A 116412-nucleotide genomic window follows, 5' to 3' on the forward strand; every position below is an offset into this window, starting at 1 on the left:
TAAAAACTAATTTTGACCTCCAAAATGGGAGCACCCCCGGAAAAAGGCATTTTGGGCACATTTTTTTCAAAAAAGACCCACCGGGATCGTGTTCCTCGGCAAATTTTGGTCTAGAATCGACTTCAAACATAAAGTGAACACCATTTCCCAATTGCGCGTGGCTGAGGGGCTAACAAACTATAGTATTATGTAAAACTGTATAGGTACAAATTTTACAACTGCAGTGCATGCACACAGGCTATGTACAATGTACGTTAAGGGTACTTGCCCATCAGTTTTATTCAGGGGTGTGCTTGAAAAACGGCACAGCGCGTTAGTAAAAAGAATAAAAAATACTAAAATTTTCACCGGGGTTCGAACCACTGCCAATTGCACTATGAATGCTAAAGATGCCTACTGTGCCACGGTGACTGTGGTTAACATTCGGCGATTTTCAAAGATAAACATATCAACACGTTTCAAGTGTATTGAAAATCAGATTTTGGTAGGAATACGGTCATAGAAAGACATATGACTCTACTTGTCTGTATGTTTTTCATTTAATACAAATTCATTTTGATGAATTAAACTGGTACGACTGGTACGACTCTTAGGACTCGTTTTAAACGACGATTAATTTAGTAATAATTTAAAAAAAAAATTTTAATCCTGGTGTTAAAATTAAGCATCAAATTGTGTCTTTTAGTGTGATATTTTTTATTTTTATAGGCCTTGAGTTCGCCTGCTAGCTTTTTACGGAATTGTTTTTTAGCGTCTCAAACTAATATAGTTTGCTAAAGAAAGATATTTCCCACCTCTGTAACGCACATCGTGTGGGTCTATATATTATAGTTTTGTCAGAATTTCCGTTTTTATTTTACCCTTTTTCCCTTCATGCTCCGAAAATGTCAAACTCAGTACTTTTATCTCGTGAGCAACCAGCAGAAATAGTCGATATTTTCATTGTTGTCATCCAGGGCAATTTTCCATTGAAAAGCAAATATTGCCCGACCAGCGATTTAGTAGCCCAAATTCCCAATTGGGTTTTCTGGTAAATGAGGTGAATTTTAAAAATGTGCTCCCGTGATAGCCTGCAATTTCAATTTATATGGATTCCATGATTATGAAAACCATTTTGTCTGTCTGTTTGTTTGTTTACCTAGGTTAGTCCGTATTTTCTCTTAAAAGAGACGCACGCTTGAGGTCCATGGGAAAATCCACGGTCCAAACCTAGAAAAATTAGCGTGTTATTATACGGGATTTTAATCTTCTGTCCCTCCTATCCAGGTGAATTTTGTATGACCTACCCATCCCCCCTCGCCCACCATCGCGGGTTGCCATTTTCATTACACCCTTCAGACTTGTGTTCGGGTTTGTTTTTAATTTGACATGTAGGCGTATACCTAAATGTAATATCATGTACATGTAGGCCTATGGGGTGGGGTGGGTGCAGAGGTGTGTGAGGTGGGTAGTGGGGGTGTATGTAGGGAAACTTTGGGGTGGTAGGCCTACTCAACACACTTTAACCATGACTTCCAATGCAAGGCTTATTGTTGCCACAAATGTTTTTTTTTCCCTTAAGGTTATTTAATAGGTTTTTATAAACTTCCATGTTTAACCTGATATTGTTTTGGCTGCTTCATTAGGGCCTATGACTTTCGTTGGGTTTCCAAAAGCAGTTTCAAACAAACACAAACAAAAGGCACCATACCCAGTCACCTTCGTGACAGTAATGAAATACTACGTCAAGTATTAACATCCAAGTTATTCTGTTTTTAGGCAAGCAATTTTAAATAATTGCTTGAACAGGTTTTTGTTAAAAAACAAAAACCTGTTTAAGTTAACAATGATAATGAATGGTACTTATAAGGCAAAATCTCTGATGAGGAACTCAAAGCGCGTAAACCACGAAATTTACAAACAAATATAAAAACAATCAATTTATAAAGATTGGTTTTAAGCTGGCGTTTAAATAACGAAAGCCGGGCGTTACGAAGGTTATTTGGAAGTGTGTTCCAAAAAGTTTGCTTGATCATAAAACATACAGCGTAATATTATGTTTTGTAAAAGAAAGTTTTGTTAAAAATATTGCCCAATTGCATGTAAGATTGTCGGGCAAAGTTGTTTTGAGGAGAAGCAAATTTCAACACATTGGTCCGATGATCACGGTGATGATGAAATCAAATAATTAATCACTCACGTGATGAAAGATCCTCATCGTGCTATAAACATGATCAGTTAGTGGCGTAGCTGCCGGGGGGGGGGGGGCAATTGCCCGCCCCCTGGCAAAATTTGCCTATTTGGGCCCCCGCCCCCTAGTGCAAGGAAAAAAGAGGAAAAAGGAGGGAGAAAGAAGAAAAAAGAGAGGAGAGAGAGGGAGAGAGGGAGAAGGGGGCAGAGAGATGGAGAATCCATACGATATGCAATACCATACGATTATATTCAATAATCCTGGCAAAAATTTGTCTATTTGGGCCCCCGCCCCCCCCCCCCCCAAGTGCAGGGAAATTTGGTGGATTTGGGCCCCCGCCCCATACAGGCTAGCTTGCCCCCCTTGGAAAAAATCCCAGCTACGCCGCTGTGATCAGTTGGAGCGCTATTAGGCTTCGTTGCTATATTGAAGTTCTGACAACACTGTACCCATGCCGGTATTCCTATTAAACCAGGGATATCGATCCACAATGCTAGTATTAGCCTTAGATTTCACGCGTTGATTTTGAAAAATTGTCAGGCGGGAGTAAAAAATGGTGAAATCAAAACGGAAATGCTGACAAAACTATGATATATCGCTCACGGTGATGTGCGTTAGAAAGTTGGGAAAAATCCTTCATTAGCGAACTATATTACTTTGAAAAGCTAAAAGGTTGATAAAAAAAAAAGGCTCGCGGGCAGAGTTTAAGCCTATCAAAATCGAAAATCTTACACGAAATGACTGAATTTCACGCCTAAGTTTAACACTAGGATTTGAAAAAAAAATACAGTATCAAGCACTACAATTTGACCTGACATTTACTAAAAAAAAATGAAAATGATTGCTTTTTATTTGGCCGAGAAAATTAATTTTACACTGAAAAGGTGTAACTCAAAATTTAGCTCATTTCAACACCAAATTCGATCGTTTGTATTGCCTCATTAAATGACTGAGTGAGCCTTGCAGAACAAAAGAATCGGTTGTCCAGGTTGCTAACTGCATCCGTGTTGCATGTATACGTGCGCAATCGATACTCAATGATCCAGACAATAGCGTTTGAATATACCGCCCTTGTGTATGCACCTGCTTGACACATCTTGTCACTTGCGGGAAGATATACTATAGGCCTACCCTAATAGCTTACAATAGATACCCCACCGTAAATAGCTCTCTTCATTACCACGCTGCGCCAGCACATTACTCTTCGCCATACATACATTCTCCCAGCCACATTTCCCTAACATAATATGAAATTTAAAAGAAGAAGGAAATTTAACTAGGCAGAGGCGGGGCTCGAACCCACGCTGCACTGCGCCGCTATCACGTATACCATATGACCAGCGCCTTAGACCGCTCGACCACGAAGGACTTGATAGTGTCATCGTGAAAATTTAACCATATAATATTAATAAATCGCAACTTCATTACTACATCATATTTTGGAATTTTATCAGCTTAAAACATTAATGTGTATTATAATAAAGATAATATAATACAGAATTAATTTTCACTCAATTCCAAAAAAATGGCGTATATAAGATTGAAATAAATTCTCTACCTTCTATACTAGATCAATTGTGACGCAAGTTGTTATCAAAAATTGTTGTGATATGTAGATGTACAGTTAATATTCATAATCATATTCCATTACCTATCTGATGGTACAGTTTTTACACAGAAAACATTTATTTGAAAAACCTGCCACTCGGCTTTTTCCGGAAAGGTCACAGGGTCGCCGTGAGCTTTGCAATAATTACAATTAAAATTTTTCTTATTCTAACAGCAAGCGTTTCTAAAATGCAGTATGGCGAAATGTGGTGTACTGTGCCAGTATACGCGCAGTGTACGCACTTTTGAACCATATTTTGTTCAAAAATGATAGGAAGGGACTGTTTTTCAGCTAAAATGTTGGTTATCAGCAGATGCTTAATGATACCGGAAAGTGTTGCAGAAAGGTAAGCGTACTCTTTATTTATTCAAAATATCACATATCAATGAATTTAAATTGGAAATCCAAAAAGGAAATGTCAGGTCAAAATTCTCACCTTAGACTTATTGTGACATAAAACTAAACCAAATTTAGGCTCAAACAACGTCCAATTATTCCCATTGGTGTTTGCTACACGTGCATATAATAAATTATGATTTGGGTCTAATTTGAGAAGAGTTAATGACTCGAGTTTTAAAATACACCGAGTGATGTTTTTTGATCAAAAACATCGACAATTCAAGACTCTGTAAAAACAAATCAAGAATTATCTGGGATAGTTGCAACTAAGTATAATGAAAGTTATGATCTAAGCTACCAGATGCATCATTAATTTCCTTACTATGATATTTAGCTGTGGGAAAAGATTACTTTAATGTTTTGGCGGGATTATTTCCCGCCAAAAATTTCAACCAAAAAGAGCATGTAGCATTAACGCAAATACACGTAGGCTTCATCAACAAGATCAAAATAATACATTTTAAATTTAGTCAGCATATCACGTCTGTGTTCATTTACTGGGCTTAAATCAAGCGTAAACTTGACCTTGGCTATGAGATTTTACATATTAAATGAACCAAAACAATGTAAACAACACGACAGTGTTGCCAAAAACTAGGATTTCAATGATATATTGGGTGAAATATAAAAATTTAAAAACATATAAAATCAAATCACGAGACATTCTATGCCTCAACTGTTAATAGAAATCAAAATACAGGACAGAATACAAGATTAATTTTGTTTTTCTGGTTTAAAAAGAAAGGAAAAAGGGCTCTCAGATTAATCGCTTCTACATGTATGCAGAAGCAATGTGTTTGTTTCTTTGTTTTCTACGTGATACAAAACGGCCACTGTGATTCGCAACCTGCTTTTAAATACATTACAGTGTTAGAATGCATTACCTTCTTTCATTTAATGGTTGTAATAAAATTGGGCGTATTTGCCATCACTAGCTGCCGCACCTTAGCGGCAGCATAATGCATTACCTTCTTTCAACGCCTCAACACTGCGAAAGAATTGCTTTATTGTCATGAAACCCAAATGATTGTATAGCTATCTCCATTATTATATACTTGACTGCAAAACTGTCTTCATAACATGACCACCTGTATTGCGAACTTGGGCAAAATGTTGACATACGCCTATGTGTTGGCTATTGCCTGCTTTCCTACTGTTCTTTCACAATGGTGGTACACGACAACTCCAACAGGTAAATATGAAACTGTTGTTTTTAATCAGAAGCCGCAATGTACTCTTATAATGTACTCTTGTAATATGAAATCGTTTAATTACTTTAATTTCCAAAGCAATCTTCTTCTTCTTCCTTGTAAGTGCCTCCCTCTTATGTATGAGTATTATCTCACTGCGTACAGACAAGCTGTACTTATTTTTACTCTGGAACCTAGAGTAGATGAGTGTATTTTTGATGTACAATCAACAGTACCGGGATGATCCGCTGCTCTTTTCGAATAGCCTGTGACGTTCTTTAACGTACACACTACATTAATGTTAGAAAATATGCATGTACACGGGACGGGCAGCTTAAAGTGCCCTCCGAAACACTGAGCAAGTACAGTGAAGTGCCTTGCTCAAGGACACAAAGAGTGGCGGACCCGGGATTCGAACCCTTGACCCTTGGATTCACAGTCCTACGCCTTAACCGCTAGGCCACGCTCTCCTCTGCTAGAGGTATCGGCCATTCGTTGTGTTTATCAGGTCAACAGAACAATAACATGTCATTGAGACATTTAGTCCCCAACACAAATCCACGTTATATGTCAAAAATAGCCTATTATTAATAATTTTAGCCATTGCGGTTTATGCAGTACCCTTCCAGGCTAGTCTTGGCATTTCGTGAAGAAATATTTCATATTTAATGTCAAGTCTGTATATGAAATGCTAATCAGCATGAAACAACTTCAGCTTGTGGAGTTTCTTTCATTTTTCCTTATTCTTTCGGCCCAAAAAACATTTTGAGTGAAGAATAACAAGATTAAAATGTCACGGAAATCGTACATTATGGCTTTAAGGTGGTACTAACACCCCTTGATAAATTTGTGACTATTTTTTGCATTTTTCTCAAGAAATAATAACACACTGGTAACAAAAGTTATGGTTATTATAAGGGCAAGGAACCCAGTTACTACACTGGAATTTCAGTGACTCAAGACAAGCGGTGTGTTATTTATGATAAGAAAAGAAAAGAATAAGAAAAGAGGTACCGCTAGAATGTACCTATGAAATTTCAGAGAAGTACATGTAATTGGATACCTTGCCCCTGTAATATACATAACTTTTTTACCAGTGTATAGTTACTTTTTGAGAAAAATGCAAAATTAGTCGTCACAAAATTGATCAGGGGGTGTAGTAGGGTGGTAAGAGCCATACTTGTTCAGTTTTAGCTATTTAACTAAATAAATGCATATATCTTTATAATATTGATACATTGATCTTCAAGGAAATTAACCCGGTAAGCCAATAATCGTTTTTCATTTTAAACTTACATGAATACTGAAGTATATGGTCTAGCGCATACAAAAAAGCTACGAACATGCACAACGCCTAGACGTCAAGCCTCAGCACACTGAACAAGAATACTGTTTGGGCGCTCTACAGTTTATATGGCAAATTATTTACCATGACACTGTATTTGAAACAAAAATCTAATACTGGAACTTCTTTTTACAACTTTGCTACGTTACGTCTGAAACCACCAGACTTCATCAGGCAACTGACCCGCTGGACTGCTCACGTGATAGACGGCTAAGTGTCGTCTTGATAGCCCGGTCACATTACTGATATAAGTTATAAAGCGGAGATAATTTTAAAGTGGAGCGGTTAAAATATGACACTCTTCTTTTCCTCATAAACAATATTTCTTCTCATCTAAATATTGTGTTGATGGTACTTGATAAACGGTGCCCACTTTATCTAAATATGCAAGAAGCAAATCTTTCGACGATTCTAAACCGTCACATTTCAATGAAAATATAATACAATGTTGGTATATCTCAATTCCAGAGTATAATAATGGTTTCCTCTTTCAGATAATGCCACAAAGCTTTTTGGTGTAACAATCATTTTTGTTATTACATTGAAAGTTGGGAAAACCATGCCTATTGCTATTGGACCATATAAGCGCCAATCTGGCTTGAATTGTGTGTGTGTGTGTGGGGGGGGGGGTGTAGAGGGCGGGGGCAATCAACCGAAATTGACGAAAAGTGGCTGAAAAGAACAAAAAATGGGTAATTTTGTCCCCCTGTCTCCAACCCCCCGATTGACGCCCATGGGACCATTCGTTGATCGAGAAATGAACTGCCACCTTATCTTCGTATGGTTGTCACTTTATCGGACACATACGTACATAGTACATGACAAAAGCTCTTACAAACATTTTTTATGTCATATATAGAGTACCGAAGTGTGACGTCATAAAACCATAAAACCATGACCATATTTCAGTAGAACGTGATGAAAAACATCCACAGTCCAAATTTGGTGGGAATCGGATCATCAGGGCCCGAGATATGGCCGCATGAATACCTAATTAGCCCCATTGAAATCAGTTTAAATTGGCCTGGTTCATAACTGTTTGGAACCAGGCCAATTTTCACTGATTTCTATGAGGCTAATTAGGTATTCATGCGGCCATACCTTGGGCCCTCATTATCCGATTCCCACCAAATTTGGACTGTGGATGTTTGTCATCATGCTCCACCGATACATGGTATTCAAAACGCTGAAATGCAAAAAAAGTTTTCTGTGACGTCATCACTTCGGTACTCTATAGCTCGAATGTTGGTGAATAATTAAACGTCATGGTAGTAACTATGTTAACATTGTTCTGGTTTTTTTCCTTATTTTATTTCACGCAGTTCAATTTCAAGTTCGCCTAGTTGGTGGACCGTCTTCATCGGAAGGCCGTCTAGAGGTTCTCGTCAAAGATCAATGGGGTACAGTCTGTGATAGTAGATACAATCCTGGTTTTGGTTATATTCAAGGGGACCTAGTATGCAGGGAGCTTGGCTTTGACATAGCTATTGACGTCAAGAATAGCGACTCTTATGGAAGAAGCACTGGACCTGTCTGGTTGAGTTATATTTACTGCACTGGTGAAGAGGATTTTTTATGGCAATGTGACAACGACGTTAATTCGAAAGACTACTACGGTAGTAGTTACTGCGATCATTCTGAAGATGTAGCAATTCGATGTGCTTCGGTGAAAGGTAATCTCACGTAAGGTTTTTAACAAATGTATTGGTGTGCTTGGAGTTGGGTGGGGTGTGCTTGTATGGAGGGATGCTCTTAATATAAACTTGCGAGATATAAACTTGAGTCAGCACCAGTGAATTTTAGCACACTTTTACATAATTTCAGTACACCACAGAGTAATACGTATAATACGTATAATTATAAGAAGAGCTCCACAGGGAGATCCAAATTGATATAACATAACCACAAAGATGGAACCCATACAACATAGCCTACCGTGTATGTAGGGTATGTGGTGTGTGGGGTGTGGGTGGGGTGTGTGTGGGCGGTGTCATATCCCCAGCCCCAGCCCGATGCCACATAAACTAGACCCCACATCAAATTATTTCTCCTGAAGAACAATTGCTGAATAGTCCAGGCTATTGGACCTGTATACCGATGCGGCCCAAAGTAGTTCATCATTTGTCTGTGCTGATTCTTTCTAAATTCCTATTCTCATCATGCGATAAAAAAGTATACAATATTATTGTTTCAATATTAATATGCAGATGGTGAACCAATTGTCCGCTTATCCACAACCAATAGATATGATAAAGCTCCTCGCAACGTTGGCAACATTGAAGTGTTTTACAACGGGAAATTGGGTCACATATGTAGGGATGGTTCCTCTTGGGGTATTGATGAGGCCAATGTTGCCTGCAAAGAGCTTGGATTCGAACGGGCAACTAACACAGACGCCCCAGAAAGATACATAGAAAGCATATATCAGGCCGATTATATTATAGCAGAGATTGATTGTGATGGAACTGAAAGCCGTTTAGCAGAATGTGATATCGACTACTCGAGTAATTGCCGTTCCACCAATGTGGCAAGTGTGGCCTGCTCTAGCAAGAAAGGTAGGGGTGTGGATGGGTGGGGTTGTCGTTCATACTGCAGTTACTGTCCGGTTTCCTATACACAATACACGGTGCTCTTACCATTGACGCGTGACCTCTACAAACAGTGTATGTTATAGGTATATGGGCATTGCATAGTTAACATCACTGTGTGAAAAATAACCGGCCAATATTTTAACTATTCTCCAAACTTCTAGCAAATATATTTCTCTAACATGACCTAAAATTACAGCTAGGTTAGATGTTCAGAAGGGGTCGCACTTTCGTAGAATATGAGTGAGGGCAAAGCATAGCTAGCTCATAGCTAGCCAACTCCCCGTGTTAATTGAATGGAGATTTGACCGAAAATATTGAGCTATATTGGTAACGGACCGCTCCGTTCTGAAGGATGCCACAAAAACCGGTACAAGCTACATTTAAACTATTCTAAATAGGTTCTAGAAAATATAGTTTTGTAACATGTCCTAAATTTTTAGCTAATTTAGATGTTTGGAGAGGGTCGCACTTTTGTGTTTTAGGAAGGATATGTAAACGACAGATAACACCAAAAATATGAAGAAATTATTTCCAAACCGTGTTAAGTCAACAATCATTATGTTGCTCATTTTGAAGAATGCTGGTTAACAAAAAGCACGCCATTGTCTCATTTCGTGAACAAAGGTACACATACCATTGTTTCCTTTCGTTTCCTTTATAATCGGTTACCCAACTGAAGCTATAATACCAGCTTTATTGCGATGTCGCACATGTAAAACAGACACTTTAATAGCTTTTAATGGGGTTTCAGTCCTGCAAAGGTCGAGATGAATTCTAATGTAGACATGACTGCATCATGTATGTGTGCGTGTATGTGCCTGTATTATATAATAATGCGCAAACAGTATTATAACATTGAATCACAAAAATTATGGTACATGTTGGGATAAGCTATTGAAGTAGTTCAACAAAATATATTAGACGTGTTTTTCTCAATATATACACAAGAGTAATAATTATAAAAAAAAGTTATCGCCAAAATTAATAATTTAGACGTCAAAATAATTAGCAGTGTTATTATTATTATTATTATAGTTATTATTTTCATAATTATTATTATAAAATTAATAATTTCTCGTCAAAATATTTAGTAGTGTTATTATTATTATTATAGTTATTATTTTTATAATTATTATTATTATTATATTTACAGCTGGACTGTCTTCTGGAAAAGTTGCTGGTGTTACAATTGCCTGTCTACTTTCAATTACTATGTTCATAGTCATCGCGGTACTCATCTACGTCTCCAAGAAAAAGAAGTCAATCCCTCAACAACCAAACCAACAAGACGAAACTCAAGTAGTCTTTACCAATTCCCCAAGCAATATGCAGCAGCAGATGACAATGTCGTAGCTAAATGCCAGGGAGGAATGGTCAGCTACATATGCTGCAACATCCAACATAAACCAGCAAAAAGTAGTGCAACATAATGTAGCATATATTAAACACTATATGTGATGCGATCAAGCAAAATCAGTCGGAACTTGGAAATATTACATTTTCAGTTTCTTATAGGATAGTAAAATGCGTTTAAACAGCTGCATTTTACAAAAAAAAAACAACATTCAAATTGAACAACCAGTTCCAAAGATATGATCAATTAAAGAGTTTCCAAAACAACAGGAAACAAAAGGAAATATTACCTTTGTTTGGCTATATCTCAAAATCATCATTTCCGAGTTCCGACTGATTTTGCTTGATCGCATCACATATTTCGGGGTAGTTTGTACAGGGTGTCAAAAAAAAAGAGGCCCCTCATTGCGCCCTCTTTTTCTCCTATTTTAGAAAAGTTGATCAAGTACATGTTGGTATGCAAAGAAGCCTTTACCCGTTAGCTTTAATAAACCGAAACAATTATTTCAATCGGCTCATAACTTTTGAAGATCTGCCCATTTAAAGATATGTATCCGTTTTTGGCTACTTCAAATATTGAAAAGTGCATATACCATGCAGGAATATAAAACATTCCTTGATGATAACTTTATAAAATAACAACTTTATTTTAGGGAATGGGCTTTACCGGTGGGCTTATGGGTTATGGATTTTGTTAAGTGTCATTAATTTGGGCGAAATTGATGTGGGATGGGACTTCTTTTGCTATACTTGCAATTACTTATATTTATTTCTCTCGGGTATTTTATGCCTTTTTGTTTAATAACGTTTCTTACTTTCGTACTTTATTGTTTCTTGCTTTCCTTTCATTGACAACATAAGTCATTTCTCTTTTTGGAATAAAAGGTAGCCCTGAAAAGGGCTGTTTAGTTTGTTTTTGGTTCTTTTGAAGTGAGTTTACCCGGGGGAGTTTACTGTGCTGCTCTGCCCTCTACCTGGTTGACTCTTTGACGAATACAGGTTTCAGCCCAAGTCCTCATTGCATCAACTTGCATGGATACTTGCGAATATAGCAGTAACACGTTTGCAAAGATCTTGGATTTTGCCACAAATGAAGAAATCAAGTTGTGTGAGTTCTGGTGATCTTGCAGGCCACTCCACAGCATGACCCATCCCAACCACTCTGTATGCTATTCGTGGACAGAGTGAAAAATGGGTACTTGTCTTTAAAAGGGCATATCTTCAAAATTTGTGTGCCGATTGAAAAAATTGTTTTGGTTTATTAAAGCTACCAATTAAAGGTTTCTTTACATACCAAAATAAATTTGATCAACTTTTCAGAGACAGGCGAAAACGAGGGCGCAATGAGGGGCCTCTTTATTTTGGGACACCCTGTATATTATTTCACTCGGTATTTGTTTTGAAAACTAGCGCTTTGCTGCAATTGTGAAGGGTTTATTTCAATTTTTACACACAATAAAAGCATGTATACCAATACGCAAAATTTGGTTCGGTTGGGCTAGAATAACTGTTTTTTGTCACCCATGCGCTTAGGGGCCTGGCAGTTTCTTCGGAAGGGGGGGGGATGAGGTCTCAAATTTACAAAAAAGTCGGTGTCAATTTATGACCCCCCTCCACACCACCACCGATACACCTTACCCTTAAACAGACTAACATTGTATTGTAATCAGTCTTTTTTAATGAAATAAATCATCTTGTAACTAACTCCCTACAATTTGCCAAATTACAAGTCAATCAAACTGTCAATAGCCAAATAAACATTATTATTTTCTCATCCAAAAGAATGAGAAAATTTAAATTCTCACCATTTTGGCCGTTTCTCATCAAAACGTCCGTTTTCTCCTATCCAAAACTTCCCCAAGTGCTAGCATCTCCCGTGAATGCCAGCTTATGTGTACACACGTCGAGCGCGATGCTCCGTGCAGTATTACATGTTATGATCGGCGAGCGTAGTACACGCATTGTGAATCGCAATTTTCTTCGTTATACCTCATTTGTTTGGCTCGAAATTAAAAGGGGATAATGTGATCAGTGAAAAGAAACATTTAAATAGGAATCGATCCTGCAAATCACACATTATTGCTTTTTAAGTAATTTGCTCATAGAAATTAATTACAGGTCAAAATAAATCAATGGAACGGAACAAGTATAACGTATAAAGTCAAAATAACAATTTCTAATCACCCTCATAACCTAATTCACTAAGTAATTTTTTTTGCAGTTTTGAAAAAAGGTAAAATACTGAAAAATTATTGGTTTAGATGGTGTAATTTATTATTAATTTTTTTTTCGGATTTGTCGTATTTCTGGACCTTGGTGACTTACAAAAATATGCAGTTAAAGTTATAATTTGTCTTCATGTCATAGTCTTTTAATGATTTGGTGGACTTGTTTTATTTTCAACCATGAAAGAGGTCCAGAGATACTCCAAATCTGGAAAAAAAATTGAATTTTACTTATTTTTATTAAAAAAAAAAAAAAAAATTGAAAAAAAAAAAAAATGGTCAGGCCTTCATCTGAGGAGCGGGCGGTGGAGGACAAACAAACAACTTTTTTTTGGCCTAATGCTGGTGTTGTGTTGGTGGAGTTGAAATTAAACTAGGCCTATGTGCATAAGATGTACGTTATCAAACTAATAATAAAGACAACATCACTGATAGTGGTACAAGTCCTGGACTAAGTCATTGATATAAATTACTTAAAGTCACACTCACAGACTTAGGCAGAAAGTCAAAATTAAAAAGGTGTTATAAGGGGGCTCTATGGTAATAATGACTAATTCATTTTGTTACATGGTGGCAATTGTTATAAAGATTGAGTTGAGCAAAAAACCCTCAAAACCTCAAAAATTGACTTACACAATTAGTTTATGAGTGTGACGATATGCTAATTAGCTAATTAATATTCATAATTCAATGTTATACGTTGGTACATTTTCTCCTATTTCATATTTTTCCGAAAATGCATTTGCAAAATCAAAACTATACACCCCCTATACACCTGATCTATGTTATGAACCTATTATTGAGTTTGGATAGAAGTAACTGACTCTTGAGTATAATACAGAATGGTCACTTTTCGTATTCTTTTTGTCCTCACATACCGTATTGACCAAGCCCCCTAAGTATCTGGAATGTGGTTAAAACCACATAACTGCGAAAGAGCTTTAATCCGAGACCTCAACCAACTTTGTACCACTTTCACAACTTGAGCTACATGTTTTCAAAAATATTACGTCATCGCTAATTAAATATGTAAATTAATATGCATAAAAATATGAAACAGTACTATTTTTCTTTTGCTTTTTAGTTGCTGATAATATGAAGTTGTTATGATACATAGTTACTGATATGCAATATTAACTGGTATACCACCTTAATGTAGATTTACAGTAGTGGGCATGTGAAACTGAAGGTATATCATGATTAGAATATGATCGATGACGAGGCTTTGTCTTCAAGCAATCCCAAACCAAACTCCATCAATATCAATTTGATTGTCATACATAATCTTTCTTGTAATCTGCAAAGGAGGCTTTAAGGGGGTACTACACCCCTGCCCAATTGTGTGCCTATTTTTGCATTTTTCTCAAAAATTATGGCGCATTGGGGACAAGTAAGATATGTATATTATAGGGGCAAGGACTACAACTACTGCACTGGAAATTTTATTTCAGCACAGCCAACAGTTGTGAAGTTACAGTCAAAAATGAGGGAAAACCAATATTTGATCAATAAATCAATAACTACTTGCTTTGTGTTGCTGTATTTTCAAAACAGTAGTTGTAGTCCTTGCCCCTATAATATACATATCTTACTTGTCACCAATGTGCTATAATTTTTGAGAAAATTGCAAAAATAGGCGCAAAATTGGACAGGGGTGTAGTACCCCCTTGAAATTTCAGTGACTCAAGACAAGCGGTTCAGTATATATGACAGGAAATGAGGTACATTCTAGCGGTACCTCTTTTCTTATCATAAATAACAAACCACTTGTCTTGGGTCACTGAAATTCCAGTGTAGTAATTGTATTCCTTGCCCCTATAATATACATAACCTTTGTTACCACTGTGTTATTAGTTTTTGAGAAAAAGGCAAAAATATACATAAATTTATCGAGGGGTGTAGTACCCCCTTAAAACATAGGATCTATGCCTGAAATCTTACCCTGATGTAAAAGTGACATAGGTGATAGCGAAAAGTAACATTTTGTGGAAAACACATAAGAATATATTCTATATGGAAATCAAATATTATTGCTTGGGTTTAAGCCGCTGCGCCTTTGAAGCCAGGATACGCGATTTCGGCATACATTATTGTATAGCGAACTCCATGCTTTGTGTCCAATACAAAACTCCCAGCATGCAGCATATTCAACATGTTGGCGTACGTTTATATAATTGGCTATTGTTTGTTTTCCAACTGTGCTTTATACACAATTGAACATAATGCACAACGTCGACCAGTATTTTCGGTAAATTAGATAATTTTCAGGTAAGAGTTAGTACAGGCCCTGAGTGGGGACTCTGATACCTGTATGATAATCTAAGGTATCCCAACAATGCTCGCATAAAACTGTTATTTCTGCCCTCACAGATGGATTTATCAAGTCTTTGCCATTCTAAATATGTATACATTTATATACTTTAGACAAACATTATTTAGCAGTTATGAGACCCAAAAGTTTTCATAATTCCAGAGTTAAGGACCAATCTTAATTACATTAAAATTAAAGTAAACCGCTTGAATTATGCGATGGAAAGGAAATAACGGTTTTGTTGCCGGGTTTTGTTGTACCTCGTTTGTTCGGATCGAAATTAAAGGACATACTGCACTTACTGTCCGTTTTCCTATACACAATACACAGTGCTCTCACCATTGACACGCGACCTTTACAAATAATGTACGTTAGAAGTATATGCATTTGCCTAGATAACATCACTGTGTGAAAAATAACCGGCCAATATTTAAAGAATTCTCCAAACTTCTAGCAAATATATTTCTCTAACATTACCTAAAATTACAGCTAGGTTAGATGTTCAGAAATAGTCGCACTTTCGTAAAATATGAGTTAGTTGCTGATAATATGAAGTTATTATGATACATAGTTACTGATATGCAATATTAACTGGTATACCACCTTAATGTAGATTTACAGTAGTGGGCATGTGAAACTGAAGGTATATCATGATATAGACAATTTAGAATATGATCGATGACGAGGCTTTGTCTTCAAGCAATCCCAAACCAAACTCCCATCATTATCCATTTGATTGTCATACATACTCTTTCTTGTAATCTGCACAGGAGGCTTTAAGGGGGTACTACACCCTTGTGGTAATTGTTTTACTATTTTTGCATTTTTCTCAATAAATAACAACACACTGGCAGCAAAAGCTATGTACGAGGGGGTATCCAAAAGTTTTTGACATCACCCAGAAGCAAAGGAGCTATATCGATGAAATTTTGTCAGTGTAATTACTGGTCCTTATGTACATTATGGTCCAAAAATGGTCTCATAAGTATGTTTACTTTTTTACAGGTGGCGCCAGATGGGCAGTAGGCGCATAACCTTAAAATGGTGAAAATTGAGGCACGCAGCGTGATTAAGTTCCTGCATTTTAAGGGTTAGGCCTACAATGCTCAGAAAATCTATGATGAAATGAAAGCTATCTGCAGTGGTGATTGCCCATCATATGGCACTGTTGCTTTTTGAAAAAGAAATTTCCAAACTGGCCACATGTCCCTCACAGATGAGCCAAGAAGTGGACGTCCATCACTTTCGGATGATGCGGCCACAGTGAAAAAATTCAAGAAAGTGGAGGATCTTATCATGAAAAGATTATGCGCCTACTGCCCATCTAGCGCCACCTGTAAAAAAAGTAAACATACTTATGAGACCATTTTTGGACCGTAATGCACATAAGGACCAGTCATTACACTGACAAAATTTCATCGATATAGCTCCTTTGCTTCTGGATGATGTCAAAAACTTTTGGATACCCCCTCGTATATTATAGGGGCAAGGAATTCAATTACTTCACTGACATTTCAGTGACTCAAGACAAGCGGTTCAGTATATATGACAGGGAATGGGGTACATTCTAGCGGTACCTCTTTTCTTATCATAAATAACAAACCAGTTGTCTTGGGTCACTGAAATTCCAGTGTAGTAATTGGATTCCTTGCCCCTATAATATACATAACCTTTGTTAACACTGTGTTATTAGTGTTTGAGAAAAAGGCAAAAATAGACATAGATTTATCGAGGGGTGTAGTACCCCCTTAAGCCGCTGCGCCTTTGAAGCCAGGATCCGGGGCCAGGATACGCGATTTCGGCATACATCATTGTATAGCGGACTCCATGCTTTGTGTCCAATACAAAACTCCCAGCATGCAGCATTTTCAACATGTTGGCGTACGTTTATATAACTGGCTATCGTTTGTTTTCCAACTGTGCTTTATACACAATTGAACATAATGCACAACGTCGACCAGTATTTTCGGTAAATTAGATAATTTTCAGGTAAGAGTTAGTACAGGCCCTGAGTGGGGACTCTGATACCTGTATGATAATCTAAGGTATCCCAACAATGCTCGCATAAAACTGTTATTTTTGCCCACACAGATGGATTTATCAAGTCTTTGCCATTCTAAATATGTATACATTTATATACTTTAGACAAACATTATTTAGCAGTTATGAGACCCATAAGTTTTCATAATTCCAGAGTTAAGGACCAACCTTAATTACATTAAAATTAAAGTAAACCGCATGAATTATGCGATGGAAAGGAAATAACGGTTTTGTTGCCGGGTTTTGTTGTACCTCGTTTGTTCGGATCGAAATTAAAGGAGACATAATGTGATAGTGAAAACTAGCATATAGTGGATAAAAGTTCCTTTAAAAAGGAACAGGGCGAGCAAATGAGGAAGTGTCAAGATAAAGATGTAGTTATTTTATTGTTTGAACTGTTTCTATAATTCGCATCGATCATAATGAGTATGTTTTTACGTACCTCAAATGACAAGGACTACGTACTGTACTTAGCCCATGATCTTGCAATGAACTGTACTCAGTGTATGGACAGTGTAGCCTATTTTGTCTAATCATCATTGTTTGACTATTTAACTCTGACCATTATGATTAAAACAGGCTTTCAGATTGGTGAGCTATTGTATGCCAAGTGATAAGACCGGGCACGTATAATAATTAAAAAAAAACCACTGGATAATTCATGACAGCCTATTTACTGGCAAAAGGTGGGCCAAATAAATCTTAGTTGATTCTTGAATACAATTTAAGCAGGCACCTTGAGGCAGAATTTGAATACATATTATCCTGTAACGTTTACTTAGCCTAACAGTCAATGAACGTTCATTGTTAGCATAATAAGTAGCTTTGGGTATCCTATGTTATGAAAAAAAGTGTTTACAAACGAATAACATATGTTATACAGATAAGTTAGAGCCCTGTTCAAAGGTGCAGTGGATAGAATAGTAATGACATCCATGGTATATCTAGTCCCAACCAATTTGGTTTCAGACAAAACCGTTCCACCTGCATGGCTATGAATGATTTATACTGTGCACCAAAATTACCCAATATCTAGATAATAGTTTGCATTTTCTAGACCTTAGCAAAGCCTTCGATACACTTAACCATGAAATTCTCTTGAATAAATTCGACACTAATAATTTGATACACAGCTGTCTTAATAACAGAAAACAATATGTTTTTTTTTCAATCAGATTTCCTCTGATATGACATCCATCACATGTGGTGTACCACAGGGATCGATACTGGACCCACTTTTATTTTATAATTTGTATTAATGACAGCCCTCTTTGTTCCAACAATGCGTGACTACGTCATATTTGCCGATGACACCAACATTCCTTTTTCACATAAAGATCAAAACTCCCTTGAAACTCTAGTTAACGATGAAATGATAACCATTTCGAATTGGTTTAAACTAAATAAAGTTTCCTTAAATATCAAAAGAACTAATTTCATGATTTGCAAAAATAAATACAGTAATATTCATAACAAAGATATTAAAACCCTCATAGATAATCATATTTCAACAAAGTTCGCACAACTAAATTTCTGGGCATATTAATTCATGGAAATATCACACTTTCAATGTCTCCATAATGGTTTTGTAAATATAATGGTATTATCCGTAAGGTTCGCCCCTATCTACCCCAGGAATCATTACACACACTTTATAACACATTTGCTCTTCACTACTTATCCTGCTGCAATATTATCTGGGCTGATCAGTACAAACAGAGAAACACCTTTTTTGCTATGAAATTAATTTTCTCGTTTAAATATAAAGCAAATATATTTATTCGTTTAGTAATGTCAGTTAAAAACACAGTGCTTGGATATAAAAAATCACTATTGAATAAAATACGTCGTGCAAATACGTCATTAGGCCTATGTGAAACAGGCGCGCAAATACGTCTCTATGTGAAATGGACAAAACAGCAATTTATTGTGCAATGACAAAGGCGCGCAAATACGTCACTATGTTAAATGGCACATTTTTCCAATTGCAAAAGAGCAAAATAGATCAATCTTTGTAAAGGAAAAAATCAAAGTGGACCTATATGCGAGCACGTGCACATTAGGACGATAATACATCGGGAATACGGCACCAAGTATTAATAATTAATACCATTAGATTTCAGGGCATATATTTATATTTAAGGGGTACAAGTTCAACACAAGTTTTGAATAATAATTTATGGGTATTTTTGAATTAAAAAGTTCAATGTATAATTTAATGAATTTTAAGATTGGTTCAAGGGTCAGTAGTGGTGTAACTTAAGTGATTACAAATTATTAATTAATTTGTTCTTCAAAATACATAAAAACCACATAATTTTACATTGAAAATCACAATTAGATTACCAAAAAATTCATTGCACTTACTGAAGCAGAATCCAGTTGAATACACCAAACAGAGATTAAAATTATATTTTTATATCTCACAAATTCACAAAACTAACCTATCTACACAGCCCTGGCAACACTCCAAACCAAACTCTCTTATGTGCATATACAGATCCAGAGGAGGCTTAAAGGCATTCCTACAATGCACTATGATTGGGAAATTTGACCAATATAACCTAATTTTAGAGGCAAAGGCCCCATTGCCACACACACAAAATGGTCATTTTAAAACTGCAGCCAACGAGCTAATAGTTGAGACTTAGGACTGATATTTGATTTTCTTACAGGAAACATTCATATTGTCCCACTGCATTAATTTGATTCCTAAGTCTCGATGTTTTCAATGTTAAATAATAGGATGAAAACATCTGATATTTGCACACAATCCCAATGCAAAGTATGGTCAACTTGCCACATGTGTACAAAAACCAGACATACCAAGGTCAGAAACCCCATTGGGCCATGGGAATGTCTTTAAACATCCTCTGATACAGATCCATCCTACTCAGGCACCCCACACTTCAGCACAACCCATCATCTTTCTCCACACAATCATCACATCCAGATTATAGGTCTTCCAAACACACACACACACACCCCCACCCACCCACAAAATTCAACACAAACAATACTGAATAACAGGATAGTGCACATATGTTGGACCAGCCAATTTGTAAAAAATCAAATATGATAACACGATTTTAACAAGCTGCTACAACAATGAAAGACACTTTTAATAGATTCCCCCAACTTAGCCAACAGAATTCATTAAAAAGTTCAGAAGATCTAGATAATGTTCCGCCTGTATACAGTTGAGGCCCTAAGTAATTCATAATGGTTTATTTGATGTCATTAGACACCAAGTAAAGTGACTTATTGTGGTATAGACGAATCCAATTTCACGCATTCCTACACCTCAATGGCAGCCATAACTGTTTCCCCCTTAGTCTATTCCACCTAAAATGTGAAATGATTGGTGGGGATATCAAACTGCATTCAATCACCCGTTTTACACGTAGACAAAAGAATGATGAAAATTTTCAACACAATACAATTCAACATTGTTTTTTAAGGGGATTTAATTCACCCAATTGGGCAGTAACAACACCAGTTTGGTGCAGACGGGACCCAGTAAATTCTGACCATCACTTGGCTCGATGGATTCGTCTATATCTATCTGTTCTGTTTCTTTTTAAGTTCTTATTCTCTTAAAGTATACAATGCCATTTATTTCAATCGATCATTATGCAGATGATGAACCACTTGTCCGCTTAACTAGCTATCCACGCAACTTTGGCACCATTGAAGTGTATTACAACGGGACATTGGGTTACATTTGTTGTCACGGTTCTTCTTGGGGTATTGATGAGGCTAACGTTGCCTGCAAGGAGCTTGGATTCGAACGGGCAACTAAAGCAGAATTCCCGGAAAGCGTGGGCAACATTATATTTCATGATCCCAATTATATTATAATAAAGATTGATTGTGATGGAACTGAGGACCGTTTAGCCGAATGTGATATCCACTACTTGGAGGATAAAGACAGTTACTACGTCGAGAGATATTGCCGTTACTCAAATAATGTGGCCAGTGTGACTTGCACTTACCAGAAAGGTAGGGGTGTAGATGGATGTAGTACGAGAGAGCGAGGCGGTTGGGGGTCTATGTGTGCGAATATGTAGTGAGCAGCATACATTACATTCACCAATGGCAATATTGCTTTAAAAAGTGTTGGGATCAATTGTTGAAGTATTTCAATAAAATAAATTAGAATTAGACGTATTTGTCTCAATATATACTCAAGAGAGTTTATTTGAAAACATTAATTTACTGCTCATCAAACTTTTACAGTGCTATCATTAAAATGATATTTAATCATTATTATCTTTACAGCTGGATTGTCTTCTGGAAAAGTTGCTGGTGTTACAATTGCCTGTATACTTACAATTACTATGTTCATAGTCATCGCGGTACTCATCTACGTCTCCAAGAAAAAGAAGTCAATCCCTCAACAACCAAACCAACAAGACGAAACTCAAGAAGTCATCACCAATTCCCCAAGCAATGTGCAGCAACAGCAGCAGATGACAATGGCATAGCGGAACACCAGGTGGCAGATGGGTCGTCTGCCATGCTCCGGGGCCATGCTATGGCCAAGTCTGAATGTGCCACAGCAACCAACATAAAACCAGCGAAAAGAAGGGCAACATAATGAATCTTATCAAGTCCAGACTAAGGCCTGATACCGATGAACATGACTAGCTTTCAATCTTGAGGGGGCGACTGCGAGTCCTCGCCTGGACTCTAACTTTGAAAAAAAAGTTTGTTTGATATCATGTCTAGACTAGGACCTGATACCGAATGATGAAACCTAACTAGATTTCAATCATGAGGATGGTGCTTTTGAGTCCTCTCCTGGACTCAAATTTGATAACGAGTCCTGACTAGGACCCGATACAAAATGACGTTTCTCACTGAAAACATCGCTATGTATCATCTGTTGCACTCTCATTGGTCGGTAAACCGGGATGCCTGATTGGGTAGTTAGATTGGCCAACTGCCCAATCGCGGAGCTCGCTAAATTGGTCAATCAGAGCCGATACTGTTTCTCCCGCCGTTTCCCGTTTATCTACGTAGAATCAGCTAACATCTTAGCATCATTTTCAATGGTTGGCTTACCATTCATATATAAAACCTTTTACGCTGTGGTTTAATTGCTACGACATTCAGAACTTTGAATACGGTATCTTAAGTTCAAAACGCTCTTAACAAAATAGAGGAACTTATACTTAGTGTGTAAACACAACATCACTTTAATACATTTTTATACTAAAAACACTACAAATGATCTCATTATAAGTAATAACTATACGTTCTGAAGTAATAACTATTAGCCTACTTAACACGGGAAACGGTGGCATGATCGACTGGAATTATATAAATAAACACTATTTTTATCAGGTTTGCCGTCGCAAATAACAGATTATTATTTGCGACGGCGAACCCAAATCGAAAAATATTTGACGAAATGCAAACGTATAAAAAGGTGTGGGTAGCCGTATTTATTTTACACATATGGACCAACTTATAGCGTCACACGTCAAAGCGTTCAGTCACAATGGTTCCTTATGTAAAAATAAACACGTTAAAAACAGTGTTAAAAGTTGCATCTGAGTCCATAGGAGTCAGCTTTCAAACAATACAGTAAGCCAGATCTATTCATGTGTTCGTTAAAGAAAACCTGACTGCTCAGATGCAACTATTAAAACGGCCTTTTTTCATACACAATTAACCATTGTGACTGAACGCAATGACGTGTGACGCTATAAATTGGTCCACAATATGTAAAACAAATAGAGCTTTACATATCTTTTTACATTTTCACATTTTGTAAAATATTTTTTGACTTATCCTGAAAAGTAGTAGAACGGAACTTATAAGTTGTGGACCGTCTATTTATCTGACCTGTTATGGAAAGCTATGACTTACAGCTATACCTTTCTTGGTTTGGAAAACGAAATACCATTCAAAATCAACATACATAATACATCCGACTGGGTGTTTTAAAATATAATACGTTTGTTTTTTTGTTTTTTTTATTTGCTTTCTTGTTTGTTTTTGAAGCTTTCATAAAGATCATTCATGTACAAACATTAAATAACGTATTTCGGCTACACTTATTTTTAGGTGATATGCCTTTTATGATGTAGGTGAAATCTTTTACCCCAACACGCCCAATGTAAACAACTTATATATCTTGAATGATTTGATGGCTGAATGTGCCATTTTCCAATCTATCTACTAACTAAAGGGTATCATCGTCGTAATCTAACAGTTGTTTCACCTGGTACCATGCCATGTCGCAACGATAATTTGTTCCTTAAGCAGCTTCCAGAGAGGATCAACTTCAAAAACATGAATTTGAATAATTCGTTGAATTTGACCCTTGATGGAAAACAAATTCCTAGCAAACATTCACGCCCTCTATCGATAAGAAGCTAGATTTTGCTTTGTTAAGAATATATAAAAGTATTGAAATTGCTTTGTTTGTTAATGACCAGACAATCCGTCGTTTTATCTTTTCAGTTTCTGTTTCCGTAACCGTATCCGTTTTTGTAAGTCATTGTTATTCTGAAGTGGTAGTCTCCCAGGTGTGACCAATCTTTTATTTTAGCCTTTTGTTAGTTACTGAAAATTTTAAGCTCGTGACATACTGCAGTTACTGTCCGTTTTCCTATACACAATACACAGTGCTCTTTCCCATTGACGCGTGACCTCTACAAATAGCCCTACGTTAAAAGTATGGGGATATGACTAGTTAACGTCGCTGTGTGAAAAATAACCGGCCAATATTAAAATTACTCTTCTAAAGTTCTAGAAAATATAGTTTTTTAACATGTCCTAAATTTTTAGCTAATTTAGATGTTGGAAATATTCGTACTTTGGTGTTTTAGTTAATGTTATAGGTAATAGTACATTGCCTAGTTAACGTCGCTGTGTGAAAAATAACCGGCCACTATTAAAAGTACTCTTCTAAAATTCTAGACAATATAGTTTTGTAACATGTCCTAAATTTTTAGCTAATTTAGGTGTTTGGAGAGGGTCGCACTTTTGTGTTTTAGGAAGGATATGTAAACGACAGATAACACCAAAAATATGAAGAAATTATTTTCAAACCGTGTTAAGTCAACAATCATTATGTTGCTCATTTTCAAGAATGCTGGTTTACAAAAAGCACACCATTGTCTCATTTCGTGAACAAAGGTACACATACCATTGTTTCCTTTCGTTTCCTTTATAATCGGTTACCCAACTGAAGCTATAATACTAGCTTTATTGCGATACCGCACATGAAAACAGACACTTGTGCACAACCAGAGAAGATCCGATTTAATCAGCTGAGCTGTTTCAATGAGTGTTATCTTGGTTTAATAGCTTTGAATGGGGTTAAGTCCTGCAAAGGTCGAGATGAATTCTACTGTAGACATGACTGCATCATGAATTTCAGTTTTCGTTTTGGTAAGTTATATTGATTTTTTACACCTTGAGATGTGCGGTTGGTGCTATATAAATCTAAACAAAAGAAGAGTCTAAATTTTACGGTCCTAAATTCACGGCTTCAATTGACTTGTGTTTGGTGTATATGCACTTACGCCTAGACGTAAGTGGCTCGTAAAAATTGTCTTGCATTGAAATATATTCTAACCATGTTGCCAAGTTATAAGCAAAAGTCTTTCATATTGGCGATGAAACGAGCGTCTGAAATAGTCAAATATCTCCCAATGAGGCGCGTACAAGTGGTGATTTGGTAATCATGTTTAATATTGAAATGCAATACAAAAGAAGTGTATCGGAGCAAAGATAATGTATTCTATTCATTCGTACCAATGGCAAGCTAATCTGATAATTGGTTGGGCCTATATGCAAGACTCGGGTTTATTTTAAATGTTTATTTTTTGCAGAGCTTACTTTCAGCCATGGATCATACTGATAAATTTCGCAAGGGAGAGGGAGGGAGATACTTGAGACTGAACAAGTGAGAGTGGGAGGGGGTGCGGAAGAAAGAGAGGAGAGGGAGAGACGGAAAGACTAGAAAGAGAAAGCTCGAGAGGAGAGAGTAGGGACCGAGGAGGGAGTGGGGAGCCTGATCATGGGGGGGGGGAGGCAGGAGGAAGCAAAATAGGGACATAGACATTGATATGAGGGAAGGGCGACACTGTGGCCCTGCACAAGTGCATTGGGGCGCGATAGGCTCATAAGCGGACCGTTTGTGATTTCAGGGCTTATTTTCAACGTTTTTACAGAAAAAAAAAGTGGACATTATCATTCGGATTGGCATGCATTTTGTCAAATTAATATAGATCAATTTAGCAATGCAAAGACGAGAGGGCGCTAGACCATTAAAAACATCGGTCTTGTCTCTCCCGCTTTTATTGACATAGGCATCTGCCTCTATTGAAATAAGCTAATTGGTACTTCAAAGTTAACAATGAAGTCAGATTACAGTAAACTTACTGAATCACTTGCGTTTTCGTATCTGAACAATAGACTTACGGAAACTGAAAAGATAAAAAAGACCCAATGTGTACCTTTTTGTTTTAGGTTTTTATATAATGAGGAAATGAAGGCACCTTGTCAAAATCTATATCTTTTGTTTTATAATGTATTATGGGAGAAATTATGAGGATTTGAACTAAGCATCTCAAAAAGTGGAAGCTTTATGTGTGACTTTCAAAATCCATTGTTTCAAAATCCATTTCTTTAGTTTATTATATTGTATTAAGAGGGAAATTATGAGGATTTGAAATAAAGATCTACAAAACATTGACCCCAAGTACTCAGTACGTAAAGATCACAGCTACATACAGGACTATCAGACCCTCTTCACTACAATCAATAAATTGTACAAATGAGGGAGCACAATCATTGGAGAAGAGTATTCCACCGGGTATTCATTGTATTCCTATGCCTTTATATATTAATCCATCCTATAACCTGGTTCGTAAAGGCAATAGAGTACGTTTGCTACGTCAAATCATTATTAGAAATATGTGCCCATCCACCACAACCTGGTCGTAAAGTCGGCATTTACCATTTCGAGATATATATATATATATATATATAACAATATATGGATTTCTATGTAAAATATATAAGAAATTTGACCTTTGATGAACCATAACTTCACTTCCAGATGTCAGATGAAGCTGGTTGAGGTGTCATTCAAAAGCTGAACGTACATTGTTACAAAATATGCAATAAACAGAAAATGGTCTAGAGCCAACTTTACTACAACTTCGTGGTGGATGGTCACATATTACTTATTCATCCTACCGAACCTATCCCAATGTCCGTTGTGCGTTAATGGCCTATATACATTATGTAAAACTATAAAGGCCCAAATGAAGACCTGAGGGCAAGAAGACCGTAAGTCTACTTGGCCCCTAAAGTTACGTGTAGTTTCTTACGGTTAATATAATGTTTAATACATGTTCCAGGGCTAAAACATCATGGAAGGTTGTGACAGATTTGGTATGGCCCCTGAACATGTATAAAACATTACCAAACTATACGAAACTATACGCAACTTTAGTGTATACATGTTGAGGGGCCAAGTGGACTTACGGTCTTCTTGCGCTCAAGTCTTCATTTGGACATTATGCAGTTCTTGAACACAGGCCAAAAAACCTCATTATGTAATTCCAAAGGTCAAATGCAAAACCTCATAATGTGGGACCCAACTACAAAACCCCATATGAGCAATTTTGCTAAAATTCTATTTTTGTGTGTCAACTTGAAGAAAATGTCCGAACACACCTTCCAGTGCTTCCCTTATAACTGTAAAGTGCACAAGTGTCTGTAAATAACCAAATCTGCACATCATGTTCTATGTTAATCTTGTTAATTTTTATTTTATTTTTTGCGTCTCACACAAAACAGCTAAATCGTTGCATGTGAGGTTTTGTAATTGGGCCCCACTTTTTACTTATGAGGTTTTGCATTTGATCTTTGGAATTACATTGAGGTTTTTCCTGTCCAGCGACGAAATGTAGTGTGCAAATACATGTAGACTGCTTTACGCAAACAACTTGATCAAAATAATACATTTCAAATTCAGTCAGCATTATTATATATTTTCAAGTCACGTCTGTGATCATTTAATAAACTTAATCGAGTGTAAACACGACTATTACTATGGAATTGTACATATTAAATGAACCGAAACAATATAAACAAACCGAAAGAGTTGCCAAAACTAGGATTTCAATGACATACTGGGTGAATTATTTAAAAACATGCACCAAAACACGGGAAATTCGGAGCCTGAACAGAAAAGTAAAAACCAAGACATGTAGAGCGAACAAGATAATTTTTTTTTTCTAAAAAATAAAAAAAAGCTCTAAAACGCATCATTTCCACTTCTACCGGCTTGCAATAATTTTGCTTGTTTGTTTGTTTTCTACACTGCACAAAATGGCCACTTTATGATCAGCAACCAGTTTTAGGCATTACGGCGTTCTTGTTGATAGAATGCATTTATATCTTCTTTCAAAAGGTATGATGTCATTTCTAACTACAGCGCCTTTGGGGCAGGATATTGGCAACACCTGAACACAAAGCAAGTATTGTTTATTGTCATGAAAGCCAGTTGACTGATTTTATAGCTGTCTCCATTTTGTGTACTTCATAACCTTAATACCTGTATTGCGAACTTGGACAACATGTTGATGTACACCTTTCTGTTGGCTATTGCCTGCTTTCCAAATGTGCTTTCACAATGGTGGTACACGACTTCTTCGCCAGGTAAATATGATATTGGTTTTAATAAAAAGCCGTAATGTATATCACCTTTTTAAATCTGTATATGACACTTAATAACAACTCTTGCCGATGTCTTCCGCTTGTCTGTTGCAGCTCCTGTTTTTTGAACTTGATTTAATTGAGTATATTATTATATTGGTTGTATTTATTTGCTTACCAATTTTTTTTAATCTAAAATTGCTGTTTTTAAAATTACTGTAGATGTTTTTTAAATCTTGCCATGCTGTTAATGCTTTTAATCCACTGTTTCATTCCTCTTGTTTTCATTTGCTCGTTTCCTGAGGCTGTTGGTTTTAAAATCATTATCGTTTATTTTGTTTGCTGTTTTATATTTTGCTCTTTCATGCTTTTTGTAGTGTAAGTTAAGTGTAATTTAAAAGTTGTTCAGCGCATAGTGACCTGTTAGTTTTATGCGCTTTATAAATGCATTTTATTATTATTATTATATGAAATTGGTTAATTTCTTTCCGAACAACTTATTGGCAATAGCATAACTGTCCCAATAATATACCCCTAGAGGAATCAGCCATGTTCACAAATTTCTATATCCTATAGTTTGTTGTGATCAGTCAAACATTTAATTGGCAGGGGAAATCAAGCAAATATTGATTCACAACGCCTCTGGTAACGCCCTTTCTACCCAATTTTTTGGTCACTCATGGGGGGGGGGAGCCTCTGGACGATAAAATCCGCAACAGGTGTGGGGCAGCTCCATCTACCGGACAGAAATTGTCCAGAATTGCCCTGTGCATCTTCTTTTTTACACCGTTAAACACCTTAATTTGGGGCAAAAACATTGTAATGTTGCAAATTACCACAACATATCACCTTTGTGCTAAAGTAGTGTAAAATGGAAAGGTTTTGCGCGCGTTTGTCCCAGTAAAGCAGGCCAAAATTATGACCATCAGGAACATGTGGTAGTCATTTTTGTTCTTACAAAAAAAACCTGGCTTTGCCATTGGACCACCCGTTGATCGAGAAATGAACTGCCACCTTATCCCCGTATGACGTGGTCACTTGATCGGACACCTAGCGCTAACAAAAGCCCTTACAAACTTTATTTAGGTGATGTATAGCTCGATGGTCGGTGAACAATTGAACGTAGTAATTATGTGCTTCGTTCCGTTAACATTGTTCTGTTCTGTCCTCAATTTATTCCATGCAGATCAATTTCAGGTTCGCCTTGTGGGTGGACCGTCTTCATCAGAAGGTCGTCTAGAGGTTCTTATCCAAGATGAATGGGGTACGGTCTGTGGTAGTAGATACAACATTGGTTTTGGTTACGTTCAAGGGGACGTAGTATGCAGGGAGCTTGGCTTTGATATAGCTATTGACGTCAAGAATGGCGACTCTTATGGAAGAAGCAATGGACCTGTTCTGTTGAATGATATTTACTGCACTGGTGAAGAGGCTTTTTTATGGCAATGTAAGAACGACATTAATTCGGAAGACTACTACTACTGCGATCATTCGGAAGATGTAGCGATTCGATGTGATTCAGTGAAAGGTAATCTTCACTTATTGGTGTCCATGGAGATGGGTATGGTAATGCGTGTGGAGGGATAATCTTACCAATACCATAAAGATTCGCCTAATGGCGCACTTGTGCTGTGAAATCCCAACAAGAATAAGTTCCGTGCCCTTATTTGCTAGTGGGAATTTTACAAGACGGCACTTTTTGATTATGCACCTGTATACCGTTGCGGCTAATTCTTAACGGTGTATAGGGTGTCATTAACTACCAAGTAAAGTGACTAATTGTGATATATTTGTCTGTTCTATTTCTTTCTAAGTTCTTATTCTCATAATACGATCAGAAAAGTATAACATTCTCTCAATCGATATGCAGATGGTGAACCACTTGTCCGCTTATCCAAAAACTATCAAGCTACAAGCAACATTGGCAACATTGAAGTGTTTTACAATGGAACATTGGGTCACATATGTAGTTACGGTTCCTCTTGGGGTATTGATGAGGCTAGTGTTGCCTGCAAGGAGCTTGGATTCGAACGCGCAACTAAAGCAGATGCCCCGGAAAGATATGTAGAAAACGTATACAAGCCCAATTATATTATAGCAAAGATTGACTGTGATGGAACTGAAGGCCGTTTAGCCGAATGTGATATCACCTACTTGGAGGATGAAGACAGTTACTACGACGAGAGTAATTGCCGCTCCTCCTACAATGTGGCAAGTGTGACTTGCACTAACCAAAAAGGTAGGGATGTGTAAATGAGTGTAATACGAGAGAGCGAGGGTGTTGGGTGTCTATGTGTGCGTATATGTGACTGTAGTAGATTTTATAATGAGTGCGCAGCATATATTACATTGAACAATACAAATATGGCTTTAAAAAGTGTTGGGATTAGGTGAAGTTGAAGTATTTCAATAAAATAAATTATACACTTTTCGCAAGAATATGGCAGAGATTTATTTTTAAAACGTAATCGTCAACATTAATATACTGCTCATCAACAGTGGCGTAGCGTGAGACATACTAGGGATAATCGACCATGATTAGGGGCACCAGGCCTGACGGTGGAACACGACAAGCCGTTTTTCGGCAATTTTCCTATGGGATTTTCTACATTTTCAAATCGACCATTATTATTTACTTCTAAATTATTTAAGAAAGAAAGGGTTATGCAGTACCTTTATGGAACAATCAAGTTTGGGACAACAATAATTTTCACGTTTGATGATTATGATAATTATTGTTATTTATATTATTACTATCTGGATTATTATCATCATTAGCATTATCATTATTATAACTATTATAACATTTCTATCATTATTATTATATTTACAGCTGGTTTGTCTTCTGGAAAGGTTGCCGGTGTTACAATGGCCTGTCTACTTTCAATTATTATGTTCATAGTCATCGCGTTACTCGTCTACGTCTCTAAGAAAAAGAAATCAATCCCACACCAACCAAACCAACAAGACGAAACTCAAGTAGTCTTTACCAATTCCCCAAGTAGTGTGCAGCAACAGCAGCAAATGACAATGTCATAGCTAAATACCACGGGAAAATGGGCAAGCTGTCATGCTGCAGCCATGTCTCAAATTATTTTGCCGCAACAACCATAAACCAGCAAAGAGCAGTGCAACATCATGCAGCATAATATGAAAAAATATATTTCGGGTTAGTTTGCATATATGATATTATTTTGTCCGGTTTTTTGTTTTTTTCATGTGAACTGGTGTTTTGCTTCAATGTTGAGGCTTTTTTGATTTGTTTTTCCAGATGTTTTTTTTTCTTTCTTTCTTTCTATCTTTTTCAAAAAAATGTGTCTTAAGAATAAATGAAGCGATTGACTTGGTTTCAATTTTATTACTGTATACTAAAGATAAGTAAAGTAGTTCTGTGTCAGGAAATGATGTTCGAAATATATTCACATGATTCATATGAAAGGTCAAAGGTCAAGGTTTGCACTCTACAGTGGTCAAATTTTAAAAATTGCTCCAATTGTTATCAAAATTGTCTAGAGTTGTTCCTCTCAGCATACTAGTCCATAATAGGATTGCACAGGGTTGCACAGGTAAATAGGTCAAGACCATAAAGCTCCATCAAACGTTACATAGACCTACTGACTAACCAATTTTTGGGTGAAACATTGGGATGCAAACTTTCTACATATGTAAAATCTTATTATGAATTACTAGTATTATGACGAGAGGAAGAATTTGAGACCATTTTGACAACAATCGGAGCAATTTTTCAAATTTGGCCCCAGTAGAGGTCAAACCTTGACCTTTGGCCTTTTTGCTTATAACTTGAACACCGTACATCACAGATAGGTCAATCTATACTTTTTCTGGATCCTTGTGACCAGGGAACACGTTGGCATGGTTTATAACTCAATTTGAACAACTTTGATTTTTTTTCCTGTATAAAGTTCGAATACCTCTATGGCGGCCATATTAGACAATATATTTTTGGCCCTCCCCCTAGAATTGTTCACCAGACTGAATACTACATCTGAGCCAAATGTCACACTTTTACAAAACTTAAACAATGGTTTCACCATTCTGCAGCACTATAATAACATTAGGCTATCATATACGGAAACCACCAAAGGTCTAGCATACTTGGTTCTAAAGGTTTTGTAATGTGTATTTTCTTATGTATTTTATTTCACTCCATATTCACTCCATATTTTTGCCTTTATCTCAGTTTCAAATTTGCCGCCTTTTGCCCCCATGGACCAGATCGTGTCACAAATTGAGAACGGTACATCACAGATATGATAAACTACAGTCGAGTCATGGACAAAAGTTTGGATGTTTTCATTTCTGTATCAAATGTAGTTTTCAATCATATATAAGGAATATGTTTATTGTTCTGGAGTAGTGCTCAGTTAAATTTAAATTAAATTAAAATGGGAGGATCACACAGTCGCAACACTTTTTGGCGGTCTATTTGGATCCAAAATGTTCCCGAAATCTCTTCTTGCATACGGAAGCATAACTGTGTCGAGAATATGCAGGTATTTGTCCTGGGCCGTGTGTCCTTGTATTGGTGTGATTTCGACCTACTGTGAAATGTTTCCCATACTGTGATTCCACCACCATCTCCCTGGACTCTAGGCATGATACAATCATCAAGCAGGGCTTGATCAACCTGTCTTCGGATCTTCAATCGGCCATCTTTACTTTAGAGGAGGACGCCAGTGGCCTCCTGTCAAATTCATATCTTTCTGTGACTAAAGCAAGAGCGCATGCCGATGTCTTTACAGAGGTATCGGCTTTCTTATTGGTCGTCTTGCGCGAAAACCTGCACTAACCAGTTTGTTGTTCACAGGTTTCCTGACGGTTGTCTTTCGGGGCCGACCTGACCTTGGTCTAGGTGTAGTAGTACCGGTCTCTCGACGTCTCTTCAAAATTTTAGAAACTGCGCCTTATTAAAGTGGCACCAATATCCTTCTGTTTGTAGCAACAATTACGTAAGTCAATGACGCAGGCGTATAAATCTTCGCTCAACTCGCATCAGAAATATCGTATACAACAGACAGATGTAACAAAGTAAATCTGGTTTCTTCTCACGGTAGTGCAAAAGCCAATGTAACCTTATGAATCATATCGCTAAAATAACTGCGAAAAGGATGCCCGATGGTTCATTGGTCAGGTATTAGAAGCCATTGTCCTTCATTACTTGTGTGATATGGAATGGTACGTAAGACCTTAACAGACACCCTCGGTCCATTTTGCTTACGGGTCATTTATGGTAAGAAATCTGCACTTAAAAACAGGGCTATGCAAAAAACATCCCAAACTTTTGTCCATGACTGTATACTTTATCTGAATGCTATATTATATATTATTCAAATTATCAATAATTATTAAGAACAGCACTAATATAATGTAGCCACTAAACACTTCGTTATCATTATTTTTTGCGACTACCTTCTTACGAAATAGATACACATAACACAGGGTCATGAAATGAACATGTGAGCTGACACATTGTCTTAATATAGGCGCGCAAAAATCGCAGTGAAGAACCGCATGATCTGAAATCGATGTGTTTCGTTTCTTCTAAAAATGATATCTTGTTCAGAGTTCCATAATGTTAAACAATACATTCCACCAATAAAAGTAATGCCACCACGATGCTGATGTGGATCATCGGTACTGTGCTTCCTGCGCCGCTCCCTGAAAATGAGAGAAATATATTTCGAGAAGAAATACTGCAAATAAACCTTTTGTAATATAAAATTAAAAATGCCAAACCTACAGCGGTGTGTGGTGAACCACTGTGGCTCAACACACACCTAAAGAATGATGAAATCGTAGTTCTTCATCCCCCATCCACATAGAGGGGGGTAGTTATTGTGGATTTGGAGGGGATGCGCGGGTCGGATTCTGAAACATTATACCAAATATCAAAAAGAAACTCAAAATAATTATACATACCGTAAAAATTCGTTAATAAGCTGTAAATAAGCATATGGAACCCAGGATATGGGCATATTAACGAGTTTCTCGGATAAGAACGAATTTTCACGGTAGCGTGTTAAAGTTTTTCTTTTTTTCTTTAAATTTACAAATATCTGTGTTTGTAAATTACAAGTAAAAGAAAAACATTAAAAAGCCTACCAAACTATCCTAAAATTCGTTGATATAGGGGAACCTGGGGCAAATGGTCCACTTAAGCCACTTTGTTTTATAAAAACATGTAACACTAGGTAGAGCTGATATAATATGAATGATTATCAGGCATATTTGCCTGTCTTTATATGCAATTTGTGCAAGAACCTGAAACCTCTTGAAAAGAAGTATGACTTCACCAGATAAAATCTTATTTCAGGTAGACCAAATACCCCAACAGTGGGGTAATTGGTCCAGTGTGAATTAGATATTGAAATGTCATAATACAAATTAATACAAATCATTTTATGTGATACTATTGCTACTGCACGACATCTCCACCTCATACCTCTAACTACCAACTCTCCCTTTCTCACAGAGACGCCATTTTTAAATCCAAATCCTCGAGCCACTAAAGTAATATAAAGTTTTGAGATTTTCTCAAAAACTGTTCATTTTTGCAGGAATCTGTTATGCTAGCTGGATTCCATGTTTCATTTCATTTTATATACTGCTTATCATTTCATTTAGAGATATAATAAAAAAGATTTTCTAAATAACTGACTCGCAGAAAGTATGCACAGTATAGGCACATTAACGGAATTTTACGGTTTGTATGTTATGGATTGTTAAATGATTTCTGATTTAAATGAAGCTGTATATTTACGGAAATAAAACAGAGCACTTGGCAAGGATTTGTTTTATTGTTGACCAAAAGGTAGACTAAAGAAACTGAAAATGTTACCCGAATATGCCATTCATAATTTCTGATACTCCCCTTCAGAAAATTACAATACCAACAGGGCCGAAGGGAAAGCAGTAAAGTATTTTTTATGCTATTAAAATTATGAGTTAATTGAACAAATACCAGATATTCCACAATATCACCCGATTTGACGGTGCATTATTCCCTTTCATTTGCCATGGTTGGTGTTTTTGTGCTCAGTGACGTTTTTGATAAGTAGTGGTATTTTGTCATTGGTATTTTAAAGAGCCATTACGTTTCACTACCTGGAGAGATTTGATCAAAAATTGAATTCCCTCCTGAGGTTCGTATCTGTCAATGAGTTGACCAGATCACAAGGATATGATCAAATCTCTTCAGGTAACAAAACGTAATGGCAATCGATGACTAAAGCTGAATGTATTATACTCTATCGTTGAGCGACGAGTGATTGGTTTCTAGGCAATGAGGTAGCGAGCTTTTTGTTGCGTTTGGAAAAACGCGTAACCTCATTCGCCAGATATCAATCGCCCGACGCTCAGCGATGTAGTATAAATTAATCTTTAGACATAAAACAAATACAAGGAAACATACCTTCATTTATGATTCGGTAAAATGAAAGTGTGCCACTCTCAGTTCCAGCGACCATCAACATCGGAAAATTCTGGTCTGAATTTCTTTTGGCTGGAATAAACCTTGGCAATTCAAAAATTATGCATAATATTAATAATGGTGTTGATTGGAATGTCGTAAACTGTTTGTCATAAAGAGTTAGAGTCAGCATTTCCTTTTTAGAATAATCTTATAAACTGTCGTCCGCACCAATCCCTAGCCCATTTTGTTTGCTTTTTAATGTTTAATAAAAATTAAAAATTAATATCAAAGATTTGCTTTCAAATTATTATGGAACGAAAGGCAGGTCAGTGTAAAGTATAAAACCGTATAAAGGTCAAACCAATGACGAAAATTATGGTAGGAAAACCAGGTAAGGAACCAAATCCTTAACTGCAAACTGAATCCGACAGTACAATTGAAGACCTGAGCGCAAGAAAACCGTAAGTTAGTCCACTTGGGTGAAACCATCATGAAAGGTTGTTAAATATTTGTTTTGGCCCCTGAACATGTATAAAACATTACTAAACTATACTAAACTATACGAAACTATACGCAACTTTAGTGTATACATGTTGAGGGGCCAAGTGGACTTACGGTCTTCTTGCGCTCAGGTCTTCAATTTGAATGTATCGTGCCTATATGCACCGGCTGAAAGATATGCAATAGCTTACACAATAGCTATACCCCCATGAACGTTTTGTTGCCATGCTGTGCCATATAGGGTCAGACCGGACGTGATTTTGACACATATTTTGCATGTATAAAAATGAAAGGAAGGGACGATTTTCAATCAACATTTGGGCGCTCAACAATGCTCAATGACACTGTATTTGTACCGCGGATTATTCGCACTATTCAAGACAGGAGATCTTAGGCAATAGAAACAAATTAGTTCGATCTTTCGATCGACCATCGATGCTTGGTCGATCCTTATTATTTTTGAAATCAATTAATTGACCATTGTTAATTGTGACAACGTACAAACATTTGTCTATATTGATATTGAAAAGTATTACTTTAGCAATAATTCTGATTAATTAGTTGTTATTTCATTAATAACAAGCATCGAAGCGGCATCGACGGTCGATAAAAAGATCGAACGAATTTGTTTCTGGTGCCTTAATGGTCGCATTTTTTTTAATGTTCTACTGATTATCTGTAATATTCTGTATAAATCAGTTTTAACATAAAATATATTGTGCTACTTACGTAAGGGCTTCAGGTGCGGCATCATTTAAATCTTGGTCTTTAAACAAATCGCTAATTGGTCGGTTTGTACTTCCGTTACGATAGATAGACTCAAGTTTTGGTGTGTACGAATTCTTAACAAGACTGGAAAAAGAGAATTTCCAGAAATAATGAAGGCAAGTCGGAGGGGAGCACGTCCTGGCGTTGTTTACACTCAAATATTGAGACAAATAAAACGGAAACACAAAAACAATTGTATGGGTTCCATAAAAAATACCTCAAAGCTTGATATACTATAGTCTGTCCACATAGAACTACGAGTACAAACCAAATCTGTGGCATCGGAGGTCGATGCTTTGCGTCACACGCGAACGCGACGCGACGCGTAAAGAGCGTGGTGCGCTCGGCAAGTACAAATCGCGAAGCAGTTGGCGCGCCAAAGAAGCATTGCACTGAAATAATTATTATCATACCTCCAGTTTTCGAGTTCTACTAGTATTTACTTTGTACTTCTATGTGGACAGACTGTAGGATGCCATTTTCCGCCCCATGTGCATTCTTTCTTAAGTGGGGAAAACGCCCAACACCTTTGTTTCTATATATATTAGTGGCCATACCTCTATTGTCTGTCCAATTAACTTAGACACCCAGTTTTTGTTACTTATTTGAAAAAATATCCACTTTCAAAGAAAGTCATGAAAGAAAAGTGTTAACATTCGCTGAGACCTAACAGGATTTTTGGGTTTCCAAAGCATTGAGTGAGAGTTTACCAGAAATTCTATTGAAATTGGAAGGTTTTTCTCAACACTTTAAAAATAATCCGGTAGAAGTTGGGTACCATTATTTTGGAAGGTCTCATTATACAGATTTATAGGTATGGTGATTTGGGATAGTGAATGGATGAATAGTAAATCAATTATACTCCTCACCAAAAACATTTCATAAAAATGAAAAATATAATTCAGTTCATAAAATGCAGACAGTGTTTCTAATTGGCATATTTATTCTTAGTGTATTAACTCAATGATTCCAGCTGTCCCTCAACCAATTACAACAATTCGGCGCGGTATTTGAATCTTCTTCTGTGCATGCTTTTGGATTGGCCCAATTCTAAGAAAATACAAATATTGTATGCCCTATGAATGTTTTGATGTTATTGGTGAGGAGTATAATTCACAATACACTCCAGACGCATCATATCATTTGTTATAATGCACCAACTGTGACATCTTATAGAGGTTGTGCATGAAATAATTGATTGGCTCCAAACAAAGGATTTGAACCGGTGTCATTCACCGAAATCATGGCACAGTGCAGTCCATTCAATCAAATATTGTCATCAACCTATTTGATCGTAGTGTATTTGTTATGCGTGTGAGACGACCTCTCGCGGTAGATTGAAAACATGCTTTTGTTGAATGCATTTGAGTAGACCGCCATTATCGTGAATTAGTAAAAGGATCAAAGAAAAAAAAGGTAGAATCACTGATCAATATGCATGATTACAATGTTCAAACACCCCTTACTGTAAATAGATTATCCCATCAAAAGTTTCAAGTCATTAGGAATATTCGGCTGGACCCAGATATCTTGCTGTAAATCGGTAAAAATTGAATAAAAGTAGACAAGGAAGAATATTTTTTCATCGCTTTACTAATAATTTCTGTTAGGTCTAACCGTGTTTAGCAACTTTTCTTTCATGACTTTTTGCCAAAGTGAAAACTTTTCGAAATATATCCTAAAAATCGGGTGTCTAAGTTATTTGGACAGACAATAGAACCGTAAGACCTATGCAAATATGATTGACATTAAGCAGTGCACTGCAGTTTTTAGTTAAATTGCTAAAACAAAACAAATGTGGCTCCTGCCATCCCAGTCACCTTAAGGAGCTACAATTATCTTTTATAAGTTTGATATAATAAATTATTTAAGTTCAGAGAAAAAACTCAAGTAATAGTACGTAAAAATATATCTCCATGTCATGTTATCAGATACTTCATTTTTACTTGGAGGGCAGAACTTACCGAAATATCATGAGGGTCCCGATGCGATCAGCTCCGACAAAGATTAGACGATCATTACCTATTACACCGATCTCTAGCGATTCACAGTCCACACCCTAATGTTAAAAACAAAAGTAGTTAGGGGGGTCATCTTTATAGAAAGTCTCTACTATTAGACACGTGGGAACAACGTCTGTTCATTGGATATAGACTATGGGACATGGGCATTTATCTTTCACTTCCGTAGTCCACTCTTGGGCAGAACATAAAAACATAACAAATCAAGAGTAAATATATGTCTGAATTAATATCCAAAAAGTTCCCACGTTTTACTTTACTCATTTAGGAGTTATTTGGGGTTAAAATGTGTTTTTCGTGATTTTTTTCCATTTTTGCCCAAAAATGTCAAATATTAAAATAGCTGTAACTTTAAAAATAAATTGAGTAGAAATTTCATTTCTGTTGTAGATGTTACATGTCATATGGATTTCCAACACTGGTGAATAAAAAATGGCAAAAACCATATTTTTGTGCTATTTTTGCCATTTTTGACCTAAAAATGTAATTTTTGCATGGGAAAAAAAATAAATATATATTTTCTTGATTTAAAAAATATGTCATTATATCAACCTAGTTATTCTGAACAAAAAAGTTAATGATGGTGAATGTCTGTGACCTATAGTTTTTGATCTATGGCCCTTTCAAATTCACATATGGACTAAAATAGCATGTTTTTGTCAATTTTTCCAATATTAGGCTGAAAATGGTACTTTTTTGTAATTTTAACAAAATTTTCAGTGTTTGGAAAGTGGGAACTTCACATATATTATGGATATATTATAGTACTTTCATTTTAAGCTAGTTGTAGATCCACTGGTAGCTCGGTGTCCATGGCAGAAGCAATTATATCATCAATTTTACTACTTTCAATGCAGCAAAATCATTTTAGTCATCATTTTACTGCATTGAAAGTAGATAAAATTGCTGCTACCACGGTAGTGGGCATACTAGTGGATCTTGAAATAGCTTAACATTAAAGTACAATTACATGTTCATATTATTAAGTGAAGTTCCACTTTCCAAAAACTAACAAGTTGGTTAAAATGGTCATAAAGGACCATTTTGGCGTAATATTGGAAATATTGAACAAAAACATGCTATTTTAGTCCATATATGAATTTGAAAGGGCCATAGATCAAAAACTATAGGTCACAGACATTCACCATCATTAACTTTTTTGTTCAGAATAACTAGGTTGACATAATGACATATTTTTAAATCAATAAAATTTATATTTATTTTTTCCCCATGCAAAAATTACATTTTTAGCTCAAAAATGGCCGAAATAGCACAAAAATATGTTTTTTGTAATTTATTTTTAAATTTTAGAGTTGTGCTGTGACATTTTTATTCACCAGTGTTAGACATCCATGTAATATGCAACATCTACAATAGAAATGAAATTTCTACTCAATTTATTTTGAAAGTTACAGCTATTTTAAAATTTGACATTTTGGGGCAAAAAATGGAAAAAAAATCACGAAAAACACATTTTTAACCCCAAATAACTCCTAAATTACACAGTAACGTGCAACTTTTGAAAGTGGGAAATGTTATATTATTGATCAGTGATATAATAGCTATATTTTCATGTATAAACCATCCTCTACCCAGAAAGGGAGAACGAAAACTACTTTCTGAAGCACTTAGCAAGCCTTGTCCCATGGTCTAATAACCATGAATCTTTAAACAAAAGCTAAAAGAAGTCCACTCTTAATATCACAATTTATTTTGGTTATTCTTTACTCAAAAAGCCGAAATAGTATACTGCCAGGAAAGTTGTCTGTCCATTTTAAGTCGAAAGAAAAATGGAAAGGAAACACCACTGGCTATTTTGGCCCTGTATTTAGGGACTTAAATCTAAATAAATTGCTCTGCTGACTTGACAAACACAACGAATTTGGCTGATTTAATTGAGATGTATAAGTTAGGTTTGAATTTAAAAAAATTCATATTATAAGATCGTACATTATGGTTTAGATAAAAATGCTGCTTTGACTTAAAACCAAAGCTTTCTTGACAATGACCATGCATGTTATAGTTTACCTGCTTTGTGGCGCGTTTATCCATGAGTTGCCGTGGGCTTTGGTCAGACGGTTCATCATCAGCATTGAATACGTCTGGATAAACAGCAGCGTGCATCTTGGCCAAAGCATCACCCGAATCATACACCTGACAGTACATAACATTTCATATTCACATATTGGTACATGTAGTAAGTTGGTTTATTTCAATTTTGAAAGATTCCAAAGAAAAATGAAGATGTTGAACTCACATTTTTTAATAGTGACGTGTCACAACTACACTAATGGTTTCATCAGACTGGCAACCCATTACATCTGACTTTTAACAGTTTATTGGGATGATTCTAAAGGCATTGATTGTGTGAAGGTGACAAGACTACCAGGTGGCTCAAAGGAGCCATTTGGAAATGTACATGACGAGGGGACATATGCACTCAACATCATCTTTGACCAACTCATCGCCCCTCTAGAAATATTTCAACTTCATAGTACGTAACGTAACTCATTATGCCCCTGACTATTTTACCAAATGAACGCCCGGTCCAGTGTCGTAGCCAGGGGGAGCCTGGATGAAAATCAGTGATGAAAATGAGGACGACAAAGAGTAAAGTGTGATTAAAAATGAGGTGGAATTGACAAATGGGGACGAGAATTCGCCCCCCCCTCTCACTAAAGAGCAGGCTACGGCTACAGGAGGTCCTTGGCAGAAGCGACAAATTTGAAAAGGAGAGAGTAAACTAATTATTGTCCTTAATCTTACTCTGTGATTAATGGTAGACAAGTTTCCTTACGGAATTTGGATTAGATTTAGTCACTCCATACACTAATGGAAATTTATAATGAGAATTCTTTCAAAAGCGATGAGAATTGGAAAAAACTATGAGAATTCAAAATGTTCTCATTTCTATGAAACTTCCAATCCTGTGGTCATCTTTACTCATCCAAATCCAAATGAATTAGAAATACTAATTTGTAAACAACTTGTCACATTGTTATAAACGAGAAAATTTAATGCGATAATTAGAACGGCATTCTCAGATCAGTCCCACAGAGTTAGTTTCATAGAACTGAGAACATTTTCAATTCTCAAAGTTATGAAATTCTCATCGCTTTTGAAAGAATTCTCATTTTTAATTTCCACTATGATACCTGAGTGAAATCAGATGCTCTATAAACGCTTATTCCTCTTCCGCCAAATCCGTGTAGTTCCTGTAATAGCCCATTCTCATCAAGACCATCAATGGTGCTGAATTCGTAGAATTCTTTAGCAATCATGTAACAAAAATAAGTGATATTGGCATTAAATTTCTAATGTATTGTTGGACGGATTTTGTACAGTTAAACTCTGACCTTTCGGAAATTGATTTTTGTTCTTACAAAATATTGTTTAAAATGTTTCACTAAACTTTTTTAAAAAAAGCAAAACATAATTGTAATTGAGCTTATAATAATTACCACATTTTAGAAACTAATAATTATGCCATTTTTGCTAGGGACATCTTCTGTATTCAGAGAGTGTTTGACGTTAGCTTTGATTTAATTGAGGTAATGGTCCCAAATTTGTTCGATCTTTCAATCGACCGTCGATGCTTGGTCGATCGTTATATAATTTACGAAATATCAATTGACTCTTGTTCATTGTGATAACATTTAATCTTTGCATACAATGCTAAGACTACCATTAATATTTTGATTAATTAATCGATAGTTCATTAATAACAAATATCGAAGCAAGCTGCATGACCGTCGATGCAAAGATCGAACAAATTAGGCTGCTGTCGATTAGGTAGGCATAGAAACTATCCCATGTGCTTGAATGTAAATCACATTATTATTATAGGATCAAAGTAAAGCCAATATCACCGTACTAAGTGTCGTAGAGTCATTGAGTGCTTTCCTAATCACCGGGTTCAGGTTTGGTGATAACTCAGCATCTGTGGTAACAAGGAGATAAAATAATGTGATGATCAAGTCCGATCTTGCTCATATCTGTTTTTGTAAGTGAACACGTGATTTGACACACTTAAATATGGCATCCAATATTGGTATCACACGTTTACACGTAAACCTAATCTTGTCATTTGAACTCATATGATGATCCATATTCACATTTACTATTGTGATGTTGTCTCAGCAAAGTATGGGGGATTGTGGTACTCACGAACGATCCATTACACGCGTCTTTTGAATCCGCACCACAGGACCATGCCATAAACGAGGTTTCCAGATCTGCAGATTATAATGCAGACGCCAATATTGTATGTGCGTTTGCTGTAGAATGATCAGAGCCTTTGCTATATCACGGAGGTTCCGGTGAACCCGAGTAAAATAAATCTGCGCAATCATGGCTAACGAAGCGAGCATAGGAAGTAACTAGTAACACAATGTCTAGTATAAAGGTCAATGTTAGTCAACAGTAGACCATTCTACAAAAGCCATCAACAATGGCTCGCGAAGCGAGCTTCAAAACCCACCATGACCATGGCTCGCGAATCAAGCCTGGACAGAAGTAAGACCACTAAATAAATTCGAGTATCACTTGCCGAATGCAAGCATGGCTCGCAAAGTAAGCATAGAGTTCAAAGGCCACGCGAGCCTTGAAGAAATCCCATCATTAACTGGTATCTGCTCGCAAAGCGAGCCCAGAAGTAAAAATCGCTGTCTATCCATCCCACGAACTGCAAAAGTCCACTAACCGAAGACCAGCGAGGTCTCTTGATAATGTTCTGTATATTTTACTGCAGCCAATAAATTAGATTTCAATTGATGTTATTGTTGCCAAATAAACGGTGACGCAATACATTTTAACTGAGAGCGAAATTTTCAAACTCCACCCATCATAGGTACAAATGACCATGCTGGTTTACACATCATTAGGCGATTATATCTAATTAGCTCTGTAAGCTTCTGGTACTTTTACTATTAAGCCCTATATTCGGACGTTCTTCGGACTAGTGTCAGAAGAGATATGTCCTGGTTTTTTGCCTTAGAGTTCTTTTCTTTCTTTTTTTCTATTTTATTTCTATCAGATGGAAAATTTAAGGTCGTCTTTGCAGCAAAGCTATCTTTAGCAGAGTGACAATTGTTTTCGTACTAACCAACCGTACCAAAAGATCATTCTGTGGCCGTTGTTTGGATTTTAAACATCAGCGATACACTTATAAGTTACAAATGCTATGCGATAGAAGATAACTCACCAAGGAACTCTCCTCCTGCTGCAGCATCTGTCCATTCTCTCTGCAGTGATTGTATTTTAACGTGGAATGGGTCACCTTCATTAGCCGTCACAATGTAACCTGTATCACCTACATCGAAGTACCTGAAGAAAAATTAAGACTAAAAGAACATTAAACTGCCTGTTGACTATAGATAAGACAATCAATAAAACAATTGATTGGCAATTGTCATTGTTCCTTGCCAGGCAGTACGAATACGAATCATATTTTAGTCCAAATAAGAATTGATATAGAGTAGAAATGCTGTAATCCTTTAATTTAGGCAGTCCCTAATCTGCGCTTACAGACATTGCAGTCAGATCATCTATAGAATGGCCAAAATAAGGCCAGAGGACCAAATAATGTATACAATGGTCACATAAAATGTATCGTGTTCCTTCTTCAACGCGAGCAATCTGTCTTAAAGGATAAGATTTAAAGGTAGGATTCCTACCTGTCATGTTGGTTTGTATGCGTAGGCTTTAAATTATCACATTGAAGATCCTATAGGTTAGTCAACATATAAAACATGCATCTACAGTCATGGAAATAAATTGTGGTTATTAGTCATTCTTTATCAATCACATGGGAATCACTTTCCATGCATCTATTGATCGTCTGTCGCAACATATAGTGGCGTACGTGAAGGACAAAATACGTCTCCGAGCAAAACGTTTTTGAAGGATATGCTACCAGTAACGGAGTCGATACTCCTCCACTGTTATCTCTCAGTGGCCCGATTCCATTTGAAATTAAAGTTAAATGTTCAAACTATTAAACTGTATCTTTAATAGTTAACAAGGAATAACTATTATAGGATATTAGCTAGCTCTAAACCTATACGCCACTATGTGAAACGGAAAATTTGGAAAATGGCTATACGCCACTATGTGTTGCGACAATATGTATTGTACCACACCACATCACATCATTTGTTAACGGGAGATTGTGACTGACCAATAGACCACCATGTTTCGTTTTGACAGAATTCCAGTCATTTTTGAAGCAGGTAGTATCAGTGCCTAACTCGAAGCAGTCACTAACGCATCTGGTTACAGCAAGAGACGATCGGTATCTGTTAAGAATATGTGGTAGTGTCCGCAGCTCTAGTTTTGAATTGAGTGAATGATCTGTGTGCGATGGAGTTGTCGTCTTGGCAAACGAAATCTGATACTACATCAAGGACATGCAGATCACAACTGGACCTACAGTCAAATATCCCCCAGATGGTGATCCTATATACTATCACCTCCCGGTACTCTGTATAGGATGCATTCCTCACGAAAGCCTTCACGAGTCTGTCTACGGACCCTAATGCGGTCATTTTCACTGTATAGTAAAAACCGGGCTTCCTAAGATCACATGTTCCCAGTGACCGAGGCACCAATGTGATGCGCCTGTCACACTGCACCGAATAGGTCTTCCGTACAAGAAACGGATGGTATTTTAGTAAATCCGTTGTTGTTCGTCAATGATCGTGTTATGTTCTTTTTATGTCCTGCTATCATCCGCCAAATGCGTTTCGTGTTAGGTGATGTTCGTGAAGTCCGTCGGCATGCACAAAACTTGAAACGGAGTGTACCGAATACACATGTTCGGTATTTATCCGATGTGTGTTCGTATGGTGCTGTATATTGACGGAGTTTGTTCGCTCTCCTTTCGTTCATGTTCGTTCTTTGTTCGTTGCACTCGGCCCGTGTTCGTTGCAAATACGTTCCTGTGAGGCCTTCACCACCGGATAGCATATTTGTGCATTCGGTGATGTACGTTGACCCAGACCGTGTTAGTGTCACACTACACCGGATCGGTCTTCCGTATAAGAAACGGATGGTATTTTAGCAAATCCGTTAGTGTTCGTCAATGTTCGTTTTATGTTCTTCATATGTCCTGCTATTATCCGCCAAATGCGTTTCGTGTTAGGTGATGTTTGTTTAGTCCGTCGACAATACGTTTCAAGTTTTGTGCATGCACAAAACTTGAAACGGAGTGTGCCGAATACACATGTTCGGAAGTTGTCCGATGTGTGTTCGTACTGTTCTGTATATATACCCTGGGTTTGTTCGTTATTCTTCCGTTTATATACCGCAGGTGTTTGCAAGGTTTCGCAGGCGCTTGTGCCGGATGTAGGCCTATGGCGAACATGTGCATCGATCATGGGGGGGGGGACTTCTGAAGGGTGTGTGACGCAATATCATAGTTCCATCAGTACTTTAGTGACTGACAAGTAGAAAAAAGGGGGAAGGAGAGAAAAAAGAAAAGAAAGTGAGAAAAATTGAAGAGAGAAGAGAAGAGAAAAAGTTAAATTGCACGCAATTTAGTAGGCCTATGCATGTAAGTAGTATTGAGGGAGGGGCACTTTCGGAAGGGTAGAGGACGCAATATCAAATTCCTACCAGTTTTAGTGATTGAAAAAAAAAAAAAAAGAAGAAAAAACATGGAAAAGGTTAAATTGTACGTTATTGAGTAGGCCCAGGATAGTATATAGTAAGCCTAAGTATAGGCCTGTGATTATTATAGGCAGTGCTTAAAGGTGGGTTCTTGGCCCAAAAGCCTGTGAAAATTACTGCCGGCCCGTCGATATGTAGGGCCCGTGACATTTTGTCACCAAAGTCAGTATTTAAGACGGACTTAGGTCTATTAACATATCAATCCATGCATGCTTTACCTGAAATTACGAGTCTGAAGTCTTATATGTAAGTGTCATCAGTGGACCAGTGTAACATTTTAAATTTTGAAAATTCAGTTCGGGCCTTCTTTTTTTTTTGTTTAAGGCAATAATAGTGTAAAAATGATGCACCAAAAACAATTTTCCAAATTTTCCATTTTAAAACTAAATTTTTTAGGCCTAATAATGTAAATAGGCCCTACAGTCCCCATGCAAATGGCTTCAATTGGACCTTCATTTTTGCTTCTGCTATGGACATCCACGTGTTATTTTTAAAGCAATTGTTTATATTATACAATAAATGGTGAAAACATTTCAATGGCTTCAATTAGGCTTTCGTTTCACCAATTTGCGGCTGTTTCAAACTAAAATAGTACCCAATAATAGTGCTAAAATTGATCCAAAAAAATTGGGCCTTCATTGTCCAAAGGTTTCTAGCCTCTATTGCCCCCGGACGCTGGTTGCCCTGATATATAAGATTTGTAGCCCTTTTGTACTTATTAGCCAATATTTGACTATTTTCGTCAAAGTTTTCCCCCTTAAAAGTTGTCTTTCCCCACTTTGTTCACCCTCTGAAAAAGTGCTTGCTACGTCACTGCCTCTAAGGGGTCAAAAACCCTCTCAAACACCCTCTCCTCCCCACTTTTCTGATAGGGTGGACGTCCCTGTTGGTGCCACATGCGACGGATTCGCCGGTCATTTGTCGGACGTTGAACGATTGAATATAAGACGCCTGCAGAATTATTAGCGGCCACAACGCATAGAGAGACGAACGGGAATCGGACCCCTAAATCCGGTCGTTTGTCAGACGTTGACCCCCTAAGCCGGTCATTTGTCGGACATTGAACGATCGAATATAAGACGCCTGCAGGATTATTAGCGGCCACAACGCATAGAGAAACGAACGGGAATCGGACCCCCAAATCCGGTCATTTGTCGGACGTTGAACGATCGGATATAAGACACCTGCAGGATTATTAGCGGCCACAACGCATATAGAGACGAACGGGAATCGGACCCAAAATCCCACCGAATCTTCTGCCGGACTGGTGATTTTTCCACCGAATAAAATATTTTTGTATTCGGTGATGTACGTTGATCCAGTCCGTCGTAGTGTGACAGACCTATAAGTGATGGCGTGTGCAATGTTAACGTGCTTGACGGTCTGTTCTGAGCAATAAGGGCTTCCTTCATAGATAGGTCTATTGTCTAGGCACCTAGTTACAGGTACGGAATTTTTTTAATCTCACCCTCTTAATTTGCAACTCTGATCCCGGCTTCTTGCGACCGTTACAATGCATTTTTAACAGATCTCCTTTTGTAGTATTACGATCCTAAATTTAGATCCTAAATGTCTTGCAATGGCCTTTTCTTTTGATCTACTCCTCATGAATGCAAGATGATTTTTGACTGCATAGAGTTAAGCACTAATGATACCTGCTTCAAACAAGTCAAAGGCTGTACATACCCATAACTCAAGAGATGATGGCCCATTGGTAAGTCATAACCCCCCCCCCCAGTCCGAATGATAAAAGATGTTGTGTGTTATGGTCCAATAACAATAGACACATGTAACCTATTTGGTATGATTGATTAACAGTGAACGTTTTAAAAAGCCCTAAGCGTTAAAACATATTCTAAACTTATTTCCATGACTGTATGTACTTGACAATATTATTCATTCCATCTAAGGAATAACGTACCTTAATTCATCTGGTTGATACAGGGTTTTGATTGGCCATCTAGTAAACTTTATTCCTGGAATAGAAATATACCGAAACATAAATTATTGTAAAAAGAAATTGCTTAATTAGACGTCAACAAAACAGGAACTAACCTAACGGTTAACACGTCGCTTGATTACAACTTACAAACAGTTTTAACTCCTCTGCATGTGCTATAAAATAATAAGTTCTTGTTAGTTTTTGGATAAGCCATCAAAGAGATGGCTGGGCCTCATGGAAGAACAGAGGATACCTTAAATCATCCACTGAATGAGTTACCCAGGCAAAAGAACAAATAAAGCAAACACATCATAATCAATTATCGGGATAACTATAATTAAAGACAGGGATAAAAAGAATTTATCGCGTCTGATGTCACTGTCAGTTACGATCCTTGATTGGTTAACACAGGTTAATCAGCGCGTAAAAGGAAGACCGATCTATCTGGTGCTGATCGGAGAAACGGAATAGCAGGAAATGGCGAAAAATTCCGTACTTTTACAAGGCAAAAAGCAGCTTTTCTAGCTTTTTCTAGGCATTGTGGACATGGTGCCTTCGGTTAAAAAAGTTTCCTACTATAAAGACCTAACTTTTGAGATGGTTTGCATGTCGAAAGGTGCAAAATTAACAATAAGGCACCCGGTTATAAATCCGCGTTCAGCAAGTCATCATCGCGACACTTGTAAACAAACCGTGCTCGAATTTGATTGACAGATGACGTCAGACGCGATAAATTCTTTTTATCTCGGTCTTTAATTGTAGTGACATGAGACGATTGGATTATCAGTTACCCGGTCTATCTGGCGTCACTATTTACACGATTTACAAACAATTTACTAATGTGCACAGAAAACTAAAGGTGACTCTATTATCGTACCTCCATCTTGGTCGCTGACGTCAATGTCCAAATTAGCCCAGGATTTGGTTCCCAATGGATAGATTTCTTCTACTGATTTTGTTGCTATGTCAATTACTGCTATAGCATTGTTGATCTATCATAATAGCGAAACAACAGTACAAAAACATGATGAAGAAAGTCAGTGATTCAGGCTGTGACATTTGAGTAAAGCTGAATTTATACTACATCGCTGAGCGATAGCGTTTGTTTTTTTAGCCAATGAAGTGGATCGTTTTCTGTTGCGTTGGGAAAAGTACGCAACATCATTGTTCACGTATCAATCGCTCGTTGCTCCGCGATGGAGTATAAATTCAGCTTAAGGTTTGTCATCACAATACGGATTAGTGTCAATGTTTTGAGCATGTTATTATCTTTTTTAACAAACAAAACTTTTATATAAATTAAAAACATTAATCCCTTGAGACAGTGTAGTGCAGTGATTCAGGCTATGAACATGATGACAGAATAAATTGCCATGATATGGCATTATGGGGAAAAGTGTCATCACAATACAGAATCGCAGTGTCAATACTTTCGAATATGTAGCCTAAACTGTTATTATCCTTTTCAATAACAAAAAGCGCATGAAAAAATCATGTATACGGCAAGCTACTGCAAAGAATTGAACACTCTGGAGATGAGAGTAGGAGTGTTGCTGGTTCATCGCATTACTGATGAATTCTTCCGAACGGAAGATGAAACGTCTAAAACGTGAGTAAATTATTGGACTATAGTAATTATTTCCGTAAATTGATCCAAGGAGCATCGGAGCCAAATAATTCACATAATCATTGTCCAAACATGGAAATACTTAGATGTTGTGTTTTGTAATCTTAATTCGACCTCCTCCCCACCCGCTTTCTTTTTATTTGGACGCGCTAGTGATCATGAAAGCATTTGAAAAGAAGACTAACCTGAAGACCAACATATGCCTTAGTGCCTTGGCTATTAAGCACTACATATTCGGGTGTTAGGTCTTGCGAGAGGAATGTCCTTATATTTTGTGTTGATATCTGCCCCTTGTAAACAAACCGAACACCACGTGATACGTATTCTTGCCATCTGTGAATTGAAAACAAAACAAGAATGGGCTATTCCATTTGAAATTTATAAACCCCCTATGGCAGACATGACCGGTATGACCTTCATCTTCCACGCAGCGAGTGCATTTTAAATGTAGTTACCTGAATGAAAATCTACACCCACTGTGTGGGGTAAACTACGACGGCGAATACAGGACCGAACTTAATGTACTACTTAAAAGGGCCTTTCGTGACCCACAGCATCATCCCCCACTTTTCTAAAACAAAGTTGAGATATTTATACCACTGGAAACCTCTAGCTACATAATGTTTATGTACAAAAATTTTGTTGCAGATTAATTCGTTTAGCAAAAATATCGTGGAATTTGAATTACGTTCTGGTACACTAGAACAAAATTATAATTCTGTAGAGCAGTGTAATACACATAATCATGCATAACTCACAAACGCAAAATCGGAATCAACTGAAATTTTGGGAATTTTTCGTGGATATCTACTGCAAAATGTCATTAAAAGAGGATGCCAGGATCAGTAGATACTCTTTTAAGTTTTCTTTGATAGTAGAGAGATTGCGATTTCCAAACGTATGTATCGAACGCCCGTGCAATCTATTCAAAATTCCGCCACAGGAGCGTGATTTTGAATAGATGGCACGGGCGTTCGATACGTACGTTTGGAAATCACAATCTCTCTATTATGTCACTTTTACCTGTCATTAAATTTGACGAAGTTCACTTTGTTGTTGGCAATCGGCGGCTTGGATAAGTCGCCCCCGCCAAACGTAATTATAGAAACACTGCCCTCTGGATCTATAATATCAGTTCCAAGTAAATTGACTTCGGGTGTCCCTGCGTTCGCTACTACAGCCATACCACAATCTGGAGTAAATGCTATGCTCTCAGGTTCAGGGCCAACTGATCAATGATTTACACAAAAAATATAAAAACATTATAAAAAGAATTGATCTACTGCGCACAAAAAGTATCTGACCACTTACACAGAAGCCAATTCTTAAAAACACTAAAACTAAATTGCAAAATAAACTAGTTAACAGATAGCTAATTCTCTTTTATGTATTTTCGTGCATGTACTCGTACATGTATATTCAAAATGCGTGAAATAATTCGAATCATGCCGAATAATGTAACAAATTCTTTATCTATCGACTATTTTATTTTGCGATTTGGTTTTCGGCTTTTGTTTAAGTGGTTGGATAGGTTTCGTGCGCAGTAAACATATGAAATCCAGTCTGTTTTCAAGATATCAGTATGTACATATATAATACTAAAATTATAGTTCCACTAATTTGAATTTGAATGAATACTGGTATACATGAACATGCATATAATTGCCTCATGTTTTCGCAGGAAAGAATAGGGATGCCGCAATAATCCAATTAATTATGGCATGATGCAGTCATGTCTACAGTAGAATTCATCTCGACCTTTGCAGTACTTAAACCCCATTAAAAGCTATTAAACCAAGATAACACTCATTGAAACAGCTCAACTGATTAAATCGGATCTTCTCTGGTTGTTCACATGTGTCTGTTTTATATGTGCGGTATCGCTATGAGGTGCTATAATACAGCTTCAGTTGGGTAACTGATTATAAAGGAAAGCAAGGAAACAATGGTATGTGGACCTTTGTTCACGAAATGAAACAATGGCCTGCTTTTTGTTAACCAGCATTCTTGAAAATGAGCAACATAATGATTGTTGACTTAACACGGTTTGGAAATAATTTCTTCATATTTTTGGTGTTATCTGTTGTTTACATATCCTTCCTAAAACACAAAAGTGCGACTATTTCCAAACATCTAAATTAGCTAAAAATTTAGGACATGTTACAAAACTATATTTTCTAGAATTTTAGAAGAGTACTTTTAATATTAGCCGGTTATTTTTCACACAGCGACGTTAACTAGGCAATGTACTATATTACCTATAACATACACCTAAACACCAAAGTACGAATATTTCCAAACATCTAAATTAGCTAAAAATTTAGGACATGTTACAAAACTATATTTTCTAGAATTTCATAGAATAGTTTAAATGTAGCTTGTACCGTTTTTTTGTGGCATCCTTCAGAACGGAGCGGTCCGTTACCAATATAGCTCAGTATTTTCGGTCGAATCTCCATTCAATTAACACGGGGAGTTGGCTAGCTATGAGCTAGCTATGCTTTGCCCTCACTCATATTCTACGAAAGTGCGACTATTTCTGAACATCTAACCTAGCTGTAATTTTAGGTCATGTTAGAGAAATATATTTGCTAGAAGTTTGGAGAATAGTTTAAATATTGGCCGGTTATTTTTCACACAGTGATGTTAACTAGGCAAATGCAATATACTTCTAACATACACTATTTGTAAAGGTCGCGCGTCAATGGTGAGAGCACTGTGTATTGTGTATAGGAAAACGGACAGTAACTGCAGTATGGCCTACTCAATAGACTAATATAATAATATATATACCCTGTATCAAGTGTGCTGCTTAATTTATCCTCACCTGTAACGTTCATAACTTTTTCAAAGACGCCCTCTTTCGCACGGTTATACTTGTTATAGATTGACAATGTCCCATCTTCAAAGTCTGCAACACTGCTTTTGGAAAGGAACGCCACAAAGGAGCCACAGAGGGCAACTACAGGAGTATCTGTTGTGACTTCCTGGTAGTGAAGAATTCGTGGACTTTGAATATTTGAAACGTCTATCACATTAATAAAAGCATCTCCTGTGAAATACAAGTAAAGAATGGCTTTATTCAAATTTTATTATGCTTTGGCCCATAAGTGCATCTACCCTCTGCATTGGCCAATCAATTTTCTTAAGCAGTTATACATTTATATTCAAAGAACAGTGAATAAAATGTTTTCGTGATGAGAAGTGTTTTAACTATATGTGACCCCTCAGCACAACTGAGCCCTGAAGTCGCCAATCATCATTTTTGAGATATTCAACCAAAATATTCTGTTTGAAATTAGCTTTAAAATGATGTATATCATGTCTTTAGTACTTGACATTTAAGTAGTGAAAAATCAATAAAACAGTCAATAAATCCTTTGTTTCCTATTGTTTATTGTTAAGTTCAATGGAGCATATCTCAATAGTGGCACTGGCGACATCCGGGCTCAGTTGTGGAGGATGGTCACATATTGTTGATGAAGTTTTGTTCAAATCCACAAGTTGTGTAGTTTTTGGGTATCGATATGAGAAAACGATTCGTGTTTGACACGGAAAATAGCATTACCCGATCGGGACTGCTTTTCAAATATGTGACCGTACACGACGAATGAGCCGTAAATACCTACTCCCCTGGTCAATTTTGTTTTATTTCGTGTTTAGAAAATCTACCAACAACGTTTCAAAACGTAAGTTTTAAAAATCTTTCCTGTGTGGCTTTTCACCCTTTTTTAAACTTGGTCCCATTTAGTAAAGCAGTAATAACATGAAGAATGAGAAGAATTTTTACATGCAACAATGTGCTCTTATAGGTTTAAGACTGTTCGAAAGCGGTGCAATATGACATAGGCTACGTATTATCAAAAACATTTCAAGGTTTATGTTTTATTATATTGCGTGTTCATAAGGATTAGATTATATATATACAAATTGACTGTGTGTCAACCATGACGATTAAGAAATTAACAAAATGAGTATTTGCTACTTTTTCTTAAATCAAAATACATTATAACGTCTATACGGAAAAAATTCAATTTCGCACGAACATTAATTCATTTGCTCTACAGACTAAACACTGACAACTAAGAAAACCAACAAGTAGCCTAAAGTTGACTTCGTATGGGTCTTTAGAAACTTTCATAAATGGGACCAAGTTTAAAAAAGGGTGAAAAGCCACACAGGAAAGATTTTTAAACTTTGGCCACTTTTACGTTTTGAAACGTTTTTGGTAGATATTAATTCTTTTTTTTTTTTGAGGTAAAAAATATTGCGCGGTAAGTGGTTCTTTGTAGCCATGCAGGCGAACTAGTTGGATAGCCATATTTCGCGGTGAGTGGTTTTTTGAAGCTCCGGGGAGGCAAACTAGTTGGATATCCATATTTCGCGGTTAGCGGTTTTTTGTAACCCTGCAGGGCAAACTGCTTGGATATCCTCATTTCGCGGTTAGTGGTTTTAACGACCCGTAACCACCCCAATCAGCTGCATACCGCATCCAGCTATTTTAATTATCAAAATACTAGTTTTTTAATGCTATGAGGTAAAAAGAATTATTTAAAAAAATTAATAGCTGAACCCAATTGTTCAGCCAGGGACTGGAAACGACATATTGATGACTTTATATAGAGTGTATCCAATAAACCCAAGCAGAACGAGAGTTGCTAAGTAACCGCTATCCGAACCATAAACACACATGCATGATCAGACAACGAGTGTTCAATTTCCTCATAGCATCCCACGTTGTACACACGTCAGTCGAATTTGGCGGTGTTAGTTTGTTAGCCCTCCAAGTTATAACATCGTTCACTTTGTGTTGAACATTGTATGTGGGCCTCGCTGTAATAACATAAAGATCAGTCTGATCAGTGCGATATCATTTCAAGAGGTCACTTCCCGATTAAGCTAAACAGCCTATGTGGAGGAATTTTATGCATGAGCAACCACATAAATGATGAAGTAATGAATACCCTCTATTGTTATCGGATTAACAGACTTGTAACGAGTCATGACTCGAGACTCGACTTTTCAAAAATGAAATGACTCGACTCGGATTTTCAAATTTTCCCCATAGAGATTGTACAGTGACTCGAGTCATTTGACTCGACTCGACTCGAGATATTGCAAGAAATGACTCGACTCGACCATGAAATGACGTGACTCGTTACAACTCTGCGGATTAACCTTTACGACCTTCGATTACATAGAGGTTGCGACGAGGGCGCGATATTTGATTTCTTAATATATTTATGTTGCCCTTCAAAATGCCTAAAAATCATCAAGATATTGCAATACTGTCTAAAGTGATGTAAAATTGTGTAAAATTTGTATGATTTATCGCACATAATTTCTGCGTAGCGTGGAGAATCATTTACATAGGATTTTGGAGAAAAAATGTGATAATTTTAGGGAAATATAGAATGGTGGAAGAAAAAATGAATCATTTTCCTGGAATGTGTAGACGTATGGTCTACACATTCCAGGAAAATGATTCATTTGTTTCTTCCACCAAACTTTCTGTTCCTATTGATTTCTATACTGAAATAATTCTTAAAATGAAGTTGTTGGTTGATTTTAGTTGGCATTTCTAGAGTGTAAACATGTAGGCAGATAGTAGATATTGTTGAGAGGGCACTCTATTCACGATATTTCTTTTTCAACGCCAAAATAGCATGAATTTTGGTGGTTTGCGAGTGAAGAGTGTCCGCACTATCGATTGACTACGTAACTGTTCAATAGGTTTTTGTAAATAAGCTAGTGTTAGTGGGTAAGATGTACGTCTCTTTTGCATTGTTAAGACAAGCCACACGGCACAGTGTCATCGACCTAATATCTTCATGGCACAAATCGCCATGGTAGGTTGAATCCACAGCCACGATTGGCCATTTGGTTCAGACCTTTGAAGCTCTTTGAGACGAGAATTAGTCGAGGGACATGACTAAGGCTACTCACAATAGCCGGGTAATTGATCTTGGTTGTGCGTGAATAAGCTTGTATACCCCATTGAGGTCAATGGTCATCGACTTTTATACTGCCTAGTAGTGAGTGCAGCTGTACTACACGCTGTAGTACCACGCTACACGCTACAGGACCAACGCAATATAAAATTAGAGTTTTGGTCAAATTTTGAGTTCCAAAGCGCACGGCCAATTTTCAAAGCGCATTCTAGCGACTATCATATCTGTTCAACACGTATTTTCAAGTGTATGAGACCACATCTGGTTTCTTGAGAAAAATCATTTACGGGAGATATTCATCATTTTCTAACCCGGTATACAAAGATTTTCGTCTGATATCAAAATCGTGCATAGCAATTCACGTGTATCGATCCCGTGTATTCATTTTAGTGTCTCTGCTGCACCAAATAATTATTAGCCAGGCGGTGTCGGTGTGCACGGTGTCTTATAACTCTCCTAGGTCTTTCGATCAAGGTACTATGCGTGTTTGGTCAAGCGAGGATAATTTGTAAAGCAGCAAGTCATACACGGTTTGGTAATGGTGAGGATGTAGCCCTTTTTGACGACTTCTGACTTTTGGTAAGCCCAAAATGAATCAATGAAATCGTGTATAAGATATTTGCGGGGATATTTGGGCGCTATTACAACAATTTAGAAAATAAATGGGCACTTCTGGGTTGGATATTATAGATTCTATAGAATTTAAGTATGATATATTTTCGATGGTAAATATATTTTCACTTTCAAAGTTTGTAGTTTTCATAATTGCAATTTGTTAATATTATATAAAGAGCACATATAAATATATAATTGTAAGAGTATGGGATCATTTTGAAAATTAAATAATTGCGAAACGCCGGCGGTAGAGATCAGCAATAAATGTCTATTTCAGGAATTGCCGCGATTCCTGCAGTAGTTTTTATGAATAGAATACAATAGCGAATTCAATAGAACTCTATTACGGATAAATAAACCTCGTCGCGCTGCTAAATTTCACTTCTTATTTTTTCATTAACTAACCGTTATTTCATCAACTAACCGTTATTTTTTAAACTTTGGAAAACCTCGACCGAGGTTTTTAATATATATCATAAGCTTTAAAACGGTATATCATTTGACTTCAAACGATATCCAGAAGCGGGGTTATGGTTTCTTGAACTTTGCTCCTTCAACAAAATGGTAGCTTTTTTCATTTCTACATGTGTCTCTTTTTCCACATTTATTGGCGGTCATTTCAAATCATTCCCAAGTCAACGAGGTTCCAGAATGTCCTCTTATTGTTAATTGTTGGTTATACATACCTAGACAAAATACAATGCTTTGTTTGTAATTCACCACTTGAACAGGATTTAGCCAAAGCAAACAACGACCAGAGCTATTAAGAATTCTATAGAAATCTAAGCTAGAAGTTTATTATCCTCTTCAACAATAGAATTATTGATTGGTTTAAAAAGTTGGCGCGACATCTATCAAAATGAGATAGATGTCGCGCCAACTTGAGGTACCGATGAATACGACCTTCATGTACATTATACACTATAACTCAGAGAACAATTTGGGACATATACGGCTCATTCGTGCTGTACGGTCACATATTGCTAGGAGATCCCTGCTATAATTATATAAACGATATACCATTTATATTCGTTACTATTTGCACACTTACCTGCTGTGTAAACTAAACCATCCTTCCCGTCATACACTGCGTGTTCAATAGCATCACCCCCATACTCATACCCAGGGTTGCCTTGGTTATCGTAGAATGATGGTAGATATAGTGTCGAATAAAACTGCAACTTGTAGGTTGCATGCACCTTAAGCATACTACATACGATGAACGCGAAGTGAAGATAAAACCTGGACATTTCTGGTAACGTTGATGACACCTGGTACCTGAAAGTTGATTTTTTTATGTCAATATAACTATTAAACGTTTCACAACTGTTTGGTGTTACCTTAATTTTTGTACAGGTATTATTATCAATTCACGTGCTCATTGACTCCTCACTATGCAGTAAACAGAAGATCAACCTGCTTAATTCGGTTACCTATTTTGGACAAAAGTCGAGGTCTATGCCCTTTAACCTTTTCCCAACACTACAATGTCTTATGGAATCTATTATACGCTGGCGAAGTTACGTAATAAATTGGATTAACTACCATAGCAATAGGTCAAAACAATTTTGAACATATTGCGCTACACTACAAGCAGGTTGCATTCATCACCTGTATGTCTGCAATCATAGATTGAATACAATACTGGTCTTTTCAAAGATAATAATCTTACAGGTGTAAGTGATCAGCATGATATGCTTCAATGCAGAGGTACCGCGTGAACGTATCAGTGCAGCGCGGTATATTCAAAAATTGCTTTGACCTATTGCTATGGTAGTTAATCCGATTATTACGTAACTTCGCCAGCGTATAGTAACGAGTGAATTGGTTATCGGCCAATAGAGGTTGTGCATATGACGTATCATACCGTAAATATGGCGGACTTCTCAAATGCATTCAACAAAAGCATGATTGCAATCTACCGCGAGAGTTCGTCTTACACACATAACAAATACGATCAAATAGGTTGATGCTCTTGATGACAACATTTGATTGAATGGACTGCACTGCGCCATGATTACGGTGAAGGACACCGGTTCAAATCCTTTGTTTGGAGCCAATCGATAAAAGCATGCAGGGCCTCTATTCGCCGTAGAATTGACGTACTTAATCGGATTAACTACCATAGCAATAGATGAATACAATTTTGAATATATCGTCCTGCCAATGCACTGCAACTTCACGCGGTACCTATGTATTGAACCATAAGTCGTGTTCACACGGTCGGACATAAGTGACTTATTACTGGTAATAAGTGACTTATGTCCGACCGTATGAACACAACTATAGATGTCAAAGAACAGGGATAAAGACCTGGATCGTAATTCTATAGAATATTCATATCATGCTGATCATTCGCACCTGTAAGATTAGTATCTTTGAAAAGAGTGGTATTGTATTCAATCTATGATTGCAGACAGACACAGGTGATGAGTGCAACATGCTTGTAGTGCAGGACGATATATTCACAAATTGTATTCATCTATTGCTATGGTAGTTAATCCGATTATGACGTAACTTCTACGGCGAATAGACTGGATCGAACTCTCTCGATTTCGACAAGTCACTTTCTAAAGTAGCGAAAAACGAGTTACCTCATTCGTTGAAAATCAAACAGCTTCAAACGCTCGTCCCTCGCTAATATGTTTGAAATCAGCTTAAGATATCCAACGTTATCAGAAAGCTCGACACAAAAATATATCACACATGACTTGTCTGCTGCTGGGTGTGATTATCTTCAACCTCTTCCTTCATACACAGATGTTCGGCAAATGAGTAAACCAAACTGCTCCAAGTAAGAGTCATTTAAAGTTATGACAAAAAAAGTAAAACAAAGTTTGCCAAAGCTTGACCTTACAGTAAAGGTTATGTTTGCTCGAGAAGAAAATATAGCGAAATCAAAATTTCAAAATATTTAAAACTTTGACAAAGCACGTTCGGATATGTATATTAAGTTCAGGCTTATCATGGTTAAACAGATCGAGTTTATACGTGTAGGCAAGACCTCGATCTATAATCTATGTCTGATACCGAATTTGTAGTCAAAACCGCGGTATAAAGCAATTGGTTTTGCAACGTCGTTATTGCAAAGGCAAAACCAACCGATCCAGCTGAATGGTCGTATCCAAATCGCTCATATTTAGCGACTATAGGTATAAACTCATCGTTTGGTATCTTCACGTTGATAGGCAGACAGTACATGAATGAATAATTGTAAGGGCTGTGTTTCCGGCCTATATATTTTTTGTGGTAGCCACATTGAAAATTTAGATTCACTTTGATCCAGTTCCGTTGACAGGTAAACCTTCTATGTAAAGCATGCATTTTCAAGGTTTCTGTACTGCTTTTGATTCTGTACCGACTAAAAAAACAGAATCCATGGGCGGATTGGGTTTTATTTAAACTGGGCGGTTTGGGTTTTATTTAAACCACTGTGAATAGGTATAACTAAGCTATGTGTACACTAAACCGGTAATGCATCGTCCCTACCAAAGGACGTATTCTAATGGTTCATTTGCATTCTTAAGGGGACTCGATCTTTTGTGCGTAATTATACAGTGCCAGGGGATTCACTCTATCATTTAAAAAATCATTTGAAGAAGTCAAAGAGCCCTAAGAATAAAAACTGTAGTGTAATTCACGCCATACACAATTTCTTTATTATGACAAAAATCGATTAAAAAACAAACGTTTTATATCAATTTTAAATTTAGCCTGAATCCGTAAATATGGTACCTCTCGCCCTTTTTTTAGGTCAAGGCTGTTTTTACCATTATGCAGCGAACCATTGTTGAAGCTATTTCACATACATGTATAAAACATTCTAGAGAAAGAATAATGCCATATACTGTTGAAATATCTTTTGTTGATTTCGAATGATAATGTCATGAAGTCGTAAATTTTAAGGTCAAATTCCTAAAATCAAAACAAAACATTGCGACGCAGATATTTCCCGACTTACAAAATTTCATCATCACATCAGTGTCTTTATTATTTATTTGAAACCTTTCCCAAACGTTCGTGCTCTTTATGCATAAAACTGCTAATCTATCTTTACAAAACGCGTCTTTTTTAGTAAACAAAAGGCTAAAGATGGTATTATGAGATTTATCATTTATCATTACACTCCTACACTCAACTGCCACCGTGGCCGAACGGTGAAGCGCTAGAAGCGTAATCGAAGGAAGTTTTGAATCGCTGGTTCGAATCCCAACGAAGCCTGTGGAAACTTTTTTTTCTTCAAAATTCATGATCGCATTCCGAAATGAGTCACTTGTCGGTAAATCATGTATCGTATCTTTTTAAAGTACAATGGTGTGTCTTCATACATGCAGCGGGGCATTATGTACACAATTGGGTTACTCCAGAAATATTCATATAATTCGCAATATAACGTAAAACCTCGTCTTCAAGCATATAGAGTGTTTAGGATGAAAGCAAAATTAAACTCTGAGAGAGTCTTTTAGACATTCTATCTATCTTGCGGACGCATCCGAGAAAGAGTTTACAATTCTTTTCCAGGAATCTCTATCAGCCATCAGATTTGGGAGGTCATTAATTTCTTGATTGACGTCCCTTGCCACACAGTCAATGTAGTTGAATGGTCTTCTTCCTCTACATGTTCGTGGAAGCCTCATACAGATGACATCTGATATTATTTGCTCGGTAGCAGTGGCCTGCAAATCTGGCTCGCCGTTGAGCAAGGATGGAGGACACCTGTGGGACACCATCGTAGATCTCTGCTTTGGTTTTATGTTCACGCCAGGATATATTTTGAACCCTCATCAACAGCCGGGTGTACATGGTGTAGGTACCATCAAGACGGTCCTGAAGATCTTTCTTCATTGTCCAGGTCTCACTTCCATATAAGAGGATACTCTCTATGCAGCCTCTAAAGAAGGCAAGCTTGGTATTTCTTGATATGTTGGACTGTCATATGGTGTGCAGCTTGTTGCTTTGCGAGTCAGAAAGTCTTTCTTGCTGTCGGCAACAAATGAACCAAGATATTTAAAGTCCGACACCTCCTTGAGTTGTGTGCCATCCCGGGAAAGGATTGGAGTTGGGTTCTTATCTCCATTAATACACATATATTCTGTCTTCTTGGTATTGAGAAAGAGGCCAACTTTGGCACACTTCTAAAGCACCTTCCAAAGATGACAGAAGATCTTTGGCATCTTGTGATAACGTAGCTGTTAAAGCTATGTCGTCTGCGTAGTCAAGATCGATTAGATACTTGTTCTTCTCTCTGCTCGTATTATTGGGCATGATGCCAATCCCTTTGGACTCGTCAGTGGTACCCACAGAACAAATAATTATTTGTGTGTCCCAGAACAAGTTCTTTTTTCATATTTGAATTTTCAGTTTGGTGTCAAGTTAAAGTGTTATTAATAATTTCCAGATTGAAGTTGTTCGTATTATTTGATTCTAAAAATGGAGCTTGATTTTTGTGTTGTTGTTGTTTTTTTTTTTGTTTTTTTTTTTTTTTTGTTTTTTTTGTTGGTTTTTTTTAACCTCAATCCCTCTCTTGTACCAATCATTTTTACTAATTTGAATACATATAATTTGAACGCACATAATATGTTAATGTTTTTGTACTTGCATCTGCAGCCAACGGGTTATTAGGCAAACTCAAGCGAAACCTAGTCGATCACGTATAGCTTCGTACGTGACTTCCTGAATCCTATTAATAGTAGGTCTTATTTGGATATACCATTTTATATACATAATAATAATATACAAGTATTGAAAAAAGTTCTGATAAGCTTATTAAAGGTACATTGTTGAAACTGAAATACTTTATATATATTTTTTTTTGGGAAAATATATTCTACATTTCTATAATATTGTGGAAGTTCAAGCAAATAATTACCTTTATTCCATAATCCATGCAGGGTTGTTTGATATTGATCTTAATAATAAAGATATTCACGGACATTGTCGAATTATATGGTTTATGGAATGAAGTGGGGCCGTAGTGGCCAGCGACAACCTGTAAAGTGTGCTGAGGCTTGTTATGTGGATCAACGCCTAATGTAGCGCACTTTAAATCACTGCGCTTTTTTCTTTTTTTTTTATTATTATTAAAATAATTTAATATGCGGTAAGCAAAAGAATAAAAGGTGCCAGTTATGTTACCTGTACTCTTTAGCTCTGAATTAAGGACGGTCTTAACCCTGGACTTGTGGAAATTTTTGAACCTCATAACTGCTCAAGTTGTGGTCTAAAGTCATGAAAGTATATAAAAGTATGCATTTATAGAATGGCGAAGACTAAAAATGAATTCATCTGTGGGGTCATATTTGGAGAAAATCCCCCCAAAAACTGAATTTTTTTCGGACTACAAAAACAAAACAAAAATCTTGAGGAAAAAAACAAAAATGGTTGGAAAATACTAAATTTTCACAAAAAACATGAACAATGTATACATTTTTTCCCAAAAGACCCAAAATTTTTAGAAATGTATATCTTCAATACGAAAGGTCACAATTGTCAAATGATTGTCGGCTTTTCCTCCCAGCTACACACACTTTAAGTACATATCATTAGATTTATAAAGTTTACTTTGTAGACTGTTAAATATCAAAAATATAAATGTTTAATAATTTGCCATGAAATTTGTATTATATCACAAATTTCAAAAACTCATTATTCAGAATGCAATTCGATTTGCCTGATGTGCTCTCATGTCCCACAAAAATACCGTGCAAAACGTTGGTATCCGATCCCTTAAGGTTGGTAACCCTGGAATTATGAAAACTTTCGGGCCTCATAACTGCTACATTGTTGGTCTATATATAAATGTATACATATTTAGAATGGCAAAGACTTGATAAATTCATCTGTGAGGTCAAATTTGGGCCAAAATGCCTATTTTGGGCCCAAAATCCCAAAAAATTGTTTCGCTAGCCAAAGATCGCAACCGTTGGAGAATGCAGCCGACTGAAGATGATGAGCTCACTTCTAATTAATATTACACTGCAAAAATATTGAGTAAAAATGCCACAACTCAACAGTTGAGTAGGCCTCAAAAATTACTCAACATTGAGCTTATTCATATAGGTCACGACTCAACAAATGAGTAAAATATTACTGAACATGGCCTCAATGTTGAGTAATTTTTTACTTAACTGTTGAGTTGTGACCTTTTTACTCAATGTTGAGTAAAATATTTTTTGTAGTGTAAAAAAGAGTGTCTTATGGAAAAGTTGATGTCAAAATTGTGTAACTCCTTCGCTAAGTAAATGATTTTACGGCCTGAAATTAATTATTGAATTGCGAGTTCATTGCCTTCGTTCTGCCTGAGTAGTATACTGGCAATACGTTGTAAATTAGTTTCAGTTGACCAAACGTACAGGTTCATTAGTACAATAGAAAAAATGAATAGTTATTACTACAATATTAGGCACTGTGCTGGAACGGTTATGATAACCTTGAAACTTTATGACTCATTATTTCCCTCAAAACTTGTATTATTGTAGCATTCACGGGGCCTGTTGCTTATGTAAGCTTTCAGACTTAGGGACCGCTCAGTATTCATGCCAGGGGGACGTAAGAAACGAACAAAATCAACACAAAAATATTCGTGCCCCCCTTGTTTTCCATATAGTCATGTTTACATTATAATAGAGGCTAGCCTGAATAGGGTCGCTATCACCACTTAAAGGCCCATTCAGCATGTTCAGTGAGTTGCTCATCTGAACGATCATAAAAATCATGAAAATTCAGATTTTGGTATCTTTGTCATTGTCATAGATATGCTAACATAGCCTGCTAGTGGTTCAGCTGAAAGCCGTGTATTTAAGACAAAATAAAGCATTTACATGAATCTGTAATTTATATACTGACAGCATATAGATTATTAGCTACATGTATTTGAATGGGGCTTCAACTTCGTCAATACTGCTGTTTTCTTTGTCTTTTTTCAATTTTGTTCATTTCAAACATACCAAATGACAATTCGAATGACATGACATATCCTTAACTTTTAAGCAATTTACAAACATTTTTTTTACATTTGCGCCGGGATCACTGAATGGGTCTTTACCATTTCTCAAATAACAAATTTCAGATTCCCCTCTCAAAAAACGTTTTCAAATTCCCACCCTCCATAAAATCTCCCATCCCCCCCCTGGTGTAAATATTGAACGGTCCCTTTCAATTAATAGAAATCAATAATAAAAAGGTACTGTGCTGGTACGGTTAGGGCAGACTTAAATGCCCGGGGCTGCATGCGGGTAGCTAGGACAACAAAGTCAGACAGTGTAGCTTCCTGACTATCTTGAGGCTTTTCTGTAGATGATTGGGCAATAATCAGTGTAGGGAGACCTGATCGGTGTTGTTATTGACAACCAGGTAAGAAACCATTGCACTTGTTCAAACAACTAAGGCAGCAACGTAGCTTTACCACAATACGCTATACCGTTATCGAATAATCTCACTAATACCTTTCCAACCCATCCTTGTAAATACACACGCACCCCTACACACACCCCAAACGAGGACCTCATTCTGCATATGATTTAATATTATCAAAACGAGGACTCGTACAGCCGTTCTTAATCGGCACACCGTGGACCTCACACACCCCCACACACACACCAGACCACTTACTATCCAACCGTGACCCGTCATATACCCCCTATGTGGACCCGTTTTAAATGCATTTTTACGTTATTTCCCGGGCGTTATTTGCGATGTCCTGGATATATCCAACAGATCGAGGACGTCCACAGTCGGAGGTTATCTCCTCGTTTGTCATGTGTGTATCCATAGGCTATGTAGGTCCTCGTTTGGAGCAAGTTGCCACACACCCAGCGTTCGAAATAGGGCCGGTCAGCCGGCCATTGGCCTGTAACTTTTTGGCCTGGCCGGTAACTTTTCTGACTGGCATCTAGTTGCCGGCCCGGCTGGCCGGTAACTTTTTAAGGTCAAGCCCGGCTGGCCTGTAATTTTTGAGGCATTTCGAACACTGCACACACCCCCCAGTCAGCCAAACATCCCATGTGTACTAAAAGGCCGACTAACCTTGTCACGCGGGGTATGCATGGTATCGACTGTATTGGCGCTGTAAACAGTGGTCTTTTTAACAATTTTCATGGCGATTTATTTGTATTTTTTGTTACTTATTATTTGTGTGCACAAAACGTCAATTCTAAATTGTTATGGTCGCTAAAATGACCCAGGCCAAACTGACCTGTTACCGAGTTCGCTAAACACCAAACACGCAAACACACTGCTTATTATTTCAAATAATTTGTGATTATTTGTTAATTAGGGCAGTACGGCAATCAATCAAATAACCATATACAATATGATCCAAGAATTAAAATTAAATTTACAACACAGATTTATTTTTGCTATGGTCCCTGCACTTCTTAGATCGTCTTGATAAGAGTTCGAAGTCCTGTCATCAACAGAGGGTACTTTACTTTACTTTACTTTACTTTACTTTACTTTACTTTACTTTACTTACTTTACTTTACTTTACTTTACTTTACTTTACTTTACTTTACTTTACTTTACTTTACTTTACTTTACTTTACTTTATTTCATGTAAACTGTAATGTAATATTATTAGTGCAGATTTCTAATATATTTTGCTTATTCTATAGGCGTAATTCATTTCTGCCATTTATTTGTTGTCAATATACTACATAAAACGTTGACATTACTGTGCATATTATTATGTCTGTTTTCAAGAAGAATGTGTTGCACCGTACCATGCATGCTTGAATTGTCATAGGATATTAACGAATAAAATACTGTCAATGTCAAACTAACAATATAAGTAGTTCACCTTGTGGCCTTGGTACATTCGTTTGGTTTTGACATGCACTATGGACCACAATGGCCTCATCTCAGTGGCATATTTCTGTAATAATCAAACAATCACAGTACAAAGTTGCAGAGTATGAGTTTTCCTACCCAAATTTTCAATGAATGCATGTACAAACTGTTCCCTGATAGATGGAAATGTTGTGGATCCTTATTCATTGTTCCAAGCGAAAGTGTAAAGAAACAAAATTGTGTATAAATTACTTAAAAGTGAAGAATAAGTCATTAAAATTGTCATCATTGATTATTTTAGACATTAAAATTCGGCACAAAAAAGGAAAACAGAAAATAGCAATATTAACAATGTTGAAGCCCGTTAAAATACATGTAGATAAGTTATATTTTCATATGTCCAATTGTGTCTTTAATACACGGCTTTCGGCTCAACCATATGCAAGCTGTGCTAGCACATCTATGCTACTACCAAAAGTGCAAAAAGTGTTCGTATACTATAATGAATTTCATGATGTGTATGATTTTCTAAATGAGCAAATCACCAAAGCCTAAAAATAAAGAAATAAGCCGCTGTGAGTCGATTCAATGCCTCATTTCAAATATATAGTTTTAGTTTTGGTTTTGGTTTTGGTCACGTGGTTTCCTATTGTCCTGCCTAACCACTTGAATCATAAGATATCGAACTCATTGTTTCTACCTTTTGTTTAAAACCGAACATTTGTGTCAGTCAGTTTCGGTTTTGGTTTCAGTTTCTTATAAGTGGTGTGGATCGTAAAATTATTTGATTTGAAGTTACCTACTCTAAGCATGGAGGTATATAAATAAATGGAGAATGATCTAGCCAAGCATCTTTTGTACTACGTTGGTTATGACCAATTATTGTTGAATAGGCAATTTCAGGGGATATTGATTATGCTAAGCTGATTACATTGTTAAGTCTGTTTCACTGGTCATTTCTTTCAATGGGGTGCTAAATGCAGTTATTTATAATGTTTATTGGAAAGTGCTCATGTTTCAGAAAATTTAATATCAAAATGTCATTTTCGCCAAAAAATTGCATTGAAATCAGTCTTTTTGAATAAAATAAACACCCTATCTGTAGGCCTATATCTGTGGTCATATTGTGACCCCCTACATTTTGGTCATGATTCTTGAAAAAAATTAAATTAGGCTATTACCCCTATTTTTCTTTCCAAAAGTTATGACCCCCCCCCTGGTATAGGCCTATTTGGAACCCCCTCCAAAGAAAATGATGGCCCCTAATAATATTAATAATCATTTAGGCCTAAATACTGATAATTATTTATTATAAAATGAGAAGTTTAATGATGTTGAAAAGATTTTAGCTGAATTCCGAAGTACTTCCGGTAAATTTTACTCGCTCTTAACTCAATTGGCCCAAATTGGCCCAACATAATTTTTTCACAATCGGAAGGTAAAAACGTTTTGCTTTCATTTGCACTATATTTGAACTCCCTCAGACCCCCTTAAGGTTACGGAGGGTGAAAATTCCACTCAACTTGTCTTTTGTTTTTTAATTTTTATTTATGAAGTATATGTATATATTAAACATCTCAGAGATGTAGATTGAAAAAATTGTATCAACAAAGTATTTTTAAATTATTTTTGTGTATCAATATTTGCTCTAGATATCCCACAGCACTAATTCTTTTTTAAAGACAGTTCTTGTTTTAAGGGGACACTACACTAAATCCTTCCGCATTTGGTGTAACTCATGGAAGAAAGAGAAGGTGTGAGGGCTATCATTTTCTTTGGAAGGGGAATCCCAAATATACATGGGGGCCTGTGGGTTAGATTTTAAAAGGTATGCCAACATTTCCTGTCATCCTCCCCTGGCCCTGCTCTCAGCCAGCCTAACTTTGCCAATGTGGAAACTTTAAATGGCCTAGATATTATGATGCAGATTTGAATGTTTCTGTAGTGTTTCCTAAGCCTTATAAAGATGCACTGTAAATGTTTGCCAAAACTGCTCCCCCCTCCCCATTCTACCCTCCCCAGGACTCATAATTATTATGCACCTAGTTACTTTATTGTATTTTCACATGTATTTCAATGGGACATTTATTTAGTGATGTGCCCCTTATAGTGATTATTATTCCAGTGCATGAACTGGCAACCCTATCATTTTCATTTGATTGCTAAAATCACTGAAGCATATGCACAGTGGAGCATGAGTATTCAACCAGCACTATACTAGACAAAATCAATAAAATAAGTACTATCACCTTGGCCCTGGCAACACTAACTAGCATTGTAAACAAGTTAGCACATGGTTTGAACATGATAATAGATAGTGGGAGTATATAAAACGGGGACCCCGAAAACGGGGACCCCAAAAACGGGGACCCCGAAAACGGGGACCCCCTAAACTCACCCCATAAAGCTACTGACAAATTTCTAGGGGTCCCCGTTTTTCAACTTTGGGGTCCCCGTTTTACAGATTGACCCAGGGTAATCTGTAAAACGGGGACCCTATTTTTTCACTCTATTTTAGGACTGATGAGTCTCCAAATCTCGACAAAATATTCACCATGGATATACTAATATTACAAATGTAATTTATGAAAGTAGTAAGCACTTCTTATATAATTGTCCAATATACAAAATTTTTGGGTCCCCGTTTTGGGGTCCCCGTTTTACAGATTGACCTAGGGTAATCTGTAAAACAGGGACCCCAAAAACTGGGACCCCTAAAATCACCCCATAAAGCTTCTGACAAATTTCTAGGGGTCCCCGTTTTTGGGGTCCCCGTTTTACAGATTGACCCAGGGTAATCTGTAAAACGGGGACCCAAAAAAACGGGGACCCCTATTATTTCACTCTATTTTAGGACTGAAGAGACTCCAAATCTCGACAAAATATTCACCATGGATATACTAATATTACAAATGTAATTTATGACAGTAGTAAGCACTTCTTATATAATTGTCCAATATACACAATTTTGGGGTCCCCGTTTTTAGGGTCCCCGTTTTACAGATTGACCTAGGGTAATCTGTAAAACGGGGACCCCAAAAACGGGGTCCCCTTATAATCTCCCTATAAAGCTTCTGACAAATTTCTAGGGGTCCCCGTTTTTGGGGTCCCCGTTTTACAGATTGACCCAGGGTAATCTGTAAAACAGGGACCCCAAAACGGGGACCCCTATTTTTTCACTCTATTTTAGGACTGATGAGTCTCCAAATCTCGACAAAATATTCACCATGGATATACTAATATTACAAATGTAATTTATGACAGTAGTAAGCACTTCTTATATAATTGTCCAATATACACAATTTTGGGGTCCCCGTTTTTTAGGGTCCCCGTTTTACAGATTGACCTAGGGTAATCTGTAAAACGGGGACCCCAAAAACGGGGACCCCTTAAAATCACCCATAAAGCTTCTGACAAATTTCTAGGGGTCCCCGTTTTTGGGGTCCCCGTTTTACAGATTGACCCAGGGTAATCTGTAAAACGGGGACCCCAAAAACGGGGACCCCTATTTTTTTCACTCTATTTTAGGACTGATGAGTCTCCAAATCTCGACAAAATATTCACCATGGATATACTAATATTACAAATGTAATTTATGAAAGTAGTAAGCACTTCTTATATAATTGTCCAATATACACAATTTTGGGGTCCCCGTTTTTTAGGGTCCCCGTTTTACAGATTGACCTAGGGTAATCTGTAAAACGGGGACCCCAAAAACGGGGACCCCTAAATCACCCATAAAGCTTCTGACAAATTTCTAGGGGTCCCCGTTTTTGGGGTCCCCGTTTTACAGATTGACCCAGGGTAATCTGTAAAACAGGGACCCCAAAACGGGGACCCCTATTTTTCACTCTATTTTAGGACTGATGAGTCTCCAAATCTCGACAAAATATTCACCATGGATATACTAATATTACAAATGTAATTTATGACAGTAGTAAGCACTTCTTATATAATTGTCCAATATACACAATTTTGGGGTCCCCGTTTTAGGGTCCCCGTTTTACAGATTGACCTAGGGTAATCTGTAAAACGGGGACCCCAAAAACTGGGACCCCTAAAATCACCCATAAAGCTTCTGACAAATTTCTAGGGGTCCCCGTTTTTGGGGTCCCCGTTTTACAGATTGACCCAGGGTAATCTGTAAAACAGGGACCCCAAAACGGGGACCCCTATTCACTCTATTTTAGGACTGATGAGTCTCCAAATCTCGACAAAATATTCACCATGGATATACTAATATTACAAATGTAATTTATGACAGTAGTAAGCACTTCTTATATAATTGTCCAATATACACAATTTTGGGGTCCCCGTTTTTAGGGTCCCCGTTTTACAGATTGACCTAGGGTAATCTGTAAAACAGGGACCCCTAAAATCACCCCATAAAGCTTCTGACAAATTTCTAGGGGTCCCCGTTTTTGGGGTCCCCGTTTTACAGATTGACCCAGGGTAATCTGTAAAACAGGGACCCCAAACTGGGGACCCCTATTTTTCTCTATTTTAAGACTGATGAGTCTCCAAATGTCGCCAATATATTCACCATGGATATACTAATATTACAAATGTGAGTTGGGGATCGGAAGACCTTGGCGCACCACACATCATGTGGCCACACCCATAATTATTTCACACAAGGCCCGTGACCTCACCACATATTACACCACTTTGAATTAGATCTACGTTATGATTAGATCAATTTTGATTTTAGAAAGTAGCAAGGACTTCATATATTTTTGTCCAACATACAAAACTTTGGGGTCCCCGTTTTTGGGGTCCCCGTTTTACAGATCGACCTAGGGTAATCTGTAAAACGGGGACCCCTTAAAATCACCCCATAAAGCTTCAGACAAATTTCTAGGGGGTCCCCGTTTTTGGGGTCCCCGTTTTACAGATCGACCTAGGGTAATCTGTAAAACGGGGACCCCAAAAACTGGGACCTAAAATCACCCATAAAGCTTCTGACAAATTTCTAGGGGTCCCCGTTTTGGGGTCCCCGTTTTACAGATAGTACCGAACCCTCCCCAAACCCTTACGGTCTTTTAGTATGCTCTATTTAAGAAATATTTATTCCATGGTGTCATTTCAGCACTTTATAGGAGTCAAAGGACCATGCTTGTAGGGCATACCTTCGACAAGGGTGTGTACAGTGACAGGGTCTTCTAATGAGTATGTTGTACTCCTCAGAAAAAGGTGATGAAGAGGTGATCTAGCGAGTATCAAAGCCGTGAGAACACATCATCACTTTAAAATTAATTAATGAATTCCCGAATGAATTACATTCACAATACGCGGACATTGCTTACAGTCTAGGTTAGTAGAAGGAATGCCCGCCTTACGAAAGGTGCACCACTGAAGATCATGGCCAGTATACGAAAGAGTTTAAAACAAACAAAGTTAGTTCACAGTTTCTAGGAGCTTGTAAGAAATGATTCCACAAATCAACAACACAATCAATTCTTATGCATTGTACATTCTCGATGTAGGCCTAAATGTATCTAATTGTGGACTAGAAATTTTCGATAAAACCAGCAACGCCAACCGGGCAACGCCTATACGCCTATGAATGTTTCTTTCTTAGGGAGTGTTCATAAATACTTTTGTAGGGGGGCTGGAAAATATGTAGTGGGTCATAAAATTTTAGGAGTTCTGAATAAGGGGGGGGGGGGTAAACAAGTTTTGGGTGTATGAACAGGTGGGGGGGGTTGGGCACGTAGAGGGCCAAGGGGTGTAAAATCTTAAGCAACATTAGTCCTGAAGCAAAAAAATACCAAATAGCCTGAAATTTTTTCGAACGCTACGCGCGCAAATGTTCCGATAAAACCATAACAAAAGTACATTCCAGATAAGGGTATTTGATCAGGCATGTCAGAAAAATTGTCTTGTTGTCTATAACTTAATTTTGAGGTTTGTGTCAGTTCCTTCTGGTCTGCTCTTTAAATCTCTAAAAAGCTGCAATATCTTTGCTCTAATTCTTTAGTGTTGACAATTTTTACAATAATGTTTCATGCAGTACAGATGATTAATTTATTATCACTATTCTATTTCTCTTTCTTAAATTTTATATTCATAGATGTAAATTTCAACAGGTGGATCCTTCTCTTCAGAATTCCCGCAATTTTGTTAAACTTAAGGGCTGGGGTATGAACGTTTGGACAGTATTTATTGTGGGACATTTAGAGCACATCAGACATATCGAATTGCATTCTGAATACGTAGAATGTCATTCTGATATCTAACTAATGTTCATTATTTGAAGTTCGCACTGTCGTACACATTCTATGGGAAATCATTAAAAATTGATATTTTTGATATTTAACAGTACTTGAAGTAAACTTTATAAATCTGATGATTTATACTTAAAGTGTATGTAGGTGGGATGAAAAGCCGACGATCAATTGAAAATTTTGACCTTTCGTATTGAAGATATGGATTTTTTTTCCCAAAACACCAACAAAATTAGGTCTTTTTGGGAAAAAAAATCCATATCTTCAATATGAAAGGTCAAAATTTTCAATTGACCGTCGGCTTTCCTCCCTGCTACATACACTTTAAGAATATATCAATAGATTTATATAATTTACTTCGAGGACTGTATTATATCAAAAATTTGCAAAATATCAAATTTTATAATTTGTCATAGAATTTGTATTATATTGTGATTTTCAAAAAATGAAAAATATTTGATATCAGAAAGACATGCTTCGTATTCAGAATGCAATTCGATAGGTCTGAGGTGCTCTCATGTCCCACAAAAATACTGTCGAAACGCAATAAACGCTCATTTTAGATCCCTTAACAACATTGAGTACAAAATTGCTGAGAAAAATGGCAATCTTGGCAAGCACTTTTCTTTTCTTTCGACAGTAATTTGATTGCCTCTTATATTATGTATAGCCTATATCATGGCTAGATTGTGTAAGTGTGTGAGTATAATATGAATCGTTTTTCTTGTTTGTCTTCTGTCTTTTTGTATGTTTTGTATGAGTGAGAGTGATCGTTGTCTTCGTCAATAGTCTTTGTCTCGTCTCTCTTTGTACCTGTTGCTCAAAAAGATTTTTTGATTATATGTAATTGTTCATGATTGTTGGGAACTGATGCCTCATTATGTATGTCTTTTCTCCTTCCATCAGTTCCAAGCACAGGAATAAAAAAAATATTATCACTAATATATACATGTACAACTAAATCATGTTGCATTACAATTATAGACTGAGGAAGCTTGGAGAACAGGGGTAGGCCTACACGTTTCCGCCCCCTACTTTTTCCAATGGGGACATCCCCCTAAAAATCCTATTAGGATAAAAAAAAAGAAGCAATAATTGCCCTATGCAACTTTTTAGCACATCGAAAAGCATTGTGTTCTGGGCCCAAATAGGGTTCATGCGAACTTGAAATAAAAAATTAAAAAAAACCATTTCGGCAGTAGTATAGCCACTGGGCATGGGGAAAGCACGGTGGCGTAAATAGGGTCAGTAGCGCCCGGGGCAAAAACAAAATTGGCGCCCCTACCCCCCTTGAGAATTTCAGTTAATTCTTGAAAGAATTGCGCGCGGAGCGCGCAAAATTTTGGACAAATAAGGCCTACCACTAATTAATTTGGGTTACTAGAAGTTGAATATCGGTCTTAAAGTGTTCTTTCAATTGATTTTGTGTTGAAAATTTTGACTTTCATCACTTGGAGGGGCGCAGAATCGATGCTGGCCCTGGCTGAATTGGTCAATTTGGCGCCCCCTAGCGGTAGCGCCCGGGGCATGTTGCTCCAGCCCCTCCCCCACCAAAGTATTTATGAACACTCCCTTATTAAGCACCAGCTAGCATTCACTACAACAGCATACGCCATAGGCCAAGTGTTTTTAAAATGCGTAAAAAACAACCTGAAATTTATTGCCCATGATGAGGAAGTCTGATTACCTTTTGAAATAACCCAATGGGCGGGTTTTCAATGAAATATTTTTGTTGTAAAATCTGAAGCTTCCTATGTATAAAAGAATATATGAATATTAACTGCACATCATATATAACGATTCGTGATACCCAATTGTGGTACAGTTGATGTCGTTCAGATTCAGATTATTTTTTATTATTTTATATACGCCAAAATTTTTTGTTGAATTTTAGTGAAAATAAAGATTGAAAAGATGACGAAAATTCTATTAAAAAATTACATTAGACCCCACCAAAGATTACTGTTTCATATCTAATCTAATCTAATCTAATCTTTTCCTGAAATAAACTTTGGGGTTTTATAGTGTGGATTTTTTAATATAAATTATGGTCATAAGCAAGATCAGACCTACCAAATGTGTAACAACCAGAAGTAATTAAGAAATAATTAAGAAATAGCACACACTGCTGTGTGTAGGTAAGCACAAAAGTGGTCAAATTCTTATGTATATGCCTATTGTGATTGTGCAAGCGTGACCTTGTGTGCAGATACACTAAGGGCGAATTTCTCGACGGGTGGCTTAGCAATTGGCTTGTCTAGCCTCAAGGCTTAAGAGGTCGTAAGACCAGGCTTAACTGAAAACCTATTTCCCGAAGCACGGCTACCATAGCCTCGAGGCTTCGTTAGCAATGGTTAGCCCGTGGGCCAGGCTTGTAGGATTAGCCCCAGGCTTCAGTAAAATTTGCATTTCTCGAAATCAGTCTTCTGTAGCCGTAGTCTACGCAAGCCTGTTAGACCAGGCTTACAGCGGCTTTTCTTGGCCCTGCCCCAGAGGTCTTAGGCCTTGGTCTATTTAAATTAACAAATTATTTAAATTGTAACGAAAAGTTTATCTTTCATATTTTTGACGGTCTTTCAATTACCATGAGTAAGCAGTCGCGTAACTGGGGGGAGCGGAGGAGCTCTTGCACCCCCAATGAAAAGGTAAATTAGGCCTACTTCTGAGAGTTATTAATTAAGCTCATATTTGGTCATTTTAACCTTAAAAACTCAATTTATAAGGTTAAATAAATTGCATTTATCCCACTTTTGTACCATTGGTCCATATGTCACCAGCTTTAATAGCTAAAATATGGCATTTGTACCATTTTTTTTCAATCCCACCCCCCCCCTCCATGTCAAAAAGAAATCTACGCCAATGTTCCGGGGACACATTCCAAGCAGATCCCATAACTCCTCAGACCCACTCCACCCCTTACAAACCCAAACAGCATGAGCGATGCCTGCCCCTCATTTATTATGTTTGCCCCCGCTTTCCCCCACCCCACTCCAAATGAAAATGTCTAGTTACGCCACTGTGGGTAAGTAAGGGAGCGGTCGTTATTTATGGCAGGGGGGGAATGGGTAAATTTGTGGTCTTGAGGGGGGACCTGAAATTTTAGTTGAACCAGGAGGGGGATTGTTAAATTTTAAATGGAGAAAATTGGGAAAACAAGGGGAACGCGAAAATTTTTTAACAACGAATATAATTAAAAAATTCTTTCATCATCATCATGATCATCATGATCATCATGATAATCATCATCATCATCATTATCATCATCATCATCATCATCATCATCATCATCATCATCATCATCATCATCATCATCATCATCATCATCATCATCATCATCATCATCATCATGAAGACCTATATGATACCACCTGTCCCTATCCAAGCCTTAATAGTTTGATACTCGTACTCGTAGGCCTATTACAATATTATTTTGGAGTGCCTATATTATACCAGGTTGGACATCAATTTAATACAATAGAAGATGAATGACAAAATTGGTAAAGATATAGTAAATATTTGACACGAAACAATAATGCATGCAGTATTAAAACTGAATTTACGGATAAGATGCATATAATATTGCTATATCTTCTACTTAAATAATTATAAATATTGTACCAACAGATAACTTCATGTGAGATCTGAGAAGACTACTGATATCAGTAGATATCACGTTGGTTGCTTTCCTTTTTAGGGGAATCACAGATTCCTTTCCATAGGCTTACAGTTTTACCCTTTTTGGGATGCAAAGAAAAAAATCACGAGTATAAAGCATAGACGTATCATTCATACAAGTTGGACTCATAAAAAGTCAAGTGGAAATAAAATAATACATAAAAGACACAAAACAGACACAATATTTTTGCATCAAGTTGTGTATACGGTATAAGCCCAAGCACAAGACCGCGGGTCCAGGCTAGTCTTTGCGCCGGGAACATTGCGATAATGAGACGGCAACCTTGTTAGTACGGTAAACCGTGAGGACCACAGCTTATGTACATCTACCTCCAACAGCCTATACAATTAAGTCGCTGGTTGAAAGGGACGAGGTTGTCAAGCGTTAAGCCTAAGACAAGGTTGAATTTGCGTTGAAGAAATCCGGCTAGAGTTAAGACACTGCAATTTCAGCTTTTCCATCTATATCTATTATGAAGAAATCTATATTTTTGCTATCATGAAACCCTAGAATCGACATTGAAACTTAAATGTCATTTAAAAGATTCATAATGACAACATTTAACATAATAAATCCCCGGAATAAATCTGATGAAATATAATGTAGGCCTATAATACTATACATGTTAACTATAGAAATCAAAGTGTATTACATGCTTTGTCTATTGGTCCATTGTTAAATATCTCTGAACAAGCATCTTGGAAAATGGACTGATCTGGTAAAAAATGGTCTCAAAAATTTTTGGAAAGAGCTATCCACTTTGTTTTTTCAGCACTTACTGCCAATCCCATGTTCATTAATATGTAAAAGTGTTTAAAAAACAACAGTGCCAAAATACTGTTACTACAGGGGCAATTTAAGCAGAAACTTGGCTTGTAATCACTGTTGAAGTCAACCTTGAGTAGTGGACTGATCATGGAAATCATCTCACTCTGAACTCCTGGTGCATTTTTTTTTATCCTAGAGATGTTTATTTTGCACTTTATCATTTGTTCATTTCATATGATAGCGTTTTGGCCGATTTTTTCACACTTTTCACATCCAGGCGTGCGTTTAACAAACTTTCACTCACTCTCATAGGAAACCATTATACATAACATTACTCAACAACAAAAACTTGATTCACAAAAAATAGATCCTTACACAACTTAATCGATGCCTCAGCGACATTGCTTAGAGTCTTTGCTTTTCTGTGATACCCTATTTGTTGGAATTATCTTCAAATTCTCTTAGAAAATTTAAAATAGGTGAGGCTGCATGAGCTCCCGGAGGCCACTTACATTATGTGATGGACACCATGCTCATGACAGTATGGACTCTCGAAACGCACCCTAAACGAGTATTACTCAGCGCGTGCAAAACATACCCTAAACAAGTATTTTGCCATTTTTTAACACTATAAAGTAAAAATTCATGTTCATACTTTTATTTAATATAAGTAGTTTGATGTTCCTTAATGTTTTACCCTACGATTTGTTCTGATAGAAGCCAAACATAGCCTATTTCACCCTTTTTTTATTTTGCCATTAAACTTTGGTACCCTAAAAAAGCAAAGTATTTTGCATGGAAAAGTATACCCTTTTTTCCCGATTTTGGCAATTCTGGCACCCTTTGCACTGTACGCGCGTACATCGCCCGTTCGTGAAAAACTACCCTTTTTACGCGTTTTTGTACACGAGCATGGTGTCCACCTTGTATTGTAATGGCAGTGCCCCCCCGGGCATGAGCTCGGTTGTTACGCATTACAGGCCCATATGAGCGCTTCGTTAAGAAATTAAGTGCTAATTAAACAGCTAATTAAGAATTTTGTTTTTGTTTTTTTGGCTGAAATATATACCTTAATATCTTATTAATAAATAGAAACAATTAGATCGATGTTAATAATAGTTTAGACTGAATTCTACCAATTAAAAGATCAGTGGTGGGTACATAATGCAATTGGTAGGTCTAATGTTGCTTATGACCTTATAAAAACATCGAACCTGAGACCATAATACCTAAATATGACCTCCGGATAATAATGGTGATGATAATGAGGAGGAGGAGTGACAGACAGGCCTACAGGAAAGGAGGGGATGATGATCATCATCATGATGATGGCGACGATGATGACATGGATATATTGGCCTATAAATATAAATGTTAGTTCTTCCGCTTGTTTTTGAGATTTTTATTTAGCCCAGCCAATCATGGTTACAAGGGGGGGATGATGATGATGATGATGATGATGATGATGATGATGATGATGATGATGATGATGATGATGATGATGATGAAGAAGATGATGATAGGGCGATTTCACGAAAGGTCATTAGTTCAATCTGCAAACATTTTGCTCAAAATTAATTTGATTACGCGATTGCCTGTTGCAACATGGTTTGATTACACCACACAGTGATTACACCATAAGATTACACACGTCTTGGTGAAAATTTCTACATATCTCTCCCTTTCAAGTTTGCCGCGTGTGTCATGTCTGCATGTTTGTTTACATTTTTGAGCAACTTTATGAATGAAACAAATTTCCAGGCGCAGACCGCGACCGTGCAGCTCAACATGAGCAAGATTGCATGTTACTGTGGTGAGGTCACGGGCCTTGTGTGAATTAAAAATAGGGGTCCCCGTTTTCAGGGTCCCCGTTTTACAGATTACCCTGGGTCAATCTGTAAAACAGGGACCCCAAAAAAAGGACCCCTAAAATTGTCAGAAGCTTTATGGTGTGATTTTAAGGGGTCCCCGTTTTGGGGTCCCCGTTTTACAGATTACCCTAGGTCGATCTGTAAAACAGGGACCCTAAAACAAGACCCCAAAGTTTTATATGTTGGACAAAAATATATGAAGTCCTTACTACTTTCATAAATCAAAATTGATCTGTCATGACGTAGATCTAATTCAAAGTGGTGTAATATGTGGTGAGGTCACGGGCCTTGTGTGAATTAATTGTGGGTGTGGCCACATAGATGTGTGGTGCGCCAATGTCTTCCGATCCCCAACTCACATTTGTAGTATTAGTATATCCATGGTGAATATATTGGCGACATTTGGAGACTCATCAGTCCTAAAATAGAGAGAAAAAACAGGGGTCCCCGTTTTCAGGGTCCCCGTTTACAGATTACCCTGGGTCAATCTGTAAAACAGGGACCCCAAAAACAAGGACCCCTAAAATTTGTCAAAAGCTTTATGGGGTGATTTTAAGGGGTCCCCGTTTTTGGGGTCCCCGTTTTACAGATTACCCTAGGTCGATCTGTAAAACGGGGACCCTAAAAACGGGGACCCCAAAGTTTTGTATGTTGGACAAAAATATATGAAGTCCTTACTACTTTAATAAATCAAAATTGATCTAATCATGACGTAGATCTAATTCAAAGTGGCGCAATATGTACGTGGTGAGGTCACGGGCCTTGTGTGAATAAATTGTGGGTGTGGCCACGTGGATGTGTGGGGCGCCAGGGTCTTCCGATCCCCAACTCACATTTGTAATATTAGTATATCCATGGTGAATATATTGGCGACATTTGGAGACTCATCAGTCCTAAAATAGAGAGAAAAAACAGGGGTCCCCGTTTTCCAGGGTCCCCGTTTTACAGATTACCCTGGGTCAATCTGTAAAACAGGGACCCCAAAACGGGACCCCTAGAAATTGTCAGAAGCTTTATGGGGTGATTTTAAGGGGTCCCCGTTTTTGGGGTCCCCGTTTTACAGATTACCCTAGGTCAATCTGTAAAACAGGGACCCTAAAACAAGGGACCCCAAAATTGTGTATATTGGACAATTATATAAGAAGTGCTTACTACTGTCATAAATTACATTTGTAATATTAGTATATCCATGGTGAATATTTTGTCGAGATTTGGAGACTCATCAGTCCTAAAATAGAGTGAAAAAATAGGGGTCCCCGTTTTGGGGTCCCCGTTTTACAGATTACCCTGGGTCAATCTGTAAAACAGGGACCCCAAAAACGGGGACCCCTAGAAATTGTCAGAAGCTTTATGGGGTGATTTTAAGGGGTCCCCGTTTTTGGGGTCCCCGTTTTACAGATTACCCTAGGTCAATCTGTAAAACAGGGGACCCTAAAACAAGGGACCCCAAATTGTATGTATATTGGACAATTATATAAGAAGTGCTTACTACTGTCATAAATTACATTTGTAATATTAGTATATCCATGGTGAATATTTTGTCGAGATTTGGAGACTCATCAGTCCTAAAATAGAGTGAAAAAATAGGGGTCCCCGTTTTTGGGGTCCCCGTTTTACAGATTACCCTGGGTCAATCTGTAAAACGGGGACCCCAAAAACGGGGACCCCCTAGAAATTTGTCAGAAGCTTTATGGGGTGATTTTAAGGGTCCCCGTTTTCAGGGTCCCCGTTTTACAGATTACCCTGGGTCAATCTGTAAAACAGGGACCCCAAAACGGGGACCCCTAAAATTGTCAAAAGCTTTATGGGGTGATTTTAAGGGGTCCCCGTTTTTGGGGTCCCCGTTTTACAGATTACCCTAGGTCGATCTGTAAAACGGGGACCCTAAAAACAAGGACCCCAAAGTTTTGTATGTTGGACAAAAATATATGAAGTCCTTACTACTTTAATAAATCAAAATTGATCTAATCATGACGTAGATCTAATTCAAAGTGGTGCAATATGTACGTGGTGAGGTCACGGGCATTGTGTGAATTAATTGTGGGTGTGGCCACGTGGATGTGTGGGGCGCCAGGGTCTTCCGATCCCCAACTCACATTTGTAATATTAGTATATCCATGGTGAATATAATGGCGACATTTGGAGACTCATCAGTCCTAAAATAGAGAGAAAAAATAGGGGTCCCCGTTTTACAGATTACCCTGGGTCAATCTGTAAAACGGGGACCCCAAAAACGGGGACCCCCTAGAAATTTGTCAGAAGCTTTATGGGGTGATTTTAAGGGTCCCCGTTTTTGGGGTCCCCGTTTTACAGATTACCCTAAGTCAATCTGTAAAACGGGGACCCTAAAAACGGGGACCCCAAAATAGTGTATATTGGACAATTATATAAGAAGTGCTTACTACTTTCATAAATTACATTTGTAATATTAGTATATCCATGGTGAATATTTTGTCGAGATTTGGAGACTCATCAGTCCTAAAATAGAGTGAAAAAATAGGGGTCCCCGTTTTTGGGGTCCCCGTTTTACAGATTACCCTGGGTCAATCTGTAAAACGGGGACCCCAAAAACGAGGACCCCTAGAAATTTGTCAGAAGCTTTATGGGGTGATTTTAAGGGGTCCCCGTTTTTGGGGTCCCCGTTTTACAGATTACCCTAGGTCAATCTGTAAAACGGGGCCCCTAAAAACGGGGACCCCAAAATCGTGTATATTGGACAAATATATAAGAAGTGCTTACTAGTTTCATAAATTACATTTGTAATATTAGTATATCCATGGTGAATATTTTGTCGAGATTTGGAGACTCATCAGTCCTAAAATAGAGTGAAAAAATAGGGGTCCCCGTTTTTGGGGTCCCCGTTTTACAGATACCCTGGGTCAATCTGTAAAACGGGGACCCCAAAAACGGGGACCCCCTAGAAATTTGTCAGAAGCTTTATGGGGTGATTTTAAGGGGTCCCCGTTTTTGGGGTTCCCGTTTTACAGAAGCTTTATGGGGACCCTAAAACAGGGACCCCAAAATAGTGTATATTGGACAATTATATAAGAAGTGCTTACTACTTTCATAAATTACATTTGTAATATTAGTATATCCATGGTGAATATTTTGTCGAGATTTGGAGACTCATCAGTCCTAAAATAGAGTGAAAAATAGGGGTCCCCCGTTTTTGGGGTCCCCGTTTTACAGATTACCCTGGGTCCATCTGTAAACACGCCGACCCCAACGTTGAACAACGGGGACCCCTAGAAATTTGTCAGTAGCTTTATGGGGTGATTTTAGGGGGTCCCCGTTTTCGGGGTCCCCGTTTTTGGGGTCCCCGTTTTCGGGGTCCCCGTTTTATAAACTCCCAATAGATAGTGTGGAAGTTTTGGCAGAAATTTGTCAATTTCTGCAAGTTTTGTGAAAATCAATTGATACTTCCCATGCAGTAAGGATTATCAGTAGTAATACAGGAGCACTGCACCTGGAATATTATGGGATTGTGAATTGATACTGTGAAATAGCAGAAAATGTGAGTACTTGAAACTAAATGTGTGGATATCTCAGAACTCCATTTTGGACCATTTGGCCTGATATGCTGAGATGAAATAAATTATTTTAATGTTTCCCGTAGCTGATTCATAAAATTTTGATATGCATGTGTTAGCTGATACTTCAAAGAAATAATGTAGGGAATAATTGTGTCAATATATTGGCACACTAAATTAATATTGTTGTTGCAAAAAAGACGACATTTACCCCATCATTTTCATTGACATTCTGTGAACATGTAAGCTTACTGTTTTAAATCAGGAGGACCTATCGAAAGAATAAATAGGTACATTATTTCATTGGTTTGTTTGTAACACATATGCGAAATCGCAATGAAATCGGACCCTCTCCCCATATTTTCCTGGCCTCTTTCCCAAAAAACCTCATGCTCATGAAATTGAACACAAATTGAAACACTTACAAAGTACATTTGTGTATGAGCTATGACGTTAAAAGTATTACAATAATAATCATTAGAGTGTCAACTTTAAGATGAAGTATGATTTTTAGGCCTGCCATGTTTATTTTTGAAAAACAAAATATTTTAGGTGGCTACGTGCAGCCAATTTGCCTACACAAGAGTTCAAAATCCTGTATAACCTTAAAAGCTTAATATATGAACATGAAAACTAAGTATATTTGTCAAGTTACGGCACAACTAGTGTTGAAAACAGTTTCATAACTTGAGAACAGAACATCCAAATTTCATCGGGTTTTCGCACAATCATACATTGAAACTATAAGCTATCAAAACTGGCGACTTTGAACAGCTAATTGACTAGCTGACGTCATTATACAGTCTCTTTTACAAGCCTTCCGGTACGGGTCAATGTAGGGTCAATTCCTATGAGGAAATTTTGGGAGTGACGATCAATGAACCATGGTAGAGTCTCATAACCATCGTGGAGATCAATAGCTTGGCTGAAGTGGCTAGTCATTCAAGTTTGGCGACTCATTGAATAGAGGTAATAGGATAATCTCCACTTAAGAGATTAGAATTCTGGCGATCATTCTCCATTTATTTATATACCTCCATGCTCTAAGTATACAAAAGAAATGTTTAAATTTCGCAGTGCAATATTCACGAGGAGAGAAATCGAGCATGGCAATCTACATTGAAAGACGTGGTTTACAAAACCGAATAAGTCTAGGCTAATTCACCTGTGAAAAAATATAGACCATCGAAATATTTGCATTCGACATTACAAAAGGGGTCACTATTGTAATTGTATAGGTGCTATAAACAAAATCGATTCATGTCCTTAATCCCATGTACCAGAATCGATGGAAGGCCATTATATGACCTCTAATAACCTAATGACTTTTATTGAAGCAATTTTTACTGCAAAAAGTAGAAGATAGAGGGGAAAAGAGATTGTGTGGGCTGTGTGTGTGTGTGTGTGGTGGTGGGGGGGGGGTGGTTGGAGGGCAAGGGGGATATGGGCCGGGAGAGAGAGAAACAGATGAGAGAGAGCATTGGAAGTGAAAGAGAAGGGGAGGAGAGCTCGAGATGAAGATATCGAATGTAGGGGGGGAGGAGGGGAAAGAGGTAATTTAGGGAAGAGGTGGTTATATAGGGAGGGGAGCCCCCTCAAGAGGTATGGGTTGTGCTTCCCGGGGATAATAAACTAATTCATAATCAAATCATCTCCATGCATCGTTTATGTTTCATACAAACAAACAAATCCCCCCCCCCCCACCCCATCCTTCAATATACGCGCATGTATATGATTTCTAGGCCTAGAACTCGTGAGTGTAATATCATATGCCACCTACCTTCGACAGAGAGCATCAACTGTCGTCCGCGGGATAGATTTCCGATATCAATCATGATAATAATTATGTTAGCACAATAGGCTATTGTATACTTCTGGTTATATACCCTATACTGTGTCCTTCCAGCATAATAGTGTTATGATTGCAAACCAGATCAGCTCTACTTTTTAATCCCTTGATTTTTGGTTTCTATACAAAACAGAAACCAAAACTAAATATTTGAAATGAGGGAATGTTCCCAGTTCATATCCAGTTATCAGTAGTCAGATTCTCACAGATACATAGTCCTTTCCAAAAGTGATAAAATGATTATGTCTCGGTGTTAAATAATAACAATGAAAGCAAAAAACTTATTCAAAAATTCTCCGGAGCTCCGTGTACTGGCAGTGAATCTATTGCATGCCTCATGGTAAACCAAAACGTATTGTTATTATTGTTCTCTTTCAGATCGTCACCAGTCGTTGCTGTGAATTGAACAAATGAACTTAAAAGTTCCCGTGACAGTGTAAATGTTATCATTTATCGAATGGATAGTTTCATGAGAGTGGAATGGGAAAGTTAAAATTTGGATCATCGCGATTACCATGGTTACTAGTAGTACATGTACCTCTGAGTTAACCCGTCGGCCATATTGAAGTATCGATCATCTTTAACAGCCTGGTTGTCTACATTCTTAGTATGTTCTGTAAAATCTGGATTGGCAAATCAAAAGTGACCTTCATGTAAGAAAAATTTAACATAATATATGTGCTGGTTGAATGTTTCAAACATATATATTGTTGATTATCTCTGGTTCCTTTGACATGACATTATGTAACGACATATAGACAAAGAGAACTTCCACTTAGGCATCTCGGATTGACGTTCGTGACCAGACTTTTTTTGCATTTACTGATGAACATCTACACATCTGGGTTAAACGTGCTCACAAAATGGGAATCAACTTGTCAAAAAATGAAGAAAAAGGTACGTATGTGAGGTACAATGTTTGTGTTTCTGTTCAGCCCTTAAGCTGCGGAAGCGGGGGATGAAGGACGTGCCCCCTTAAAATTTATAACGTTGGACGACTCCTCTAATAATCGTAAGAGAACAAAAAAAATGAAGCTGTAATAATTACCCTCAGTAATTACATCTTCCTTTTAAGCTCCAAAAAAGAGTAAATTTGCTACATTTTTTGCGCGCTTCCACGAGACTTGACCAGGAAATGAGGATAAATGTGATCTGCTACGGTACCACGAAATGAGCGTAAAGTTGCAAGTTGGTTGTTTCGAGACGCCCTGGTTACTGCGTTGGTGTTCTTTGTTTCTGACGTATCTGTTAAAGCCAGTAGTATGTATGTATGCACAGTGGTCTAGTGTTTATGTCCTTTGTGAAAGGGACACATTGGGCCATTCTCGAAGGACATACAGCGGGCTTGTACAGGTTTGCGGCAAACAAAGAACTCAGTCAGCCAGGATGTCTAAAATGATCCATGGGCACGACATACCAAGACCAGCAAGCATGACCAAATCCTCATGACATTCACCACTATACAGAAAAGGATAGGAACGCTTTAGGTAAATATTATCAAATTTAAGCAAAATTTAATCAAGATTATGACACATGGGGGATCCCGAATTTGTAATATGTTATAACATATAACATTTTGAAAGTATTTATCGACGGAAACGTTTACTTTATAATATAATCACAAAGTTGAATAAAATAGACACAGTAGTATTGTGTTGTTTACCGCATTTGCATTCAAATGTACAAGAAGACCACCCGCTGTGTAGAAGGTCACTTCGAGACTTACTGTCTACAAACTGTTATGGTAGCGCGGAGGTAGTCATGTGCGTATTTATAAATACTTATTTATAAAGATAATCGAAGCATACTGGTGATTGTGCACGGGAAGAAGCTTTTAGTGTTTATGTGAGGTGTCATAACTCTGAACTTTTGGGGATGATATTATTAAATCTGTATAAGTAAAAAGAGGTGAATGTGAATTCAACAGACGACACAAAACACATGAAGTGACAAAAATGCTATTCGCAACTTGCACGGTTCCGCCATTATGCTCTATGTGCGGGGGGAGCCTCGAACTGGCAGCATACATGAAAGGAAGAATTATGTAACCTTACACAGAACGTTATGACTAGTTCAATTCCCATTCATGTATGCTGCCAGTTCGAGGCTCTCCCCGCACATAGTGCATAATGGCGGAACCGTGCAAGTAACGAATACAAGAGAATAGTAGCATGCTTTCATTAAGTGAAGACACGGCTTATTTTTCTCTGAGCTTGTTGTCTTGTTTGCTACTGAGTTCAATTTGAACTTGCTTCTAGATTTGCTTGTATTTGTTCTTAAAGTGGAAGCCCCACTTTTGGTTCAAGTTCCTTAGGGAATTCGCGAAGGTTAAAATTTATCCATGTAAATTCTGTTCTGTCTGTGATCAAAGTAACAGGTGTTGTTTGATTTTAATATTTTGTCCTTGTAGAATTGGTAATATTTGGCTATCGACCGTTAAGACTACTTTGCCTACTTCTGTGCCTAAATTTATTGGCTTTTGTACCATCTCTACATACCATTTAGTCTATCATTTACTTTTTGAAGCAGCGCCCGCAGGCGATGCTTCCCTATTTAATTTCACCGAAATGGCTTGCATACGATAGGTGACATGCCTCAACTTTTGTTGATACACCATTCAAAATACATACGATAATCGAGCTCAAATGAGATCGAAAATGTAGGTTAAGCGCATGCACATGCTGAATTTGCTATGAGTTTGTTTTGTATGGCAGTACATGACTGAGAAAGAGATTAAACATTATTGGTCTTTTTAACAGTCATTTGTCATGGGTTTGTTTTACATACCGTATTCACTCGATAGTTAGCACATGTGCCTACTATCGAGGGCTTTTGAAAACGTGCAAAAACGAAAAAAAAATGAACAGCGCCATCCACAAAAGTGACAAAAGTGTAAAGGGTTTTGAGCAAATCATCCGATACACATAGCTATATACGAACAATTAAACCTACAAATTTGTGTGTTAACTACATTAGCGCAGTTGGTAAAGCGACAGATTTTGAATCATCTTAAGATAAGAAGAGCGAACTGAGCAGGAGTTCGAGGCTCGTTATAAACTTTTCCGTTGCTTTATTTCTATTTTGGGGTTTGAGCTTTTCTTGATAAATTTAATCTTTGTTTTTCATTTTGTTTCTTTATTGTATCTTATTTGCTTTATTTTGTTTTGTTTTTCTTTTCTTTTCTTTTTCTTTCTTTCTTTTTTGTTCTATTCATACTGGGGTCATGGGTTATTTATTCAAAACATACCTATATACGAACAATTCAACCTGCAAATGTATGTCTGAACCCCATCAGCTCAGTTTGGAAAACGCCGGACTTCGAGACTCGACGAAGTTCAAATCTGTTCAGTATTTCACTATTTAGATTTTTTTCTCTGCCATGTTTGTTTTACAGGTTTTTTTAACTACGAATATAGGCCTACATTTGGCAATTCTTGAAAGTTTTTTTGTGGGCTTTTTATTTATTTATTCATTTATTTATTTTTACCAAAGGAACAATTAGAGATCAGTTGGATTAAAAGTGGAGTGGTTACATAACTCCTTGGTAACTGGATCACGCACCTTTTTGAAGGCAAATAAATACCCTCATTTCGTGTCTAATAGACAAAGTGATAATCGGATTACACGTAACACTTCGCTGGCGAATATATGGATCAACTTTAAAATTTCACCCCTACATCCAATTTCATGCATTCCTACACCCATGCTACACCTCAATGGCAGACATAGCTGCTGGGACACAATAGAACAATAAATGGCGTTGAATGCCATAGACCTTGTGTTGCGATCATATCGATCGTGGTGCAGAACTCAAAAGCGTGATCCAGCTGACAGTGATAATCGGATTACACGCAACATTTCCCTTGCGAATTGTTACGCATAGTCGTGCTAAAAGTCGGTCGATACATGTTGAACTCAGCACAATTCAGAAATACACCTTTTGCTTTGAAAATTCTCGGTCAAATAAAAACTTTTTTTTTTTTCAGTAATGTTGAATAAAAAATGTTGAATAAAAACATAGTTCTTGGATATACATTTGAAAAAAATCCCGGTGTTAAAATTAGGCACGAAATTGTTTCCTGTTTGATTTTGATAGGACTCAGCTTCACCTAGACTGCGGAACTTAGTCCTCAATGATAGTCATTCATTTATCTTTTGGTCGTTATATGACTATCATTTGAGGAGTATGATCATGGTATGATACATCTTCCGAGGAGCAATTTCAGACAATTGCTTGGGATTACTGGGGCAGAGGTTAATTGAATCCTTTCATGACCACTGAAGCATAGTCAAGTCTGCCAAGAATTGAAAGACCATGTCACTCTCGACAAAAGAATGCATGCATGTCAAAGGTCATACGACACCAATTGGTGTTTGTTATGCTCCTCGAAATATGTACAGTAGGTCTATGTCTGGTTTCCTTCATTGTAATGCCCTTCCATACTTCTCCAACCCACATAGAGCGTGTTTATAGTGGTGTACGGTATTTATACGGTATCCTTATACGCATATGGGATTAGGATGGAATGTGACTTATCCGTTATCTCGGCTGTTTATAGTGGCAACCAATAGCGCTATTCTGAATCCGAGGTGGTTGAACTCAGCGTGTTCGAGGTCACCGCAATGCAATGTGGGAGACACAAATATGGTGCCAATTTCAAACAGTTTGCCGTCGAAACGATACCGGCCTATTTTTAACATTTTGCTACAGCACCGTACCATATTTGTAGATGATGTGTTATTGCAGTGACAAATAAGCTCGGAGAGTTATATAACCCTGCTCCACTTCCTTGAATAACGGTATCGTTAATCTCTGTCTGTTTATAGTGGCCGTATACGGAATAAATATACTGCAATATCCATCGATATCGAAGGATATCAGTTCCGTATAATATGTGCGGCAAATAGCGCTATTGGTCTGTTTATAGTGGCGACCAATACCGTATACGATGTACTTATACGCTAAATACCGGATAATCTGGCTCACTATAAACACGCTCTTGGAGCGTGTTTATAGTGGTGTACGGTATTTATACGGTATCCTTATACGCATATGGGATTAGGATGGAATGTGACTTATCCGTTATCTCGGCTGTTTATAGTGGCAACCAATAGCGCTATTCTGAATCCGAGGTGGTTGAACTCAGCGTGTTCGAGGTCACCGCAATGCAATGTGGGAGACACAAATATGGTGCCAATTTCAAACAGTTTGCCGTCGAAACGATACCGGCCTATTTTTTAACATTTTTGCTACAGCACCGTACCATATTTGTAGATGATGTGTTATTGCAGTGACAAATAAGCTCGGAGAGTTATATAACCCTGCTCCACTTCCTTGAATAACGGTATCGTTAATCTCTGTCTGTTTATAGTGGCCGTATACGGAATAAATATACTGCAATATCCATCGATATCGAAGGATATCAGTTCCGTATAATATGTGCGGCAAATAGCGCTATTGGTCTGTTTATAGTGGCGACCAATACCGTATACGATGTACTTATACGCTAAATACCGGATAATCTGGCTCACTATAAACACGCTCTTGGTGATCAGAATTCGTCTTTGGCTTGCTGTTATGTCATTGTTGGCGTATTTTTGGCCATTCAATCAGGGACTGGAAACAGATTATTGATAGCTATTGTCAAGCTATTGTTATCAGATTATCTTTTCGACCTTCAATTGTATGCGAGTTGCGCCGAGGGCGCTATGTTTGAATTTTATTATTTACGCATGTTGCCCTACTAAATATAAAAAACATCAAAATATTCCAATATCTTTTTTAAGTTATGTAAAATTGTGTAAAATGTCTATCCTTTGTCGAACACAATTTCTGTGTAGCATGGAAAATCATTTACATAGGATTTTGAAGACAAAATATGATAATTTTGTGGAGATACAGAATGCTAGAACAAACAAAATTAAATTTTTCTGGAATGTGTACACCGTACGCTTGGTATTCCTACTGATTTCGATACTGAAATAATTCTTAAGATGATGTTCTTTGAAGATTTATGTTGGCATTTCTAGAGTCTGTCATTATAGGCAAACATGTAGGCTCATTTCACAATGTACAAGACAAGCCACGCGCTGTGTTGTAACTGTGCTTGGATTCGTACCAGGGTCTATTGATCAACGTATTATTCATGCTTGCTCAACTGAGGATAATTTGTAAACCAGCAACTCGCATGGTACAATGGGTGGAAGCCGTTCCCAGTCCCTCCATATAGAGCGTGTTTATAGTGGTGTACGGTATTTATACGGTATCCTTATACGTATATGGGATTAGGCTGGAATGTCACTTATCCGTTATCTCGGCTGTTTATAGTGGCGACCAATAGCGCTATTCTGAATCCGAGGTGGTTGAACTCGGCGTGTTCGAGGTCACCGCAGTGCAATGTGGGAGACACAAATATAGTGCCAGTTTCAAATAGTTTGCCGTCGAAACGATACCGGCCTGCTCAACTTCCTTGAATAACGGTATCGTTAATCCCTGTCTGTTTATAGTGACCGCATACGGAATGAATATACTGCAATATCCATCGATTTCGAAGGATATCAGTTCCGTATAATATGTACGGCAAATAGCGCTATTAGTCTGTTTATAGTGGCGATCAATACCGTATAAGATGTACTTATACCCTAAATACCGTATAATCTGGCTCACTATAAACAGACCAATTGAGGCCTTGCATGTGACGCATCATCCCGTAAATATGGCGGACTACTCAAATGCATTCAACAAAAGCATGATTGCAATCTACCGTGACAGTTCGTCTCACACATAACCCTGCACTACGATCAAATAGGTTGATGACAACATTTGATTGAATGGACTGCTATAACTACGGTGAAGGACACCGGTTCAAATCCTTTGTCTGGAGCCAATCGATAATTTCATGCAGGGCCTCTATACGCTGGCGAAGTTACGTAATTAATCGGATTAACTACCATAGCAATAGGTGAAAACAATTTTGAACATATCGCGCTGCACTACAAGCAGGTTACACTCATCACCTGTGTATGTCTGCAATCATAGATTGAATACAATACTGGTCTTTTCAAAGATACTAATCTTACAGGTGCAAGTAATCAGCATGATATGGTTCAATGAAGAGGAACCGCGTGAACGTATCAGTGTTGCGCGGTATATTCAAAAATTGTTTTCACCTATTGCTATGGTAGTTAATCCGATTATTACGTAACTTCGCCAGCGTATACAAGGTCCCTGATTCAATAAAGCACACAATGTAAGAGGCACAATTGAATCGGAGCGGGATTTTACATGTTACACATGAGCGTGTTTATAGTGAGACAATCTTTCCGTTATTTAGCTAAACTACCGCGTAGTCTAGATTTGCAATTAGGAAAACATAAACAAATATAGACTGCGTAGCAGTCCAGCTAAATACCGCATAATCTGGCTCACTATAAACACGCTCTTTGTTTTTTTATTTTTCGTATTGCACAAAATCATAAAAGTATACTGGATAAGGTTAAAATTATAAAATGCAAAAGATTTCTTTGCGGTTAAAAAGCATGTCCATATCACGTTTAAGTCGCAGTTATAGTGTCCTTCTTGATGTAAAACGAAGTCAGTATTTTGAAATAGACTGCAAACTCAGTCTTCAATGATAGTCATTTGATAGAAGGGAACCATCATCAGAGCCTTTGAAAAATATAGAATTTCTGTAGCGTGTAATCAGTACGACGGCAACTTCGTGACCTCTTTTGTTCGATAGAAATTTTTACGGGTTGGTGAACACGGGTTACGTAAGTAAATGTTGAAAATTTGGCCGGCAAACATGTTTTAGCGAAATAGCTCCAGAAATGGGAGACACGGGTCGTTTTTTGCTTAAATTGTGTACCATGATCACGGATAAGATACCAAACATTTGTGCAAAGAACAAAAAACGAGTAAAAGTTGAATAATATTGAAAATAAAGAAGCTTGAACATGTCCAAAGTGGCCGGGAAAATGAGAAAAATTGCATGTCACGATCACCAAAATGGTTATACAGGGTGTCCCAAAAAAAAGAGGCCCCACATTGCGCCCTCTTTTCTCCTATTTCTGAAAAGTTGATCAAATATATTTTGGTATGTAAAGACACCTTCAATCGTTAGCTTTAATAAACCAAAACAATTATTTCAATCGGCTCATAACTTTTGAAGATATGTCCTTTTAAAGAAATGTATCCGTTTTTCACTCTGTCCACGGAGGAAGTTTGGCTACTTCAAAGATTGAAAAGTGCATATACCATGCATGAATGTAAAACATTCCTCGATGATAACTTTATTAAATAACAACTTTATTTAAGGGAATGGGCTTTACCGGTGGGCTTATGGGTTATGGATTTTGTTAAGTGTCATTAATTTGGGCGAAATTGATGTGGGATGGGACTTCTTTTGCTGTACTTGCAATTACTTATGTTTTTCTCGTTTCTTGCTTTCTTTTTATTGACAACATAAGTCATTTCTCTTTTTGGAATAAAAGGTAGCCCTGAAAAGGGATGTTTATTTTGTCTTTGGTTCTTTTGAAGTGAGTTTACTGTACTGCTCTGCCCTCTACCTGGTTGCCTCCGTGACGAATACAGGTTTCAGCCCTAGTTCTCATTGCATTAATTGCGTTGCGTACCATCCTTAAGGCCTTGTGCGCCGGATACTTGCGAATGCAGCAGTAATACGGGGTTGCGAAGATGTTCGAAGCTAGCTAGTGATCCTCGCTTATAGTGAATGCTTTCCCAAGACTAATGCTATTATCTATCCATGTCATTAACCGTGTGTTTCGTTTAAATCTTTGATGTAGCCAAACCTCATCCGTGGACAGAGTAAAAAACGGGTACATTTCTTAAAGAGGGCATATCTTCAAAAATTGTGAGCCGATTGAAAAAATTGTTTTGGTTTATTAAAGCTAACGATTTAGGGTTTCTTTACATACCAAAATATATTTGATCAACGTTTCAGAAATAGGAGAAAAAGAAGGCGCAATGTGGGGCCTCTTTTTTTTGGGACACCCTGTATCTACAACTATGAGCAAACGCCGGTCTTATGCTTTTCTGTAATGATAGATATTAACTAACTTGAGCTTGTATTAAATTTTCAGCGAAAATGATTGGTGGAACAATCGAGTCGTAGGTTGTAAAGTTACTCTCAAAACGGCCCGTGTCTCAATCGTGCGTGTCCCGTTAGTGACAAGTGTCACTAGCAAAATATCAGCCGGCCTTGTCATTATATCGAATAATAATCGTCAGAATCGTCCAGTTGACTCCAGTGATATTTCTTTATTCAAGTAAAATACTGCATTGACCTACAAAATATTGAAGTCAATATAAAAAGTAATATCACCTCATTTGACTGAACTTAAAAGCAGTTTTAAAAATATTATTGTTGATCGAGTCCCTGAATGAGAAATAAGGTTGCAAAAGATACGAGTATGTTACAGCAGGTTGTGATGGTCTAGTGGTTGACGCCGTGGTTTGAAGTGCGAGAGGTTGAAGGTTCGAATCCTACAGCATTTCGATTTTTTCTCTCTTGTTCTGTTAGGCCTATGGTGTAGGCCCGTCAGTATTATGATCAATTAAAATATTTCTATGCAACACGTTTGCAATGTTTTTCTTTATGCGTAGGCCTACATATTAAAAAATAAGATAGTGTCAGCCATAATTTACGAATTTCAAACCTGATATTTTGGCATAATATTATTTGTAATTTTTATACCGTTCTTACACCATACCCAGACATACACATAATTGGAATCAGCGTTTCGTTGTCTAGAGTAACTTTAATTATCTTCAATAGAACACCACAAGCGGTCAAGATAAAAAAATGCTTTCTTTCATTTTACCTCATTATTTCTGCTTCAAATGATCAGAAACCCTTCCTGAAAGTTGTTTACTAATATCATAAATATTTTCAACAAAAAAAAACCCGCTATAGTAGGGTTCGAACTTCCAACCTCACGCACTTCAGGCACGGACTTAGCCACTAGACCATCACAAACTTATTCTCGTACCTTTTGCAATGTTATTTCTAATTCAGTGTCTCGTTCAACAATAATCTTTTATAAACTGTTTGTAAGTTCCCCCCAGTGTGAATAGAACAAAAAAGAAAGAAAGAAGAAAAAGAAAAGAAAAAACAAAACAAAATAAAGCAAATAAGAAACAATAAAGAAACAAAATGAAAAACAAAGCAAAAAAAGATTAAATTTATCAAGAAAAGCTCAAACCCCAAAATAACAATAAAGCAACGGAAAAGTTTATAACGAGCCTCGAACTCCTGCTCAGTTCGCTCTTCTTAAGACGATTCAAAGTCTGTCGCTTTACCAATGTAGTTAACACAAAAATTTGTAGGTTTAATTGTTCGTATATAGCTATGTGTATCGATGATTTGCTCAAAACCCTTTACACTTTTGTCACTTTTGTAGATGGCGCTGTTCATTTTTTTTCGTTTTTGCACGTTTTCAAAAGCCCTCGATAGTAGGCACATGTGCTAACTATCGAGTGAATACGGTATGTCAGTAACTGACTGAGAAAGAGATTACATGAGAGTGAAACCCCCATAATGCATTGCGAGTCAAGGATACTATCGACTGATGAACAGCTGTTACGTCATCATTTTGATGTTGGTCGTCACTCGATCAGCATGGTCAGTTGATGTAATTAGTCTTATCTTTCACAACTCCCGTATTTTGCGTGTGAGTATAGGCCTAGATGTAGTTCACACAGTATTCAGTGGAATAAACGAAATCACGGAGTCGACAACAGGGCTGTCAACTTTTTGGAATTGCTTGGCGTGAGACAGACGCGTACCGGGATTTGCCGACTCCAATGTTCATTTTGTACCATGATTATTTGAGCCACGGCGCTCGAGAATGTCAAAAGCGGGGGTAGGGGGGTATGAGCAACAAATTATTCATGACGATGCGAGGCTCATGATTGTAGGTTGATGGAGATGATGGGGTCAAAAACTAGGTTGAAAATGTTATTTTATCGTGCCGCAAGTTCATGTCATGTCATGATTATACTTTGATAGAGGACGGGAGTAAAAACTTTGATTAAAAAGTGTTATAAACACAAGGAAAAGCACGGTTGTCCGAAATATTCAATTCTCATGATCATACACGATACAAAATACACGTGGGGGTCTCCCTGGTTGGAGGTATGTATACGGGGATGTGCCACGGTGTTAGGGTACCGTACCTTTCAGCGATTTTGGTATATGATTATGGTGCATTGCCAATATTTAAATGATAAATCCTTGGCGCTGCTTAACCCTTTAAAAGGTTTTTTTTAAGTTGGTATAATTTGCTTTTTTTGTGTTAAGAGAGATTTTCTGAGAAATACAGATGCCATGGGAAAAAGGTGGAAGATGGGGGTCAGCAAATTTCAACCATATTTTGGTAATTTAATAAGTTTGGATAAGTGTTCGTAATAATCAGTATAAAAAAATCTGCTATGCCCCCTCCTGGGAAATATGGGGCCCCCTAAAATATGCCCCCTAACACGTATTTCCCTGACTTGTAAAATGCCGTTTTATGCCATTTTTGAACAAATTTTTGCCACCTAAGACAAGCATCTATGAATATAAATTTTTCTACACACCTTCTTTAATCCTTTGTCTTTATCAAAAAATATAAAACAACAAATGTTTATATTGGGATGTTCCATTTATGAAAAGTGAAATATCCCCCTACTTTGTGACGTCATTGTAGGAGTTCCTCAATCTTTCTCAAATTGTTCATTATAGGAGAGAACCTCTGTACATAGGTCATTTATATAGTGCAATAAAAATCATGGAGACTTTTTTACTTTTCATAGAACACAAACATGGATTTTCCCAATATGTGACATTGGTATAATGATGCTGTATACAACACCAACATCAAATGTAAGATATTTGCACTGTAGCAGTCCCTTTTCTTGAGCCAATAGTCAGTTATTGTATCGGGGAGTTAAGAACCACATTTAAGAATGCAAATCATGTACAGGGGTAGGTGTTTCTCTTTTACAGCATATTGGTAAAATCGCCAGTAGATAATGCTCCTTGAATATGAGCCCCTACCTCATGTCACAAGCTCGTATTCATACATGTTAGTGATATTATGATTATTATGAAAATCACAAGCTCCTATTCTGATTCTTAATCATTTCACATGCATCAGTACTTAAGCTATAGGAACTAGGCCTAGTAGGGCCCCATACCCCAAAGTACTAAATCCTAATAACCTAGGGGTGGATCTTGATACTAGGAGTGGGCTATAAATGGGACTTGTTTTGTTTTGCTTCGGGATAAGGGTTTTTTATGTTCTATTTGACCTAGGCCTATCTCAACATGAAATTACAAAATATTAAGCATGGGTTTCAAAAAAGAATGTGCACGGCAAAAATCCAAAATGGCCGCATTTTTCCCTGAAAATCACATTTTTAGCCATAACTTTGTCATTTTTGGGTCTTTTTACCAGGTTCTGGGGTCTAGACTATGTTTTCTTTTGATCAATCAATCTATTTATGCAGTTAAAAGTAGTCTCAAATCTTCATGTGTTGAGTTTCGACCATTTCTGACCCAATGCACCCTTTTTACCCAAATTATGAACCAGGCCCATAGACCTCATATTTAAATTATAGAAAAAGCTAGACAACAGGTTAACAACATATGTTACATTAAGTAAAAATGTAGATTTTTGCACTGCAGACTTTTATACAATTTTGATAGTAATGGATTTTATTGTATTTACATTTTTAGCAATTTCTTGCATTGCAAAAGCTTGTATGACACACAACATACTTTACATTTAGTAAAAAATGTAGATTATTTTTGCACTGCAGACTTTTACACAATTTTTATAGTTTAATGGATTTTACTGTTTTCACATTTTTAGCTGAATTTCTTGCATTACAAAAGTTTGTATTACACTTTATATTACTGATTATACGAGGCTTCTTTAATTGTGAGCTAGGATAATTCAAAGAGAAGGCCGTTTCCATGGCAACGGCCATTTATACTAATTTTAAAGCAAATGTCCCGGTAACATTTGGCAAATTCCCTTATCATGTGAACATGACCTTAAACATTTTACCCGGAATAGCCAGTATCAGGGGTAATGAATTTTCTTTTCCTGATCTTTTTTTACACTGTCAGTAGGGGAGAGCTCCAACCAAGCCATGTGTTTTGACCCTTGACCTTCTACGGTGACATGTGATATGTTAAAATAAGATCAGGGAAATAAAATTTATTATCCCCGATACTGGCTATTTGGGAGTAAAATTTTTAAGGAGATCTCCACAATATGAGGTAAAATTTACAAAAAACAAACACCAAAAAACATAATATAAATGGCTAGTTGCTATGTTGCTACGGAAACTGTATTAGGAGATTTCAAAGGGAAGACAATTGCCATGCAAATGGCCATTATAGGCCTACTAATATTTAAGTGAATTTTCCCAGTAATCTATGATCTTGGAATTTTAGGCAGTTTGACCCCAAATTGCCCAATTCCCTTCATTTTGAGCAATTTGCTGCATTAAAAAAAGTTTATATTACACTTTATAAGTATACTATTGATATACATGTATTCTTTAATTTTAAGCTACATGTATTAGGAGATTTCAAAGAGAAGGCAGTTGCCATGGCAATGGCCATTTATACTAATATTTAAGCAAATTTCCTCAGTAACATTAAGCAAATTCAATATCACAAGAAAAGTAGGCCCTCTCCGAATAACTGCTAACAGAGCCCGTTTTAGTACTAGTTTCGGTGTTGAAATAGAAGCATCACTTTCTAACATTTGTTAATAAAAACTGAACCTTACCTGTAAAGATAGACAAAATTGGAGCTTAAGTGAAAATTTAGGCTTTATTTAATACAGCTAAAGATAACGTAAAAAAAAATTGTCATGCGTGGTAGAATTGCCGCTTTAAAATGTTGATTTTTACATGCTTTTCACTATGATGGAGAGGTTATTTGGTGGTCTGCGCCCCCTTAATACTAATAGACAGAGGTCACTCAGATGAAAGAGAGCACTATACTAGTATATTGACCATCAAAGGACCCTCAATACAAACCCCAAAAATCCATATAATTTCAGCAGCATGATTGGTATTTCAAAAATCGAGAATCATAGATAGATAGGAGTTTCTATATCACCCCAACTAATTATGGAATAGTCCTGTTCTAAGCATTTATCCAACACAATTTAGGCCCCAATTTATTATGTAATAGTGTTGTTGATGTTGTTTACTTCTGATAGGCACCCTTTTCATCAAATTTCATTTTTAAACTTGGAAAATCACCGTACCTGAGTTTAGCATGGAAAGATCGCAATTTTGAACTTTTCTGAAAAAGAGCATAAAGTAGGATGTGCTCATTTTAAAACGGAAAAAGTCTCCACGATTTTTATTTGCTCAATTGTTCAACCTATATCTACTTTATCCAACAAGTAAATAACTTTGACAAAAATATTGAGGAACTCTCACAATCATCTTGCAAACTTTGCTTCAAAATTAGGATTTTTCACATTTACATAATTGCTGAAAAGGCCATTACACCCCTCTCTGAAAATGGAACAACCCAAACGTTGTCCAAAGAATTTTTAATTGTTATGTCGAGACAAAATGTGTATTATTACTGTGAAGTATAAATAAAATGTCTGCAGATGCGCGTTATTACGTGGCTCTAATCAAAAGTTAGTGCACATTTCAAAGTTTTTGTGTCTGAGAAGACAATCATGGGGGTCAATTTGAGGGGGGTCCAGTATCTCCCAGTGGGGGGTCCTCAAATTTTTTTAATACCTCCACTGTAAATACTCATGGACACATGTTTGATTGACAAAATATGAACAAAATTTGCTGACCCCCATCTTCCACCTACCATCTGAGTCTATCGGATAAACCCTCTTAATACCTATTTCAAGGCTACGCGCCCCTAGATGCATCAAGCTTTGATGATGACCAGCTCTATGAAGAAGAAGAACCCGTGGAGGAGCACGTGGTGTATAAAAGACGATTCTATATCCTCGTCATGTTCTCGGTGGCATCTATTGCGCAGATATTGATATGGAACTTTTGGGCTCCTGTAGCCAGCACAGGTATATATAGTAAATTTCGTTCATATATCATCATTATGATCATCATATACCGTAGACGTTCGCCTAATGGCGCTTTTGGATTCTTAGAAATATGAGAGCGCCATCCTTGTAAAATCTCAACAGCATTAAGGATACGTGTATGTTAAATTGAGCAACCTGGACATAATGCCTCAGAAAAAATATCGTGACATGACCCAATACTTTAGGTCACTAGGTTAGTTGCTAGAGCAGCAAATGTTTTGGGGTTTCTTCAGGTATTCTTTCTCAAAGTGCCATTGGACTTAATTTGTAAATCGATTCATACGTTATACCTAACTCATTTTGGTAAATCTTGTTATAACATTGTAATTTCTTCATATTTATTTTTATATTCTTCAGTTCAAAATTACACCCTTCTATTGTCTGACCCGTTAGCTCAGTCGGTAGAGGGTGCGCCTTGAATGGTGAATGATACTTGTTCGAATCTTGATTTCTGCCCCCACTTTTATGTGAAGAAGGGTCAAGAAATGTTTTTGGATTTTGTCCCCATTTTACGAACGAATATTGTGAATTTTTTTTAATTTAATTGTAATTTTCTTATTTTTTTTTAGATAAATAGGCACTGCGAACAAACGGCAACAAAAACCGCTGACAAAATTTGCTCCACCTGCTACCTATCAATGCGTGATATATTCCACTACATTTAACAGTTAAATGACCTTTGAAAAATAGAACGGTCTCAATGTTTCAAATCGTGTAACTACATTACTTTATTCATTTATGCATTATAAATGATCAGCTATTTTTTCTTTTCTTAAAAGGATCGAACCCAAGTATATCAGACCATTGATCATATAACTATCAGACCACGAAGTAGTTACGTAACTCCGTGATGGTATCGGAACCAAACACTGTTTGTATGGCGATCATTACGATCACGCTATTTTGGTATGCCTTTTTGTGTACTGATTGTTTCGATCGTGGTTCATTACTTAAGCGCGTGATCCCGTTGACATAGTAACATTACGTAACTTCGATACCGGGCTTCGATACTGAATAGTTGTTGAGTGCACATACAGCCTGTCTCAAAAATAATTGTGCAAGTGAAAAGCGCCCTCTCTGGCAATTAGAAAATACCGTTGTGACAAAATACTTACATCAACGTCAAGGGCGTAGTCTTAGCTCTGAAATGCCGTTTGTTCTGTTCAATTTGCTTCTTTTAATCTCGAGATATGTTTAGTTAAAGACGAAAGGGTAAAATCACAATTGTGCCACTTTTACTAGGAACAGGGCTTTACATGTAACAGTGGTAGCATCAATTTTATCAAGAGTTCCTTCGTGAAATCAAAAGAATGCATCAATAACAGAATACAAAATTTTTTTGACTGTTTTATCATGATGCAGGAATGATGATTCTCTTTTTTCACTTAAAAGAGATTAAAAGATAAATAAATATTTCACATGCTGCTGTAAAAATTAAATACATGTGCATGTCAATGATTTTATCATGATTTTTTCATGGTAAATGCTGTTCTCTTAGTCACTTAAGACATGTTAAAAGACAAACAAACATTGCGCACTTATACATACTTATACAGATTAATGAACGCGTATTACTTGTTGCGAGAGATATTAGACAAAATAATGCAAGCGTGCTGATGTTGATGCGTCTAATGCATGCGCCCCGAAAGGAGGAGTGCAATAGACGCATCAACATCAGCTATCATTGATTTACATGTACAGCTCTCTTCCCTATAGTAAAAGTGGCACAATTGTGATTTTACCCTTTCGTTGTTAATTAAACATATCTCGAAATTGGAACAAGCAAATTGAACAGAACAAACGGCATTTGAGAGCTTAGACTGCGCCCGTGACGTTGATGTAAGCATTATGTCATAACGGTATTCTCTAATTGCCATAGAGGGCGCTTTTTACTTGCACAATTTTTTTTGAGACATGCTGTAATATGGAAAGCCATTGGGGTATTGTGTGCCTTCCAAAGCGCCTTATAACATGTTCTCATTGTGTTGTGGAATCCTAGCCAGTGTTCAATGATAGCTATAGAGGCCTTGCGTTTATCGATTGGCTCCAAACAAAGGATTTGAACCGGTTTCTTCCCCGTAATCATGGCGCAGTGCAGTACATTCAATCAAATGTTGCCATCAACCTATTTGATCGTAGTGCATTTTGTTATGTGTGTGAGACGAACTGTCGCGGTAGATGCAATATGCTTTTGTTGAATGCATTTGAGTAGTCCGCCATATTTACGGGATGATACGTCATATGCACAGCCTCTATTCAGTTGGTCGTTGTATGATTTTGTTCGTTCACTCATTCAAATTTTATTTATATCATTTGAAGACTGAGCCTATTATGATACATCCTCCGTGGAACAGTTTCAAACAAATATAGCTAGGTTCCTCTTAGAGGGCTATAATTTTTTTCGGAAGGGGGGTCCCAAATTTACAAAAAGTCTGCGTCAATAAAATTGCGCACCCCCTATTTCGGCAACAAAAATTTTATGATCCCAAACCCCAAAATTGTATTGAAATCAGTCTTTTTGAATAAAATAATACACTTTCTGTGGTCATCCTGTGACTCCCTACATTTTGGTCATAAAACATTTTATGACCCCTCCTATTATTCTTTCCAAAACTTTATGACCCCCGTATATTTGGACCCCCCCCCCTTCGAATAAAATGATATACCTCTTATGACCACAGATGCATAGGCAAGGACACTCGCGCGAATTGAAAGACTTGTCGCACGCGACGGTTCGTCTGATACACATAACAAATGCCTATACAATCAAATAGGTTCATTACAACATTTGATTAAATGGATTGAGTTACTCTAAAATGAAACGATAAAAACAAAGAATCATAAAAAAGACACATACAAGATAAAATAATAAAATTATATAAACAATGTTAAAGATAAAATCAAGAAAATAGAGAATAAAATTTCCTCAAATCAGAAAAAAACACATTGACAGACATCATAATCTGTCAGAAATTACTGCATGAGATTCGAACCATCAATCTTCTCCACAAGTTCTCTTTATCCTCGCACTATAGTCTAATGCTCTGCTCACTGGGCCACAACGTATCAGGTGAATGATTACCGCATTATCATGAACAAGTTTGTTCGATCTTGTTCATAATTGTATGTGTCGATAGGTTTCACCCTTTAACTACAGGTACCCTTAATGATCAGTGATAATAGTCGGCTTTTACAGGGATGGCGCTCTCTCATTTCCATGAACTCCATAGCGCCATTAGGCGAACGTTTACGGTATAAGTCTAGAAATATCTGTGTCGCAATGTTTTGTTTTAGTGTTTGGAATTTGACCGTAAATTTAAGACTCGAAATCAATAAAAGTTATTTCAACAATATATGTCCTCATTCTTTTTCTGGAGGTTTTTTGTATCTGAAATAACTATGGTTCACTGGATAATAGTAAAAACAGCGTTACAGCGTTAACCTAAAAAAAGAGCGACAGGCCCACATTTACGGCATTCAGGCTAAATTCAAAATTGTTATAACAGGTTTTTTTTTTTGTGATCGATTACAAAAAAAATCATCAATGAAATTTGTGTATGTCAACATTTATACTACAATTTTTACTCCAAGGACGCTTTAATTTCTTTAAATATCTTTTTTATGATAATAAAGTGAATCCCCTGGTAATCTAAAATTACGCAGAAATGATCCAGTAACATTGAACAGACGGTATAAATACCTTGTGCATGCTATTTGCTTTTTAGCTATGAATATATTTGGATGGAACCAAGCCGATATAGCACTTCTCTCTGTGTGGGGCGGTGTGATTAGCGTATTTGTTTGTATACCATTTGCTGGCATCATGGATAAATTCGGTGAGTGTTGCTTTACTGAAAACCCAACTACTCCAGAAAGTACCAATTTTAGGCGAGAAGAGTCCAGGTAGGGTAACATAGGGCAAGGAACGTCCAGGTAGCCTATAAGCGAAGTCCAGAAAAGTCAAAGTAATATATATATACTTAAACGGTTTGCTCATATCCTGCCCTGTTAACATTTTACAAACGGTATATTTAAGTGTACTCATCTACAAATGCCGGCGGCTTCACTTTAAACAGCGAAAATCATTAGGGCAACTCACTATGATACTTGGTGGGCAATGGGAAGGATGCCCTATAGACGAATACAATTTCACGCATTCCTAAACCTCAATGGCAGCCATAGCTTGGTCCCATCCCACCCGAAATGTGAAATGATGCAGCCTTGATGGGGCTTTCAAACCGCATTGCACCACTCGAGTTACAAAAGAATGGTGAAAGCTTACAACAGGATACATTATACGATTTTTAAACGGCTTTAATCCACCACTTTGGCCAGTAAAACACCAGCTTGGTGTGAATAGGACCCATTTTTGGCCGAATGAATTCAGGAACAGAACATGAGGAATTGAAACAAATCATATTGCTTGTTTCGTTTTCTTTCATATTTTGATAAGGTTTACGAGTAATGTTCTTAATAGCTGAAACACTGGGATTCATTGGTGCGGCTATAAGATGCATTCCAGTTGCTGAAGAATACCTTAAATGGTAAGTATCCCACAATGCACTATTTTAGAGATGACAGAAACATAAGGGAGTTATTATTTACAAATAAACAAAAAATACAAATTTACAAAACAGCTTTACCTGTAACGATAATTCAAGTATGTAACAAACACCCTTTGAGGTGGTGAAATCGTGCTTCACATCATCGATCATCGAAACAGTAGACATCGAAACAGCCAGACATGTAAATAGGGAAGCGATAAATATAACTTACTTCTTGTTGCAATTATTAACGAAGTGTATGATGTATACATACTTTGCACTAACCAATATTGGATGTAAAAATGGCTCTGAAACTACATACAATCAATATAAAGCCCAGAATGACCTGTTTGGAAGAGAATGAAATGAAGGAAATAACATGATTTTGAAGAGAACAGCAGAAGATCAGAAGGGTGCGGAGAGAAGATAATCTTCAGGATGGAAGGATGATGAAATGTGGGTAACAGGAGAAAGTGAAGAAAAAAATATGAAAAAGAAGGAGAAGGAGGAAAGAAAAAGAGAATCTTTAGGATGGAAGGATGGTGAAATGTGAGTAACAGGAGAAAGTGAAGATGAGAATATGAAAAAGAAGGATAGAAGAGGAAAGGAAGAATGCACATTATAGTCGATGAATTGTGCGCAATATTATCGTTTTTTGTTTGAATTTGAATTTTTCAGGACAGCCAACATAGGTCAGGCATTCATAGCTCTTGCTGGGCCATTTCTAGTTCAGGGTCCGTCATTGATGTCGGCAGCCTGGTTTCCGTCATACCAAAGAACAACCGCCACTGCTATAGCTCAAACTTCTATGGGGTTTGGTGTAGCGATATCGTTTATATTAGGACCATGGGTGGTGCAAGACAGCGCAACTGTTAACAACAAAACCATGTAAGATGTATAAGATTTTTTTTCCTCTTCTCTCCTTCTACCTTCTTTTCTGTGTTAATTCAATTGCTAGTATAACAAATAAAAACATGTTTTGTGGTAGATTTGGATCAAGAAAGATGTTGTAGCCTTTCTCTAATGTATTTGGTAGTCTATTTGCCTTCAAAGAAAGATATCTATGGACCAGTCATTTTGCATAGCCAATATTGTGCTATTAATATCATTAACGAATTGAATTTCGAGTGCACGAAAGTACACATCCTCCCTAAAGGGAATAATATTCTTCTGTCGACTTGCTGAAGTCTGGTTTATGAAACAACACATCTGTCAATATATAAGTGAAACTGTATGGAAAAGAGCCGCCTGTTTCCTGGAGAAAGTGAGGGATTGGTAAAAGCAGCACCATTTTTGAAAGGGTTTGTATACAAAGGTTATATAACTCAAATAAACAGTGGACTTCGCTGAACAGTGGTCTTCGCGGGACAAGTTTGAATCAGGATATACATCAATCGTCCAGAATATTGAGTGCCACAGAACTGTGAAGTCAACAATAAGATGAGGACTGCCGGATAAGTAAACAGTAACATTCACTAATAACATTGTGATTCAACTGTATGCATTTATTGTCATATGCAAAACATACTGCAGTTACTGTCCGTTTTCCTATACACAATACACAGTGCTCTCACCATTGACGTGCGACCTTTACAAATAGTGTATGTTAGAAGTATTAAGCATTTGCCTAGTTAACATCACTGTGTGAAAAATAACCGGCCAATATTTAAAGTATTCCCCAAACTTCTTGCAAATATTTTTCTCTAACATGACCTACAATTACAGCTAGATTAGATGTTCAGAAATAGTCGCACTTTGGTAAAATATGAGTGAGGGAAGGCATAGCTAGCTCATAACTTGCCAACTCCCCGTGTTAATTGAATGGAGATTTGACCGAAAATATTGGTAACGGACCGCTCAGTTCTGAAGGATGCCACAACAAAACGGTACAAGCTACATTTAAAGTATGCAATGAAATTCTAGAAAATATAGTTTTGTAACATGTCCTAAATTTTTAGCTAATTTAGGTGTTTGGAAATAGTCGCACTTTTGTGTTTTAGGAAGGATATGTAAACGACAGATAACGCCAAAAAATATGAAGAAATTATTTCCAAACCGTGTTAAGTCAACAATCATTATGTTGCTCATTTCATTGTTTCCTTGCGTTTCCTTTATAATCGGTTACCCAACTGAAGCTATAATACCAGCTCATTGCGATACCGGACCGCACATATAAAACAGACACATGTGCACAACCAGAGAAGATCTGATTTAATCAGTTGAGCTGTTTTCAATGAGTGTTATCTTGGTTTAATAGCTTTTAATGGGGTTTAGGTCCTGCAAAGGTCGGTTTTGAATTCTACTGTAGACATAACTGCATCATGATCATTGTTAAAATATATTTTACTCTTCATTAAATATTCAGATTTTGTTAACTTATACAAACAGTGTGTTTTATTGTACATTCGGAAGTGAATTTGGGTAAAAGGTGGTTTTATCTTTGGTTCATTTAAGACTCCTAACAATATCATCATCATAATCATTGACGTGTATATCACCAGCACCAACGTTAATACGCTCATCATCTATCGCGAGCCTGTAACCATAATTATGTCCAATATTCTACAACTCGATATACCCGTGCGATAACAAATGTACTAAAATAATAACACAAATAAATATGTTACAATCTGTTTATTTCCAGGAACGTAAGTCAATCCGGTGATTCCAACTTTGAACATTTACCATTTGACAGTGGTATGTTGTTCTCAGATTACAGAACTTTGCTTAAGGTGGTGGGTGGAGAGCATTACCTAAAGGTGTTGAGACAAATAAAGCTGACACACAAGAGGGATGGCACCATAGCACCGAAGCGAATAGTAAACTCAGCAACTCGTGCTTCATATCAATGGATAGCTACATTATATTTTTACAATGACACCACATTTGAAACAATCACATTTGCATGGATGACATGTCTAAAAGAATTTAGTGGGGTCTCAAACAGAATGTGCCAAATTGATCATTATTCTATGCTCAAACAATACTAGTAACTAACCTCAATAACGGGTGGAAAATCATACACAGCCACCACAACCAAGCACCTCCACCCATTCATGCTGCTCACCAAACTGGTCACATGTTGCTGTAGAATGGCATTCTTTTCTTCAACCAGGATTTGTCGCAGGTCATTCAATGTGGTTGTCTGGTCTCACAAGTGTTCAATCGGGTTGAGGTTGGTCTGATGGCAGGCCAGTCCATTCTCTCTACTCCCATATTCTGTGGGTAGTCGTTATGTGGGCGAGCATTGTTATCTTGGAAGATTACATTTAGGTTTCATATTGTGAAATGAGATTACAGCTTGCTGCACAGAATAATTCTCAATTTGGCACATTCGGTTTGAGACCCCACTACATTTACAAGACGTGTACTCGGGCGTCAAAAAGGTGATTGTTTCAAATGTGGTATCATTGTAAAGGGGGATAACGTAGCTATCTATTGATATGCAACACGACATGAATATGTCACGAATAATCTGAGATATAGATGCTTGAAAAAAAGAAGAAAAAAATCTAAACTTTTGTTTGGTGCTAAATGATAAGGAAGAGTACATGTAATTTTATATTTGGATGTCATTTCCTTTTAGGTCCCATTGGCCCAGTCGTGAAACAGAAACAAATAAGTGATATATATAGACTTTTATATATCGGTAAGTAACTTCATGGTGTATCTGAAACCATCGGATATTTTTTTGTTTTGGTTTTTTTGATTTTTTTAGTATTTTAATTCCTGAACAAAACAAGATTAGATACCTTCCTACAAGTTACAGCTTTCATAATTTTTTTTTTAATTTTGAAACTGCTTCGTTCTTGACAAATTGACAACTAAATGACAACTAGAAATAACTTTCATATACTTTTTGATTTTTTTTTAATTGACTACACCGTTCGTGAAATATACGAATTTTACGAAACGCCCTCATTTTCAAACATTTCCATGGATTCAAATATCAATCGATGATCTGTATTAGGAGTGCTAATCATTGCGAATCATCAGCGCATGAGGCGTTTATTGTCATTGACAGATATTTGACTCCATGGAACGGGCTGAAAATGAGGTAGTTTTGTAATTCTTTATTTTCAAAAACGGAGGGGTCAATTGTCAAAATTTAAAAAAATGTGATAGCTGATATATCTCTCAACCACATCAGTGGTATAGTTATGTTTGGTTTATATTTAAAAAGGTGCATTGATGTATAGTACGCTACGCACAGGCACAATGCCTAGACGTTGATCTACAAGCCTCAGCACAATTTACAGGTTGTCGCTGACCACTACGGCTCCAAATCATTCCATAAACCATCAACTTTAAATACCAAAAAAGTCAGTTCCTGACAATACAGTTCTCGCAGGGACACCCTGTATGTCAAGAACATGCCACAATAGTAGTGATGGAAGTTAGCACGTCAAAATCATTGTTTCTAAACTTTGAATGTATATAGTAATCAAATCTAAAAAGGGCATATTCGTAAACAACGAACTATACCAGTCTATTGGTCATATTGTTTTACAGAATGCGCCATGATGGCGATCCTTTGCATAGCAGCCTGGATATATTTCCCGGCTAAACCACCTACACCACCCAGTGTATCAGCAAGTAAGACCAGAGAAGAATTCTTACCAGGAGTGAAGAAACTAATAAGGTACATTCTTTTTTTTTTTTAAGAATTCAGTTGAGTGGCTATTATATCGCATCTTATCTCCAGATGCATCTTTAGAACAGCTGATCCTCTGGTGGCAAGTGTTAACCAGTGATGGGGTTGACATCTCAGTAAACACAAAAAAGTTTTGAAAACGTTTCAATCAAATTATATTTTGGGTTTTGGTTTAGGGAAAAACGTTGTAATAACATTAAATTCTGATTATACAAAGGTCCTAAAAACATTTTAAAACGTTTTGTATGAGAACACACAATAATATTTTTAAATGGTTATTGTTAATTATTTTTTTGCAAACATTATTTGCCAAATGATTTGTCAACACTTAATAATTAAATAACATTATGTTAAAATATTTGCAGTTTCAGAATTTAGCGATTTTCATTTGCTGCATAATCTTGATTGAAACATTATTGTCGATTGAAACCTGGTTAAAAGAAATGCAATTTTCAAGACATAATTAAATTAATTGATATTTTACTAATTAAGTCACTTTGAAGCATGGCTTTTGGTGAATATATAGAGCAGAACATAACAAACTACCATACCAATTTTCTCAAAAATGTTAGAAATGTCGAATACTGCCAACGAAATGTCAAATGAATAGAAAAATCTAATAACTTTGAAAACTTTCCAGCTAATCTTATCGGATTTTTTTTTCCATTTTCAGGAGTCCCAATAATTTTTGGATTCCAGGTATTGCCTATGGTATCAGCATCGGCGTTCCAAATACTTGGGCTACACAGCTTGTTATTATGTTCCAAGGCACAGTTGGGCTTCCACAGGTAGGTCCAATTCAATTCAATTCAATTCTAATTTTGCTGAGATATATGCTGAACATTTTTGTTTTTACTTCATTTGATACTTGGTAAAATGGTCCCTGGGTATATTTTACTAAACTTTTAACCCTTCGTAACTCAAGTAACAATTCCTAAGTTAGGAATACCCAATACCAGATCTAGCTTTACGAAGGGTTCCTGTAGTAAATCCCTATTACTTACGAAGGGTACCGTTCGTAAGTAAGTTTAGTGAAAAGAAACTTAGGCACCACATCCAATATGATCCTATAGAACTATCGGTGCCCGGTTATGACTCTTAACATCACTCCCTGGAGATGTAATAAATTGTATCAAGCATAATAATTAACAGTTGCATAGTGTTTTTCATTTAAATAAAAACTAATGGACTGTGCAAATGTTCAGGGTACTATAAAAAGTGCTTTCGGTAGCTCTTCGGGCACCGATAGCTCTATAGGACCAAAAAAGATGTTGTGCCTTATGACACGTAATTTTGAGACTTACGAAGTTTCGTAAAGTTTGGTGAAATGTTCTTACAACGGGTGCCACATGAAAATTGCGTACATTTTGTGGGATCCATTATCGTATGATAAACGAAAACTAATTTTGTAATATTTCGGGATTTATGCTGAACATTTGTTTTTACTCCTTTTGATTCTTAGTTCTTCAAAATGTTTTGTTTGTACTCTCTGACTATATTATATGATTAGACTTTTCTTAATTTAGCCTAACCATTTTTCTTTGCACATCCGTTCAGGATACCATCAGTTGGATTGCATTTTATACATATTGTGGCGGCGTGATCGGTGCCTTTACCGCTAGCAGGTATGTTCCCAATGCGATTATTAAATTTTAGAACTAAACTTTGCGATATTTCGTAAAGTTTCGACGATACTTTTGATTTTTAAAGAGCTCACAGTATGAAATTGCGTATTGATTAGAATCAAGTTAGTTAAACACAACATACTCACTGTGAAACTGATATTTTATATGAAAGGCAATAGAACCACATTTGTTCGATCAGCTATCGATGCTAACTTTTTATGAAATCAATTTGGACTATTGTTAATTGTGATAACTCAATTGTTTCCGGAAGTTAAATTTAGAATCATTTGCACGTAATGATATTGACCAATACCAAATACTAATTTAACATCAATTGTGATTAATTAGTTCAAATAATTGAAGACTGAATTAAAAATACTAGTTTGCGTCTGACGTTGTGTCAACTAGACCAAAAATGCCGTACTGCGCAGGTCAGCAACCAATCACAACGCGCCGTTGCCCTGACGTCAGACGCAAACTATAGTCTTTTTAATTCTGTCTTCAATTATAGTTCAATGCTAACAAACATCGAAGAATCATTGACGGTCGGTCCAAAGACCGAACATATTTGGTTATAGTGACATAATGCAATTGTTTTCAGATGTATTGATCATATCGGTGGAAAGATGCGGGTGGTCATTCTTATCCTGTTCGTGCCTGCAATTATTGCTCTAATATGGCTTATGCTGATAATTGCAGATATCGTACAATATAACTTAGGTAAGTACAGCTTTTTTGAAATAAAAACGGGAATGCAGATTAATTTCCGTGATATTTTATTCATGTTTTGCAGTGAAAGTTTTTAATGGTATCTACTTTTCCCACTGCAAACCTGATTCCGCGAACGATTTAAAACTCAATAATACCCACATTCGTGGCATACGCTAATTAGATCTTCAGAACGGTTATGCGGCCCATACACGTTCAATTTTATGGATCAAAGACCCCCAGATACAAGAGTGGATACAAAATCTACCATTGTACCATTTTGTATCCACTCCTGCACCTAGGGTCCCCAATATTGATCAATAAAATTGATCGCGTATAGACCACATAAGACCTCTGAACTATTATAAGGGATGAAATCAAAACTCAACTGGCGGTCAACCGCCGGTTCCGGGCGGTTCCATCAGATTGGAGCCGGTTTCTATTGTTCTATACAATGGAACGCGGTTCAACCCTCGGTCAACCGGCGAGTTTTGATTTCATCTCTAAAAGAAAGATAATGAGCTTACATCTTGTTTAATATTCTTTTGGTTTTCTTTTCTTTTTTCCAATCACATGGATACCAGTCAGCATTTACCTGTCCACAGTCTTGTATGGGACTCTAATGAAATCATCACGGCCAATATTTCTTGAAATGGCATGTGAAGGAGTCTATCCAGTCGCCGAAGGGATAACAGTTGGGAGTCTTAATTGGTTGGATAACTGTTATGGGTGTGTCTTCTTCTTTATAATGATGATACCTAATATAGGTAGGTATATTCGTCAGATGTGGTCGAGGGTGTAGGTTGAAAGTGTTTGGGCGGGGTAGGGTGTGTGGTGTTAGTGGTTGTGTGGGTGGAATTAGGTTGGTTAGACGAATGTGTATCTAATGGGTAAGAGAGGGTGGTGTTGCTCTGTAGGTGTCGCGTTATCATCATTATCGCCATCATCGTCTGCTCGTCATCATCATCGTCATCATCATCATCATCGTCATCGTCATCGTCATCGTCACCATCGTCATCGTCATCATCATCATCGTCATCGTCATTGTCATCATCATCATCGTCATCGTCATCGTCGTTATCATCATCATTTATTATTATAGGTCAACATTGGATGAACTGGGCAGTGTTGGCATCTATGCTTATTGCTGTGGTTTTGTTATTGGTGTTTAAAGAAGAAAGCAAACGACTTGAAGAGGACAGGAACGTCGCCATATTTAACGAACAACAGTAAAAGGATCAATGTCATTTTACCAAAAGATCACGGCTGTTTGATCATGTATTGATCATGTATTACTACAACACATTGCATAATTTTCAATTCTAGACATTTACAATACCAACAGCTATCACACGAATATACAAATATATTTGTTAGTTATTTTTTAACTTAGATTGTCTTTCTTTATCAAATTCTTCATCTTTTTCTGCCTTCTTGTGATAATTTTATCCTATAAACTGTATTATTTGAGTGCAAATTGATGGCGCTATTTACATATATTTTAATTAAATTTAGCCCAATAATATTCCTTTTATTTTATCAAGATAAAATGTAGTTTGAAAATTTCCTTGCTATATGTTACTAATTTTTATGATGTTTTCATTGGAATTGGTCACAACGAACATATTGATATAACTCATATTTTTATCATTCCCAAGTGAAATTTAACGCCCGAGGTATTTTTCATTTAAATGGTGTGAACAAAAACGTTGTGATTTGTGGTAAACCACACCGGAAGTGTATGTAATATTCAACGGGGCATTGTTATACACCATTTTGCTATTCATGCCTAAACTGCTGGAGCAATACAATACAACATTTGAAAACAAATTGTTTTAATGGTAGACTTCAATCTAAGATATAAAATAGAACATGACAAATCTGACCCTACCTCTTTGTGTATTTATGGTTAGAGCGATCGCCCGACAGGCGAGAGGTCTGAGATTCAAGGTATGTCCGGAGTTTTTACTCTGGTATATCTGCCTATCTGTCATGTTTCCATTTTTAATTTCATGTTGAATTGTGCTAGCGTGCGTGCGATGCTTAAGGGATCTGGAATGAGCGTTTTGAGCCTTTCGACGGTATTTTTTGTGGGACATGAGAGCACATCAGACATTCTTCGTATTCAGAATGCAATTCGATATGTCTGATGTGCTCTAATGTCCCACAATAAAATAATACTGTCCAAACGTTCATACCCCATCCCGTAAGGGTAGATGCGGTATTGTTGGTCGAAGCAGCCAAATAAATAGATTTTCATTATCTAAATCAATTAAAAAATAACACTTTCATGTTTTGCGAAGGTTCATTATACAAATCATATGCTTTGAAGACCTGCTGTTGTTAATCAATTATTATACTATATGTCATAGTCGAATTTTGATTTGAATAAAAATATGTTATTATTAATCATGAAGAACGCATCCTGTTCATGCTGTTGGAACTCAAAATTATACTGATGTGTATTATAATTAATAGTAAAATGGTCATAAAGAGTTTATATAATTAGTGACAGTAAAAGTAAGTATACTTATGTTATTGAATGTAACATATCTTGCATAATGGCTCACTTTCATACTGAACAATTCTGATTTTGGAATTTTTGAGTTAGCCCGAGTAAAAAATCCGACTATGTACTTTAACTTTTAAGCAGAACTTTACCCCGGGACTTCGTTCTCTAAAACACACTGTCAATCATACTTGTTTATCAATCAAATTTAACCACAAGCACTAAGCATGGTGGTACAATACTCGCTATAATGTACGTTCATCCACCAACTTTCGCGCCGGCACAAAGGCACATTCTATAGATTGCACGTGACCGGAGGATTTAAACAATAACGAGATCTGGGCGACCAATCACAAGCCAGATTCATTTAAAGGTGCATTACATCATGGCCAATTTTAGTTAGGCCAGAAATTGGCCTAGCTTTACATAGAGACCCGTGTTAAAATGTTAACCGCAAGTCAAAGTAAGTAGTCCACTTGGGAAGCTACCAAACAGAGGGAATACGGTGATTGAAAAGATCAGATGTGAAAATATGTCAATTGCACACAAATTAATACAAATCAGAGTTTTATGCTTAAATGTAATAGCCAGAGTATGTAAAATGGGCAGGCAAGTGGACTACGGAGAAGTCTAATCAGTTATGTACATTTTACAAACGTGTAGTTGTTTCAGCCCTCTTTACAACATAACTCAAGAACCACATGACCTACAAAAGTATATCTGTGATATTTGAATTCTTCCACACACTCGCTAGGAAATGATCAATGCAATTTTTGTCAAAGCTCACTACCATTCGCATAATCATGCTATGAACTACCAAATCGCAACAGTTAAGTATTTGGAAACTCTTTATCTACGCATTTCTTTTGAACTGGTTGTCCAAATTCAATGAGGTTTTCTGCCAAATCTGGTTGTGCAAATGCTTTTGACAATCCGATAAAAAACTGAAAATCGAATTTCTTCGACTTCAGACTGAATTTGCTTGATCATACCACATATTACCACGAGATGAAAGATCATACATTGTTCCATTCCATAAAGCCGGAACGTCGAGAGGAATGGAACAATACATCTTGTATCAACTGCACCGACATAAAAACAACAACAAGCAAACAAAAACAAGAACTGGACCTATAATTTATATGTATCAATCCACATTGACAAAATAAAGAATAAAACTATTTAAAGTTTTAAAACTTTAAAAGTATAAACAATTGTAAGTCGTGTAGTAAACGTGCAAACTTGGAGACTTATAGGAGCAACCATGCCTATCATGCTTATTTCGACTTTCAAGGCTGGCTGCAAGGTCAAATAATCTGAATAAAAGATTTTAACGAATCATTGACCAAATAATAATCGTTGAACGTTCTACAATTGATGATTGTAATTGATTATTGTAATTACATCATGCTATGGAGGCTAGTAATGGCTGCAGAGTGCTAAGCAATTTGACTTTTACCTCTACTTCTACTTCTACTTGATTACAATGCCAGGATCCAACAGTTAGGACGTAATGGCAATGTCTTCTGGAACTTAGAGGAAGTGCTTACAGATATCAGAACCGGGGATGTCACCCCTTCTCTTTTCAAATAGCTCTGATACTTTTAACGTGCACAGGATTGGCTCTTCTGTGTACGGGACCACCAGCTTTACGTGACTTTCCGAACCACGAGACGCCGTTCATACACTACCTATATCTGCACCTCTAAGCAGGGTATGGGGTAATAATGAATTCTACAACTACAATAATGTACTGCTTGAAGCAAATTCTGCTCCACAATCAGATAAATTAGCTATGATAAACAACCTAACAGTAACAGAACATAATTGCAGGATTTCCCACCGCAGAGGAACTTTTTGAGATTGGTAAATGATTTCTTACCAAAGGAATCGTATTATCCCGGCATCAATCGTCTCAGGGTAAGTAATCATATAGATGAGTTGACTTCTGACGTCAATGCCTGGCAGTATGCGCACGCATCATCACATTTTCTGATTTCAATTGTTTTTTTGCCTGGCAGTATGCGCGCGCATCATATTTGTTCAGGCTCATGCTTTTAAAACTCCCGCCACATCACAATAAGGCTATTGAACAGTGTAGTGGTTGCATGGGGTTCACTCAAGCATATCGATATACCAGCCCCTTGCCTTTTTTTGCTAAACATTGAAGTCAACTCATCTATACTATATATATACGAGTTATGTCACAAGTTAATCCTCACATGCACTAATTATTGTGTCTCGCATTGTCTTACGCCCTGCTAGGGTGAAGCATAAAAGGCCGATTCGTTCTTCATTATTTAATAATATTATAATTGGCCTCTTAGACACGGTAAGAGAGTTATCATGGGGACTTTAGTTGATTGCCCGAGCACCAACTGTGAACTCAGGTATTTTAGTGGTTAATACTCTGAACCGGTAATCCAGCGACCAGGGTTCAATCCTCACTGAGTCCTGATCTTTTTCCATGAATAGTTGTCTATTACTCGCAATATTTTGAGCTTTCAGGGCTCGGTTATTCTAATTGGATTTTTTTATTTATTTGCGTGCATTAAGGGCTCCAATAGCGACGTGTTCACGTATTTCACGACCTAGGAGCACATCAGATATATCGAATTACATTTTTAATACGAATGTCCTGATGATATCAAATGATTTTGGCTTTTTGAAATTCGCGATATAATATACATTTTATGGCAAATGAATAATTTTTTTGAAATTTAACAGTCCTCGCAGTAAATTGCATAAATCTAATGATGTGGATATGCAAATTTTGATCTTTCGTATTGAAGATATAGATTTTTCACCCAAACAGCACAAAAATGTAGGTCCTTTTAGGAAAAAATGTATATCTCAAAATGAAAAGTCAAAATTTTCAATTGCTGCTCGGCTTTTCATCCCAGCTAAATACACTTTAAGTGCATATCATTAGATTTTATAAAGTTTACTTCGAGGACTGTTTAAAAAATTAATATAAAAATATAAAAAAAATCAAATTTTAATAGTTTGCCATAAAATTTGTATTTGTACTTTATAACCAAATAAAAAATAATAGCTCCAAATAGAACACATAGTTGTTGTTATAGGCACGAATGTAAAACATAACAACTTGTTTG

At 37.0% G+C, this 116412-nt stretch overlaps 4 protein-coding genes across 5 annotated transcripts; 3 read left to right on the top strand and 1 right to left on the bottom strand.

The window, feature by feature from the left end:
* Positions 1 to 5167: 5167 nt before the first annotated feature.
* On the top strand, positions 5168 to 22263 carry LOC140146417 (lysyl oxidase homolog 2-like). 2 transcript variants are annotated; one of them, XM_072168261.1, is made up of 4 exons: positions 5168 to 5370; positions 8036 to 8386; positions 8921 to 9268; positions 10458 to 11108. In XM_072168261.1, exons 1-4 carry the CDS (start codon positions 5259 to 5261, stop codon positions 10655 to 10657), a joined length of 1011 nt encoding a protein of 336 aa, XP_072024362.1. In that variant the 5' UTR covers positions 5168 to 5258; the 3' UTR covers positions 10658 to 11108. The 2 variants fall into 2 exon arrangements, with proteins under 2 accessions (XP_072024362.1, XP_072024361.1); XM_072168260.1 differs by lacking the exon at positions 10458 to 11108 and adding an exon at positions 21515 to 22263 and having other exon boundaries at positions 5220 to 5370.
* Positions 22264 to 27684: 5421 nt separating this feature from the next.
* On the top strand, positions 27685 to 31084 carry LOC140146418 (lysyl oxidase homolog 2-like). Its single transcript, XM_072168262.1, has 4 exons — positions 27685 to 27925; positions 29109 to 29450; positions 29793 to 30161; positions 30756 to 31084. Exons 1-4 carry the CDS (start codon positions 27844 to 27846, stop codon positions 30959 to 30961), a joined length of 999 nt encoding a protein of 332 aa, XP_072024363.1. The 5' UTR covers positions 27685 to 27843; the 3' UTR covers positions 30962 to 31084.
* A 95-nt stretch (positions 31085 to 31179) lies between these two features.
* LOC140146416 (mesenchyme-specific cell surface glycoprotein-like) lies at positions 31180 to 59517 on the bottom strand. Its single transcript, XM_072168259.1, has 15 exons — positions 59042 to 59517; positions 57499 to 57725; positions 52709 to 52933; positions 50905 to 51109; positions 50067 to 50214; positions 49132 to 49246; positions 48234 to 48288; positions 43848 to 43969; positions 42519 to 42584; positions 41800 to 41912; positions 40673 to 40798; positions 38588 to 38682; positions 36585 to 36707; positions 35355 to 35455; positions 31180 to 33601 (listed from the first exon to the last, which is right to left on the bottom strand). Exons 1-15 carry the CDS (start codon positions 59044 to 59046, stop codon positions 33519 to 33521), a joined length of 1809 nt encoding a protein of 602 aa, XP_072024360.1. The 5' UTR covers positions 59047 to 59517; the 3' UTR covers positions 31180 to 33518.
* Positions 59518 to 64623: 5106 nt separating this feature from the next.
* LOC140146419 (solute carrier family 49 member 4-like) lies at positions 64624 to 113235 on the top strand. The gene is made up of 14 exons (XM_072168263.1): positions 64624 to 64799; positions 84533 to 85051; positions 99062 to 99235; positions 102982 to 103092; positions 103710 to 103800; positions 104479 to 104688; positions 106445 to 106497; positions 107387 to 107449; positions 108313 to 108442; positions 109128 to 109242; positions 110012 to 110079; positions 110681 to 110799; positions 111372 to 111554; positions 111890 to 113235. The coding sequence occupies exons 2-14, from the start codon at positions 85018 to 85020 to the stop codon at positions 112018 to 112020; spliced, it is 1482 nt and encodes a 493-aa protein (XP_072024364.1). The 5' UTR covers positions 64624 to 64799; positions 84533 to 85017; the 3' UTR covers positions 112021 to 113235.
* The last annotated feature ends 3177 nt before the right edge of the window (positions 113236 to 116412 follow it).

The sequence above is a fragment of the Amphiura filiformis genome, chromosome 2, assembly GCF_039555335.1.
Source record: "Amphiura filiformis chromosome 2, Afil_fr2py, whole genome shotgun sequence".
Classification (NCBI taxonomy): Eukaryota; Metazoa; Echinodermata; class Ophiuroidea; order Amphilepidida; family Amphiuridae; genus Amphiura; species Amphiura filiformis.

What these genes read in the sequence shown, in the direction of transcription:
- LOC140146417 (XM_072168260.1), top strand. Translation starts at nt 5,259, where the DNA reads ATGACCACCTGTATTGCGAACTTGGGCAAAATGTTGACATACGCCTAT. An exon ending in GTACACGACAACTCCAACAG is followed by an intron (nt 5,371 to 8,035) that starts GTAAATATGAAA and finishes TATTTCACGCAG; the next exon opens with TTCAATTTCAAGTTCGCCTA. An exon ending in TCGATGTGCTTCGGTGAAAG is followed by an intron (nt 8,387 to 8,920) that starts GTAATCTCACGT and finishes ATTAATATGCAG; the next exon opens with ATGGTGAACCAATTGTCCGC.
- LOC140146418 (XM_072168262.1), top strand. Translation starts at nt 27,844, where the DNA reads ATGTTGATGTACACCTTTCTGTTGGCTATTGCCTGCTTTCCAAATGTG. An exon ending in GTACACGACTTCTTCGCCAG is followed by an intron (nt 27,926 to 29,108) that starts GTAAATATGATA and finishes TATTCCATGCAG; the next exon opens with ATCAATTTCAGGTTCGCCTT. An exon ending in GACTTGCACTAACCAAAAAG is followed by an intron (nt 30,162 to 30,755) that starts GTAGGGATGTGT and finishes TTATATTTACAG; the next exon opens with CTGGTTTGTCTTCTGGAAAG.
- LOC140146416 (XM_072168259.1), bottom strand. An exon ending in AAAAGTTATGAACGTTACAG is followed by an intron (nt 51,110 to 52,708) that starts GTGAGGATAAAT and finishes ATCATTGATCAG; the next exon opens with TTGGCCCTGAACCTGAGAGC. An exon ending in GAGCATCTGATTTCACTCAG is followed by an intron (nt 40,799 to 41,799) that starts GTATCATAGTGG and finishes ATGTACTGTCAG; the next exon opens with GTGTATGATTCGGGTGATGC.
- LOC140146419 (XM_072168263.1), top strand. Translation starts at nt 85,018, where the DNA reads ATGGGAATCAACTTGTCAAAAAATGAAGAAAAAG. An exon ending in TGGCATCATGGATAAATTCG is followed by an intron (nt 103,093 to 103,709) that starts GTGAGTGTTGCT and finishes TATTTTGATAAG; the next exon opens with GTTTACGAGTAATGTTCTTA. An exon ending in ACATTTACCATTTGACAGTG is followed by an intron (nt 106,498 to 107,386) that starts GTATGTTGTTCT and finishes ATTTCCTTTTAG; the next exon opens with GTCCCATTGGCCCAGTCGTG.